We start from the raw sequence: 132468 nt of genomic DNA, 5'->3' as shown, positions 1-132468 counted from the left end.
CCTGGCACTGTGTTTGACGTCCAGTACAAACAGTATGTGAAGTTTGCTTCTTTTGGGCTGTTCTTAGGGGTCTCAGAGAGAGAAGGGCCAAGAGAGAAAAGTTGATTCTGCTGTTTCTCCTGCCTGTATTATGGCTCACATAATGGTTCATATAATCCTATGAATATTTTAAGATTATTCAAAGTGGGACATGATGCTCATTTAAGCAAGTATTTCACATCTTGGGTTGCTTTGCTCCATTACTGAGCTACTCTTGCGTTCAGCAACTTCCTTTTCTCTATTCCATTTTCCTCGAGTCCTGTCCAACCAAACATCCCCAAACCCTTGTTTTGTCCTCAGGTATGGAGAGAAATCCTGGCTCACCAAGCATGAGTGCCAGAGCATCACCCAGCTCTTCTGCAACCTCAGCAGGGAGACAGAGAACTTCACGGAGCATTTCTATGGGCGGGTGCGGGCGCGGGGCTGCTCCGGCTGGGTGCGCTCCGAGCGCTTCGAGCCCCGCAAGGAGAGTAGGTACCAGAGCAGCCCCAGAGCAGCCCTGCCCCTGCTCCTGCAGGGCAGCATTTCCCCACTGTGCAGCCTTGCAGGGCTCTGTGTTGCTGGGGGGGAGTGAAGCCTTGGAGGTTTGGTGTTTTGGGCAGGGAGGTGAATGAGAAATGGGCAGGGTCTCAGCTGAGAGCTGAGCTGAAGTGGGCTCGGAGAAAGGAAAAGCCTGGTGTGATGGGAGGGAGAGCTGCTGGTGGGAGCAATAGAGACATGAGTAAGGGACATGATGGGCAAGCTGAGGACAGGGAGTTCCAGCAGCTGGGAAATGGGAACGTTGGGACAAGCATCCATTCCAGTGGATAGCTGGTGTCCCAGCCCCAAAGCCCTACTGCAGACACAACGCACAGCCTCCCCTTTGGGGGCCTTACTGGCTCTGTGGATAAAACTTCCCACTGAAAAATCACCAAGAATAATTCAAGGTGGCATCAGCAGCCAATGGCTGTGAAGAGCCTCCAGACCCTGGCACCAAAAAAGCTGTGAGAACTTGGATTAAAGCCCTTTGCAGTGCTGGCTGTAGTGCCTGCCTGTCACAGAGATCAGTGCAGGCACAAAAGCTCTGTAAATCTGGTGTAGGATGGGAATTGGGATTTAGGCAGCTGTTACCTGTGGTGGGATTTCAGCCCTCACACACACATGAAGGAGGACATCCTGCACAGGGACAGGGAACATGGAGCTGGAAAAGCCTGGGATGAGAATTCCTGGGGACAAGCACTGTGAAGGCGCAGAACCCCAAACCACCTCTGTCTGCAGTGGCCTGACTCCTGCCATGCTCATACAGCTCAGACACCTTTTTGTACAAACAGAAGTGACATTTCAGCGAGTCTGGGGTGTGTTTAACGCCAGATGATGCTAACACAGCTGACAGTGCCTGTTGTGCCTTTCCCAGCCATCATAGGGGCCCCCCAGGTGGAGCACATTCCCCACGTCCGCTCCATCAAGTTCCTGATCCGGCCCCCCCTGACCCCCCTGCGGGGGGAGGACGAGCAGCAGCTCACCGTGGAGGACATTTACAGCAAATTTGGGGCTGTGGATTATCACCTGACAATATTCAACCAGAGGACACAGCAGCAGGTAAACCACAACCTGGGGCACTGGGATGCTGTAAATCCCATTTCAGATGAGCTGGAGAAGGATCTCAGTTTACACAGGATGGGGCAGATTTCTGATGTACAAGGGAAAGTCTTGGAGTCTTTGACTCTCAGGACAACAGGAACTTTAAGCTTTCTTCTTAAATTCTGGGAAAAAAGGACTTTCTAGGAGTACTGTATAAGTAGCAAAAAGTAAAACCGTTGGTGACTAAAAATTACTTAAGTAGTTCAAGTCTTAAGAAACTGAAATGCAGAATTAAATACAGAAAGAATGGAAAACAAAATCATATAAATATGATTCAGAAAAAATCAGAGCTCCATACATACGGAATAATATGAACCCTCTAAGACCTCATTAGTAAATATTTTATGCTGAATTTTGCAATCTGAATCTGAAGAAAATTTCATCTTGCCCAAATACAGATTTTGCCTTTCTCTTCAACAGTGGACAAAGAATGAGCACAACAAAGAATTTGAAGTTTCCAACCTGGACCCAGACACTGAATACAACGGGACAGTTTATATCTGTCTGCTCCAGAGAAGGAGCAGACCTCAGGTGTTTTGGGTCAAAACACTGGCAGGTGAGGCTGAAAAGTCCAGCTGGGATATTGGACACACAACATGTATTGATTTTCCGCACAGAACATTTTAATAATTTAAAAATTCATTCCTATGAGACTAAACCTGTGACATCCCCTAGCTAATTGTGACATTTTTCTAATCCAGCTCTTTTTCCACTTGTTCTTTCCCCAGACAAGACATGGATTCTCTACTGCCTGGTGGCCCTGGCCTTCTGTGCTGGGCTGGTTTTTGCTGCCACTGCTTATGTGACCTACAAATACATCAAACAGCGCAGTGCCCAGCCCAGGGCCCTGGTGAGTGCCCTCAGCCACTGCAGCTCAGCTTGCACATCACAGAATGCCCCTGCCTGGGGCTGGAGGGGACCTGAAAGGTCATTTAGTGCATGCCCTGTCTGGGGTTCACACCTGCCACTGTCCCAGGTGGATCCCAGCCCCAGTGTCCAGCCTGGCTGGGGATGCCAGAGCTGCTCTGTGCCAGGGCCTCAGCACTCTGAGTAAAGCATTTCTCCCCAGTATCCAACCCAAACCCATTCTCCTTCATTTAAAGGGTTAAGGAGCTTGGTCTAAGCAAGCTTTGATATTTTAAAGTGCTCAGAACCTGCCCCAAACTGAGCCCCTTGAGTTAGGCAGCTAAACCTGAGGCATCCTAAATCAGTTCCCCTGGAAACCCTGGGATCCTCACCTATCCCTCATCTCCCACAGCAAGAATTGGGCTTCATGCTAATGAGCTGAAGGATTTTCATGCTATTTCCATGCTGCAGGGCTTAGGCCAAATCTTGCAAAAGTGAAAGCAGGAGATTTTCTTCCTCATATTTCAAGACTGCTCAGTTAATACACAATGAGAAATGTTGGTATTCCCGTGAATGTTCATTCTCCAGGAGGAAAAAAAAAAAGCAGAGTTCTTCTGTCAGCAGAGCAGGTCCTTTGTGGTTGTTACTGGCTTTTACTGACACTTCTCCAAAGCAAATGCTAGAGTAACTAAAGCAAACCTTCAAGGTCACAGCTTCCTGGTAATAACTTGTGCTCTTTTATCTTCTCCACCAGGACTTCAGAGGGATTCCATCGTTCCAGCCTCTCACACTGACAGTGGAACACATCATCAAGCCCCTCAGCTTTTCCAAACCTTCCCCTTTCATCCCTGAAGTGCAGCTGGCCCAGATGAGCCAACATTTGGACTGGTCCCTGGAGCCACCCCGGCCTTCCTGTCCCTACCAGCAGCAGGGGGATGTTCCAGCACTGCAGCTGCCCCCTCAGCCCTGCCAGGTGGAAATGCCAGCTCCCATCACTGCTTACACTCCTCAGGCAGCTGAGCAGAGCGGTGCTGCTGCCCCAGGCAGCTCCAGCCTGGCCCTGACCTACGGGCTGTGCGTGGAGGGCACGGACAGGAGCCCCCAGCCCGAGCAAAGGCCGAAGGAATCTTCTCCAGGTTGTTCTGAGGATGGAGAGCTCCGAACCCACGGGCTGGGAAAGAGCTGCAGCCACTGGGATTACAAAGAGCAGCAGCCAAAGGCGGCCCCGTGGAAGAGCAGGGACAGACTGGAGTCGGTTGTGATCCAGGGGAGCCCTGGGCAGACCCAGCTGCTGCTGCAGAGCGAGGGGCTGGAGGATGCAGAGTGTGTGTCCCAGCTGTCCCTGTCCCTGCTGGAACAGGGAGGATGCTACAGACAGCAGGCAGCCCTGCCCCTGCTGCTGCCTGCAGGGAAAGCTGCCCCGGACTGTGCTGCAGAGGAGGAACTGCTGGCACCTCTGCTGCTCTCGGTCCGGACTGCGAGTGACCTGCCTGGGGAGAGCCACGGGGAGCAGTGGGTGCTGCCAGAGCCGTTCCCACCCCCTGCAGGCACGGCAGGGCTCCCAGAGCCTGCAGCCATGCACATGTTCCCAGCAGCAAAGGGGCTGGGCTGCACAGAGCTCAGCCTGTCCCCAGGCAGCAGCCCAGGCCGGGACACGGGCACTCCTCTCACCATGCTCTTCAAAGATCTGGACCTGAAAGTGCAGTGGGATGAGGAGAGCACAGAATTTGATTAGGATGGCTTAATGGTATTTAAATGCAGATGATGTTTCCTTGTATGAACAGAAGCAATGCAACACCACAGCTGATCCTGGCTGTGTTAGAGCTCAGGGCTGTCACACTGTCCCACTGTGGAGTTTGGTGCCTTTACTGACAGAACTGCTCCTTGTTACACTGCCACACTGTACCTTTGCACTTCAACAACAGTCTTTATTTCTAGCACATTCTCCAATTTATTATGAATTGGATTACTTTAAAAGATCAGTGAAGGTTCAGTTTCCAATCCCAGATTCAGTTTACTGAAAATTGAGCAAAATTCACAAACTGTGTGTGCTCTTTACCAACACCTAAGATGGAGGGCTAAGATGTAACTCCCTTTGAAGAAATTCAGGTATGCAAACCTAGAAGTATTTAATGTACCATGGTACAGTAAAAGAAGTAAATAGCTACTGGTGTTCTACCCTTGGATAAATGACTTGGAAAAGAATATTCCACTTTCCTGAAATGGACTTTGCCTTCAAAGGAGTCATTGAAACTGGATAACAGCTCCTGATGCAGCAGTTCTGTGAAATGTGTCCCTGAACCTGTGGTTTTTAATACTTGTACAAAGATAAAGCCTTTTTTAATACCTATACAAAGATAAAGCCTTTTTCATCTCAGCAACAGATTAATGCAGCCTTGGCCTAGTTCTGAGCTCTCTCAGCTGCTGCTCCTTTCTCCCTCTGCAGTAGTCACACATTTTCTTCCTCCCCTGAGATCCCCAGGGATGAAGCACCTGGGATCACATTCCAGGCAGGCAGGGATGTGAGATTTGCAGCACTCCCAGTTCAACCCTCAATCTCAGTTTATCCCAATCCATGCATCAGTAATCCACAGAGGAGAGCAGGGAGGTCTGGAGCTCTCCCTGCCCATGAGGAACCTGCTCCATGTTCCTGCCACATCCTCCAGAGCTGCCATGACCATTTTTTGGGAGTCAAAATCCTTGGAGCACTTGGACCTCCACCAAAAGGAAGCTAAATTCTAATTCAGGGGCCAGAGGAGGTGATTGTTTTTCATTCAGGGGAAAGCACAGTTCAGCCTGCTCATTTCCACTGCTGTGGTGAAAAAAAGTGTCTGAGGACATTGGTTTTAGAGAAGTGAAAGCATTTACAGGAATAAGCAAGGTTTGACTGGTATGGGGAAGTATTTACTCAAAGAGACCAATCTGACCAGAGGTAAAATTCAGCTGTTCCCACTCCAAGTGCACTTGGGGCTTTTCTCAGCCCAGGAAAGCTGAAGCTAAAGGTTAAATTCCACTTTCTTTGGGGTGCTTTTGCAAATAAGCATAGGCTCATGAAGTGAAGACTTTTGATAATTCAACCCAGGATTAAAGGAACAGTCTTAGAAACTTTACAGGCCAAGGTTCGGTTCTGAGCTCCAGCCCCAATAACTGCTGAAGGACCACAGCCCTGTGAGGCCAAAAGGTCAAAATTCCAAGTGTGCTGAAGAAGTGTGAGCGTATCAAAGACAGAAATACGTGCATGGCTTGGGCAGTGACCAGCAGGACATTCCCAGGGAGCTCCCTCCATTCCATTCACCACCAAAGGGGCTGTGGAATGTGCTTTGATCTGGTTCCTGTACTCTGTGCCCCAAAAAACCAACACACACAGAAATGCTGCAGCTCCTGGAGTTGTTCCCAAAGACTGGGAGACCCCAGGGGTAACATTTTTTTCCACTAATCCCCCCTGGAGAGGCATTTAAAGCCAGTGATGCCAATTACCTTATTCAGAGTTGCCTGTGAGCTGCATATCTTGTGTCAACACTATTCCCAGTGATGCTACCCAGGGAATAATCAACATTTCGGGTTGTGTTGTGAAACACAACCCCCAGCACAGGATGGGCAGAGTCATGTGGAAGGGATGGGGGCCTTGGGAGAGCATTTGAATCTGCTGCTAAAATTATGTTATTTTCTATTTTAAAAGCCTTTCCAAATCCCTCTGCAGAAGCCCTGCCACAGGGTCTGATCATGCCCAGACTGTAAGAAATGTCTCATCCTGCTGGAGGACAGGTGGGAACTGAGGAGAGCCTGGGAATGGATTTTTAGAATGCACATAGGTGCCTAAAAATGCAAATTGTCCCCAAGCTGGGACATCCACCCCTCCTTCAGGCCCTTAAATACTTTCAGGGCTGCATTACTCCTGCCTGAACAAAAGGCAGGAATGATTCCAGCCCCTGCCCATCCTCTCTGTTCCACCCTCCCAGCAGCTCCAGTGCCCAGAGATCACAGGCAGGAGAGCCCTGTCCTACTGCAATATCCTCAACTTCCTGCTTTCGTCATGGCTTAGTCAATATTGATTTTTGAGGCCTGGATCTTCTGAGCAGAGGGAAATTGATTCTTGTCTCATGAGTCACCTCCTAAATTTAACACACAGATCATCCCTTCTCAAGCTGTTTCTTTTTGGAAAAGCTTGGAAAGAAATGTTGATGCTGTTGAATTTTATTGGAGCAAGGACCACGTCATCCCTGCTGACCTCACTGCCCTCCTCTGCTCAGAACAAACAGATCCATTTGTGTCAAACAGCTGCTCCAGGACCTCCTTTTCTCCATCTCCTCCTGTACAGGAACATTTCCAGATAAACAGCAGGATTTCAACATTGCTCCAAAGGTCTCACCATGCAAGCCATGTGTGCCAGCACTGCTCTCCTCAGCCATGCTCTGATAGCAGCTCTGGCAATAAAAGCTCCCCTTGCCTCGGGGAGTGTGTGTCCCCAGCAGATGTCACACCGGTGACAGGTGAGTACTGCAGCTCACTTGTCACCAGGACAGCAGAGCAGCAGGTGGCAGCTGTAACCCTAGAGCAAAGCATTGCTCTTTGTCTTCCCAGCTAAATCTGGGAGCTGGCACTGCTCACTCCCCTCCCCGAGCAGCAGCCCCAAGGGAAGCTCGGCAGGGATCCCTGCCCAGGGATGAGCACTCTGCAAGCCAAGGATTCTATTCCCCCTCCCTGTCTGTTCCTTTCTTTTGGCACTGGAGGGTGTTTGAACACCATGAAAACTCACTGGTGAGTTTTTAACGAGTTCTGGGAGGAAAATCTTACACGAGGGACAAAAGGAAAGCTCCAGATTCTGGAGACAGAATGAAGGAGAGCTCCCAGAATCTCAGAATATCCTGAGCTGGAAGGGACCCCAGGGATCATTAAATTCAATCCCTGGCCCTGCACAGACACCCCAACAACCCCACCTTGTCCAAACACTCCTGGAGCTCTGGCAGCCTCTGGCTGTGCCCATTCCCTGGGGAGCCTGGGCAGTGCCCAGTACCCTCTGGGGTAGAACCTTTCCTAAATCCAACCTAAACCCTCTGAGCCAGCTCCAGGCATTCCCTCAGTCCTGTCCCTGCTCACAGTGACCAAAGATCAGTGCCTGGCCCTCTAAATAAAATCAATTTTGTAACAGAGGGTTGATGTGACAAAATGAATGAAATTATTAATTTTAAGCAGAATAGATGATAATTACACATTACTTCTCATAATGCAAATGCAGAAAAGCACTTGAGTGGCCATGGATTCAAAACCTATGAAATGGGAGTGCTCCTTCCCTTTGACAGCTCAGCTCACCCCAAGTGCTTCAGACATGCCAGCCCCGTCCCTCCTGTTTAATGCTCTCCTAGGAATGTCACAAACACAGCCACCACATGAACTTCACACCTGAAGTCTGGTGCTGATCCTGCTGGGTTTCATCTTTGGATGGTGAAGCAAACAAGGTTCCTAGAAATGGCTCCTAGGTGCTGTGCCAGATTTGATGGTGAATTCATTCCCACAGGACGCCACAAGAAATATCACCTGCTCCTCACATTGCTGGGAGGGGTTTTCCCTGAATGCTGGAACTGCAGGACCACCTCAAAGGAATGGAAAATCAGCAATCTCTGTTCTCTGCCCCAAACTCTCAGACACCACCATGGGCTGCTGGGTACACAAAGCTCCCCTGCTCTGAGGCACCAAGCCTTTGCTGGAAAAAGGAAATAAAACAGTCACAGCCCACGAAAACCTGAGAGCTGCTGGAGCTCCTGGTGCAATCACACAGTGCCAGGATTTGCCTGGAGCTGGCATTCACTAAAGAGATGTCAGGCAGCAAGGTTACCCCAAGGGCCATTCCTGGCCAGGGTTAAAATATTCAGAATTCAGTTCAGATGCTTTGTGAGCTGCTATGCTAAAAGAGCAGAGCATGCTGCAGTGCTCTGGATTCTGGAGGCACCTGTCCCTCCTCAGATCATCTGGCCAAGGCACTGATTTGGCAGAGTGGGGGGTGCTGGGTGGGCACTGCAGGGAGCAGTGAGTGTCCCCAGCTGGGCCATCCCCATTGTCCAGGGAGGGCTGGCAGAGCTATATTTGACTGCAGGATGGGCACTCCAACATGGGGAACATTCTTCTGGGGAGAGTCATCCTCCTGTCACCACCAGGAGAAGGAAACCTCCTTTGTCCCTTGCCTTGCCTGGGGACAGGGGCTCTCCCTGCAGCCTTCACCGGGTGAGTTTGGTTTATTTACAAATAAACTGCTCTTTGTGCTGGATTTTGTAGGATCTTCAGAGCAGCATCAGCTGTTTTGTGTGACAGCTTTGTTTGACTTGCACTGCAGAAGTAGATTATGCTTTGTGATTGTATCTGCTTTAATGATTGTTTTTCCAGTGTTGTTAAGATGAAAATCCTGGTTTGCTTCATGTTTTCTCACCAGAATCTGTTTTACTGGCATGTTTAGAAAATAATCTGCATTTGAATTGAAAAGTGTAGGTTTTAGTAAACCCATTATTTAGTAAAAATGAGTCTGTATCAGTAATTATTCAAGAGCATGGAAACAAGACTCTGATGCCCAGGATGACAGGACTCATTCTGCAGCTGAACCACTTCTGAAGACAGCAGAAACTATGAAATTACAATGATTTTTTTTCTCAGAAAAGCCTGCTTCATTTTCTTCTTCTTCTTTTACTTGTCAGCATTTGTTGTTTCTTCCAAAGTTAGTGCCCACAAAGCAAACATTATCAAGATAATTCTGTATTTTCATTTGCATGTTGGGATATTTTGCATTTACCACAACTACCCTGCTTTTCCGTGGACTGTTTATAAGAAATTTATTTACATCAACAGAAAACTGTACAAGTAAAAAAACTGCATGAGAAAATTATACTGGGAAAAGCTGAGGGTCTGTATTTTTATCAGGTTCAGATTCGAAAGCAGCAAAGCTCAAATCCAGGTGGAAGATTTGCCAAGGGAAAATTTCAGTCATGGAACACGAGCTAGGGAAAGATTTACAACTATGCTTGAACAAATTCTGTTCAGCAACAATTACATTTGCAAAGCTGCTTTTCCAAAGTAACCCGAGCTTTTAGACCCTGTGAACGTGCCAGGGCCAGGATCCTGCTGGGTGGTTGGGATTTAACTGCAGGGACAGGGACATGAGGAGGGATCCACGTTCAAAATTGCCTTTAATGCTCACCCATTAATGAGAGGCTAAAAGCAGCGAGCTGTGGGTTCCCAGAGCAGAGGCTGAGAGCAGCCAGCAGTGCCAGTGTTTGCTCCTGTGCTCCACCTGTGCACTGGGATTTCTCTGGGAAGCTTTCTGGTCACTCCCTGGGAAGATCCTGCTGTTCCTGAGGCACTCCTTGTAGGCTGACATTTGTTTTCTCCATGATTTTTCAACCTTCCCCTAAGAGCTCAGGAGAAACACGTGATCCCTCAGGATGCAAAGGACTGGAGCAAGCATTCTTCTCTTGGAGTTCTGAGCTGGGACCATTCTGTGTGCAGCCTGGGCATGGGGAATTACACATTTGTACATGGGGACACAAGGGAGAGCTCTGCTTCAGCAGCTGGAACTGCAGGAGCACCCTGGTTTGGTGGGAGCTGTCCCTGCCCATCAGATGGGCTTTAACTTCCAACCCAAAACCATTGCAGGATTCCTGATGAGATCCTGGAGAAACAAATCTACCCACAAGGGGCTGCCTGTTCCCTGTTCTGGGACTCCATTCCTCCTCCTGATCCCACTTTCCACAGAAGCATCATGAAGCAAACACCTCTCACAGTGTGGATGTCAGAAAATATTTTTATATGAACCTTCACTCACAGCCCCTGAACCCCAAAGCAGAACAAGGGCTTTAAAAGATTCTGTTAAAGTCTCTGATTTGAATGTTTTAATCTATTCCAGCAAGAAAGCTTGGCTTTGACATCTCACCATGGGAACCAGAGCCTTTTTCCACCACAGAGAGGAGGAGCAGAAGGAGGAGAGGAAACAGAGCTTGGAAATGACCTCCACAACCAGGAAAAAAAGGTTTAAAACCAGGTAAGTCCCAGAGTCAGGGACAGGTTGAGTCCATCAGGTGCAGACAGGGCTTTCTACACATTCGTGGATTTGTAGAATGCTGAGTTTGTGAAATGATGGAACATTATCTGGATTCTTTTCCATGAACCTGCCCCTGGAAGTGAGGAAGAGGAGACCTTCAGCCTTTCAGACCTATCGATAGCAGCTGCCCTTGCCTTGACCTCTGAAACAGCAAAGTAAGTCAGGAATTATTGTAACTCCAATAGAACCATTGTGGGCAACACCACAGCTCTCTAGCAGGGTCACAGCTCCCAGTTTAATTCTGTTGGAAGGAGAAAGAGCAGGATCAAACCAGAGGTTCCTCCTTTAAAAACACCAGGCCTCAACTAAAATGCAGGAAATTAAATGATGCTGCCATGTGCTAATGAGGAACATTGCCCTGCTTACATGTAGGGGTGTGAGAGACGCCAGATTTCAAAGGAATAAATGGAAAATATCAACAGATTAATTAATGAATAGTAACAGATGGGACTCTCCCTCTTTCCCAGAAAATCTCAGCCACATCTCTCCTCCCTTTGATCCTTTTCCCAGCTTCCTCCCCAGGATGAGAAGTGGCCAAACAGTGGATCCACATGGAAGTCTGATCTCTTCTGGGAGTGCAGGTTCCTGTGGGGGATAATTCCCTGACATTCCTCCCCACACTCCATCAGCTGGTGTTTCTGTCCTTACCCATCCTGATTTAACCAAAAAGTGTGCTGTCAACAAAAAACATCCCTAAAAAAGAGGAAAAAAGTTTTATCTTGACTTCTGTCATCTTTTATCATCATGCAGTTCCAGGGAGTACAATCTGAGAAGGGAAGCTGAGCTCCTGGAGCTGGAACAGAGGGGGCAGAAGAGGACTCGTTTTGGGAATGACATGGAGAAGATGGAAGAGGAGCTCATCAGGATCTGCAGGCAGCTCCGAGTGAGGGCTGACAGGAAGGGGCTGCGCAGGAAGGTCAGAGCAGAGCCCTCTGCTGGCACCAGATGCCAACAGGGCTAAAGTGTGATCCTACACCGGAACAGGTGTTAGGACAACCCCAAAGTCCCTCCAGCTACAGGCCTTGCACCCCTCCCACTGAGACACTACCAGATGTCCCCGTGTCAGAGGAACTGTGCAGGAGCTCCCCCCGTGCCCTGCCTCACCGGTGTCTCCCCGCACAGGCTCTGCACAAGGCCTGCCTGCAGAAGGAGCTGCTGGAGCTGCGCGCCGCGCGGGCGCCCCTGCTCTGGATCCCGCTGCGGGCACACGCCGTCTGGGAGAGCATGGATGTCACCCTGGCATGCACCACCCTGGGCACCCCCGTGCCACAGGCCACCTGGTACGGCACTGCCAGCACGGCCACGGGCACGGGCACACGGCAGGGACAGCTGCAGAGGTCACAGAATCACCTCAGGGTCCAGAGGTGTGGGACCAGCAGGGACATGGGGGCCTGGAGGCAGTGACAGAGCCGTGGGATCCTTCTGGGACTGGGCTGGTGTTCATGGAGGATTCCCCAGAGACTCCTGTGGGATCCTTCTGGGACAAGGCTGGTGCTCATGGAGGATTCCCCAGAGACTCCTGTGGGATCCTTCTGGGACTGGGCTGGTGTTCATGGAGGATTCCCCAGAGATTCCTGTGGGATCCTTCTGGGACTGGGCTGGTGTTCATGGAGGATTCCCTGGAGACTCCTGTGGGATCCTTCTGGGACAGGGCTGGTGTTCATGGAGGATTCCCTGGAGACTCCTGTGGGATCCTTCTGGGACAGGGCTGATGCTCATGGAGGTTTCCCTTTCTCCTTTGCTTTCCCCACAGGCAGACTTGGGATTTAAGTCTCAAAAAGCAGAATCTCCTTTCAGCACTAAATCACCACAAACACACCCCAACAAGGCCTGGCTGCCTTGGACACCATGAGAGTTCCAGCATTAATGTGCTGCTGCTTCTACAGTTTGTAAAATACAATACAGCTGTCACTTACTCCCTTTGTGTATTAACCAACCTCAGGGGGAGAGTGTTATGGACTGGGCCTGAGTGCAGCGCACTCCATAAATACCAGAAATAAATGAAAGACCACCTCAAAAGCCCAATTTGCAAAGTGTATTTTGATCAGTTTGAAGTGATTGGCCATTCCTCCTCTGGAAGGTTTAAGTGTGCAAACATTTGCATTACTAATGACTCGTAGGCAGCAGCTCTGCCACTGTGGGAGCTCTGCATGTCCTGTGTCCTTCCAGAACGACCTCTCTGAATTATTCAGAGGGCAAAGAGAATCTGAACCTCCCACACATCCCTGGGAGCACAAGGAAGAGACATCTGTGAGCTCGCTCACAGGGGCTGCAGGGCAGGGATGTAAAGCCAAGGCTGAGCAGCCACACAGGACCATGGAGGGCTCTGGGTTTCACTGCCAGACTGGTTTGGATTGAAGAGGGAGATCTGTAAAGGAGGGAACTGTGTCTGCTCCTCTTTCCTCTGGTGGTTGATGTGGGTCCTTCCCTAACAGCACATTTCCTTCTTCTCTACCAGGTATAAAAATGGAATCCCCATCGATCTCCGCCGAGCCCCAGCAGGAAAATACAAGATCAGTAACAAATTTGGGATGCTGACCCTGCACATCAGCAGGTAATGGCTGTGCCCTTGGGATGCTGACCCTGCACATCAGCAGGTAATGGCTGTGCCCTTGGCTGAGATGCTTTTTCAGCTGAGTGAGACCTGCTCACCCTAAATTCCCACTCTGTGTGTGATAAACAAACCAAGTAATTCTTCTGGAATCTGACCTTGCCTGCCTTTAGGCTGTTGTGTTTGAGCTAAACCTTTGCCAATCTCCACAGCAGTTCACAAGGTTTAAAAAAATCTACACAAAATCAAACAAAATTAAATTGTTTCATTTACTTCTGCTCTTCTTTTTATGTATCAGCAACATTTTTTTCTTCAGGGTAAGGAATGCACATTAAGCACTTCATGAGGACACCAAGAAATGTGATTTGGGATGGATCAGTGTAATCAGAACAACATTAGTTCTGATCTCTGAATTATCAGTGATAGACAAATGCAAATCTTCACTGGAATCAAATGCTCCACAGGCTTTTGTTTCTTCAGTACTTAAAATGTTTTCCTTCTGGGTCTCATGAGAAAAAATTGACTACAAAGTACCAGAAATCCTCGTAATTGAAAGGAAAAGCAGCTCCTGGATGAAAAGCAAACACCCCTGGGATTAAAGGGGAACCCCTTTGAATTTGAATCCTGTGAAATATGAAGGAGGATTTTTTTTTTTTTCAGATGCTCCATGGAAGATTCTGCTGAGTACAGTGTGGAGGTGAAGAATCAGTATGGTGAAGCTTACTCCTTTGCTACAGTGCTTGTCAGGAGTAAGTACAAATATTCCTTTGGGTTTCAACTTTCCAATACTGCAGGGTCTTCCAAACATTTCCATTATTTGATAGGCACACACAGGCACTCTGGAAAAGGACAGAACAGCTTCTCTTCCTCAGTCATTCTGGGCCCAGCCAAAGGTTTTCCTTTCAGATTCCATATGGACACAGCTGTCCTTTCACTGGGATAAAATTGTACTAAATTTAGGTGCTTATTTCTTCTGGACTGCTATGACACAGCCCCACAGTGGAACTCAACAGGCTCACAGAGAGTCTGCTAAAGATAAGCAAGAAATGGTTCCCCAAGAACTGTGGCTCTCAGGGAGACCTCTCAGGGCATTATTGCAGAGAATGCCACCTTCTGTCCCTGAAATCAGTAACTACCCAGGGCAAATGCAGGATTTTCCTCTTGGCTTTGTGCTGTTCTTAAAATAACTGGCACACACTCCACAGATACAAACTGTGCACAGCCAAGGCCAGACGTGGGGAAGGAAGTAAATAAACCACCAGCACTTAAAAAGGGAAATAATCTCAAGCTTTAGGAAATAGGCAAAGCAGTCTCACAGGATCACAGTTTAGCTCTTCATATTTCATCTATTTATATCTAAATTACAATTTTGTAATAAAAAGCATGGACAGAACAGACTTACAGGGCTGAAGACAATGACACCCTTTAGTGGGACTGACAGAGCCCTCTGCCATGGCTTGTGTTGTTATCACACTTATCCTCACACTCCATATTTTGATCTGAGTTCTGTCTGGGATGCAGATCCCTGAAGGAGACTGTGACTCCAGGATTGTAAAAGCAATGTATTATCACACCTTTCAGCTCCTTTAATTAAACAGTGCCAAAATTCAGCAAAACTGGAAATATGCAGCAGGCATTTACCAGTTCTAAAGGTATGCCAGCCCAGAAAATCTTCATCTGCATCCTTCCCTGAGTCCTAAATTCCCCCTACCCTACTGCAGGAAAAGTTACCAGGAGGTTCTCACAGTGTGGCCCCAACAAGAGCTGCCCTTTCCCACAAAGCAGCCTGAAGGAAAAATTCCATGCCAATAATAACCTGCCCCTCTCATTCCATGTGGGATCTTTAGGATCAGAGCAGGATAAGGATGGAACAGGGGCTATGCTCTGGCACAGAAAGGCCTGGCTGGGACAGCTCTCCTCACCTCTGAGTGCCTGGTTAACCTGTCCCTCACCAGGGACAAAGCCCTGCAGACACTGCTCCTCCCCCAGAGCCATCCCAGTAACCCGAGTCTTCCTTCTGCTGTCTGCATTTACTGCTCTGAAAATAGAGATTACAGCCAGGCCTTAATCCTGCTCCACTGGAAACATTCCTGGTGCCCAGGGAGGCCATGGCATCTCCTCCTCTGGGCCCTGGCTGCCTGCAAAGGCCTCGATGCCAGGGGAGGCTCCCTGGGATCCACTTTCCCTGAGACATCACTGAGGCTCTCACAGGGCTGTTTAACCTCCAAGGCTTTGTATTTCCCTCCTCTCTCCAGTGGTCACACTCACTCCTCAATTTTTGATCTGCTATTGCCAAACTTCAACCACGGAAAGCACAGGCTTGATTTTATGGGCATTGGTTGCAACTTGAGAGAAAAGTACCTCAGTTTCATCCTGAGCACATCAGTTCTTGGGTTTCAGCTCCAAATGATTTCATGTTGTGCTGTGATGCCAAGAGACCAGAGCAGGAGGACCTGTGACACCTCCAGAGAACCCAGGAGCAGCTGATCTGGGGACATCCTTCCCTGAGCTCCAGGAACTGCCTCTGCCTCAGCACAAACATCCTTTCCTTTGGTTAAATCCTGAAGTCCCAGTCACTGGTAGTTTCCCAGAATCCCACATCATCCTCTGAGAATGCTGTTAGAACCCAGGGGGTTGCTTTTATTCAAATCTTTATTTCATTTGGCTTTAACTGGCCTGCTTGAAAAGGCAGAAGGCAAAGTGACAAAGCCCTCCTTAGCTCTGAAAAACGGAGTGCACGTGAGCATTTGGAGCAGGATTGCTTCCCCTGGACAATTTCCTCTGCACACACATCCCCAGAGACTTGTGAAGGGCATCAGCTGTCAAATGAATTGAACTTTTAACCCATGGTGACACTTTAAAGGTTCAAATCAAGGGCTGGCTTGAGGGAAAAACAGTTTGCTGAGCATCACTGGGTGTTATTAGGAAGATAAACACTCCATGAGATTTGCTCAATGTGTTTTCCTCTTCTCTTATAGAATATTATGGAAAGGAGTCAGGATTTGATTCAGAAATATACAAAAGTGAGTAAATCATTGATGTTAATATTAATTATTTTTATAGCCTGATGCAATTTGATTATTTTTTCCCTGAGAGCTTTTCCTGTCAGCCTGACTGCACAAGTGCAAGGCTCACTCTAAATATATGACAATAAAAATGCTAGAGGAGGAAGGCTCTGGAAGTCCCTTTATCATGCTGACTTTCATCCCACAGGATCCCTCCTGGCCAGAGAGGCAGATTTTGCTTTTCCACTGAAACCCTTATTTGCAAGAGAAAAGGAGCCTTTCACCCTCTCCTGTTACTTCTCCTCTGATTTACTGGACCACCAAGGAGGCATCACCTGGTTCAGAGATGGTTTGTAGGCAAAAGCTGAGTTTATGTGCATTTACCTCTGGGCATGTCCCACTGGAATTCACAGCTGTGACTGAATGTTCATAGAAAAAAAAAAAAAGGAAAATCATGAAAATCCAGGATGCCTGAGCTGCTCTCAGCTCTGCTCCAGCTACAGCTGTTACTATTTAATGTTTGTCTTCTCCCTGCTTGTAAAAGATGATAACATTGAAATGTTTTGGGGTAATGACATTCCTGTTCATAAGAATATTTGAAGAGCCTTAGTTTGAAAAGCCTGTGGTTCTCCAGTGAGAAAACCTTCTGGATACTCTGTGTTGTTCTGCTTGGGTGTTTCTGTGGATCACAGTCCGCAGCTGAAATTTGGAGGCACAAAAATAATCCAGGAATGTCTTAGAGATCCCTCATCTCATTCTGTGCTTTTTGAGGCATTTGGGAATAAATATTGCCCCTCCTAACCAGGCAAATCCAGGTGCATTTCCTCTCCCTTTCTCCTGCTCCACAGGGGAGCTGCTGCAGGACTCAGAAGGTCGGGAGCTGAGGTGCCAGGAGCGTGAGGCCTCTCTGACAGTGCCGTGTGCTCACAAGGAGGATGAGGGCTTCTACACCATCCGTGTCCCCTCGCTGCACGGCTACAAGGAGCAGACCACTTATGTGTTTGTCAGAGGTACCTGCAGATCTCCTTTCCCAAGACCTCAGCATAAAGGAATTCCCCCTTCACACACAAGGAAACAGCTCCTAATTTTGTGTGTGGATAGGATTATCACAATGACCAACTCTTATTTTCGCTGGTGATTTCAGGGTTAGAAAATAGTATTTGTGTTATTGGAATAGGCCCTTAGACACTTAAAATTAAAAAATTCTGGAAGAGAAAAGAAGAAAACCTACCCACCCTCACCTGGTGTTTTGCAGATGCTGCAGCACTAACAGCTGGTGCCCCAGGATCCCCCCTCAACGTGAGATGCCACGATGTGAACAAAGACTGCCTGGTCCTTTCCTGGGTAGCACCCAGTGATGATGGAGGAAGCCCCATCCTGGGGTACCTCATTGAAAGGTCTGTAAGGCATCATCTTGGAGCTAAGAAACCCCATTTGCTGGTGGGAATAGAACAAAGGAAGCCTGTGGGCTGTGTGTCCTTGCAGGTGTGTGGCTGGCTCAGAGGAGTGGGTGCAGTGCAGTGCCCAGCCCGTGAAGGGCTGCAGGTGCCCAGTGCTGGGCCTGGCTGAGGGACAGACGTACCAGTTCCGGGTCAAGGCTGTCAACAAGGCTGGCACCAGCCACCCTTCGAGGGCCAGTGACCCTGTCACCACCCACGACTCCAGCAGGGACAAGAGAGTGACAGGTTGGTACCAAACCCAGGACACTCTGCTCCCTCAGGACCACGGGAGGCTGCAGGAATAACTGAGTGCAGATTGTCCAGATCCTCCCCGTTCCCACAAATGTCTTTGCTGAGCCCATCTCGGGAGCATTCTGAACAGAAAAAGCCCAAAGTGCCATCGTTTGTGACACAAAATGTCTATAATTGTGCAGAGAACCAACGAGCCAGTCCTGAGTTCTGTCTTTCTCCCCAAGCACCTCCTGTGGGTGGGTAACTCTGCCCTGTTTGTCATTGCAGTGATTCCATACGACCAGGGCAGGACCATAGAAATATCCAAGGATGACCTGGAGGGTGAGTTCAAATTTCCCCAAAGTGTTTGTCTCCTTCTTCATATTTAAAAATCTTAATTTATAGTAGGAGAACAGAATCCATTGTAAAAGAACTTTAATTTTCCTGCCACATTATCACTAAAGCCTTTTCTGCCTTCCCATAGGACACATTAAAATTCCCTTGCCACCCACCAATGTTCATGCAAGTGAGGTCAGAGAAGATTATGTGGCTTTGGCGTGGGATGAACCAGATCCAAGAGGCAGAGAGCCACTGAATTACTATGTGGAAAAGGTAAGAAAATAATATCACAGGGCAGAAGGAGAGCTGCAGAGCAGAATAATTTCTTTCTTAGGTGGGCCATGGCACAGGTGAGGCCATTCCCAGTTAGGAACTGGGGTGATCCAGCCTCAAACCCAGCTGGTTCAGACTCCAGCCCCACAAGTGCCCTGAGCCATGGCCCTGACTCTGACACAGCTCAAGGACTAATGATTAACAAGGAATGGGCAAGGAATTTTAACACCACAGAACAGCAGCAGAATTCTAACCGGAAGAACTGCTTTGGCCCTGAAAGGTGGAAAAACTGTGAAGAACTGAGAATACCTCACTGTCCTGTTCCCCACTAATCACTCTGTTGCTTAATTAGCATCTTCTGCCAATCTCCCTTCATGCATCCTTACTTCTATGCGCCTGCAGCAAAGGGGCCCTCTGCTGCCAAGGGTGAAAAGTGGGGGTACATCAACATGAAATACATATTTTATGGCTTTGGTTTGTGTTTTGTTTGGAGCTTTTTAAAATTCCTTTCCTACAAAGCCCAGCTTTGTTATTGGTCAGGAGGGGTTTGTGCTAACTTTAGGAGTTGTAAATCATCTCCTTTTCCGTTGCAGTCGCTCGTAGGCAGCAGCTCCTGGCAGATGGTGAACCTGGAGACGCCAGCGAATTCCCCAAGATTTGCACTCTTCGGTCTGGAGAAGGGAAAATCCTTCCGGTTCCGCGTGCGCTCCGTCAACAAGTTCGGCATCAGCGAGCCCTCGGAGCCCAGCGCGGCCGTCCGCGCCGGGACCCCGCCCGGTAACGCTGCTCCGCCGCGCCCGGCACCGCCCCGGAGAGGGGCCGGGAGCCAGCAGCGAGGGGCATCCCCTCTAAACCTCACGGCTTTAACTCCTGCACTAACCCTGCAGAGCAACGAGGGGCATCCCCTCTAAACCTCACGGCTTTAACTCCTGCAGTAACCCTGTGCAGAGGGGATGGGCTGCCAGCAATGAGGGGGATCCCCTGCCCACGCTCCCCTCTAAACTTCGTGGTCTATGGTTACACAGCAGTTCTTTGATATAAGGAAATCTCTTGAAGCTCTAAATCCTCCTTTAATTGGTTTGCAGTTGGTCAGGGCAGTGTTAATCTGAGCAAGCAGTGAGCAGGGAATTACATTTAATAAAATAGGAACAGTTGAAGCCTGTGTTTAATCCAAGGATGCTTCCAGCATGGTGTGAGGGAGGTGACAGTGAGGAAGGAATGACAGGAGGCTGCAGCAGCCTGGGCTGGGGGGGAGCTCAGCCAGGACAGCAGCCTCTGCAGGGCTGCTTTGAGTTGTTTTCTCCCTGGACTGAGATTACAGAAAGAGGGCCACAGGCTCATGTTGGTGTTTCTCTTCTGCAGACAGATGAGCACTGAGTCTTTATTTGTGTACTGTCCCACACTGAAGCTGCTCCAGTGTTCACTCACAGATGGAAATGCAGAGGGGAGCAGGTCCCATTCAGGGTGGAGCCAAGGACAATCAAGATGAGCTTTGTTCCTCCTCTACTTCAGAGGAGTTTGTGTGGGGAGAGGAAGAAGTCATCTGGCAAACCCAGGCACAGATCCTGTAGAGTAGAGACCCCTGTCCATGGCATTTTGTTCTAATTCCACTGAATCCCAGAACGGTTTGGGTTGGAAGGGAGCTCAAAGTTCATCCACAGGCAGGGACCTTCCACTATCCCAGGTTGCTCCATCCCCATCCAACCTGGCCTTGGGCACTTCCAGGGATGGGGCAGCCACAGCTTCCCTGGGCAACAATTTGAAAGTGGTGCTGTGGAAAAGGTGAATAAATCAAACAGACCAACTCATTTATAATAGTTTGGGCTTTTTTAAATTATAGATTTTAACCCTCACTACTTTTGTCTGTGTTTTTGGTTTGTTTCTTCCCTCTTTTAGCTCCTCCACTTCCACCATCTCAGGTTTTGGCCTTCAGAGACACCAAGACATCTGTTGTTGTGCAGTGGGACAAGCCCAGGGATGGCCCGGAGCCCCTTGGCTATTACATCTACTGCCGTGAGACGGGCACGGAGCAATGGCAAACAGTCAACAACAAACCAGTGACAGGCAACCAGTGAGTGCAGCTCTCTGCCCTGCTGAGGGGGGACAGGGGCCCAACCTGCATTCCTGTTTCTGCTGGAGTCGTGTTTCAGATAAAAAAAGAACTTCCTTCAGTCCCCACGCACAGGCTGGCAGGCACACCAACACCAGGGCCTCTGGGAGGGCTCAGGATTGCTCCAGGCCTAAGCCAAGGCTGTGTGCTCTCCCCAGGCTGGGCTGTACAGCCCCACTGAGCCTGGGGCACCAGCAGAACCACATTCCATGGGTTTGCCTGTTTTGCACTAGAGTAAGTTGGTGTCAGTCACATGCAGAATTTACAGTCACTCTCCAGCTGTGGCGGTCACATGTCAAGCAGAAAAAGTCCATTAAAATGTCCTGTTTATCTCTCTGCCCATGGTGATTCCTCTCCATTGATCCAAACCCACTGGGAGTTATCTGGAGCCATTTCATGTGACACATTCATTTGTAATGACAAGTAATGATTTTGCAGGAACAAGGCCTTATTAAGGTGTGTTGCTGTCTGTTTCAGCAGTGTTTACCTGTGTACAGGCAAACACAAACATATTCATTTGCCCTCCCAGATTTACTGTTCCTGGGCTGCAGCCTGGAAAGGAATATGTGTTTTGTGTGAAATCTGTCAGTGATGCAGGACTGAGTAAGAGCTCACCAGAAACAGATCCCATCGTTGTCAGGCCAGCAATTGGTGAGTAGTGACCAGAATGAAACCCCTCTAACCCCATCTGTCAGGCACAGCCCACTGCCTGCTATGGTGACAGTGTCTGAGAAACAAAACAAAAGGGAACTCGTTTTCTTGTACCCTGCAGCTTCTGCCATCAATTACACTTGCCAAGCGTGGACAGAGTTAATTAATTAGCATTTTGACCTAGCAGTGTTACATCTGTGGTGTTAATTTGGCTCTGGGTACAAGTGACCATTTTAAGTGCTCGGTTATGTGATGTCTGGAAATCAACATTGGGAATTTCTCAGGGAAATTAGGAAATCCTACAACCACACCATCCAGGACCTAACCCTCCATGTCCCCCCTTTTATCAACCCACTGCTCCCATCTTTTCTGCCACACAAACCGTAAAGCACCAGGCAAGGCACCTCCTGAGACACATCCAAGGCTTTTGCTGTGACTCCCACATGAGAACGTGGACGTTGTGCTGACACCGCTGCTCTGTCTGTCCCTCTGTGCCCAGCCTGTCCCTCGGCCCCCCGTGACTTTGTGCTGCTGCACTGTGGCAAGGCTGAGATGACCATTGGCTGGAAAGCCCCGAAGCACAAAGGAGGAACAAAGATCCTGGGATATTTCCTGGACCAGCACGACCACTCTGAGCCCGACTGGCACGAAGTCAACACTCAGCCAATTCCACGGCGCGTTTGCACGGTATCCATTTGGGGCACAGCTGGGAACAGCTGCACCAAGGGTGAGCTGGGCTTTTTCTGCTTCTTCAGTGTCCTGCTGAACTGACCAGGTCTGCCCTTCTGCACCCCAAGGTCAGCAGCCTGCAGGAGGGGCACCTGTACGAGTTCCGTGCCCGTGCCATGAACAGGGCTGGAGTTGGGGAAGTGTCCGAGCCCAGCGACTTGTTCAGATGTGAGGAATGGACAATGCCAGAGCCAGGTATCCCTCATGGAAAACCATCCAGGAAATGGCACCAGCTGAGTTTGGTATCTCCCCACTCTTCCAAGGGGTTTCTACCACAGAAACGGTTGCTCCCAGGACAGAAAAGCACAAAACACTTCCAAGGGTTTTCTGATGCAGGGTGTTGTTCCTGCATTACACAGATAGAGCACCCAGGTATTTTTAATAATATTGTTTCCAGAGAATGAAGAATCAGGATCTAAACTCTAAATCTCCTTTTCTTTACACCACAGCAAATACCATTAAAGCAGCTGGTTATGCTATTTCATAAACCTACCCCTAATTACCATAGAAACCATCCCCTACAGACCCACTACTCAACTGCCACCCTAAACTCTGCTCTCTGACCCCAGCCCAACTGCAGTTTCCCTGTTCCCTCTGTGCCAGGCCCTCCTTACGATGTCAGGTGCACTGAGGTGAGGGACTCCTCCCTGCAGCTGCACTGGGAAGCTCCTCTGTACCTGGGGGCAGGGCCAGTCACAGGCTATTTCATAGAGCTGTGTGAAGAAGGCTCAGAAGAGTGGAAACAGATAAACAAGCAGCCCACAGCCACCACCCACATGAAGGTCTGTACCTGCTCTTAGTGTCCAAGTGCTGCTTGTCCTAGTCTGCCATTAATTCCTGGCTGTGTTCCCTGCAGGTCTCAGACCTGGACACAGGGAAGTGCTACATTTTCCGAGTACGAGCACTGAACAAGGCTGGAGTTGGACCCCCCTCACTCCCCTCGGACCCTGTGGTGGCTAAAACCAAACCTGGTATGAAGCTAGGAGCCATGAGACTGGGCCAGTCTGTAAATAAATGTATGATCTGGGTGAAAATCTGCTTTGTGATGCATCAGCTACTTGTTTCACAGCAAGAAACTCTCAGTAAAACAAAGATGAACAAATCAAGCTGCCCAAATTAATTTGCTCTAACTGTGCTCTGTGTGGTTTGGTTTTGGGGGCTGTTTTTGAGTTAGATGTGCAGAAGCTCAGCCCTGATCTGCTATGGTAAGGAATGTTTTGTGGGTTTTTCACACATCCAGGCACAAATGAAATTGAAGTTGGGGTGGATGAAGAGGGTTTCATTTACATGGCTTTTGAAGCTCCTGAAAAGAATGACTCCTCTGAATTTATCTGGTCAAAGGACTATGAGGGACCTCCAGACCCTGACCGAGTCCAGATTGAAGAGAAAGGCAATAGGTGAGGATCTAATGCACACTGAGAAAATGAACTGGTGAGTAAAGAACACATTAAACACCAAGAAAAACCTGAAGCCAAATGCTTCCCCATCCTTTTCCTGATTCCCAGCCCTGGAGTCCATGAAATGAGCTGGTCAGTGCAATCTGGGGAGCAGCTGCCATCCTGTTCCCAATTTCTTTACATATTGGCTCCTCAGAGTCATTTCTAAATTCCAATGAGTTCTACATTTCCTGTTCTGGGTGTATCAAATTCTGGACCAGGAGACATAATTTCTGAGGAAAATATATAATTTTTGCTATTATTCTTTTTACTTCTAGATCAAAGCTGATACTGAAAGAGCCCTCAGAAAAGGACCTGGGTGTGTATTCAGTGGAGGTCACAGATGTAGATGATGATATTTCTGCCAGCTGCATTTTAACAAAAGAAGGTAAAAACTGATAATTGCCAACAACAAAAAACTAATGTGCCCTCATTTTCTAATCTTAGATGTTTAGAGGAAAGTTTCCTGCAGAAGAATAGTGAGTGACTAATGTCACTTAATAGCATCACTAAAAAGATGTTTCCCATTCCTTGAAGGCTCAAGGGCAGTTTCTTTTACAGTCCCCTAAGGAACGATTCCATGCTCCTGCAAAGTCATTTTTCCACTGCAGTTCAGATTTCACATTTGGCTACACTGTCACAATGATTTACAACTTTGGCACGCTCCTGAATTGATCCAACCAACGCTTTATTCAGATATAACCAACAATTCCCTTTATCACCTTTTCTAGTCCTCCCCATTACTGAATGTTTTATCTTCTCTTTGACACAGAGTTCATCAACAAATTAAATTAAATTGATACAATTAATTTGTATTGGCCTAGTGTTGACTTTTAATTCTCTGCATTTCAGATCTGGACAAGTTATTGAAACGTAGCCACGAAATCAGGAACCCACGTAAGTTGAAGCAGCAAAAAGCCACGAGCAGGGGCCAGCCTGGGAAAAGGGAAGCCAGCAGAGCCCTGGCTGGGCCAAATCCTGTGGTGTGCCTGGGATTCCCCTGGTGCTTCTCTCTGCTTGCCAGTGATCAAGCTGATATCTGGCTGGAACATCGATGTTCTGGAGAAAGGGGAAGTGAGGCTGTGGCTGGAGGTGGAGAAGCTGTCCCCGAACGCTGAGCTGCACCTGATTTTCAATGACAAGGAGCTCACCAGTACCCCAGTAGGTTTTATTCTGCATTTCATCTTGACTTACTTCCCCACTGCTGAACATGGAACGTTCCCAGTTTTCTGAATTCCCATCAGATATTTTGATGGGGATTTTGAACTGAATACAGGCAAACCTCATGAATTCTAAAGGCAGATGGAAGTGATGTATTTCTCAGTCCAAAGCACTGGAAATAACCCCGTGTATTACAGCACCCTCCAGCCTCTTCAAACATCCACAAAAATGCTCAGGCCTCCTCCTTGTCCTCCCATATCAAATTAATATTAGAACATTTAAAAAATACTTGGAATGAGAGGACCAGAGGGGAGACAGTTGAGAATGAAGCACAAATATAAATCATGGGCTGTCAGCTCAGTGCAGAGCAGCAATGCCCAGATAACAACCAGGACCCCCAGAACAAAGGACAGGTCTAGGCCAGAGCAGTTCAGAGCTGTCAGTGCCCTGTTGGGGGGGTTAAATCAACATGTAACAAGTTTATCCAAGGCTTTATCTCTTCTAAAATCTGTCTCCTCTCCACTGGAGAGCTGACAGGGATCTGCCCAATTTATCAGGCTGGTTGCAAGGACAATATTTGCTCAGAGCAAACAGGGCAGTGAGGCAGAACGATGATGTTTGTGTTCAGGCACCTGGCACTCTCGGGTGCAGGAGCTCAGTGGTACCTGCACCTCAGCAAGAGGGGGAAATATTCCTCATCCTGGCCAAGTATGGAACTACACATCACAGATTATAACCAAGTGCAACACTTCCATGCCACTGAAAATCACAGATACTCTGGTTTCAGCTCTGTAATACCCATGAAGGAAGGATGTTTGGGGTTAGGTGGTTTTACAGAACTTTCTCTCTGCTGGAAGCAATTCTACCATTCCTACACAAATAAATAACAGATGAATCCCAAACCTGGCATATAGCACAGTGCTCTGCCTTCCTCACCCTGTAAAATGAGGGGAGTTTATAAGGATACAGGTACAAAATAACTGCAATATCTCCTGTGCCAGGAGCAGTTCTGCTGTGGAAATCTCTTCAGTTTATCGTATTTCCTCTGTTTTACACAGACACACAAAATCAACTTTGTCAGAGAAAAAGGCCTCGTGGAACTGATAATCCAGGATTTCAGTGCTGATGACAAAGGGGTGTACACAGCCCAGCTCAAAGATGGGAAAGCCAAAAATCAATTCACCCTTGCTCTCATAGATGAATGTAAGTGAAATTCAGGATCAAATATAGACTGCCATGCTCAGTGGAAACTTTGTGAGGCACTTAAGGCCCCAAAGTATTTCCAACAGTTCTAATGGCACACTGGGAATGGGGAGAGCAAATTTTAGCCCAGATTTAAAGTCCAGGAATCATTTAAGAAATGATCTGAATCTCTCTTTACCATAAATTAAAGCTTTTATTCTTATAAATAGGTGCTTGATGATAAAAGCAGTCTGCTGAAGAGGAATGCTTAGTTCTTCCTTCCAAATGTTTTACATATTAGCTTGCAGTGGTGAACTGTGCCTTGGCAGCAGAGTGGAGAGTGTGTAGTGATTTATCTCAGGGCAGGATCAGGCTGGAAATTCAGTGTATTTAGCAGCAGGTTCACTGCACTAAATGTAATAAAGACAAGGAGGAAATATCTCTTTTGTAGAGGAAATATCCAGTAATGGGGGGTTGTTGACTTTGTCCTTTGCTGTTCCATAGCTTTTGCTAAAGTGGCAGAAGAAGCTGAAGCAAAACGGAGACAATGGAAGAAAAAGCAGGGTAAGGTCAGCCAAAGGTTAAGGACTTGTCAGAATGAGGCCAGGATGGCAAAACCCAAAGGAATTTATTTCACTTCATCATCTTTTTAAACACAGTATTCAAGCTGATTAAGACACTAGGATAAGACTCCTTGTTTTCAGATACTTTGCCCTGCCCTCAAAAATCAAATAATGAACTAGTTTTAGCCAAGTTAGGCACATTTATCAGTGGAGATCCTCTGCATCAGTGCTGTTGCACTGAACACTTTCTAACCCTGAAAACTGTCCAACCTGAATATACATTCTGGAATTCAGCTCCACTTGTAAAAAACAAGATTTCTAGCCAAGTTTGTAAATATCCACGCATTCCACTTTCACCTCCCACCTTATGCTGATGAATAAAGAAGTTTGTAAAACAAGTTCATTGGAAAAATGAACAGCTGGAAAGGCGATTCCCTGCTAGTGAGGATCAAAATATTCACTTGTTAGTGACTGTGACAGCACGTTATAAATCCAGGCTCTTCTCGGCTTCAGAGCTGCCCAGTATGGGATGAAAGGATCTAAAGTAATTTATTTCAGTTTCCCCTCCCTGCTCCCTAGAACCTCGGGAATTCCCAGGTGCACTGCGGGAATCCAGCACTAGATGGAAGCATTCCCGCAGGAAACACGGCAAAGGCACCACGAGAGAGATTTCATTTCCTTTCCAGGTCCACATTTCATAGAGAACCCGACATGGAAAGTTTTGGAGAGCTGTGAAGTGCTCCTCACCTGCAAGGTAACAGAATTCCTTCAGCATTCAATTTTAGGTGCAATTTTCAGAGGATATGAGCAGTGCTCATCTAAGTGCTTTGCTGCATTTGTAAGGAGATGGTTTCTTTTGGGCAGAAATTTTAACAAAGAAGGGAAATTCTCAGATTCTGGAGTAATGTAAGTGATGATTCATATTAGGACATCCAAGAATTAAGAAATCAAATGGATTTTGACTTCTAAATGTTGACTTCTACCAGGCAACAAACCTGAGGAAGGACACCAACTTCCAGTGGTTCTTCAATCACAAGGCACGAGCTGGTGGAGCGTTTGATCCACAGACTGGGATGGGAACACTGCAGATCCCAAAGGTGAAACATCAAACAGCTCAGAGGTCTACAGGAAAGTGGCAAAAAAAAATGGGCTGATCTTATTCATATTCCATGTGGGTTCTGGGTAGTGCCCACTGAGTGAAAGAAACACTGAGAAAAGCCAAAGAAGAAATTTTCATGTAACAGTCAGGCTCTGAATCTGAGTTCTAGTGAAGTTCATGGCAGGGGATCGGAACCAAACAATCTTTAAGGTCCCTTCCAACCCAACCAGGCTGTGATTTGAAGATCCTGATAAGAAATAAGATTTTTCCCTTTTCCAAATCCTGCCCTGTTTCAGTATTATGGGAAATTTCTCTGGGAGGGCTGCTGTTTGTTTTGGGGCTTGTTTGGGTTATTTTAGTCAATATTCCACATGCACACATGTATTTGGTAGGTAACCAAGGCAGATGAGGGCCTGTACAAAGCAGTGGTTTCAGATAACCGAGGAGAGGACTCCACCCAGCTGGACCTCACAAAAGGAGGTAAGAGCACCTTGGATCACTCAGTAAGACACATTCACACCCCTGCCCTGAGCTCATTTTGGATTTAAACCCAAATACCCTCACTTTCTATGAAACCTACATGTCCTGTGTGCTTTTATGGGAGTTAAAACCCACACTAAAAAGTTACTGGTCAAATTTAAAGAGTTTCCTGCTCTACATGCTGATGTCATTCCCACCTGCAGTCATTTCTCAAGCCAGGACTGCATTATAAATTCTGCCAAGCCCCACAGATAAAAGCTCAGGGATATTTCAGTCACTTCAACCCAGAATCAATCAGAAGGTTCTGCTGCCCAAGATTAAATGCTGCCCCGACATCTGGAATCCATCATGTGAACATAAATCTCCTGTCTGGGAGGCACATGGTGAGTGTGAAGGAAGATAGGAGCATCTAAATTTAGTAAGAAATGCCCAGCATCTGAAAACAAATGAATCAGAGGCAAAAACTCCATTCCCAGTGAGGTCTGCCACAGAAAAAGACAGCAAATAACCCGTGGATATGAAACATCCTAACCACAGTGAAATTAATTGGCAGATTGGATGTGGTTTGCTGTGATTTGTATTTATAGACACTTAAATCTTTGTCTTTCAGCCTTTGAGGAGCTTCTGAAGGAGCTGTGCAGGATCAGTGGTATGTCAGCTCTCAGCACTACAGCAGAGGGGAGAGGTGGGATGGCACAGCTGTCCCTGGGTGTGGAACAAGCACAGCAGCACCCCCTCCCTGCTCCTTTGGCTGGGATTTTGTTCTGGAACAGGTAAATCTGGGCATTCCTCCTCAATTTCAGTCTTTCCTTCACACCACCAGCTCTTTCTGCCACACCTCTGAAAATCCAGCCTACTGATGAAGGCATCAAAATCTACACAAATGTCAAGTACTACACAGACTACATGAAAACCACCTGGTACCACAAGTAAGTCCCCACAAAATATTTGCAAAGCTTCTGGAGCCCTGTTCCTTCTAACTGTTTATCCAAAATTAAACATTTGGGCCTGAGCCCATACATTTTTTCAGGCAACTGTGGATTTGTCTGAGTACGGGCTGAAATCCACAATTCACTCCCATCCTGGAACAAGTCTGGGAATTCCAGAATGGAAAGTCATGTTATTTTTATAGCAGCATTGCAGAAATATTTATAAGTGATCATCTTTCCTAGAATAATAATGATGCTGCACTTATGATACTGCTCAGTTACAGCCTCCTTGGTTACAGACGGAATTTTTTCAAACACTTTATTTTTACTACTTCATGTTTTCCTAAACTCCTCTCTTCCCCCACTCTGAATAAAAAATATTCCCAAAATTACAAAATTCTTCCCAAACACTGACTAATTTAGCCTCATAAAGTCTCCCTAAATAGATAGCTGGTGTTTCATTAGATACCACCTACACATGCAGATAAGGAGGTGAATTTTTAGTAACATTCAAGGGCTAAATACTTACAAATATTCAACATCTAAATGGGATTTAATCCCTTAAATAGGAACTAGGAGGTTTTTTGTAGAGTTTATGAAGCTTTGGCAAACTGCCTCTAAGTACAGCCCCATGGGATTTCCTCTCTCCATGAAATGAATCCTGATTCCCACACTTCCAACCACGACAGGTCTAGGAAAAAGTGCTAAAGTGATTTCTCAGCTCTGCTAAATATGACTGAAATGACATCACTTGCTTACCCAGGGAGAAACAACTGGAAAGCCGTGACAGGATGAGAGCTGGGAGCACCATGAACCAGATCTGGCTGCACATCCTGGAGCCCACGGAGGCTGATAAGGGCAAATACACCCTGGAGATATTCGATGGCAACAGCTCCCACAAACTGTCAACAGACCTGTCTGGGCAAGGTGAGCTGAGTCACTCCTGAGCTGCTTTCCAGGAGCCCTTCAAAGCTGGGCAGGGATTCCTCTCTCCCTTCTGGAGCTGGAGCTGATTTCCACGTGGAATTGGGCTAAGGAGGACAGGGAAGAGCTCACAGAAGCACGAGAAGAGGGGAAGTGGGCAGCAGAAAGGTCTGAAGCCTTTAGGGAGCCTTGGCACTGCTGGGGAAAGGATGAGAAGGGGGCAGCTGCTCCTGGGATGTGTCCAATTCCTCCCCTGGACAACAGAGCTCACAGGTGGCCTCCTGGCAAAGAAAACTTCCAGGTTTGCAAAGGCTTTTCCAAACTGCTGGAGGTTTTTTTCTCCTCTGAACTTCTCTTTGGAAAGAGAGAACTCAGTCCCACTTATTTCAACAGTACACAAACAGAGCTGTGTTTCCTTAAGGCAGGGACAGATACCATCTAGAGGATAATTACATTTATCCAAATAATCCCAGCACTGGTAACAACACCATAATGCTAAAGCTACTGGGTTTAACAAAACTAAAGGCAACCTTCCCTAAAACCTTTCATTCTTGCAGTTTTTGAAGATGCCCTGGCTGAGCACAAGAGGCTAAAGTAAGTTTCTCCTAAATATTTTCACAGCTAAATCTATTTTAAGTCTCACACTCTAAATTGTTACTATAATGGCTAATAAATAAAACCACAATAATTTTCTCTCCCTTTCAGGGAAGCAGCGATAGCAGAGAAGCGTAAGTAAACGAATCTCTTCCCTTCAGTGAAACAAAGCCAAGTTTGCTGATAAGATGAACTAAAAGGTTCTATTTGTTCATTCCCAGGTCGTGCCAGAGTTGTTCAAGGTCTGCCAGATGTTGCCACCATCATGGAGGACAAGGTAATATTGAGTAACTCCATTAATTGGTCCTGCACAGACACAGAAGGATTGCTGATGGGGAGGAAAGACCCCTGTTTTGCCCTCCTGTGCACTGCAGCTTTTCTGAGCTGCTGCACTGCCAGAGGTGGGAAGTGGTGCCCTCCTGGGTCACCTTCACTGCCAGACCCTTTCTGTTGTCCTCTCATTTCACAGGACTGGACTTTCAAGGCCTTTAGGTGCTGGGCCTGATTTTCCCATCAGCCCACCTCCCTGCTTTCATTTCTGAGTCACATTCCCCTTTACTCAGGCAGCACAGAACCCCTGCAAAGTAACTGCAAACTCACCCCGTGTGTGTTTCAGTGCCACCTTACAGCACAGGAAGCTATAAAAAACAGTGAGACAAATATGAGTCAGGCCCAGTGAATTCAGGCAGGTTAATCCTGATTGTACTGGAGGAAATCAGGAAGAGGAGTATCAGATATCAGTGCTGGAATGTCACCCAATGAAAATGTGGGAACTGATTTTTATTGCTCTTCATTTAAAAGATGTGTGGATGTGGCACTTGGGGACGAGGTTCAGCGGTGGCCTTGGCAGGGCTGGGTTAAGAGCTGGCCTCAATTTTAAAGTTTTTTTCCCAACCTAAATGATGCTGTGACTCTATGAACTGAATTTCCCAACGTTTACAGCTCCATAATCCATTTCTGTTCTCTGTTTCACCACAGACCCTGTGCTTAACTTGCTGTGTGTCTGGAGACCCCTACCCAGAGATCACCTGGTTCAAAAATGAGAAAGTCATCGTGTTTAAGGACAGATACAAGATGGATGTGAAGGGCTCACTGGTCACAATCACCATAGAGAGAGTCTGCAATGAAGACACAGGAAAATACAGCATCTATGTCAAGAATAAATATGGGTCTGAAATAGGGCAGGTCACTATCAGTGTCTATAAACATGGGGAGATCCCAGTAGGAACAGAGCAGGAAGTCCCAGCTGGGATTACCACAAAAAAGCCTAAATGAATTGTTTCCTTGAATCTGAAAGGAATTTAACTCCTTCAGATGCCTTTTGGTGTCTCTGTGTTTATTTTAGCAATGTTTCAGTGGTTTGGCAGTTGTTACAGAACAATTCTGGGGTGGGGGGGGTGTGCTCACACGTGTGTACACTGCATGTTCACCTTCCAGAGAGACTCTGCCCTGGGAAATCTGTGTGGGAAATACCAGAGGATCCACACGTGGGCCTTTCAGTGGAGGGTTTTGTATTAAATCACAACATGTAACAGATTTTCTTGTAGCATCTGTGTGTGTGTGTGTGTCATTAAACTCAAACCCTTGGTGACATCTCAGCACTGTTTTGAGTACATCCCTGATGCAATCACTCCACCTGGGGGTGCATGGGAAGTCAGGACACGCTCCACACATAAAAATGACCCTGCAAATCAGGAATTCTCACAGGTAAATGTAATTACAAATCTGGCTCTTTCTGTGCGAACCTTCTTTAAAATTACCTACTAAAAAGGGTGGTGAATTGATAAGAAAAAGCTGAGCATTGGGTGTCTATTTAACTAGAATGAAAAGTTAACTTAGAGAGGTCACCCACCCCTGGGATACAGGCTCTGTTTGAATTAAGCAATCTAATTGCAAGACACATTTAATGAAAGTCTTCCAAAATCAACAGTCAGGCCTGCACAGACAGCAAGGAACATCACTCAAGGGCTGGAGTGAGTGAAGAAATCCTTGTGCAGTTGGTGAGAAGAAAAAATAACCCATCCTATTTGCTTCCTGCATTCACTCTCCAAGCAATGTTCCATGTTTTATCTTTTATCTTCTATTAAAATAAAAATTAAAAAGAAACTGAGTTTAATTCAGTTCAGTTAGATGCACATCACTGACATCTGCTGGATAAAATCATCACTCATCTCCCACTCCAACATGATTTTGCCTGTCCTCAAGTAATGGGAGGCCCACAATTTTGAAAGAAATAGAATAATTTTATGCATTCTTTATCCACCATTTAAGGTTCAAGTGCCCACAGCAGAGAACATTGTTATCATTAGGAAGTTCCTGCCGTACAATACCAATCACCTTGATCTACTGTAACTTTATCTGAAGAATTCTACTCAAGACACAGAAAATGTGTTAAACACAGGAGTTGTGGACAAAGAGCAAACAAATGAAGCTGCACTGCAACACTTTCCAACAAGGCTGGACAATCCCCCGAGGTCAGTAACCCACAACAAACACAGCATCCCAACCCTCAAGGTAAGAGCAGCATGAACGAGAGGTTATGATCATTAAGAACAAATAATTGATTAATGATTGCTGTTTGACAGTTAATAATTAGCCCTGTGCCAAGTTGGGCTGGCCTCTGTGTTTCCATAAATAGCATCCCCGTGGGCAGGGGGAGCCCTCGCCGTGTCCCACGATGGCGTTCGCTGGCACCTGGCAGATCTACGCTCAGGAGAACCTCGAGCCCTTCCTCAAGGCTCTGGGTAAGTGCCTGCTCCCCCTCAAATCCCTGCCACCACAGCTCTTACTGCTGCATTTCCATGGATTCTGTCCTTTTCTTTCTGTGACAAACTGCCCTGCTTGGTTCAATCTGTTTGATCTCATTTGGATGTGAAAAGAAGCTGAAAGTTGTATAAATTGATGGAGAAAGGTTGCAGGTAACCCCCAAAGAAGAGTTGTTGTGTTGATTACTTGTAATTTTATGAACACATATAACTAGAAAGAAGCCATCAATGACTTGTTCAGCCTCCCAATTATTGGCACAGAAGCCCTTTCTGCAGCACAAATGCTGTCAGTAATCTGTGAATAATTAACACCTCTGAAAAGTGGTCAGTAACCTGTCAGTGCTTATCAAGTGTGATAAGTGTCAGTAATCTCTGAGTGATTATCAAATCTAATCTGAGGATTAGGAGGTGCTACAGCAATAAATATGCACTTACCTTTGCCAACAAAACGTTCCTGTTGGGGTTTTTAAGAGTAAATATGAGATCTTCAGGAGAGTGAGATCCAGTTCCAGCTGAAAAGCCTGGTCTGACAGCGTGACAGAACCAAACCCGCTCCTGGTGACAATGACACCTTCAAATCATGCCAGGGACACCCCAAAAAGGGAGTTTGAGGTACTCCCACTGTTCCAGCTCTGACTGGACAAATAATCCCCCAACTCCCTGGGAAAATAAAGTAATGCACATGTGGTTCTTTTCATGGACCATCATCACCCCAGGGGCAGCCCTTAGGAAAAGAATCTGTGCATAGTCTGACAGATCACCAAATATCATACCAAAACCTAACCAGACTAGAAGAAACGAAGAAAAAAAACCATAGAGAAGAGAGGAATCTAAACCAGGATTTGTCTTTTAACTGGGACATCACCTTCCAGTACTGGTTTTAGATCTTTTGTGCCTTTGTTGGAAGGCACAATTTGCTATTTTGCTATTTCCATAACAAACAGCCCTGGTTTGCCTATTTTTGCAGGGTTGCCAGATGACACCATCAAAATGGCCAAAGATATTAAGCCTGTTGTTGAAATACAACAAAAAGGCAACGACTTTGTAGTGACATCCAAAACACCCAACAAATCTGTAACCAACTCGTTTACACTCGGCAAAGAGGCTGACATCACCACCATGGACGGCAGGAAGCTGAAGGTAAAGCATTCCAAGAACAGGACATCTTTATTTATCCCTAAACCTCAGTTTGTGTGTGAGTGGAATTTGTTTGTACCATTTCCATTTGCAAATATTTCTGTCACTTTAACAAACAGAAATGTTCCTAAAACTCCTATTCAAATGCTGTGTTCTCCACTTTAAATCAGCAGCTGTCATTATGAAACATCAGTGTAATTTATTTCCTATTTATTAGTCCTCTACTTACTCAAATTGAATTCCAAAATATAATTTCTTAAAAATATTTTTAAATGTTCCAACAGTGCACTGTGAACTTGGTCAACGGGAAGCTGGTGTGCAAATCAGATAAATTCTCTCACGAGCAGGAAGTTAAAGGAAATGAAATGGTGGAGGTAAGTGCAAATAAGTGAAAATAAAGGCACTTGAAGAAAAATGCTGAAGGAAAAAATGTTGATTAGCTCAGTGTCTAGAGAGTGTCTCTGTGGATAAAGACTGCTCCAAGGAGCACAATCAACTCCAACTTTTCCTTCATGCAAATGTTGTACATATATTTGAAGGAAGGTGCTGTGATTGCATTTTCTTGGGGACCAGGATGGATTTGTGCATGAAATTACTGACACTTCTGCCACTTAGCCATAAAAATGTGTATTTGTCTCCCACAGACTATAACGTACGGTGGAGTGACACTTGTCAGAAGAGGCAAGAAAGCCTAAGGACAGATCCTCCTCTGTGACACCTTTACATACCTGAAATAAAGTGCACTTTCCACAAGGTGTGATCTCTGTTTTATCTGAACAACAGCACAGGAAATCATGATGATTTCTGCTCTCCTTTCTCACAGCACTTCCCCTTGCTACAGGACTGTGTTTCCCCCTCTGTCCTCAGAGTGACAGAAATCTGCCTCTCAGACAACCCAACCTGGACATAAATCACACTGTTCCAGTTCACCACAATAATCCTTGGGAGCAGCCAAAAGCTACAGAAATGCTCCTTGATTTCTTACACACAGACTGAAAACACTCAGCTTTAGTTCCTGCTTCTGCTGAAGGTTAGTCTTTAACCAAAGCCCGTTCTCTATGACCTGGCCAACAGAGAACAATCGGGCAGCTGTTGGGCTGATCTGCACCACATGGCCCAGCAATGGAAACAGCAATATTTGAAAAGCTGTGAAGCACTCACCAGTCATTAACAGTAGGGATGGCTGTTCTTAAATTCAATTACACAGAAATACAATTAAGAGGCACGACAAGAGCAAAGAGAATGAAACATTCTTCCAATTTGCAATGAACTCCCAGTGTCTTGTCATGGCCCAAGTCTGTGAAGCTGAAGTAAACCAGACTTTGTTCAGACCCTGTGTCTCTATTAAGTATAAAACACACAGGAGCTGTGCCTAGAACCATTTCTCTGCTGATCAGATCCTATTATTGTATCAGCAGCCCCATTTCGTAATTGAAGTCACTGCAGATTTGTTAGAATTGGTTTTAGGTGCAAGACCTCCATGAACAAAGCTGCTGCACTGATAATGCCATTTCAAATCCTCGCGGGGAGGTTTTACCCCAGTGAAGAGCGCTGAGTTTCCATCTCCCCATGCTAGAAGAGCAGGCTGTGAGGGGAGAGGTTGTGTTGTATTAACAACACAATATGATACAAGCAATTTGGGAAGTGTATTCTTATTCTGGGATAAGGCTGTTCTGAGAGGGAGTTTCACTGGCATAAAGGATCATTGTGCTCATTCTGCTTCCCAGGCAGGTCCAATGCCAAGCACAGTCCTGCAGCCAGAATTAAATTCCATGTGAGTTACACAGAAATAAGATCAGCAGCACAGAAATGGGGGCTGGTAAAACTCAGGGAGGAGGAGGAGGAGGCTGTTTTAAAGCACTGGTGCTGCAGAAAGCCACCCAAGAACTCAGCACCCTTCTCTCTGGGAGTTGCTGGGTAACTGCTGCAAACACACCCTGAAACCAAACACACGCTGTGGTTTTCCAGCAGGAAATTCACAGACTGCTAGAGGTCTGCAAGGATCAAAGGCTGTGCCTGCAAACTGGAGGATGGAACACGCAAGACACTTCAGGTTTGTTTCTAAACTAAGGCAGAGATCCTTCATTACTCATCTCAAATCGTTACAGAATGATTCTTGGAGATACCACACACTAAAAGGACACAAACCTTAAATAGAACTTCAACTCATGCCAAGTCATTCTAAGGGCTAAAATTCTAAAAAATTAAAGAACACTTCACCTGGCTTTCTTCGCGACTGCGATGATTTCAGTTTTCCAGCAATGGTGCCAATCTTTCCCATCCTTCTGGCAATGTCCTTCTGCCACAGGGCACCCCAGATTTGGGGGGAATCTTCAGTGCAGGTCCTTATGTGAAGCAGTGAAAACCTGAAGGATTTTTATCTGAGATCTGTGTCCCATGGCCCAAAGGAATTAGCATTCCTAGATGGCATAACAGGCTGGGATGGCAGCTCTGGATTCACTATTCCACAAAAATAATTTTTCTGTGAAGGACTCCACTGGAGTATTTATAATCAAACTTGGATCTGGTTCAAAGTTTTGATTCCCAATCTGACAAGCTCTGACAAGTTAATCCTGGCAGCATGGTTTTCTATCCATCAAAGTCCACTCTTTGGTTAATTCATTGCTTTCAGAATGTCTGTAAAATATTTGTTTTTCTTTTTTGCTTTGTGCCAAGCACTCCCACCACAACTCCAGCCTCTGATGTGCGTTCTTGGCTTGATTTTTAGGTTCTTTTAATGGTTTGTGTGAGCAGATCTGTGTTTATATTGCACAAGGTAACAACTCGACCTGCTGCTTGCATGCTAACTGTAAATATTAAATGCAAAAAACATGGTCAGAGATCCTCTTCCCTTCTCTGCTGAGTCCTGCACACAGACCCTGAACATACAACCACATAAATTCCTTTTTTTTGGAAGTGTACATGTCTGCACATCTCCTGTGTTAGTGACTGAACTTCATCTGCCATTCAAAGTTGAATCATCTGTCATTCAAAACCTGTAAAAATCAGGCACTTCTTAATGTGAGATTGCCAAGATATGAACAGCAATGTCCTCCCACCAGTTTCCTTTCATGAATATTAAAAATAAAGATGAAAATACACTGGTGGCAGACACCAGGGCTTTATCAGCTCCAAGTCCCTGCAGGAGTTTGCTGAAAATCCCTCACATGAAAATGCAGACACTTCTCATGGAACTCTTCACCAAACCCTGTGACTGTGGGGCCAGATGAGCCTTTTACCCACCTTTATGTGAGTCACACATGAGCATGGTAAGAAATAATCTCTCCACCCACCAACTGTATTGTTTTCATCACACAAACAGCTTTAATGGAAAGGGCTGGTCCTGTGCAAACAGCCTGGTGAAAACTCCTGGGGCTCAGCAGGGCTCTGGGTAACGGTGCTCTCCACAAAAATTGCATTAATTACTCCATGTGCAACAATGGTTACACATCCAGAGAGACACTGGTCATTTATTTTGTTGTTGCACAGTTGGGGCCCTGTGGGATTCCATAAATCGAGCACACCAACGATCAAAATTTATTACTATCTACACATTTTAAGAAACAAAGGAATTAGTGCGCCTTGGCTACAGGTCACATAGTTCTGAATTAGTATTCTGTCTTCTGTTGGTTAATTATTCTGCTGTTTCTCATGCTAATTAGTCCCGTTCTCTCCTTTTGGGCCCATGGCCTGTGGGTTGGTGGCCATGACCTGCCCCTGCAGATGCAAAATTACGTTTTACCCAGTTGGAGATCATTTCAGCACAGTTGTTGAGTTGGGTTTATTAGTTTCTTCCTTATCTTGGGAGTTCTTGCCAGATGGGCCATAAATTCTGCATTCTTTGTGTCCTCTATCAGCAGGCATCCTTTTTTCTCGAGTTTTGTTAACCTCCCCCTGGGTCTGAGATCATCGAAGCCTGTCCAGTCCTAAACCTCAACAAGGCAGCCCTACCAATTTGTTATTCTAACACAGGGACATCACTTAGAGCTCATTGCCTGCCGTTTCACGGGTTACATCTCCCTTCTTGTTGATTAGGCTAGAAAGCATAAAAACCTCAAACATCAAAGAATGTCTTTTCTCAACAGAACTTATACATACTCCACATTATTCAACAGCAAGGCCACAGGACAGCGATCCCTTGAGCCTCAGGAAGGGCGTTACAGCCCGAGGCGGTGTCAGCTGGGTGCACAGGAGGGAGCCGCGGCGCTGTGAGGCGGCCGCACAAGGCCGGGCCGCGCTCTCCCCTCACGGCGGGGGCGCGGCCGCCATCTTGCCCCGCGCGCGCTCGCCCTTCCCGCTCTTTCGGCGGGAAAAGCCAGCGGGGACGGGGGAGAGCAGCGCGCATGCGCGGCGGGCCCGCGAGCTCCCGCGCGGCGCAGGGGCGCATGCGCGCTGCCGGAGCGGGGCAGGATTTTGGCGCCGCGTTTCGCTCTCGCCGGAAGCCCCCCCCCGGGAAGTCTCGCGAGAGGCGGCGCGCGGGCGGGCGGTGCAGCTCCCCCAGGGTCGCCTCAGCCGCTCCCGCCGCGCCCGGGCCGCGCTCGCTCCTTCCCTCCCTCCTTCCTTCCTTCCCTCCTCTCCTTCCTGCCGTCTGCCCCAGCGCCGCCGACATGTCCCGCTACCTGCGGCCCCCCAACACCTCGCTCTTCGTGCGAAACGTGGCCGACGACACCCGGTGAGTGGGGGCGGAGCGGGGGCTCGCGCAGGCTTTGGCGGGCTCGCTAGGCCGCGGGCGCGGGGGTCCCCCCGCAGCCGGGGGAGGGAAGGGGGCGAGCCCGGCCCGCTCCTTTCCGCCGCTTTGCCTTCTCCCTGCCCTGCCTTCCATTTTCCTCGCGATGCTGCTCGTTCCCCGCCTCTCCACGCGGGTTCGTTTCCAAACAGCGTCCAGACAGAACAAAGCTGGGCCGCAACAAAGTGAAACTCCCCGCGGCCGCCTTGGAGCGTGTCCAGCGGGATGTGCCCCCGGGGCCGTGCCGGACAGCCGCTGCACTTTGGGATGCTCCTCTGGAAGTGCAGTATTGCTGATAGATGGGAGGAAATAGAGCGTTTGTGCCCAAAATTCCAGGCGTGGCCGGTCCCGTTAGTGTGGGAGCTGCTGCCGGTGCAGGTGGAATGTTCTGCCGTGGTTGTTGTGTACCGGGGCCTCTCGGGACGCTCGGTCCGGAGTCGAGGGAAGCAATGATTGGTCTCCGTTATAATCGTGTGGTTCCGAGAGCCCGTAAGGACTAAACGTGTGCGGTGAGAGAACTTCTCGTAGGGAATTGAAACAACAAAAACAGAGCATTGCACAGGTTCTTATTTATTCCTTATATACTTGTAGTGAGCTGCTGATTTTCCTCATTTCACTTGGGCAGTTTAGTGACCAAAAGCACCTTTGGTGTTTGTTATTGTTTGTGCGACATTTACACGTCGTCCTGTGGGCACGATGGAATGGAGTGAAATTAAAATTTTAACTTTTTTTCCCCATGAATTTTTTCATTTTTCCAGTACTTTATTTTACTTTAAGAACAGCTGAGGATGATCGCTTGCAAATTCTTTACAGCAATGTGGATCCTGTTGAGGGTTCACCTTAAGCACTGAGTTCTTGGAGGTGGTTTCATTGTGAGATCTCCGTGCTGGTGGTACTTCCCTTCTGCCAGCACTGACTGTGGAGATTTGTTTCCCAACTGGTGCAAGAGAAAGGAAAGAATACTAAAAACCAGTAGTAACTCTCCCATACCACCTAAATATGGTATTGCACCAATCTTCTCGTGCAGGTTTTTGTCCTCAGATGTTACAAAATTAAATGTGAGGAGCTGATGTGAATAAGAAGCCTCTGTTGAGGAGTGGCTGTTGTTCCAGGGGTGGCTGCAGCTGAGCAGTTTTGTCTCAGCTCTCTAAAGCCAAGTCATTGGAAAAACTATCCCGAGGGCATGAGTGGCTGCTCACTGAGATCTGTTCTGTTTGATGTGGTTGTAAGTATTGATTGTTCTATGGAAATGAGTTTGGGTGACTGGTTTGGTCTCACAATGTTTATTTGGATCTCATAATTGATGTTTGTGTGTTGCAAAATCACTGTCGAGGTACCTGAATAATAATAACAACGATAATTTAACAGTCCTTCGTTTCACTCTCTGCCAACCTTGGCTGCGATGAATGAACTGGTGTGCATCACTTCTCAGTTTACATTTTTATTTTAGGTTGTGCTGAAGGCTGGTTTCAAACTGCCAGCTTTTACTTGAGCATCCTGAGACCTGAGTGTTTCAGAAAAGCTCCATGTGCTGCCAGCAGGGAACTGCCCAAACACTTCTTCCCCCAAAAAACGCCCCTTTCATCCTCCACCAAATGCTTCCAAAAACCAGGGGTGCTCCTATTAACTGTAGATTTAATTTTTTGCCCGTTAGGTTCGTTCTGGTGGGTGTTTTGTGGCGCTCAGGCAGTGCCAAAGCCATATCAGGTGTTTGTGGTGTTGCAGGTCCGAAGACTTGCGCCGGGAGTTTGGTCGTTATGGGCCTATAGTTGATGTTTACGTTCCCCTTGACTTCTACACTCGTCGTCCCAGAGGATTTGCCTATGTTCAATATCCTTTCTTCAGATGGCTCATTAGTGAGGGGTGTTGAAGTTTGAAATTCAAGTTTGTGTAAGAGGTAACCAATCTAAATGAAAAAGCAGTTTACTTTTGTGTTGTATCTAATAAGTGTCTTACTTATGTCGTGGTGTTTCGTTATTTTTGAAGATTTAACTTCTCTCAATTGTTCTTTGCCTTTTTTGCAAAACTTAAGTCCAGTAATATAAAAGCTTGCTTATGCCACTGAAATTAATACTATATGATTTAAATGAAAATTTATCACTGACTCAAAATTGTCTAGCACGTTTTTATTATCACTGGTGTGTAAGTAAAGTTGTGCTTAGCAAAATGTGGCTGCTATTCATTGTTAATTTAACAAATGGAAACTGGAATCACTTGATCAAAATCAGATTGTGTAAAAAATGAGGTGAACTTCTTTCTCTAATATTGTCCCCTAATTTGCTGTCCTCTGTTGTTGCCTCAGAATGTAAAGCTGTACAGTAATGGCGACCCCAAAGAGAAAGCATGAAAGAACCTTTAGAGTAGAGTTCAACAATTAAGGCAAGTAGACAAGCCAAAGACCTCTTAAGGATCAGGCTTGAAGAGAAGGGAGAGTTTGGGAAAAGAAAAAATAAAGAAAAGCTGGAAGAAGGACAAGCCATAATGGGAGACAAAGCTTCGCTTTATCTACAAAAGGGGGAAAAGGTTGTTTTTCAAAGTTAAAGATAAAGCCATCTGTCATTTTTGGCCAAGCATCTCATGACAAGTCCTTCTGACAAGCACTTAAAGAGTTAAAGGTCAAGATGAAGTTGAATGGTGGCCAAGATTAAAGGAGTCATACCTGATGTATCCTACAGAATAACAGTTTTTCTTCTGTCTGTCATGTAAGCAGTAATTTGATGAATTTTTCTGGTTTAGTCCATTGACGAAACCTGTAATATTTCTCTTGTGAGTGCTACTGTAACTGTGGTCTGAATGAAATGGAAGTTTCTCTCCTGCAGAGATGATGCTGCTGAGAAATGAGTGGCCTGGAGGGGAAAGGCAGCTCATTGTTTTGGGTCCCACGAGCTGGAATTAGGGGTGTAAATTCCAGCATTAAAACAAATGTCTGTCACTGTACCTTGGCCCTGAATGGCAGTGCAGGGCTCCCAGTGTCTGCTCTTCTCTCACACTGGGGAGGCTCTCTCTGCACACAGGGCTGTGACATGACATCAGTTAAACATAAAATCAGTTATTTAAAACAAAAAGGAAAGCATTATTCCAATTCCTAAGTTAATAATTAATACTTACTGTTGCTATGTCCAACATAATTTAAGAACCAGGGCTTAGTTTTAATAAACTCGACATAGTGGAGAGAATAAAATGACCATTAACAAGTGTGTTTTGAAAGGATACCTTTGTTTTCTTTGCATAAGTACAAGTGGGAGAAGAAAAAAAATTAGAGTATCACATAGCAAGTGCTTGCTGATGGATAAATTCATGGTCATATTACAAGATTTTAATTTTATAACAGGAGTTCTCAGCTGGTGGTTAATTAAAGAATGCACTAGTGTGTAGAGTAGCATGACTAAAAAACTTAAAACATGGCTGTAAAATGAGAAAATAACTTGAAAATTTTCATTTTAAATACCAAATCTGTTAAACTGCTCCAATTCCCAAGTACCTTAACACTGGCACATTTGAAGATGTCCGTGATGCAGAAGATGCTCTCCATAACTTGGATCGGAAGTGGATTTGTGGCCGGCAAATAGAAATCCAGTTTGCACAGGGGGACCGCAAGAGTAAGTGCCTGGATTTTATCTGCTGGACTTCAGCACCAGCCCTGCACGTGCTGCTGATTGCTGTGATGTGTTCTTATTGTATATAAATAGCACGTGGATGTGCTGCCTTTCATCCAGTGACTGCTAATGACTTGTTTAATTATAAATGGATAACTAAGTACAGCAGTCACCACAGGCATTCTTGGGAGCTTTCTGTGCAGCTCTGTGTGACTTCCAGGATTGAGGTAATGTCTTCATTTTCATTTGGCTTCAGGATAAAAGTCATTTTTCAAGTTATCTCAATTCAAGGTGGAGCAGAACTTTTATTTTCTGAACAGATAACTGTAAAGAGAATTTAGGTCTTTAGTAAAACCTGGCTCAGCCCTTTTGGTCTAAACCAGGACTGTAATACTCATGTGATGCCCCGGAATAAAGAGATCTTAAAGGTCTTCAGTTACAGCTCTCAGAGAAACAACCTGACTGTCCAGTTCTCCCTCAAGTCTTCACAATTAACTTTAATGGAGTCAGTGGAAATTCTACACTCCAAAGGACAACTTTCTGCCCTGTGTATAAACATGGGGCTTTCTAACAAGTTTCTGAGCAAAATTAACTAAATCCACCTTAGTCTGTTGCAAGCAGCACTAACAACTTAAAATTTGAAGCCATTTAGTACAGAGGATGTTTGTTCCAGCGTGTTTAAAACACTTAGAGCATGGTCTTTGGGTTTGAATTTGATGCAAAGGAAGGATAGCTGTGCTGCTTAGAGGAAATACAGTGGAAGACTAATAGGTTCATTCATTCTTAATTACTTTAATAACTAAGCTGCAGAGCGAAAGTGAATTGTTTTATTGGGGGGTTCCTTTTGGAATCAGACTTCCTTTTGTGTGGCATCCACCAAAGCTTTTGTATAAGCTGGGCCTTTAATCATTAAAGACAGCTGTGGCTCAGGTGTGATGATGGTGCTGTGCAGCCAGGAGAAAGTGTTTAATTAGCTTTCACTCATTGGGTAAATTCAGCAATGCCAGAATGTGTCAGTCATGGGTCTGACCTGCTGTGCCAGTTTCCAGCTGGCCTGAAATCACCTTGGCCAGCTCTGTGTTCTGGTTTTATGGAGCATTAGTCCTTTCTAACTGGTTTTGAGGGTTTTTTTTTGTTTGTTTTGCTTTCTAGATTCACAGTGCCCCCAAGGCTGCATTAAATTGTGTCCAGTGGCCCAAGCAGCACAAAACAAGTGGCACAGAGCAGCCTCTCACCTGTCCCTTCATAAACATCAAATCACGAATGAACCTTTTTGCTCAACACCAAATACAAGACCTAAACCTTGAAGGGAAAAAGTAGGGCATCATCTTCACCTGCAAATCTTGCTATTTTTACAGCACCAAACCAAATGAAAGCCAAGGAAGGGAGAAACCTGTACAGCTCTTCTCGTTACGATGACTATGACAGATACCGGCGGTCTCGGAGTCGCAGCTACGAGCGCAGACGGTCGAGGAGTCGCTCCTTTGATTACAGCTATAGAAGATCCTATAGTCCCAGAAAGTAAGTGTAGTGTGTGGGGCTGGCCTCAGCTGCACAGCACAGACACACCACGCTGACTATCTCATTGGTACAGTTTGGAGTAATCTTTTGTTTCTGTCGTGGGAGTAACTGCTGGGAGTTGCGTACCTTGCATGCTGCATCTGATCAGGGATAGTGAATGAAACGGTTCTGTGCTGCATTGGAGAATAGCTAAAAGCAAATGCACAGCTTGAAAATAGAATGTGTTAAGTATTTGTACGTTTACGTAGGTATTTGTCACCGTTTACTTTTTCTGATGTACCTTTTTAGCAGTAGACCTACTGGAAGACCTCGTCGTAGCAGAAGCCATTCGGACAATGATAGGTAAAAAACCGCTTTTTACACCCTTTAAATTGCAAGCTAGATCACTGTATTCCTTTAACTATAGGTTAAAAAAAAAAGTTTCTCCTGCAAAAACGGTAAACAATTTTTAATGTACTAGATGTCTAAGAATAGTGTTTTTACATTCAAATCTCCTCTCTCCCCTTTATTCTGCTAGGTTCAAACACCGCAATCGATCTTTTTCAAGATCTAAGTCCAATTCAAGATCACGATCCAAGTCACAGCCCAAGAAAGAAATGAAGGCTAAATCACGGTCTAGGTCTGCATCTCACACCAAATCTAGAGGCACCTCTAAAACAGATTCTAAAACACACTATAAGTCCAGCTCAAGATATGAGAAGGAGTCGAGAAAAAAAGAACCAGCTAGATCCAAATCACAGTCAAGATCACATTCTAGATCTAGGTCAAAATCCAGATCGAGGTCTTGGACTAGTCCCAAGTCCAGTGGCCACTAACAGTGTATCCATGTTGGTTTAGGCATGTAAGATTCATTTACACACAGTTCAGTTTACTTAAATTATCAGGAATATGATGTTGCAACAGTGCTAAAAAATATTTTCTTTGTCAGTTTTCCCTGTAGCCGACAATGGTTGAAATTAAAACAGTGTTGAGAAGCCACAGAGAGAGAGAGGGAGAGAGATTGTCCACTTGGTTAAATGTCATGGGCAGCTACTGATTTGGTTGTGGTGTCTCTATGTATATTTTTGTAAAGATTTGCATTTTTAATGCTTAGATATTTGGTGATGACTTGATTGATCGTAACTTGCAACATTGTCCTTTTACAAATGTCACACCCATAGAGAAATTGGTACCAGTTTGTGCTGGGCAGTTAAACCAGCTGTTTAACTGGTTCTTCAACTCTATAAACTTTGTGAGGAAAAGGAAAACTGGACAGCTGTAGTGCAACACTGGCTGCTGGGAAATCAGACTGGCAGTTTGTTTCCATGGCTCCAGGGCAGGTTTCAGTGTTCTCCATGCCCACCAGCAGCAGCAGGTTGGCACATGGAGCTCTGTGGAGGGAGATTTGGGAGATTTCTCTTTAGCCTGCTGTCTGGAGAGATGGTACTAACCTTGCATGTACGACATGGGCAGAGAGCTGCTCTTGGAGCTCGCTCGGAGCCTGTGCAGTGTTGTGACCCCTCGGGGTAGAGGCTTCACTGCCTCTGCCCTGGCTGCTGGTGCTGAAAGTGAGGGGAAACCCACCTTGAAATGGAAAATCTAAATTCAGATTTCAGCAAACAGCAGAGCAACTAAATATTAGGTTGTGTGTACATTTTATGCAGTTTTTTGTATCTATTCTCAATTTTAGTGAGCAGTTAACCATAAAGTTGCTTAGTTTTCCTGCTGTTAGATACAAGTAGATCGTTTCGAGTTGTGTGTGTACAGTATATAAGAACTAAACTTTTATGCCAATGACTCCTGTGGTTAGTTGGTGTATTCATAGGTATCAAACTGTAGTCATCTCCCTGGGTTACCGGGCTTGCTTGCTTTTTGCACAGCAAAAAAGCAGTTGGTCAAGCAAGTCTGAATCACTCCTTCCTCAGAATGGATAGTGGTTTGGTTAAAAGATTTCATTTTCCTTCAGAACAAATGTTTGAAGTTGGATATGAACAAGAGCTGCATCTCTAGTTATGTAGTTTATCACTAATACAGTATATTTAGAAAATTGAACATGAAAAATAACAAACCCAGTGTGTAATCTTCCAGTATTTCTCTAGAAGGCAAGATTATGGAAATGGCTTTTGGCATGTTTTTTTTTTTTTTCCCTTTAACTTCAAAAGCCACCATCAGACACTTAAGTGTTCCTCGCTGTCTGATGTCTGTAGCATATAAAGACATTGATTTCCAAAAGTTCCTTTTTAGAGAAATGTTTTAGGCTTTGGGTTTAGTGTTTCAGCAGGGCCTTTACTGAAGCGCAGATGGCTTTGGGATCTCGTCAGCGGAACGTGCTTAGGGGTTGATCCTAGAACCTTTGTACATTTAATAGTATTTCTAACTTTTTCTTTACTGTTTGCAGTTAATGTTCATGTTCTGCTATGCAATCATTTATATGCACGTTCCTTTAATTTTGTAGACTTTCCTGGATGTATAGTTTAAAAACAGCAAAAAGTCTATTTAAAACTGTAGCAGTAGCGTGCAGCTCTAGCAGAGGAAAGTTGTGGGATTAAACTTTGTATTTCCTTTCTTATAGAGGCTTCTAAAAAGGTATTTTTATATGTTCTTTTTAACAAATATTGTGTACTACCTTTAAAACATCGATGTTTTGATCAAAATAACTAAAGACCCAGCTTATTTTCTGCTTGCTGTAAATTTAGCAAACATGCTGTAATAAAAAAATGAAGGAAATACTGATCCACTGGAATTATTGTAGCATTAGAATTTGACTCCAGAGCATGGTTAGGAGTAGAGCTATGCATCCCTTATGGAGTAAAATCTTTACTATGGTATTTCAGTAAGGGCAGGAATTTTTCATTTAGTGTCTGAATAAATGTCACTTCACATTTTGAAGGGGTACAAGACAAACTGAGAACACTAAGCATAAGTTGTACTCTAATATATTGCATTTTCTTGCCATTAGCTTTCATTATTGCTGGATGGACTTGCCCCGTAGGTTATAATTCAGATATTGTTAGCCAGATTATGAAACTACTTAAAAGCAATGACTGAAAGTTCATACAGAATCAAAATTATAGTATCACCATAACAATTTATAATTGCCATATCAAAACCGGTGCCAGCAGTGGTTCTGTGGGAGGAGGCAACAGGGCTGGAGCTGCCTCCTGGCACTGGTGTGTGCCCAGCTGAAGGTTCTGCCCTGAAGGACAAAAATCCTCTGTAAATCACTGAATTGCTTTCATAAACCCACTGTCACCCTTTCTAAGTTGAGCTGTGATTATTTCTGCTTCTAGCAGCAGAAACCCCCACTCTTTTCACCTTTATAGATTTTTATATATAAATTTAGTCTTCATGACTAGCTGCTGCTTGAGAGGGGTCCTGGTGACTGAGTGGTGGGGAGAGCGTGGCTGTGTCTGCCAGGGGCCTGCAGGGATTGCTGTGCTTGGTGGTGGTCCTGGTCCAGCCGGAATTGGAGCTGGAAGGGTGGGAGGAGGGAGGAGAATCTCCATGTCCAGGCAGAGTAACAGTAACTATTCCTTAACTGTTGTGTCAGCATGTCCTTATATTGTGTGCCTCAGCATTTATGTATAGCACAGTTTAATTTTTGTTTTGAAAAGCCAGATCATTGCAAGTATAATGTAGTGTCTGCCAGTTCTGATGGTTCTTTCTTTCTCTCCCAGAGGTAGGACTAAACTTTGACTTGACTTGTGTATATGAACAAGCCAGAAAAGCCGAACACAAACCCACGATGTTTCAAGAGTGCATGAATAAAGATGTTGTCCTAGTTCTTGCTCCCATGGAAAAATTGTGAAGAAGCTGTTCTGTGGGCCTTTCAGTTGGGGACGAGTTAGCAGGATGTGGCCAAAAGGGCAGGGAATGTTTATGCATTCATGCAAATCAAGCCACAGCCCATCTAGATAACATCTCCCTTCCTTGATGCAGGTATCCCAGTCCTGCCCTAAAAAAAGCAGGAGCCTGTCTTGTGCAAGCTTCCTGCAGGTTATGCACAGCTGGAATGCAAGAACTTTGCAGGCTACAAAAGATCATGTCTAGATATCTTTCTTTTGGAGTCTCAAGAACGGTGGGAATTGCGTTTTTCTGTGGTAAATCTAGATTTTGTCATTCCTGCAAAATTTGTAGAATTGAAGTAGCGTGTAAAAAAAAAATCTCTGCTGAAATTAATGGCTGTGCTCCAAAATATCTGCAGCGAATCGATTGGTGTCAGCAGTCATAGAAGGCTCTATTGGAACTTCTTTTTCACCTAAAGTCCATGCACCCAACTGGTAATTCAAAATCTTCAATTTAGTGGTTAAGTAGCTGGGTGTTTAATTAGGGACTCTGATAGACTGGTCTCTGAAAGCTCAATGTTATCCTTTCTATGTCTTATCAAGATGTTTAATGTACAGTATCATGGTTTTACTCAAAGTGGAATCTTTTGGTTTCAATGTTGTTTGGAGCTCTCTGCTTGGACAGAGCTTTTTTTCCTGCCTGTTGAGTCTGGTGCCAGCTGGGGTGTGCTCAGAGCAGGGCAGTGCAGCCATGCACAGCCCAGCACTGCTGCTCAGGCCTTGCCAGGGACGGGGCAGATGAACATTCTGAAGTACAGAAGGATAAAATTGACACATTTTTAGGACATAATCACCCATTAAGAACTGCTGGTTTTCTCCATTTATCTTGTAACTTGCTTAAAAAAGTCTGTAGTCCATTGCTATAATATTTGTCTAAAGATGCTCTTGCTGCTGAGACTATTGTAGGAAGGGAAGACTCTGTACCCTGTAGTGTGTTTGATTGGAGATGCTGATGTTTTATTCACCCACATCCTTTCTTCTTGAGTTTTGTGTTCCATCTGTGCAAATAACCCTGTGAATTGGGAATAAAATGTACAAGTTTTGACTATAACTTGAGAGCACCTTCTGACTTAATTAATCCAGCTGTAGTGTGTGGAAGACGGAGCCCCAAGCTTTTGGTTTTGTCAGGAATGTTAATTAGTGTTAATTCTCCAGCCCTGTGTTCCCCAACATGAAGGAGAAGGCTGCAGTTAAAGAAATCTCCCTTGAGAAGGGAACTGCCAAAATGAGGTCATCCCACTTTTCCATTTCCATCTGAAAACAAAGAGATGCTTTTAGGGGGGAAAAAAAAAAGTTTATTTATGTTTTGTTTCCAATTTGTACAAACATTATCAGTAATTGACAATTTGAAGTGGAGAATAGATAATTAACTGGGATACAGCTCAGACTCTGGTGAAGGTCCAGGTCACAACTCAAGTTTAGAGACTGCCAATTCCATGAGATTTGGAGCAATAATTTTGTAAACATTCACTTCAGCTGCCACTGCATTTGGAATGTACAGAAAGACACCTCCAAACATTTCGCAATCTGCAAAAGGCCTGTTCAAATTAAATCACTTTTTTTTTTTTAGTAATCCTTGTCTTTTGAAAGAACCCTGGCTGCTCCTGTTGTCACCCTCCAGCAGGATCAGCTGGAGGGTGACAGCTCAGGAGCCACCTGCCCTGAGCCTCTGCTGAGGGATTTTAGCAAAGACTGGGACAAAATGTTGTTTTACAGAGCACTGATGCATTTCAGAAACACAGAATGATTCCAATCCTTTAGTTTCATCAAGCACCTGAACCCAGGCATTTGCACTTCTTGTGAAACTCTTGATTTGGAACATTTCAGTGTTTTTTCATCACTGAACACACTCCTCTCCTACACATTCACAACAGGAGGATCTGGGATCTGAAACTCCAGCAGCTTTTTTTTTTTTTTTTTTTAAGTTTCTTTAATTAAAAAAAAAAATCTAAATAAGCATTTTTGCACTGATTTTACTTAAAAAAATGAGATTAGAACCAAATACAATGTGCATATTCATTGCATGTGAAGTGCAAGGGCACAGCCACAAATGTCTTTTTTTTTTTTTGTTAATTTTTTTTTTAAACAAAATATCATTTTTTTAAACCAGGCCACGTACTCAACATGGTCATCTTACATTCAGCAGTTTTGTACTAAAAATACTTCTGTGCAGGAAAGCCCAGCAGAAATTTACATATGCTACAATGTTTTACATGTATTTACATGGCTCTGTCTTCCCTGTGAGAACATCTAACACCTGCCCCAAACTATTAATTGTTACAGGGGAACCAATTTAAGACCAAACTAAGGAACTACTCCACCTTTTTTTATAAAAACTGATACAAAAATGTGGTTTTGAACTCCTCAGTGCAGTGGGCACACAAAGGATTTGGGGGAGCTTTTTTGGCAGTCACCTGGCAATGCAAGGTCTTTAGTTGGCACTCATGGAGATTCCTGGGAAGCACAGCTGGGTCTGCCCGAGGAGTTCTTCTACACCCTTCCAGAACGTTCCAGATGGGAGTCATGGGTTTGAAAGCTCACCCACCACTGCAGGAGTGCCACTAAACCTCACAGGGCAGGGAAGAGAATCAGCTGTGCCTCCCCGTGTGCCCAGGTGGAGGTTTCTGCTCTGCAGAGTGTTCAGCAAATCTCACACCAGCCTGAAAAGCAGCAAATAACCTGACTAAAGTTTTCAGTGCGTTTTTTTTCAGTTCATGCTGCATTAAGTTAGGTAAAAGGTGGTTTTCTAACAATTCAAAGCCACAATTCCAATTTTGGCACACAGTCCCATTTATTCTTAAATACAGTAAATGGTGACTGCTCAGGATTTGATTCATTTACAAGAAAATATCTATTTCACAGTGAGGTGAACACAGCACTGAACTTTTGAGGTAAAAGATGAGGGGAATGTAAACTTTCACCCCTCTCCAAGTGACTAACTACATGCAGCAAGAACACCTGGTCCTGGCACACCCGGAGTTTGGAATAGCAATGCTCAAATCTGAAACCCTGACAGTCGAAATCACTTCTGAAAATCACACAAGCTACCCCTCAGGCCTGGACTTTCAGTAAGGTTTTGAGCTGAAATGTCATTATTTCCTTATCAGAAGGTTTAAAAGGAACAGGTACCCAGTGGCTTGGTGGCTTAGGCAGAACACTTGGGGAGGGTGGCTCGCTGAACTTGGCTCCAGCATAGTTCTGGTTGCTCTGAGGGGTGAACAACAGGTTGTGATTGGACAGAGCAGGATTCCAGTTGGGATTCTTGGGGAAGTGAGCGTTGTTCTTCCCCCCTTTCTGCATGGCCTGCCATGCACCAGGAGAGGAGCTGCAGCCGTGGCCTCTTTCCTTCTTCACGTAGGTTTTCATCTGAGAATTGGGGTCTTTGCTCTTCTGCCTGTTTTTAAGTTGCTGATGGTTCTTGGTGGTATTTCTAGACTGGGGAACGGGAATGTTGTATCTTTCTCCACCACCCATCTTCAACTTAAATGTCACCTGGAAAGACAAGAGAAGTCAGGATAAGTCTTTATTTCTCTTTTTTTTTTTTTTTTTTCCAAACAAAGTATTTCAGAAAATGTTTCTATTTCAAGCAAAGGGACAAAAAACAACCTAACCAAAACTCGCTCTAAACACACCATTTCTTTCCTCAGAAACGGTCTTAACTGGAGGAATGGGACTGACAAAACCTTGCTGAGAAAATGCAGAGCCAGATTTTATCAGTCACTATTGAGTGCTGAGACATTTAAATTCAGCCTGTTAGCACCTTAAGATTGGGCAAAGTTTACACTGATAAAGCCACTGCCCAAACTTCCCCTGAGTGTAATAATTACTCTGATAAACTGAAAATTAACTGAAAAGCACCTCAAGTGGAGCAGATTTATGCAATTCCCAAAGCCCATGCCCAGACTCCAGCACAGCATACTCAGCACTTCCCTGCTGGCTCTCCTGCAACATTCATTACCCCTCTCCCACCTCCATTTACCTCTCAGTGGTCTTCTCCGATTCCACACTCTCCAACTCTTGCCCCCTTTCTTGCTTCCAAGCCTGAAAGAAGAGGTGCTGCCTTGTGCTGGACTCCTTCCTTTGGCTGGGAATAGAAGTTTTCATGGGCTGATCTGCTGTCTTCAGCCAAGGAGCCGAGCCCAACATCGGATTCTCGGCACAGAAGCTCCAAGGGAGAAGTCCTGCTGCAGAAACGAGAAAGAAATTTCGATTCAGATTATGGAAACAATTTGTTTCACTTTGGGGTGGAAAGAAGGGGAAGCGGAAATAATTCAGAGACTGCTGTGTCTGTTTATATGTTAAAGATGACAACATGCTACAAACAAAACCCCAAAACCCCACCCAAAAAGACACAGCTTTGTCTTTCTCTACTTACATAAAGTTCACCACCATACTTAGCATACCCAAAGTAACATTTTGCTCATGCTCTGTCTTACACAGCATTTTAACAGACAATCAGGAACTTTATCCCTTTTGTTTTAGTAAGGAAAAAGCAAAGTACAATAGAAAATACTTTGGGGACTGGGACCAATACAGGAACTGCCTACAGTGCCCAAACCCTTCTCCAGCCATCACAGAGCTCCATTTGTCATCTGCTTCTTTAACCTTCGTTAGCCAAGTAATTCCTTAATAACTCTTACACTAATTTCCTGTTTTGCTCATGGCTTGTATTTCCTGGGATCTCTGAGATTTTAATCCTGACGCCCTCGAGTCTGTTCTGCTCCTGTCACTCTCCAAACTCAGCGGCCCCCTGCCCATCCCTCCCAGAGCTCCAGAGGAGCCGCCCATCTCCATTTCCAGCTTCCGCCTTGTTTGGACTGAAACCAAGAGCCGAGATAACGTCACCGGCCCCGGCCAAGCTGCCCTCTGCTCCCGCTGACCGGAGCTTCTTTGCCTCCGAACTTTCTCCCTTCTCGCACCGACACCTGTGGGGAGCTGGGACCCCCCGGCCCCCCTTCCCCAACAACGGAGCACAACATGGCGGCGGCCGCGCCCGGCCCTTTCCGCACCGCTCCGCCCTTACCGACTTCTGTCCGCTCCGCTCTCCCACAAGCACGGACACACGCACGGCCCTCCGGGAACCGACTCCGCGCTGCTCCGCCGTCACCGTCCGACCCCCGCCCCCAGAGCTCGCTCCGCTCCGCTCCGCACCGCCCCTCACTCTCCCTCACAAAATGGCGGCCGCCTCCTGCGCCGTTTAACACCTTCTCCCGCCTCCCCCCGCCGCGGGGCCGCGCGGCCGCAGCCAATGGGAGCGCGCCACTCGCGCGCTCCGCCAATGGGAGCCAAGCCCCGCCTGTTGCCGGGCGGGCCCGGGGCAGAGCGGCCGCGGCGCGCGGGCGGGCGGGGCCGCCATTTGAATCCCCTCACGAAGGGCAGCGCGGGAGCGGCCGCCGCTCTTTGTCCCGCCCGGGCCGGCCCCGCCGCCGGGCACCGCCCGCGGGCCCCCGGCCCCTCGCCACAGCCCCCCGGCCACGCTGCCAGCCCCGCCCCGCCCGCGAATTAGCACAACAAACATCGGGGGGAACGCCCGCGCCAGCTGCCGCTGGGCGCTTCAAAGAGGCGAAATAATTAACAAAAAAAAAACCAAGGAAAAATGCACAAAACACCCGGCTGTGCGAGCGAGGGGCGTCGAGAGAAGGGAATCCGCGAACAAAGAGTAAAATCCAGCCCCCCGGAGATGGCCGCAGCAGAGATGTCAAATGGACGCTCTCGGGTTTGTTGTCACCATTCCCCAGCCTGTATTTGGTTAAACTATTTAATGTTTAAATTTAAAGTATTGAAGGCGACGTAGAGGGATGTTTCAGGTCAAAAGACAGGGAAAATATTCCCTAGGTTTAAAACAGCGCTGTGGGTATGCAGAGCCTCTGGCAGTGGCTGCACTTTGTGTTTATATTCACATTTTGCCTCAAATGATCGTTTCAAAGAAAAAGCCCACAACATTCGGCCTTTACCATGTGTAGGATGATTAAAAAGTAGTATACATAAGAAATTCACACATGTGAGACTGTTCAGTGCCCACCACTGAGAGGCCAGTGTAGCACTGTACACCACATTAAAGGCTGAAAAAAGGAAGTTTCAAAGAAAATAGAGAAGAACGAATTCAGTTCCAACTCCACCAAGTCACGGCAGTACTTAAAAACAACAGATGAACATTCAGAGTTTTTATTTCGAAGGAAAGACCCTGGTTTCATTGAGTAACCCTGTATTTTTAGCTACAGAAGGGAAAAATTCCTGCTTTATTCCTAAAACAAAACTGTTTCCTTACAGACCTGGTGTACCCAGGACAAGGTAAAGACTCTAAATAGAAGTTTGTATTCATCCTGAAGTTATTTGAAAAGCCAGCCTATATTTTAATACACGAGATGTGTTGACATACCTAAGCCCCGACCTTTGTTTCTGTTCTTTATTGTATGTTAGTACAAAGCCAGCTGAAATTAATTTGTTTTCCTCCCTTTGCTTTGGATTTCTTGGCACAATGTAATGGCTGAGGTCCTTATAGCAGCCTTTTTTGTCTTTACATGGAAGACAACAGTATTTGCTGTAAGCCTGGAAATTCCACTCATTAATTAACAACTCTCCTACAATGCACATCAGCAGATTTTTGCTTTGTTTCTGTCTCTAGTGGGTTTATTACTGCTAAAACACAATCTCACCCCAGCGTGTGGATGTTGTCAAGCCAGGACGTGTCAGTGGGATTAAGAAACAGCATTTTGCAGGCTGCAAATGTTCTGCTCTTGTCTGGGCAGCACAACAGTGTGTACTTTTCAGTTCAGAACAAGGGTGACACAAGGTCTTGCTGTTTGTCCTCGCTATCTTTGAGATAATTAAAGAAACATCTTGTCTTTCAGAGCTGGCTTTGGGGTCAGGCTGACACATTCAGCCTGGGGGAAGCAGGAAACGTCAGTGATAAGCCATTCCTGTATTTGTGCAGGAACTGTTCCGCTGAAACAAATGGAGTAATTTGGAGGCCAAGCAGGAGCATGAGGGTATTTTGTAAATCAAAGGGACAAATACCCCAAACACCACAAAGTCCAGCTTGCAAAATGCTGTGTTTCACCCTTCAGCTGTTGGAGCCCTGGGCTGGTTTCCTCCCCTGCAGTGGAAGGAAAGGAGATGCTCCTGGAGCTGTGGAAACCACAACACAGACAGAAGCACTCAGTTCCTGCTGCATCCTGAAGACACAGACTAAATCCTGAGGTTCTATCTCAATCCTTTATCATCACCACCCGAGATTCCTTCAACAGGAGCTACTTCACTCCTTCAAATGCTGATTTTTGAACCCTCTTCCCTTTCGAAGCTCTGGATGTAACATCTGTGGCTCTAAGCATGTGACACTACATTGACCTCAGTTACTCATGGGCAGACTGGGATATTGTAGCTGTGTCCAGGATCATGCTGTGCTCACCCTGATGTCCTGCAGCCCTGCAGGTGCTACAGACTCAGTTCCAGAGGCAGAGCCCTCAAACACAGAGCTTCCAAACCCACCCTGCTGTGCACAGACTCAGTGACCTCCACTGCACCCTCTCATAACCTGTACACAGCAGGGACAGGAGTTTCCTATTGTGCAAGCATCTGCTCTGTCTGGATTATTCCACTTCCTCCAGGTAGTCCAAAGATGACTGCAATAAATCCCAACTTCCCTCATCTTCCCAGGGAGCTGTGTTACCCAAATCCTCCTCAGCTCCCCACTACGCTTCTGCTGCCACGGTGACAGCACCTCAAGGATTTCCCCAGCCACCTTTATTTTTCACTCAGCGCCTCCACTCCCTCTCACAGCAAACATTAATCCAGCCCAGGGAAGCAGCTCCATCTGTGCTAGCACTGCCCCAACCAGCGAGTCCCAGTGAAGACAAAGCCTCCAGAGCTTCATTAGCCCCAAATTAAGATGCTCCCAGCTGTGGCTGAGCTGGATCTCAGCACACACGTGCTGCTGGCCGAGGGTTTCAGTGGAGCTGCTGAGCATGGATGCTGCAGGAAGTCTGCAGCAGGGATGACTCATTTGTTAAATCAATAGTGAACCATTGCCCCAGTTTTATTTCACAGTGACGAGTTTCCGGCAGTGGGTGACTTTCAGTAAACCCAAGATGTTTATTTTTTGTGGCTCCAAGAGCCCCGTGACACACTTGAAACTGGTTAGACGTTTCTACCTGAGTCAAACATTAACCAGATTGTTAATCTAAGTTTCCTTATGAGGGAAACATGGGAGCTTGTGGTTTTTTTTAAATCTTCATGAAAGCACTGGGTATACAGTAATGTTGAGAATATCCTTTATTCTGCCTGGCAGAGGACCCGTGTTCATTGAATAACATTCACAGCAGTGAGCTACGGGAACTGAGCAGACATTTGAACCTCTGCAGGGTAAATAGAGAAGAGGATCAAGAACCCAAACAATGTGATAAAACTACACACTTTAATTGCTTAAATCTCATTATAAATATATTGATATATGCTTTAGACATGAATTAAGTTGGTATCCACCAGCACCTGAGTTAGATCAGCTCCAGAACACGAGTTCCCTCCTCTGCACTGCTGGAGCTCGTGAGTGTGAGATCACATCCAGCCCTGCATCGTGCATTGGTGTGTGGGGCGTGCACAGCACCCAGCACTAGGAGTAAAACCCCCTGGACACCAACAGAGCCAAACCCCGAGCCTGGGGGGTTTAAAGGGCTTGTGCTGAAGCAGCTTTGTCACAGCTGACAGCTTTTCCCACTCTGGAAAACAAACACATCCAGGCACGACTGCCGAGTCACGCCCTGTTTTCTGCCTCAGCAGCTCCCCGTTGGAACCCACACCGGCTGTGAGTCACAGAGCCCTGCAGGAACCTTCAGCCCATGTAAATCAATATGCCTGGTTCACGTCCTGTCAGCAGAGAAAACAGTTTTACCTGAACCCTCCTCCCTCCAGAAGAGCAGCAGAGGTGTTTGTGCACAGGAGAATCCCTCGGCCAAGCCCTGTTTGCTCTCAGGAGCTGTGCTAGACACAGCAGTAAAGCTGGGGTTTTTTTCTGAGCATTTTCTCTATGAGTGCAGTAGAGAGTCACTCACCATGGCTCTCTGAGTCACACCTTATCAAGGTGAGCAGTACCTGACCCTCAGCCCCATCTGCACCACCCAGCTTTTCAATTCAGCCCAGCACACGCAACAGTCAGAGGAAGAGAAGCAAGTCCCAGAGAGCACAGACACCCTTCCAGCAGGGCTGGTGTCTGAGTGTCCCATCACATGCTCTGTGTCCCAGCACAGCCCCAGGGCTCTTCACTCTACTGTGAAGACAGAAACACCACTCCTGAACAATACCAGGCTCACAGTCCCTTTCCCCAGTGCCTGCACAGCATTGCATCGACCCTGGCTTATGGGGGTGTTCCCAAAGCAAGGTTATTCCAGCAAAAACCCTTTCCATTACAAGAATCAGCTCTGATGGTTTTCCTTTAGTCTGACAGGGCAATTTTTGCTATAAATCAGAGTCAATTTAAAAGCTTCTACCTATGCTGCCATAATAATGTCTCTTCCCTGTAACAACACATTCCTGTGACACAACAGTTCTCCCTGCAGACAGAGGAAACTTGGGTCCATGTTTCACAGGATGCTGCTGGATGTGGAGCTGTGTCAGAGCAGGGAATAATTTAGGGCTGGGTGCTGCTGTTAGAACGCAGGACCAGCATAAAGAATCATTCTGTTTCTCACCTGCTCTTTACAATTTCGTACCTGCTCCTGCAAAATTTCTCAGTTCCTGGAAACAAGACTTATTTTTTGGGACAGAGCTGACAACCCATCATCTCCTGTGCTTACACCACAGCCCGTGATGCCTCTCATCGTTATTATGGTTTCCAGACCCCCTCCCAGCCCCGGAAGGGTCGGGCAGTTCCCTGCAGAGCCAGGGAACCCCCTTTTCCCGGCCGGGGGCCCGGAGGAAGCGCTGAGTTCCCAGTTCTGCCTTCTCAAGCTTTCCCTGGGCGCTGTCCGGGTTTCCCTGGAGAGGGCAGCCGAGCACCGCTGAGCTCCGGCGGCTGCTGCCGAACCCCTGAGCCGCACACGCTGCCCCAGGGGAAGGAGGCAAAGCGGGGTTTGGAGAGGACGGGGTGTAACCGCTCGTGATGCCACCGAATGAGGGCACTGGGATCCCAGCAGGAGGGAAAGTTGAGTTCCCAGCTGGAGAACCGAGTTGCTGGTGCTGGGATGGGCCTGTGGGGTGGCTCTGTGTGTGGCAGAGCCAGGTAAGGAGCATCCAAGGGCTAAGGATCACGGCTTTGCTTCGCCTCCAAGGCTCCCCACTACAGCCTGCATGGTTACATCCAACCACAATGTGGCCAACTCCTGTGGGATTTGGGGCCAGCTTGCCTGTCCCCCCCGACGGGTGATGCTGTCCCTGGTGTCACCCGGCAGGGAAAGCTGTCCCTGCTTTCCAGGGGCACCAGCACAGCCCAGCCCCAGGCAGCTGCTGCCCAGCCAAGGGGGAAGTGGTCACTGGAGGGAGGATGGATGAGGGCAGGTACGGCAGTGACCACAGCCCCGGCTCCTTCCTGACCACACGGGTTGTGTAGCTGAAGACCTTAATTTTCCTTCCACTTGAAGAGAGAAAATCACCTCGTTCCTCTGGCGTGAGTGGACTGTGCACAGAGAAATTCAGGGGCACAGGTGAGGTTTGGGCTGCTTTTGGAGATGCAGGCACAGACAGCAGATTTCTGAGCTTGCCCTTAGACCTGCACACAGCCAGGTACATCCAGATTTTTCCACATCTGCCTCCTTGCTTTTTCCCCCCCCATACTTTTCCATGTTCCTAGAGAAATCAGGAGGAGAAGCTGAATGTCTCTTGCCTCAAACTCTGCAGTTACAAGGAGAAATGAGAGGGACTGGGAGGACAATTTCAGCGAGCCAGAGGGTTTGGGTGGTTGTAGATGTGGCACGAGCAGGCAGCAGAACACAACACCCAGAGGAGAAGGGAGGAAGGAGAGAAAACCCGACACACATTCTCCGAAAGAATGTGACAGAGAGCAAGGAAGCAGAGGAAGGATTCACACTGATGGATTTCCAACCCAGGGGAATAAACCAGAATGGTTCAACAAACGCAGATGAAACCAGAAGTGCCGTGAGAGGAGAGGGAAGCAGGCGCTGTCCGCAGCTGCAGCGGCTGCCCTGAGAGCCGGAGCCATGGGAAGCCCCAGAGCATCCGTGGGGAGGTGAGTGGTTTGTGTTTGCTGACCCACAGCATCCTGCAGCCCTGGGCCCTTTTTTCATATCACCCCTGGGAGCCCTTGGTGCTGCCATGCACAGGGCAGGCTGGGGAGACTCTGCTGCACAGGAGATTGCTGGGATTCACTATCAGCTGTTTGGGATAAACTGCAAGGCAATGTGTAACAGAGGCTGGGAAACTGGTTTTTAGGATGGATCTTTTCTTAAGGAGAAGATGAAAGGTAAGTGCTTCACAGCAGGCTGTGGGTTAGCTCTTTACAGCTGATTTTGGGAACTGTTAATGTTGGAACTGGAGTGACAGGACAAGGGGGAATGGGTTCCAAGAAATTCTTCCCTGTGAGGGTGGGGAGGCCCTGGCACAGGGTGCCCAGAGCAGCTGTGGCTGCCCCTGGATCCCTGCAAGTGTCCAAGGCCAGGTTGGATGGGGTTTGAAGCAACATGGGATAGTAGAAGGACGGCACTGGATGGGCTTTATGGTCCCTTCCAACCCAAAGCATTGCCTGATTCTCTCTCAGAGGTATTTCCAAGTGTCTCACAGGGATGTGAGTTCAGTGTTTATGATGGTTTTGATGCACTGAGAGCAGCTCTGGTTTGCCCTGCTTTGTACCCAAAATAGCACTTGCAGCTGCTCTGCACCCACCCCATCCCAGGTTTCACTGTCCCCTCAGGCAGTCACACATGGGCAGAGCTGATAAATAATCAAATAATGTTCAGTGTGACATTTGAGGCAGACAGGTCTTACATCAGGGAGGGAATTCCACTCAGTGTCCTTTAATGTGATCAGGAAAAATCAGGGTGAACAGCTAATTCCAAAATAAAGGAAAAACTTCTGCAACTAAACCAGGAAATCACATATAAACTGGTGGTAAAGCAAAAGATACTTTGCTTCTTCAGCAAGTGAAATTTGCAAACATTAGTGACAATTTTTTGCATAAATCACTGCACATGTTCATAGTAGATGATCGTTTAAGACATTTTATTTTATGTTAAAGCTCAAAACTCTCAGATATTCTGAACATGAAATATTCAAGAGCAGTGCTTTCAGAGTGCTGCAGGCACAATGCACTGGCTGATTGCAGCAGGAAAATTTAATTTTACATTACCTAAGCAAGTGGTATGTAACTTTTTAATCAGGAGGATGCTGTGGTGGCTCTGTGAGGGCAGAGCCATCCCAAGTGGAGCAGGATTGGTGCTGCTGCGTGCAGGGCACTGCCAGCCTGACAGCTGGAATCAATCACAGTGAGGCACTGAGAGGGAAAAGGACTCCTTCATTTGTAAATTGAATTTCCCCCAAAGCCAGTTGGAGCTATTAGGCTGGAGTGAGTGGGCTTGCAGCAGATCTGATGGGAGGGGAGGTTTCACTTGCAGTTCACTGGGGCTGTATCAGGAATATTTTGCATTCCCAAATATCTTATCTGGGTTCTGTTCCTAATAACTCGCTCCTTGTTCATTCAATGTTGTTTGCTGGGGCTCTGCTTTTGTTGCTGGGGGGTTCCCTATTGCAAGGACACATTATTTTGGCAAAATATTCCCTACCCTGAGCCTTCCTGCTGGCAGGAGATGCTGTGCTGAGAGCAGAGAGTTCATCCTGTGCGGAAGCCCAGGGCATCTCTGCTCAGCTGCTGCACTTCCAGGGAACCAGCCCCTCTGTGCCACAGCCCCTGGAGCTAAAGGAGGGCCAGAAGGCACTTGGCTCTTTCTTGTTGAGCTGAGCTGTCAGCCCATGGGGCTGGGACTCCCTGGGCTCGCCAGGCTGGATGCACAGCTCTGCCTGGAGCTGGAATTCCTGAGGAGGTGGAGATGCTGCTCTTGGAAAGGGGTTTCCACCCTGGAAGTGGGACTTGCCCCATGGAGGATGCTGCAGGTCAGACCTCCCCCAGAACCAGATATGAGCTGGTACTTTTCCCAGGAGCTAAGCCAGGAAGGGGGCAGAGGCCATGGTCAAATAAATCCAGGGGCCCATCTGACACGAGGAAAATGTCCCCTGGGCAGGAAAAAGCAGCTTTGTGGCCAAAGAAGCAAAAAAACGAGGGACAGGCAGGGCAAGGAGAGGAGCTCCTGGCACTGCCTGTGTTTTCATGCTCGTGCAAAGCTCTGTCCTTCCCTCATGGACACAGGAGCTGCAAGGAGGGTCTGGGGAACGGAGATTTGTCCTTGTCATTCAGCCTGAGACAGAACAGATGTGGGAAAGGAAGATCAGGGCTGGCTGATTGCTGTGAGCCCAGCACACGACTTTGAACTGAGGCTTATCTGAGTTTTTTCAGCCTAGTGGAGAGAGCTGGGCCAGGACAGGCAGCACAGGAGTTATTTTAACATTATAAGCAGATTCTCTCCCCAAGCAGCATAACATCAGGGATGGCATTTTGCTGCCTTCACTCCCTTGCCTGGTGTTCAGTGGTTTCCAGGCTCCTAAGGATGTTAGTTGGATATTGCACAACTGCAGGCTTGAGGATTTATGGTGGTCCTGGGAATGCTGGCTGCAGGTAATGGATGCCAAGGTGATGCTGGAGGCTGCTTAATGAGGAAATGTCTTGGTTTGGATGCTGGGGTTTGGCTGGGGAGGTTTGGAAACTCGAGGCAGTTGGTCCCTGGTGAGCCCTGCTAGATGAGAAGTCCATCTGTCTGCTAAATCCATCTCTCTCCAGAGGAAGGGATGTTGTCAGGTTTAATAACAGCAGTTGGTAATTCCTGCTGCCTCTGAGGTGTTCCGGGGAAGGGCTGCAGGAAGCGAGAGCGCCGAGATCCGAGGGCAACGTCCTGCTCCTGTGTTGTTACCCCATGCAAGGGCCTGATGTAAGAGGAGTGCAGCTTGCTGCAACACTCAGCCACATGTCAGCCCAAAGTCCAGGACTCCTCCAGCCTGGAACACCAAGAAATCCCAACGGGGATTGCCCTGCTCTGCCTGAAACCTGCACTGAACTCCCACAGCCACCACTGCCCCAGCCCTGACAGGCAGCAGGAGTCAAATGTGGGGCTGGGGCTCTTCTCTGTCACCTCCTGGGCAGCCTCTCGAGTCATTGGGGTATTTTGCAACTCCTGAAACACGGGAAGAGAGATGAGTGTCGGGGCAATCAGTGGGGAAGGAAGAGATGTCATGGACTGAGGTTTGCTGGGCAGTGCTGGCTGCTCTCACCTCCAGCAGCAGCTGAATTTCACACAGCAGGCAGGGGAGCCACAGGAGGCTGGAACGAACAGCCCTGCCCCTGCCCTGTGGCTGTCACACATCCTGGCCGTGCCTCTGTGTTTGGGACATTTCCTCTTTCACAAGAGAGCCCGGGGCAGAGAGGGACAGTGACTTGTTTGTTCTGGGGGAAAGGGAACGCTGTCAGCTCAGTGCTCTCCTCCAGCAGAGGGAACTCACGATCCCATTGCCTGCATGAGGGATCAATCACTCTGACAGTGGAACATGGAAGATGGAGGGGGAAACACAAATGCAGTGAGCTTTGTAAAGCTGCAACGGGCCAGATTAAATATAAACCCAGTCTTGTTGTTTTATATGTTCAAACAGCTTTGGTTAGGAATAAATCCTTCAGACTGCACTTCTATTCCCAGATGAGCTGCACCCAGTCTCTGTCACGGCAATATCTCCCATCTTGCTCCATCCAGCCATCTCACAGGGCAGCTGAAATGGGACAGGCAGTTCTGCAGGGTTGTTCTGCCGATGCTTGTGGATGCTCTGGAGCTCTGGGATCAGTGGTTTCCGAGACACTGACCCTAGGCATCACCCTAACCCTAACCCTAGGTAGCCAAATCAGCCTTGGGCCAGGCCTGGTTCCGAGGAAAGAGACGTGGAGGCAGCCATGTTGTGGCAGTTTTTCACTCCCCTTGGGACACCTTGGCAGCTGAGGTGTCCCCCTGAGCAGTCCCTTCTAGTGCTGCTGGCCCTGTGCAGTGAATCCTGGAGGAGTGCTGAGAGCTGGCTCAGGATTTGTACAATTCTCAGCGTTGCTGCTTCCCTCTTGTGGTGTACCACCGAGGTGGTACAGCCAGGTTGCCCCTGGGCTGTGGGAAATGGGTCTCAGCCAAACAACCAGTGGGACAAAGCCTGGGAAAAGCATGGACGTTGGCTCCAGTGTTTAGGCAGCGTACCTGAAAACGCCTCTCTGTGGACTCATTTCATTTTCTTTGCTTCCCTCTAAAGGGAATGAAGTGTCTGGGGTAAATTTATTGCTTGTTAAGTCCTCTTCACCTCCACCTTTTTCAGAGCACCTGAAGAAATGCAGAAGGAAGCAGCAGGCTCTCTGTGAGCTCCCAGCTCCAGGCAACCACCATGGATTCTTGCAGGATACCTGCAAACGCCTCCAAGTGCAGCGGGAACACCATGGAGTGCTTCATGGTGCTCAGCACGCAGGCACAGAAGATAAGCATTGGCATCCTGTGTGGCCTCTTTGGGACAATGTGTGTTTTTGAGAACTCTCTGGTGCTCTACCTGATTTTCTCATCCCCTGGGATCAGGAAGAAGCCTTCCTACCTCTTCATCGGCAGCCTGGCCCTGGCTGACATCCTGGCCAGCATCATCTTTGTCTGCAGCTTCGTGAACTTCCACGTGTTCAACGAGGCTGGTTTCTCCAAGGAGGTGTACCTGCTGCAGCTGGGAGGGGTGAACACGTCCTTCTCTGCCTCCCTCAGCAGCCTGCTGCTCACGGCCCTGGACCGCTACATCTCCATCAGCCGACCCTCGGAGTACAAGCTCCTGATGACCAGGAAAAGAGCCTGGACAGCCCTGGCAGTGCTCTGGGTGACCTGTGCCACCATTGCTGGCCTGCCCCTGCTGGGCTGGAACTGCTGCGTGCTGGATTCCGCCTGCTCCGAGCTGTTCCCCTTTGTGGATGACAATTATCTGTCGGGCTGGATCTGCTTCGTCCTGGTCCTGCTGGGCTGCATCGTCTACGCCTACGCCCACGTGCTCTGGAGGGCTCGCCAGCACGTGGCCTACATGGAGAAGCACCAGGCACAGGCAGGGAAGCAAAACAGCCGGATGAGGATGGACGTGATGCTGGCCAAGACCCTGGCCATGGTGCTGGCTGTCCTCATGCTCTGCTGGTCCCCCGTGCTCGTGCTGATGATCTACAGCATCTTCGGCAGGCTGAGCGACCGCCTGCGCAAGGTGTTCGCCTTCTGCAGCACCCTCTGCCTGCTCAACTCCATGGTCAACCCCATCATTTATGCCCTGCGGAGCAAGGAGCTCTTCTCCTCCCTGAGGAGGGTGTTGTCCCACTTCAGGAGGCAGCTGAAGGCCCCTGAGGAGAGCCCAGAAGCAGAGAGCACCCACAAGTCCTCCGTGATAGAGACCGTCTGCGAGGACACGCACGCCATGTAGGGAGGCACCGGTGCAAGATCCACCCACTCAGCCTGGAAGGAACAGTCTGGATCACTTTTCCTTCTATTTTCTCTTCTGATGGGAGTTGAGGGATCCGCTGTGATGTGGAGATAGCTCCTGCTGATGTCACCCTTCGACGCTGGGACATGAAGTGCACAGACTTTGTTCTCAGGCACAGGTTGGGATTGTTGGGGTGTGGTGTCCTGTGCAGGACCAGGACTGGATGATCCTTGGGGTGTCCCTTCCAGCTCAGGATATTCCATGATTCTGTGATAATCTCCTACCAGGGGAGGTTCAGGTTGAGCATCAGCAGGAATTTCTTCATGGAAAAACTTGGAGTCCACATCCCTGCAGATGTCACCTGGACATGGCCCTCAGTTTTCTGGGCTGGTGACAAAGTGGGGACTGGGCACAGCTTGGACTCGGTGGTCTGGAGGGCTTTTCCAACCTCTCCCTGTGGCTTAAGGACTTGGCCAGAGCTGGGGCAGACAGGACCTTGCAGGCAGCACATTTCTTCCAGCAAATTTCATGAGAACTGATGGAACCACATGGGTGTTTGTTGGATGTTATGTGATTAAACATACAAGCCATTTTCCAGGGTTTTCTTCCTTTTCTTTCCTGGTGTACAAAGTTCTCCAGGTGACAAGTTTAAGCCCAAACCGGCGTAGATACTTTGAGCATGAGGAACTTGATTGGAGTTGCTTTTCTGCAGATTACACAAAAGCAGCACTTTTAGCTGAATGGACAATGAAGTGGGACAGTGCCCTTCACCAGTGACCTGGAGCAGCTGGGCTCCTGCCAGCTCCCAAAATGCCTCCAACAGGGATGAGCCCGGCTGGGGCATGGCCACGAGGCCCTTGCACTCTGCCCTGTGTCCCAGAGGATGCACTGCCCAGGCTCCCCAGGAAATGGGCACAGCCCCGAGGCTGCCAGAGCCCCAGGATCCTTTGGACACCGCTCCAGGGGTGCACAGGGTGGATTGTTGGGGTTATCCCTGATGTCACTCCATCCTTCCCCGGGATATTCTCCGATGCCTGGGGCTATCCCCGATGTCCCTCCATCCCTCCCCGGGACATTCCCCGATCGTTGGGGTTATCCCTCCATCCCTCACCGGGATATTCCCCGATCGTTGGGGTTATCCCTCCATCCCTCTCCGGGATATTCCCCGATCGTTGGGGTTATCCCTCCATCCCTCCCCGGGACATTCCCCGCCGTGCCCGCGGGCAGCGGTCGGGCCCCAGCCTCGAACCCGCGGCCCCAGGAGCCGCGGCGTTGGTGACGTCACGGCGCCATGGCGGCGCTGGCGCTGCTCGCTGTGGCGGCCGCGCTGGGCCCGGGCCTGGCCGCGCCCCGCTACCGCCCGGACTGGGCCAGCCTGGACGCGCGGCCGCTGCCGGCCTGGTTCGACCGGGCCAAGGTGGGGGTGTTCGTGCACTGGGGGGTGTTCTCCGTGCCGGCCTGGGGCTCCGAGTGGTTCTGGTGGCACTGGCAGGGCCAGCACGATGCCGCCTACGAGCGCTTCGTGCGCCGCCGTTTCCCGCCCGGCACCACCTACGCGGAGTTCGCGCCCCAATTCACCGCCCACGACTTCCAGCCCCGACAGTGGGCACAGCTCTTCCAGCGGGCCGGGGCCAGGTCAGCGCCGGGATGGCCGGGCTTGGGGTCCCTGAGGGGATGAGGGGGTCCCTGAGGGGATGGGTGCCATGGCCGGGGGTCCCTGAGGGGATGAGGGGGTCCCTGAGGGGATGGGTGCCATGGCCGGGGGTCCCTGAGGGGATAAGGGGGTCCCTGAGGGGATGGGTGCCATGGCCAGGGGTCACTGAGGGGATGAGGGGGTCCCTGAGGGGATAAGGGGGTCCCTCAGGGGATGGGTGCCATGGCCGGGGGTCCCTGAGGGGATGGAAAAGCTTGGGAAGCATATGGGGCTGTTCCCAGGACGATGCAGGGGTCTTTGAGGGGATGGAAGGGGCAAATCCGGGGATCCCTGAGGGATTGGGGGTCCCTGAACAGTGCTGGGCATCCCTGAGGGGTGCTGAGGAGATGACAGGTCTTGCTCCTTCTTAAGTACTTACTGTTCATTCTTTCCCAGCATTAAAATCCACTAAAAGCCTCTCTTATTCTTGTATTTGCTTCTAAATCCAAGGGATAGTGACAGGGTTGCTCACAGCATGGTTATCCAGTGCCTTGCTGTTTTAGTGACTGGCTTTGCAGTGGGGCTGGGAATATCTCATTTGTTCCTTCACCATCCCAACCAAGTCCTTTTCTCCTCTCAGATACGTGGTCCTGACCACCAAGCACCACGAGGGCTTCACCAACTGGGGGTCACCGGTGTCCTGGAACTGGAATTCTGTGGATACAGGGCCCCACCGAGACCTGGTGGGAGAGCTGGGAGAAGCCCTCAGGGAGAGGTACGGCCCTGCCAGGAGCTCTGCTCAGAGCAGTGAATCCTCCTGGCTCTGCTTGACAAACAGCAGAAAACCCCGAGGCCAGTGTGAAAAATGGAGTGCTTGCAAATGATGAAAAATAATCAAGCCAGTAATTTAATTTCCACTGCTTCTTGATCCCCACTGAAGCCTAACTCTTCCCTCTGTGTTTTATCCTTCAGCAACCTCCGTTATGGGCTGTATCACTCCCTGATGGAGTGGTTTAACCCTCTCTACCTCGCTGACAAACAAAGAGACTTCAAGACCCAGAGCTTTGTTTTAAAGAAGACAATGCCAGAACTTTATGACCTTGTCTTAAAGTAAGAACCACAACCAGTTCAGAATCACCAACATTTCCTGGTTTCAGTTCTGTAGAGAAAGGGGCAAAGTGGGTGCAAAGAATAGAAACTATTTTTGCCAAGGCAAATTCTCTTTACTAAGCAGTAATGATTTGTGGTAATTAGAAAAGGAGTTCACTTTTAACCTGTAGAAGGTCTAATCTGTAGAATAAGGCAGGGACAAATTTATTCTGCAAAAGCAGTTCCCTTCAATCCTGCCTTTGTGGAACAAACTGTTCAGTATTTACTAGAATAGAAAAGTGAATCTGCATCCTTGCCTTGCTTCCCCTTGCTGACAAAAATAAAAGGCTTGGGTTTGTGGGTCATTGTCCCAGCTCAAGAATGTGCACTTTGAGGTGCCAGATTCTGGGTTTTTTGGAAGAACTGCACCCTCTCTTGAGCTGTGGATCAACACCTTGTTCTTTGCTGCTGCAAGAACCTCCCTTAGAGCTTTGTGTGGAGCAGAAAACAAAGCAAAAACCTCCTGGGGATGCCAGGCAGTGGGAAGGGGAAGAAATATAGTGTGGCAGGAGCAGATGAGCCTTTTTGAAACAGCATCTGTCTCTCTTAGATACAAACCAGACCTGATCTGGTCGGATGGGGACTGGGAAGCTCCAGATTCCTACTGGAATTCCACCTCCTTCCTTGCCTGGCTCTATAACGACAGCCCCGTCAAGGTACCAGTGCCTGCTGCCCCTCCTGGCATTGGGGGGGTGGGGAAGGGCAGGAAGCTGTGGGATGTGTGATCAAACCAGAAACCTCCTTGGCATTTGCCAGATGTGTTTTATCCTCTGACAAAGAGAGAACCTGATTGTGCTGCTGGGACGGCTCCACTGACCTTTGATGGATACTCAGCTTTGTTGCCTCAGCTCTTACCTGAGCAGAGGGAGGGATTCAGCCTTCTCAGGAGGGTTTCCTTACGCTGGGAATTTTTAGGTGCTTCCTCAGGGGGTGGCTGCCAGCTGGACAGCCCAAGAACACAAGGATCTGTGCCCTGAGCTGTTTTTCTTCTCTCAGGACACCGTGGTTGTCAACGACCGCTGGGGTCGGGGCTGCTCCTGCCGCCACGGGGGTTTCTACAACTGTGCTGACAAGTACAGGCCAGGCACCCTGCCAGATCACAAGTGGGAGATGTGCTCCTCCCTGGACAGGCTCTCCTGGGGCTACCGCAGCAACATGAGCCTGCCTGAGGTGATGGATGAAATGAGTATGATTGAGGTGAGAAACCTGACATGGAAACAGCCTGGGGGAGGATTGCCGGGAGTGGGAGGCTTCTGGAGCAGCTGGTGAGGATAAAACTCCTCAGTTTCTGTGTTGTCTGAGGTGAAGATAATGTTATCTTGCTTATCTGCCACAGGAGCTGGTGCAGACTGTGAGTTTGGGTGGCAACTACCTCCTCAATGTGGGACCTACAAAAGAAGGGGTGATTGTCCCCATCTTCCAAGAAAGACTCCTGGCGCTTGGGAGGTGGCTGGACACCAATGGGGAGGCGATTTATGAATCCCAGCCCTGGAGGGTGCAGATGGAGAACACCACAGACACAGTCTGGTAAGGGCTCTGCTGCTCAGAGCAGCTGAGCTGATGTTTCTTTCTTACCTTTTCCTGGAGTTGGGGGAAGTAGGTGACCCCTGTGTGGTGACAGGGCAAGGCAGTGTTCTCGTGCTGTCTGGAAAGGTGAGGTTTGTGTCTGGTGCCCTTCACCTGCTGAACTCCTGCTCTCCCAGGTACACCTCCAAGGGACCAGTGGTCTTTGCCATCTTCCTGCTCTGGCCTCGGGACAGTGTCCTGCACCTGTCCTCACCCATTCCATGCCCAAGCACACGGGTAAGGGACTTTACACACCCTGAGAGCCCATCTGGGGGCATCTGTGGGCTGGAAGGGCCAGCCTGGATTTGTTGAGGAGCCGGGGGAGTGGGGAGGTTGTGTGCTGTGAGCTCCTTGCAGCACCCCAGGCTTTGGCTCCCGTGGAACGTGGCACAGGAGCTGCCAGGGAAGATTCCAGTGTTTTGATGCTGTTGTGGCAGGGGAGGGAAGCAGATCCCCCCAGAGCAGGAGTGGCTGTCCTGCAGCCCAGGCCAGGGCAGTGCCCTGCTGGTGGCAGATGTCACCGTGACGCAAATGTTGCAGTGGCCTTTGCTCTGAACAAACAGGGGCAAAGCATCAGCAACAAACAAACCCCAAACAACAAACTGTGGGCTCCAAACACCCCTGTGTCACCCCCTGTGCCACGTGAGCCACGGCTGGGGGCTGCAGGGCCTGGGGGCTGTGCAGAGGGGGCCTGCTGAGCTCCAGCTGAGTGTCCCCTTCCTTCCTCTGCAGGTGACATTGCTGGGGTTTGGTGGCACTCTGGAGTGGCAGATCCAGCCAGGGACAGGGATGCTCATAACCCTGCCCTACATGCTCCCATCTCCTCTCCCTCCTCAGTCTGGCTGGGTGGTGAAGCTGGAGGGTGTGAAGTGATGCCTGTGGGGGGATCACAGCATCTCCCACTGCCTTTCTTTTTGATTGAACCCAAGAGGATTTTTATGTTTCACATTGAATACATTATTTTTCACTTGAGAGAATCTCTCCTCCAGTCTCTGTTGCTCTGTTACTTCAGAGTTGGTTGGAAGAGCTGTGATCAGCTGCTTCCATGATGAATAAATCTAATGGAAGCTTGCTGGAAGAGACCTGGAAGAAATCATCTGTAAAAAATACACAAATCCATCAACAAACTTTTATTGATATTTGCTGGAGACAGCTCCAAGAGAAGGTTTTGTTCCTAGAGAATTGAAGAGACTCCACCGTTGTGAACTGCACTTGTGACTTCTGCTTGCACTCCTGAACTTGTGGACTTTGAGTTCCAGTGAGAGCAGGGCTCCTGCGTGGATGCTGAGCGTCTCAAAAAGGGGTGAACGCTGTGTGTGAGTGATGAGACCGTTCCCCAGGGCACAGCTTGTTGTGAAGGCACCACAGCATTGCAGGCAGGCTGTGTTTTGTCCTGTCCCAGCTAAACCTGCCGGGACACTCGGAGCTGAGCTCGGGCAGAGCCCCGGGGCAAGGCCACGTGCGGAGCCGGTGCCGTGGGCGCCGTTACTCGGGGGACAACCACGCACCAGCCCCGGCTCCGGAGAGCCGCCGCGAGTGCCAGGACCCGCTCACCGGAGCGCTGCTGGTGACGCCGTTACAAACAAAAAAATGGGACAAACAGGGACAACAGAGCGATGGCCTCTTTGCCTCACAGCCCCATCACCGGTGCCCGTGACCCCTGGCGCGCAGCGGGGCCCGCCCCAAACAAACAGCTCCGTGTTTACTCGGCGCACCGGGCACCGGCAAAGCCGCCGCTATAAGGGCGCGGCGGGCGCGCCGCCGGGCAGAGCAGGAGAGGAAGATGCCGCGCTGCGACACGGGCTGCGCGCCGCGGGACGGCGCCTGGGGCCAGGTACGGGACGGCTGCGGGCGGCGACAAGGGACGGAGCGGCCGCGGGGACGGCGCCGGTGCCGGTGCAGCGCGGGGAGCGCTCACGTGACCGCCGGAGCCGCGCCCCCATAGTCACGTGTCGGGGGTGTGTGCGGTCACGTGAGCGCGGCGGACATGGCGGCGGCGCGGCGGCTGCTGCCGCGCTGGGCGGGATCGCTGCGGCCCGTGAGGGACCGGGGCAGAGGGACCGGGGCAGAATGAGCGGAGGGATCGGAACCGGCGGCAGAGGGACCGGGGGGATCGGAAGCGGGGGCACCGAGATCGGAACCGGGGGCAGAAGATGGACCGGGGGCACCGGGACAGAGCCAAACGGGGCGAGGGTGGGGGTGTCGGTACCGGGACAGGGCCAAGCGGGGCCGGGGCTCGGCTGACTCTGCCCTCCGTGCCAGGTGAGCTCCGGTGCCGCGGCGAGCGGGGCGTACCCGAAGCGAGTGAAGGTGGTGGAGGTGGGACCCCGCGACGGGCTCCAGAACGAGAAGGTAGCGGCGGCTCCGGGCTCCCTGCACCTCCCGGGCCGTTCTCCAGCCCAGTCCCCCAAACGCCCCCCTGTGCCCCCCAGTGTGGGGGGGTTTCTTTAAAAGCTGCTTTTTTCATGTTGAAAATTCGCTTTTTTTTTCAGTGGTGGAGGAGTTTATTGTGTGAATAATAATAACTTTATTTCATTTTTCTTTTCTTCTTCTTAGAATCTTGTGCCCACCCCAGTGAAGATCAGCTTAATCGACATGCTGTCAGAGACAGGGCTGCAGGTCATAGAGGCCACCAGCTTCGTGTCCCCCAAGTGGGTTCCTCAGGTCAGTGTTCAGACAGGATTTGCAGTGCTGTGCTCTAAAAGTACAGCATTCCAGTGGTTCTGCTGGCTCCCAAGTCCCTGTGACTGGGCAGGAGCCAGCAGAGGAGTTAAAACATCCCAGAGCTTCCCTTTGGACCCTGGAAAGAGCAGAGGGACAGACAGGTCACACACAAAGCTGTTTGTGCACATTGGCCTGGCTGGGTGACCCCTGATCCCTCACAGGCTGCAGCTCTGTTTGCTTTGAGAGGCTCTGATCCCTACACATCTCTGTTCCCTTTACAAAAAGGAGCTTTAGTGACGATTTTCTGGCAGGCAGAAGTGGCAGAACCCTCACAGATGTTTCTGGCTTGCTTTGCAGATGGCTGATCACACCGAGGTGCTGCAGGGCATCAAGAAATCCCCTGGGATCAGTTACCCCGTGCTCACCCCAAACCTCAAGGGCTTCCAGGCAGCGGTAAGGGCTGGGGACACCCCAGGATCCACCCTGGGGCTTTGCAGTCCCACCTGCTCCTTTGCTCCTCTGGCTGCACCCTTCCCAAGGCAAGCTCAGATGTGTCCTGGTGGTTTTGCTGCAGTGAGCTGAGGGAAGGATTGGCTTGTTTGGGGGAAAATGCTTTTGTAAGATGAGAGAGCTGTAGTCAGAGATTGTAGAGCACAGAGACATTGAGGAGGAGAAGAGCTCCAAGATCTTCAAGTCTAAATAAGCAAGGCAGATTTATTTGGGAACAGGAGAGCCTCTGTAAAGGGAGATGTTTATGGGGCTGGTTTGAGACATGCCTACCAAGAAATGCCTCAGAAACCCTTGAATTAACTCTTGGCCATGAAATCCTGAAGTTGTGGCTCTGTTTGTCATTTCCCTCACAAGAAAAAGCCCCTGACTTTGTAGGGTAAGGCTTGGACCTGCTGATCTCAGGGCTCTTTTCCAGCCTCATTGGTGCTCTGGTTCCAGTTTAGGATTTTTTATTTGCAGGTGGCAGCAGGGGCCAAAGAGGTGTCGATCTTTGGGGCAGCATCTGAGCTCTTCACCCAGAAGAACATCAACTGCTCCATCGAGGAGAGCCTGGAGAGGTTTGAAGAGGTGATGAAGGCAGCAAAGGAAGCCAGCATTCCTGTCAGGGGGTAAGGGCTTCCTGCTGCAATTCACCCACATTCCTTCTGGAATCATCCAGAAGCAGTTGGGATCCGATTTTCTTGGCAAACATCCCACATGGAAGTGCACAGAGCACACCCCCAGCAGCCCTCTGGGCTCATCTTGGCAAACTTTACACCCATGGAAGAAGAAATTGGTGAAATCCTGTAACCTTTGGCCCCTGGAATATAAAGTTAATACTCCCTTCTTGCAGACATGGAAGATGCTCAAGTCCTGACTGATTTGTCCAGTAGAATCCCCCTGCCCTTTTCCAGCTAAAAGTTTGGGTTTTTTTAACCACAGATACGTTTCCTGTGTCCTTGGATGTCCCTATGAAGGGAAGATTTCTGCAGCTAAAGTTGCAGAGGTGAGTCAGTCATAAATACAGCCACAACTCCTGAGAGGGTTCTGATTTATTTTGAGGGATGTGAAGTGGGAACTGGGGGATATCCAGGATACAAGGGGGATATATAAGGGAATATCCAGGTTCTCAGAGGCTGAATCCAGCTGAAATGGGGAGCTGAGGGAGGTTTGGGCACCTGGAGGTTTTTAATCCCAGAGAGGAGTGTCCAGGGCAGGTGATGGTGCAGCAGGAAAGAGCTCTGGGAGGGGAGGAGGAGTGGCCAGGGAATTATTGCACAGCAGGAATCAGCTCTGGGAGGGAGGATGCCCTCTCAGTGCCCTGCTGGCTGTGCCCAGGTCTCCAAGAAGATGTACTCCATGGGGTGCTACGAGATCTCCCTGGGGGACACCATCGGCGTGGGCACCCCGGGCAGCATGCGGGAGATGCTGGCAGCCGTCACGAAGGAGGTGCCTGTGGGGGCCCTGGCTGTTCACTGCCACGACACCTACGGCCAGGCCCTGGCCAACATCCTGGTGGCCCTGCAGGTAGGATCAGGATCCCTGCTCTCAGCACACATCCTGCCAGGGCTGGGCTGGAAGGACCTTAAAGCCCAACTTGGCCCCCCCAGCCCATCTCCCACTGTCCCAGGCTGCTCCAAGCCCCATCCAGGCTGGCCTGGGGCACTTCCGGGGCTGGGGCGGCCACACAAACGGAGCAGCTTCCCTTGGGGATTTTGGGCTGGCTGGGAATTGCAGTTTGTGCTCCCAGAGCAGCCCCTGACTCGGGCTCTGTTTGCAGATGGGGGTGAGCGTGGTGGACGCCTCCGTGGCCGGCCTTGGGGGGTGTCCCTATGCCCAGGGAGCCTCTGGGAACGTGGCCACAGAGGACTTGGTGTACATGCTCAACGGGCTGGGCATCCACACGGTGAGTGGCACCTCAGGCTCTGCTGGGCCAGGAGCCTGAGCTGGGCTGACAGGACAGGGGGAATGGCTTCCCCTTGACAGAGGGCAGAGTGAGATGGGATATCAGGGAAAAATATCCCTGTGAGGGTGAGCAGGCCCTGGCACAGGGTGCCCAGAGGAGCTGTGGCTCTCCCTGGAGTGCCCAAAGCTGGACTGGATGGTGTGTGGGGCACCCTGGGACGGTGGGAGATGTCCCTCAAGGCATGTCCTGGGCCTTTGCCATGCAGGGGGTGGATCTCCAGAAGCTGATGGACACAGGCACCTTCATCTGCAATGCCCTGAACAGAAAAACCAATTCCAAGGTGTCTCAGGCCTCCTGCAGACTGTGACACTGCGTGGGATTTCTCCTTGGATCAAGAAATCAAGGATCCAGCTCTGGCTGGAATTCCTCTCTGGCCTCCTGAGCTCCTTCCTGGCTCAGCATTTGAGAGGAAGCTCAAAATCCACCAGAATTAGGAATATCCTGTTATATTGTGTTCTGTTGGACCTTGAGGCTGTCCCATGTGCCTTAGAGAGGGGAGGACGTGGAGGGGCAGAGGAGAGCACTGAGCAGAGCAGCAGCTCCTGCCTGCAGAGCCAAGGACAGGCTCAGGTTTTGCAGTTGGAGCACAGCCCCAGCTCAGTCCCTTCCTCCCCTCTCCCCTCCACAAACAGCCAAAGGCTGAGCCCAAACCTCCCCTGGGGCTCCCCTGGGGCCACCTCAGCCTTCAGGGCTGTGCTGCTGCACTGTGTATCTGTTGTAAGATACCCTGGCACACCAGGAGTAATAAACACATTATTTAATAGTCTAAACTGTGACATATTTGATTCAGCTGAACCAACAAAGGAGCTTTGGCTGCTGGTTTGGTTCCAGGCGCTTCTTCTACGTGGAAACTGCATCATCATGGGCTGGGGGGTGAGGAATTCCTTCCACTCTGAGAGCAGAGTGTGAAACAGGCGATCAGGTTCTAGGGCACCGCCCCATCTTCTTTTAAAAGTAATTTATTGAACAGTTTATTTGTGAGACTGGAGAGGAGCACAGGAGCTTTGTCCTTTCAGGGGCCAGGGCAGGCGTGAGGCTGCGTGTGCCTCCTCTCAACCAGACAGCAGTAAACTGTAACAGTTACCAAACCTTCGGCAATGATCGCTGCGGAAATGAGGCGGAATGGGGCAATGATTCGGGGTTTTGGGGCAATAATTCGAGGTTTTGGGGCAATAATTCAGGGCTTGGGGCAAGAATTCGGGGTTTTGGAGCAACGGCCTCCTCCCGCCGCCAGGGGGCGCTGCGGCCCCGGGCTCCCCGCGGTGGCCCCGCCCCTTCCCGCGCGCACCAATGGCCGCATTTCCCCCGCGGTATTTTGTCCCCGCCGCCGCTCCGTACTCCTGACACGTTTCCATGGAGGAGCCGCGCGCGTGGCGCCGGGGGCGGGGCCAAGGCCCGGCCTTAAAGGGGCCGCGCCCCTCCCGGGGCTGAGCGGGAGCGGCGGCAGCAGCGGGTAAGAGACCGGGGGAACCGGGGGGGGAACGGGAAGGAACGGGCAGGGAGACGGGTGTGCTGCCCTGCCCTGCTTCCTTTGGTAGGGACAGCCCAAACCCCCGCGGCTTGGGGCGCCCCTGGGCTCTGGAGTCAAATCCGGTCCCCGGGTGCGTTCGGCCCCGGGACCCTCCGCTCCGCCCGGGCCCGTCCCCGCTCCCGGCTGAAATCCGCGATGGATTTGCCTTTCACCGGGCCCGGGTGCTGTTTCCCCAGCACTGGGAGTTTGGGAGGCTCCGGTTGAGGCCGCAGCTCCGGAGGGAAATGTCCCGGTCCCGGCTCGGATCCTCCCGGGGCTCCCGCCGCTCCCCGGGCCGGGGGTCCCGCGGGTACCGCCGGCCGGCCCCGAGTCCTTCCTGCGGAGGGGCCAGCCCGGGGAGGGAGCGGGGGGAAACGGGGAGCGGCTGAAGGGCAGAGCTGGTACCCCTGCGGAGACCACCCCAGTTAATTAATTCATTAGTTAATTAACAGCGAGAACTGCTGCCCTGAGGGGTACGGCTGAACCCGGGGCTGGGTTTAACAGGAAGAACCGAGGCTCAGCTCCGGGATGTGCCGCCTCCGTGTCCGGGAGGTGTGACCGGCCCTGCCCCGCCCGTCCCTCGGGCAGGACCCACCTGGCCGTGCCGTACCTGCCCGGGCCGTGCCGTGCCGTACCTGGCCAGGCCGTGCCGTGCCCACCCCGCGGCTCTGGGTTTCCCCGCAGGAGCCATGGCCGAGACCATCCTGGTGACGGGCGGCGCCGGCTACATCGGCAGCCACTGCGTGCTGGAGCTGCTGCAGGCGGGCTACGTCCCGGTGGTCATCGACAACTTCCACAACGCCATCCGAGGTACGGGAGCCCCGGCCCGGCCCCAGCCCCGGGCTGGGCCCGGCTCCAGCGCCCCCTCACTCCCCTCCGTCCCCAGGCTCCGAGGAGCTCCCCGAGAGCCTCCGGCGGGTGCAGGAGATCGCGCACCGGCCCGTGCTCTTCCAGGAGCTCGACATCACGGACCAGGCGGCGCTCCAGGAGCTCTTCAGGAAGGTGAGAGCAGGAGCTGCAGTGCCCGGGATGGCTCCCGGGGTCCCTGGCAGGGGTGGGAGCCACAGGAGCGGGGAGCAAACGCGGTGCCCGCTCCTGTGGGAGCCCCCCGGGCTGGCCGGACGGAGCTCCCGGGGGGATCCCGGCTGGTTCCTGCTGCCGCGGCTCTGATGCCCAGCCCGTTCCCCCTGCAGCACCGTTTCTCGGCCGTGATGCACTTTGCGGGGCTCAAGGCCGTGGGGGAGTCGGTGCAGAAGCCTCTGGAATATTACAGAGTGAACCTCACCGGGACCATCGGGCTGCTGGAGGTGAGAAGGGCCGGCAGTGATCCCCGTGCCCTGCCTTGGAGGGCTGGCACAGGGCACAGAGCTGCATCAGTGCTGCCCATTGCCCCTCGCAGACCATGAAGGCCCACGGCGTGAGGAACATCGTGTTCAGCAGCTCCGCCACCGTCTACGGCGACCCCCAGTACCTCCCCCTGGACGAGAAGCACCCGGTGGGGGGCTGCACCAACCCCTACGGCAAATCCAAGTTCTTCATCGAGGAGATGATCCGGGATCTCTGCAGAGCAGAGAGGGTGAGGAGCTGCCCCGTGGGGCTGCAGCCTGGCCGTGTCCCCCACGCCGGGGGTGTCCCCACACTGGCCGTGTCCCCACGGGGGTGAGCGGGCAGCCCTGTCCGTGTGTCCCCAGGACTGGAACGCCGTCCTCCTGCGCTACTTCAACCCCATCGGCGCCCACGAGTCGGGGATGATCGGGGAGGACCCTCAGGGCATCCCCAACAACCTCATGCCCTACGTGGCTCAGGTACGGCCCCCACAGCCCTGGGGGTCACAGGGAGGGGACACAGGGTGCTGGGGCTCCATGGGGCTGTCCCTCTGTGCAGGTGGCAGTGGGACGCCGGGAATTCCTGAGCGTCTTTGGGAACGACTACAAGACGGACGATGGAACGGGTGCGTCACGGCACGGGGGGAATTTGGGACGGGGGAATTTGGGATTCCCAGACCCCTGGCCCTGCCCTCACCCTCTGCATCCCCACAGGAGTCAGGGATTACATCCACGTTGTGGATCTGGCCAAGGGCCACATCGCTGCTCTGAAGAAGCTCAAGGAGAACTGTGGCTGCAAGGTACCAACCTCAGGGTGCTGCCAGACCTGAGGGGGTCTGGGGGTGCCAGTGGGGGCTGAAGGGGCACCTGGCCCTTCTGCCTTTGATCCCTGTCCTTTATCCTCCTCCCAGATCTACAACCTGGGCACAGGCACCGGCTACTCCGTGCTGCAGATGGTCCGGGCCATGGAGAAAGCCTCGGGGAGGGAGGTAAGGGCAGAACTGCAGGCTCACAGGCACAGGGGCAGCAGCTGCTCCCACGGGGCCCTGCTCCCCCCCAGCAGCCCTGGCACTGTTCCCTCAGCCCCCCTGGGAGCCCCCCGAGCCCTCAGTGCTGCTCTCCCTGCAGATCAAGTACCGGATCACGGCCCGGCGGGAGGGGGACGTGGCCTCCTGCTACGCTGACCCCGCGCTGGCCGAGCGGGAGCTGGGCTGGAAAGCCGCCTTTGGCCTGGACAAGATGTGTAAGGGCATCCCCTCCCTGGCACAGCGGGCACTGCCAGCCCCCTGCGCTCCCTCACCTCCCTTCTCCTGTTCCAGGTGAGGACCTGTGGCGGTGGCAGCTGCAGAACCCCACAGGCTTCAGCAAGAACTGAGCTGTGGCCGAGGGCAGGCTGAGCCCAGGGCTGCTCTGAGCCAGCCCTGCCTCCTTCCCTGAGGACTGTCACCATCCTGGGAGGGCACTTCCAGCTCCCCCTCCTGCCTGTGGCACAGGGCAGGAAGGCTGGAGCATCCTCAGCCTCCCTCCTCCTCATCCTCATCCCCCAGGTCTTCACATCTCACAGAGCAGAACCACAATGAACAGAGAACAGAGCCAGGGCCTGGCTTGGCCCCACGGGCATGGAACCCCCACGGGAATGCCCAGGGGCTGCAGCCAGCCAGGGCTGGGAGCTCCTGGGCCCTCCCTGTGCCCTGGGCATCCAGCACTGGGACAGCTGAGTCCTGCTGAGCCCAAACTGCAGCAGAGCCCCTGCTCCCTCCTGCCCCACCTGGCTCAGGGGGAGCCCAAGGCACCTCTGCCCCTGCCCTGGCACAGAGAAAGAACCAGGAATCTCCACAGGGACCAGTCACATTCCAAGGCTTCCTCCAACCCCCCTCTTCCCTACCCCCAGCATGGTTTTGGGGACCAAATCTCATCTCCCCTCTCTCCTGCAGAGCTGGAGAAGCCCCTGCCCAGGGCTGTGCCAGCCTGGCCTGGCTGCCCACAGCCCCCTGGGTGCCTGCTCTGGCCTCCTGTGGCAGCCACTCCCCACAGCCCAAGGCTGCCAGAGGCTGCCAGGAGCCAGCTCTGCCCCCCTGTCCCACACTGCTCCTGTTTATTCCTGGCAGCTCCCAGGGCAGGGATGACGCAGCCGGCCCCGTGTGCTGTCGGCTGGATGAATAACTTATGAATTGAGCTTTTGATTTGTTTTTAAAATAAACTTTCCTACTTTCTAAGTGGCAGCTTTGTTCTGCTTCCCCTCAGCCAGAGCTGCTGCCCCTAAAAATGGCACCCTGGGGCCTCATGGAGCCCCATTCCCCCCCAGATCTCTTGTCCTGCCTGGGATGACGCCAGCTCAGCTCCAGGATAAGTTGAGGATTTATTTCATCTTAATTCTCTGTGGAACGCACACACACACACAAAAAAAAAACCCCCAAACATGTACAAGGAAGACAAGAGAGAGAAGAAAAACAACAAAATAAAAAATCCAAAAGAAAAAAAATCCAGAAGAAAAAACCCAAGCTGTATTGAGGAATGGAGAGAAGCCATTCTCCCTCCCGGGTTCCCGGCACTGCTCGGGCAGGGAGTGAGCAGGAATGCTCTGCACAGGGATGGTCCCGGGCCCCTGTCACACACGGTTCCAGTTCACAGTCACACAGGTCAGTCTGTCCATCTCCAGCCCCTGGTGACCCAGGGAGCTGCCATCCCACCCACCCTGCCACCCTCTCATGCCCCCCAGCCAGGCCTGGGGGGCAGGGGCACAGCAGCACTAAAACACGGCATCGAAGAGCCAGCAGGGCAGAGCCCAGGGCAGGGGCAGAGCCCAGGGCAGGGGCAGAGCTGGCCTGCCCCCGGTGCCAGCAGCAGCTCTGCTGCTTTCAGACTTCCTAAAAAGAGCAAAAATGAAAACCCCAAGCCCAGAGGGCAGCCAGGGTGGGCCCCACGATGCACTCTCCAGAGGGCAGTTATTGCTTTGCACAGCCCAGGCAGGAAGGGCAGGGCTGGAGCAGAACTGCTGGGGCTGAGCCCCCCCAGAGCAGCCCTCACCTCGCTGGGCCCGGGGGCACCGGGCAGAGGCTCCCTGGGGCAGGGCAGGGGGAGCAGGGCCAGCCTGGGGAATGTGGGGGTGTTTTAAAAGCCATGATCAGCCCCAAGTGGGGGCTCAGCCCAGGGGAAGAGGGGGTGAGGGCAGAGCTGCTCCACAGCCACTGCCCTGGGCCCTGTGGGAGGGGAGGGTCAGCCAGGAGCCCCCCCAGCGGAGACATTCGGGGCCCCAGCACGATGCCAGCAGTTGGGAGGGGACAAGCCACAGGTGATTGTACATGTGGGGGGCAGGAGCCCCCAGTCCCGGGAGCAGGGAGAGCCCCGGGGCACAGAGGGTGGGGCAGAGCAGCACCCGGGCTCAGATGCTGGTTAGATGATGGCTGGGAGCAAAGCTGCTCCTTCCAGCTGCACCAGAATCCAAACCCGGGGTCGGTCCAGGGACCCCCCTCCCTCCCCGAGCCAGCCCAAGTCCAAAGGGAAGGACAAGTAGCAGCAAGAGAAGACATTGAAGACGGGGCCGGTGGCTCCGCGAGTGTAAACGAAGCTTTGGGGCTCCGAGGGTGCAGAGCTGGGCTGGGAGTGGGGGGGGGGGGGAGATGCCTCTGGGGCGGAGATTGTAAAAGCAACAAGAGGAGGAGGAGCAGGAGGAAGGAGGTGATTATCTCAGGAGGGCAGAGCTGCCCCAGGCCGATGGCTGAAGGGAGTGTGCGTGTGTGACAGGCGGGGCCGTGCGGGAGGTGCGGGAGCTGCACTGACCCTCCCTGCCGGCCCCGGGCAGCCTTTGGCGGTGCCAGCCCAGGGCAGAGCCCGCAGGGGAGTCCCGGGTTCCTGAGCTCTGACTGAAAACCCGTGAGTCGCCTGAGCGGAGGCCGGGAGCAGCCACCGAGGGCACAGCCCCGAGCCCCAGGTGTGCCCCAGCTCCGCCCCGCTCCTCCCACCGCAGCCGGGCACGTCCCGCCCCTAACACTGGTACAAAAACCCCCAAACCCAACAGTAAAACCTCACCCGCGCCGTGCCAGCCCCGCGGGGCGCCCAGGGGACGGTGACCTTCCCCCGGGAAGCGCTCGGAGCCAGAGCAGGAGAGAAAAGGCCACTCCCAGGCTCGCCTTAGCCAGCTCCGGTGTGGGCTCCGGGGGCAGCGGGAGAGCCGGGCACCCCCGGCCGGAGGGGACGCGGTGCGAGGGCGCGGGCACGGGGGGGTGTGGCGGGAGGTGCGTTGGGGGGGCCATGGCTTCCGTTCGCAGCGGGCGGGTCACAGGGACACACGGGCGGCGGTGACCTCGGCACCCTCCCCTGCGACAGTCCCGAGGGGCTCGGCTCAGATCCGGGGCAGCAGCTTCTCGATGAACTCCTTCACCGCCATCATCTCCTGCGGGCGGCGCACGGCCCGTCACACCGGGGCTGCCCGGGGCCGGGCTGTGCCCCGGGAACGGGGCAGGAGCCTCTGCACCTCCCCAAGGGCCGGGCTGTGCCCTGGGAATGGGACTCGGGGCTCTGCAGCCTCCCCCAAGGGCCAGGATGGGGCACAAGGGCTCTGCAGCCTCCCAGAGCAAGTCGGGAACAAATATGTCTTGTGTGCTCCCCACCCTGCCTGGCCTGCAGTGCTGGGGTTGGTCCCAAAGGGAAGTGACCCACAAGGATCCACAGCCCAGCCCTGCACAGACCCCCCAACAATCCCCCCTGGGCATCCCTGGAGTGCTCTCCAAAGGCTCCTGGAGCTCTGGCAGCCTTGGGGCTGTGCCCATTCCCTGGGGAGCCTGGGCAATGCCCAGCACCCTCTGGGGGAAGAACCTTTCCCCAAAATCCAGCCCAACCCTCCCCTGACACAGCTCCAGGCCACTCCTACAGGCCCACCACTGATCACCACCCAGGGGGAGCCACCCCCTCCCTCCACGGCCAGCACTGACCTGAGGACAGGAACTGTGCATCACTCCAGGGAAGGTTTTGAACTGCACCTTGGTGGGGGTGACGACAGACTTGAGCTTCTCGGCAGTGAGGGCGCCGAAGCGCACGGGGATCATGGGGTCCAGCTCCCCGTGGCACTGCAGGATGGCAATGTCCTTGTTCACGCCGTTGTTCGCCGCCTGCCACCGGGAGGGGACACTCAGGTGCGCCCAGGGGAGGGGACACCAATGGGGCAGGTGCTTTGTGTCCCCAACACGAGCCAGCAGACCCCCTCCTGCTGAGGGAGAGCTGCGGTGGGAGCATGCCCAGGGCAGGGGTACCTGTGGGAAGGCCTTGTGCAGCGGGAGCCAGCAGCTGAGCGCCACGATCCCGGCCAGCTGGTGCTGGCAGGTGAGAGCCGTGTACAGCGACAAGGCACCGCCCTGCAGGGGGGAACATGCACTCACTGGGGATCCACGGGGGATGCAGGGACACCCCCAGGCCCAGCTCACACTCACCCAGCTCCCTGGGACAGGTGGAGCAGGAATTGGGGACCCTCACCTGTGAGAAGCCCCCCAGGATGATGCGGTTGGGGGGGATCCCGTTCTTCATCTCGTGCTCAATGATTGCTTTAACTGGAAGGAGAAGGGAGAAATGGGTCAGTGGAAGGGGAAAAGGGCTGAAAGCTTTATCCCATGCTTCTGGGTGCACATCAGGGACAGGGAGGTGCCAGAGATGCCAGGGGAAAGGTTTTCTGGGACCACAGGACAGCAGAAACAAAGGAGAGGTGGAAGGAAGACACCTGCTCTAGTCACAGCAAGGGAGAGACACACAGCAGCTCACCACCTCCCCTCACAGAGCTCCTTACTGTTTTCTGCAGCTTTCTTGATCCCAGCTTCATCCTCAGGTGCATCTGGAGTCAATCCCATCAGGTCAAACCTGGGGGAAGCAGCAGGGTCAGCCAAAACCTCTCCCAGCACCCCAAGTGCAGGGAGGCAGGAACTGGGGGGGCTCTGCCCTTCCCTGGCCCCCATAGGGCAGTGGATTTTGTCCCCCCCACCTTCATTCCCCAGAAGGGTCCCATCCAGCCCTGCCCCCCAAAGCACTGACCAGGAGGGCATGACCATCTTCATGTTGAGGGTCACCGGGATCCGGGGCCTGTGGAGGAACGTTTTGGGTGGTTGAGCTCAAGTCTGAGGGGAGCAGGAAGACTGACACCTCTCCCCTTCCTGCTGAGCCCCCTCCTGCCTGAGCAGGGATGCACAGGGAGCTCCAGAGCCTTTGTCTTTCTCTCCCTGCAGCCACCAGGGATAAACAAGACAGGAAGGGAAAGAAAAGAGCCTCTGGTGCTGCTCACTCTGTGTGAACAGCTCTGCCTGCAGCAGGAGCTGACCATGGCAGCAGAGCCAGCCTGGCTGGGCAGCCCTGCTGGGCTCAGGCCTCCCCCAGCCCCGTGGCAGCCTCAGGCCCCCCCAAGAAGCCCCCCAAGAAGCTCCCCAGGGCAGCACTTACGCATGAGGGCAGATGTACTTCACATAGGGAAGGCGGATGGAGGAGAGAGCATCGGCCCAGCTGTGCCTGGGGAGGGACACAAGGAGATGAGTCCAAGGCTTGTCCAAGCCATTTTCCCAAACCCTGCTCCCCCCAGCCCCTCCCCTGAGCTTATTTACCCACCCTATCAGCCTGAACCCCCTGTGAAACCCCCCCAGCACCGATCCCATCTGAGGGGAGACCACAAAGCCCCAGAGCTGCAGGCAGGGAGGACAGGGAGGAGGGAATGTCCAGACAGGGAGGAGGGAATGTCCAGACAGGGAGGAGGGAATCTCCTGGACAGGGAGGAGGGAATCTCCTGGACAGGGAGGAGCCCTTTGTCACCACCACAGGACCCCCGAGGTGCCCGGTGCAGGCCCAGCCCAGCTGCCCTGCCGAGGCCTGGAAAAGCCGCAGTGCTTATCAGCAGCGCTTATCAGCAATCCCCGAAGGCAACACAAAATCCACCCGGGGGTGAGGGGCTGCCAGGCTGCCAGGATCATAAATATTCAAGAGCAGACAGCTGCCAGCAGCAATTCCCTGACATTCCCTGCCAGGCTGGTGCAGGAATGGCTGCAGACCCCAGCCCAAAGCCCCACACAGATCCTGGAGATGCCCTGAGGGAAAGCAGCAGCACTAGGCTGGGATCTGCATCTGACAAACCACACATCCCAGTCAGAGCCAGCTCCAGGGACACTCACCCCGTGTCTCCAAGGCCGTGTAGGAAAATGACCTGTTAAACACAGAAGGCAGGGAATTAGCTGGTGTGAGAGTCAGAGGGGGCTGGGCTGGGCTGGCAGGGAGGTGGCAAATGGACACTTAGTCACCGACCCGAAGAGGCTGAAATTAGCGTGGAGCACGGCGGATGGGTGGGTCAGGGATGTGGTGTCATCCTGCCACAGAGCTGCCACGGGCAGGTCCCAACTCCTCTGCACAGCAGAGGGACAAAGAGTGACAGATCATCCCATCAGGAGTGGCACCAGAGCAGAGGCCCAGCCTGAATAGCAGAATGGGCTGGAAGGGATCTTAAAGCCCCTCCAGTGCCACCCCTGCCATGGTCAGGGACACCTTCCACTGTCTCAGGGTGCTCCAAGCCCCATCCAACCTGGCCTGGGACACTCCCAGGGGCAGCCACAGCTTCTCTGGGTACCCTGTGCCAGGGCCTGCCCACCCTCCCAGGGAGGAATTCCTTCTCTGTATCACCAAGGTCTCACAAATCCACCTCCACAGGCTTTTCATCTCCAGCAGCCCCTAAGCCTTGGGGAGCAAAGGGCAGGCAGCCTGCAGACCCCAGGGAAGGACAGGGAGGGGTTCCTTAGGGAAGATCTGCTTTTAAAATCTTAAACATCCCCATCAGCCCTAAGCCCCAGTGCCTTGACAAGCTGAGCTCTCACCCTGGAGCAGAGAGCCCAGAGCCCTTGCTGGTCCTGCCATGCTGGAGCTCATGGAGGCAGCTCTGTTTTCCACGGGGAGCAGCAGGGGAGGGAAGGAAGGAGGGAGGGAAGGAAGGAGGGAGGGAAGGAAGGAGGGAGGGAGGGGCAGCCCTTACCGCGGCGGTCTCCCGCTCTGCCCCTGACACGGTGACAGCGTCGGCGAGGAGGGGGACAGACATGTTGTTACCACACATACACCGAGAGGGGTCGACACTGGCACCTGCGGGACACAGCCGTGAGGCGAGGCAGGAAAACAAACCTCCCACCCCCCTTCGGCAGCTGCTTCACCCACAGCAGCAGCTGGCTGGGGGGAAATTAAAGAGCAGCTGAAGGCTTCGATGGTGGAACACCCCACGGTGTGGCCTGGCAGCGCTGGAGAGCCCGGAGCAGCCAATGCTCCACACGTGGGGTGCTGGAAGTGTTAAAATTAGCCTGGAAATTACACCTCAGAGCCAAAGTTATTCCTGTGGCTGCACCAGCGTGGGCAGAGGGTGGCCAGGCAGCATGGCCTCAGCATCCCTTCATCCCTGCAGCCCCTCCCTGAGCTGTGCAGGAGCCTGACCCACATCGGCTCCGACCGGGAAGCAGGAAACCCTCGGCACGCAGCAGCACAGGCTCTGTGGCACCCATAAAGCTCCAGCCCTGCTTTATGGGGCTGTTTAAGATGAACCAGAGCACTGGGAGCAGGTCTGAGCCCCCCCTGTGATGGAAGACAGCCTTGTGGCTCTGCAGGACAGCAGGCAGGGTCACCAGCACTGTCCTGTCACTGCCAGAGCCCACAGAGCTGCCAGCACCCAGCCTGCAGCCACCACAGCCCACGGTGTTTGCTCCCACCACATCACAAATCACAGCTCCCCACAAGGCTGCCCTGACCCCGCTGACCACCAGCACTAATCAGATCAGAGCTTGTTTAGGGCACTGCCATTATCCCCCAGGAACAGGATCAGCCTCTGGAACACGATCACAGAATACCCCGAGCTGGAAGGGATGAAGGATCATCCATCCAACCCCAAACCCTGCACAGACCCCCAGCAACCCACCCTGAGCATCCCTGGAGTGGTGTCCAAAGGCTTCTACAGCTCTGGCATTCCCTGGGGAGCCTGGGCAGTGCCCAGCACCCTCTGGAGAAAAACCTTTTCCTGATATCCAACCTAAACCTCCCCTGGCACAGCTCCAGCCTCTCCCAAGGTCCTGTCCCCATCCCTTCCTCATCCCACTCTGCCCCAGCTTCACCTCCCACAGCAGCACCATCCCCAGTGGGTCGGGGTGACAGAGATCACCTCAAACCTTCCCAAAAGTGGCAGCAGCCAGCCTTACCCAGAGAAACAGCCTGCTCTGTCTGCCAGCCCGGCCAGGACCTGCCCGACTCGTTCCACTGACTGCTCGTCAGCAGCTTCCCCACTCAAATAAAAACACCGGGAACAGAGCAGCTCCCGGATCTGACACAGCCACACGGCCCACGTGCTCGTGTGTACTCCAGGGGCAAAACAACCGGCCAGGGGAGAAACCACACCTGCCAAAAACCCTGGCAGGGAGACGGAGGGACAGCCAGAAATAACAGCACCTTCCCCTGGCAGGGATGGGACGCACTCCTCTGCTGGGGAGGCTCCAGGGAAACTTGGGATGCTCAGAGCTGCCTGAAACATTCCTGCTGGGAACCCCAAAATTCCTCCCGGGAGCCTCAAAATTCCTCCTGGGAGCCCCAAAATTCCTGCTGGGAATCCCCAAAATTGCTCCTGGGAAGTCCTGCCTGGGATGCTCCTGCCCCGCTCCTGGAGGGAGGACAATGGGATGCCCAGGATTAAACGCCTCAGATGTGCCCGTGTGGGTGTAAAGGCACAAAGAGAACCAGGAGGTGAATCTGGGTCCGATGCCCGCCGCGTCGCACCCACCAGTGACACCGGACGCGTTCACCAGGCGCTAATTAGCATTAATTACCGTGCCTCAGCTTCTCCCCCGGGCCCGCAGCCCCGCAGGGAGCGGAATCCGGCGGGGGGATGGAGAGATCCCGCCTGGCAGCGGATGGAGGCGGGATCCCCGCGGCCGGGAGCGCCCGTTTTCTGCCAGAACCGGGGCTCTGGGGGGTCCCCGCAGGCTGCGAGACTCGGGGGGCCGAAAGACGCAGCCCCATTATCGCACCGGGGCCCGCCGAGCCAGAACCGCGGTGCCTCCACCGCTCCTCTCCGTTAATCCCCGTTAAAGGCCCCGCCGCCCCCCCCCGCTGCCCGCGGCCCTCACGGAATTCTCCCCCCTCCTCCCGCAGCAGTGGTACGTCCCCCCCCGCCGCGCCGCTGCCCGGTTGCGGCCCCCTCCCCCCCCGCAGTGCCCCGGTGGTACGTGCCGCCCCCCCCTCCCCGCACCTCTCCCGCGGCCCGGCGCGCGCGCTCCTCGCGGCTCCCCCCGACGCGCTCCCACAGGAACTTCCGGCAGCGCGGCGGAAGTGACGCAGAGCAGCGCCGGGCGCGACCGGGCGGCCATGGTGGAAACGGGCACCGGATCGCGCTCGGAGCGCCCACCGGGCTCTCGGGGACTGTCGGCGACACGCCCCGGCCCCGCCCTTCCCGCAGCGCCCTGCCCCCTGGCGGCTGACGGGGTTACGGGGACAGGCCCCCGCCGCTCTGCCCGCCGGTGCCACCCGCGCACACGGGAGGGCCGCGACTCAGGGACAGCGCACAGCTCTGCACCGCAGCGTGTTTATTGTCAGTCACGGCCGGTACCGGCCCCGCACGCGGCTCGGTGAAGCCTCCAGAGCGGCCCCGCCGCCCCCGGGCCGCCTCGCACCGCGCCGCCGTGTCTGTCCCACAGCCGTGGAGCCGCTCCGGTGCTCCGGGAAGCCGTTCCTGCCCCGGGCAGGCTCCCGTTAGGAGATGAAGTGAGTCTGGGGGGTGATCTGTTCCAGCTTGTGGTCGGCCGGGTTCGCCGAGGCTTCGTAGTTGCAGATGGTGACTTCGTGGCGATGAGCCTGGGTGGAGAGGGGACGTGTTAATCCGGGAAGAGCAGCATCCCGCGGGGAAGAGCAGCATCCCGCGGGGAAGAGCAGCATCCCGCGGGGAAGAGCAGCATCCCGCGGGGAAGAGCAGCATCCCGCGGGGAAGAGCAGCATCCCGCGGGGAAGAGCAGCATCCCAGCCCCTCTCTCTGCTCTCACTCACCTCCGTCCACTCCCCCTTCAGGCCTATGTAAAAAATCTTTGTTGTCTCAGCTCCGAAGTTCTTTGGGAAGTGCATGGAGAGGTGGTAAACGTTGGAGAAACGGGCAATTCTGGAGGAAAACACACCCTGAGACCAGAGCTGCTGCTGCTGCTGCAGCTCCCCAGGCTCCCACAGCACGAGCAGCACCCCTCTGATCCCAGCAAGGAGGGTTTCCCTCCCACCATGAGGAGGGACAGGACACCTGGATGGTTCTGCACCCCAGGAATTCCTGCCCCAGGCTCTGGGCAGGAGGTTTCAGAGGGCAGGAGAGAGCTGGGGAGGATAAACCCTCCTGAGGGCAGCTGTGAGGCACTGCCCTGTGCTGCCCCTGCCCTGAAGGTGTCAGAGTTCCTGTGGCAGGCAGGAGCAGCCCCCAGCCCCCAGGGAATGGCTCGTACTTGGTGGGATATTCCAGCTCTCCCAGGGGATCCCGGCTCAGGCTGAACGTCTGCTCCGGCTCCTTGGCTGTGTCATCAAAGGACATGTGAGGAATGTTCCGGAACCTGGCAGGACAGGGAGACACAGGGAGTTATTAACAGCAGCTCAGCTGATTGGATTGCATCCATTAATGCTCCTTCTCCACAAAGAAATGGATTTACTTTGTGTGCAGAGCCCCCAGCCCCCGTGAGGAGGGAGAGCTGGTGTTACTCACAGCCTCATCTCAGCCGGGTGTGTCCCATCATCCTCGCCCATCACAATGACTCCTTTCAACTTCACGCTGCCTGTGAACCTGCCCAGACACACGGAGCAGGGTGCTCACCCCTGTGCTCTCCAGGGGAGGGGAAGGAGCCCTGGCAGCAGCCAGGATGGTGCCAGGGGACGGAACTCACGGGATGTTGAAGAGCAGCTCCTCGTCATCATCGCTTTCCACGAACTGGGGACAGAGAAGAGCAGGTCAGGGCTGGCCCAGGGTCTGCAGGGGATGGTGGGGACAGCTGGAGGGATCACCCCAGCGGGGTTCAGGGAGCCCTGATTCTCTTGCTCAGAGAATCCCAGGATGTTTAGGATTGGAAGGGACCTCTGGAGATGTCCCAGGCCAAGCCCTGCCCAGGCAGGGGCACCAGGTGGCACAGGGACATGTCCAGGTGGGTTGGGGATGTCCCCACAGAGCGAGACTCCAGCCTTCCCTGGGCAGCTGTTCCAGGGCTCTGCCACCCTCGTGGAAAGAAGTTCTTCCTCACGTTGAGGTGGAGCTCGTTGTGTTTTATTTTATGGCCATTGCTCCTCGTTCTGTCCCTGAACAGAGCCTGGCACTGTCCTCTGACACTCTTGGGGATATTTTATGGTTTTTGGGGTCCCCCCTGACACTCTTGGGGATATTTTATGGTTTTTGGGGTCCCCCCTGACACCCTTGGGGATATTTTATGGGTTTATGGGATCCCCTCCCCTCCTCCAGAATGATCAGGCCCAGCTCCCGCAGCCTCCCCTCATCAGGGAGATGCTCCAGACCCCAAATCATCTTTGTGGCCCCCGCTGGACCCCCTCCAGCAGCTCCTCCCGTCCTGAGAGGCCGAGGCCCGGGCACTCAGCTGTGCCTCCCTGGGGCCGAGCCGAGGGCAGGATCCCCTCCGTGTCCTGCTGCCCACCCCGGTCCCGGCGCCGCTCCCGGCCCCACCTGCGAGCGGTCCCCGCGCTCCTCCCAGGGGCGGAACACGGTGGCTCCGGAGCCCTCGCGGCGCTCGTTAAGGCACTGCAGGCGCTGCCGGTCGATGCGCAGGTACAGCCCCCAGGCCGCGCCGCGCTCCGCCGCCTCCTCCCCGCAGCAGCGGCACCGGCCGGGCCCGTGCCCGTGCGCCATGGCCGCGCCGGTACCGCCCAGCGCGCATGCGCGGCGGAGAGACACGCCCCTATGTCACATAAACCACGCCCATAGGGCTCATATGGCACGCCCATCTCCCTGACGTCACATCAGATATTAATTGGATACGCCCTTGTGTCCACGACTGCGTCCATGTACACCGCTGATTGGTCCGTTTTGTTGTAACCACGCCCATACGGGGCGTGGTCTGGCTCTGCACGTGCTGAGCCCGTGTACCGCCCGGTGGTCCCGGGGAGGGGTCCCGGTGGTCCCGCCCCGACCCACCCGGGGAATGGCGAAGCTGCTGCTGTCCCGCAAAGGCTCCGCGGGGATCGTTCCAAACAGCGCAGGAACGGGAGCAGCACCCCCGCCGGGATACCGGGCGGCAGACCGGAGCATCACCCTCCGGGAGCTACGGAATTTCCCCATGGCGTGTTTAACATTCACTGTCAGGAAAGAACGAGCAGCCACAGTCCAGTGTTCGGCTTTTATTGAGACATGATTCTCCTCTTTTTTCATATAACTTATCTAATTAAAATATTCATCTTAGTTACCACAAAAAAAGGAACATAGAAAATTGTATATATACACAGTTTGGGACCAAAATACAAATACGAGTCCGAGTCACTCCCCCTCCTCCTCCTCCTGCCGTTACTCATCCTGCAGGGATGGGGTGGGAAGGGGAAGAGGCAGCTCTGCTCCACCTTCAGCGTGTGGTGGAGCACAGAACAACCGCACAGTGTCACAGCCCAAGCCCGAGAAGGAGCACTTTGATCCCAGACTTTGCCTAGTGTGTCCCCCAGGGAAATATCCCTGCTCTGCTCCCAGCTGAGGGCCGGTGCCCGCCTCTCCCCAGGCTGGATTTAGTGCCCGAGCAAAAGGAAGGGAAGGGCGAGGGGCTGGCATCGCCCCCTGAGAGCAGAGTGACAGCAGCGTCACCTCCCTGCAATGCCACAGACAGAACACGGACACAGCTGGCAAAGCCTGGAGCAAAGGGGGAGCTCTGAGAGGGAAAGAGCATCTCCCCAGAACAGCAATGCTTGGGCCAGACCCACAGCTGAGTGTGGAGCCGGCAGATCAATGAATTGGCAGTTTAGCAGTGCCCAGAATCGCCCTTGGGCATCGCCCAGATCCTTTGCTCAAAGCTCCATCGTGTCTGAACAAGGCCAGGCTCTGCTTCCCTCCCCTCTGCCCCTACCCCGAGTACAGAGGAGAAATAAACAGTAGCACAACGGTCAGCAGAAGAGAATATATTGTTATCTAATTAAAAATACAGCAAAATTAAATACAGCAAAAACACAGGAGAGTAAGGAGCCATTATTTTACAGCACAACACACACTGAAATGCTGCACGGGAACATTAAAGCATCTGGGACTGTAACAAACTTACAGCACATGAGAGTCTGAGAACATTTTCCCAAGAATTCCAAACTAAACAAAGAACAGACCAAATAAACAGGAGACAGGTGTTCAGAATGGTTTCAAAGAAAGACATGCCTTTTAAAGGAGGTGGAAAAAAAAAGGAAAGAAACAAACAACCCAACAGAAACCAGAGGCAAGACAGGGATTTTTCTAGAGCCCTCCAGGGAGGACCCTTCACAGCAAGGTTTCCCCCGGTCAGTGCACACAGACAACTCCACCGGTTTGGGATTTGGCAGCCACGGAAAGCCAGCAGCAGAGCTTCTCAGGAGCTGCCAACAACAACAGCATCCACTACCAGCATCTTTTCCACCCAGACAGCAAAGTCCTAGGGCAGCAAATATGGCTTGGAACAGGAGAATCCCTCCCTGACCCAGTCAGGCCCCAGAGCCCTCCCAGAGAGGCCTGGGGTCTCCCCAGCCCCATCCTGTGCTTGCAGCACCCCTGGGGTTCCCTTTGGGGCAGACAAAGGCAGAAACCTTCCCCAGATACACCCCACAAGCAGAAACCTTCCCAGCAGCACAGCACAGCTCCTGGCTGTGCCATCCCCACATCCTCAGCAGGGCTCTGACCTCTCCAGAGCTCCAGGGCACTCCCTGACACCCCAGCAGCCCCATCCAGCCCCCTCTCCTTCCTGAGCTCCAGCTCCTCACACAGCAGGTACAAGGGAGCCTTTGGAGCTCCTGCTCTGAAGGACACACACGTGTTACAACAGCCACAGCCCATTGCTCACTTCCTTCCAACCTCACTCAAGTGGTTTCAGGTTCAAAGACCAAAATCCTTGGATTTTTTCAAAGAAGGGACAGAGCAAAACGTACAGGGAAAAGACAGGATTTAGGCACCAGCTTCCCAACTGGAAATAAATCCTTTGCAATTCCACACAGAAAACAAGACAGAAGAATTCCTTCCTGCTTCCCACTAAAAGAGGCAAACGATGCCTTCACTGGTATTTAAAAACTTTTCCATCGCAAAGTCCCCAGTCTCTCTCCAGATAAAAAGTTAAAATCTGACTTGATGCACAGTAAAAGTTCTCCCAAATCCCTGGCAGTTTCATTCCCAGTAGCCAGCAGAGGACAACAGCAGCAGAGGAAACGTCCCCAAAGGCTCTTGGCATCCCTGCAGGACCACAAAAGCACCTGTACAGGATCTACAGCAACAGCACAGAGAGGGTGAAGAGCTCAGATTTTATTGACACACACGAGCAGGGAGCAAAGCCTCAGGGCTGGATGCACTTGCCAAAGGACTGGCAAGTGGCTGGGCCACTGGTCCTACCTGTCCCAGAGTCTCCAGGTGAGACTTTGGGCCCAGCAGGTACCAGATGACAGGAAAGGCTCCTGTGGCACCCAGTGTCCACTCAGATGGATTCCAGCTCGAATCACCAAGGCTGACCCCCAGGACTGGGTTGGGAGAGGAGGGACTACTGGGAGCAACATAAATAATACAACAGGGTAGAGGGGCAAAATATTAATTAAAACCATTTTATAATTTATTAAGAGGTTAAATAGTAAATAAGTCTCTGGATCTTCCATTCTCAGCAGGTGCCAAGATTTCACATTTTCCTGTGTCAGGAGATTCTGTACACCCTTCTTTCAAGGGATGACAAAGCCAGAAACAGAATGTTGGGGACAGGGGGTAAAAGAGGGGGGCTTGACACTGAGAAAGGGACCAGAAATAAAAGATAAAATACTGTGCCGTCATCTTGTGCAGATCAAAGCTTCTCCCAGCAGCTGCAGCCTCCAAAGAGTTCAAAGATAAGGAAGGGCTGTTTGGGTGCCTTCTCCCCCTCCCGTGCCACTCCGCCCCAAGAGAGAAAGGCCCAGCTCAGCACTGCAAACTTATCTCCGAGAGAACCTGTTTTTGAAAGCTTTGATAGTCTTTGCCATCATTGGTGCAATTTCTGCAAAAGAGAAAGAAAAACAAACCACCACTGAATCAAACAAAAAAGCCCCCACATAAAAGGAAATGTGACAGAAGAAGAGCTGAGAGCAATTGAAAGCTGCAGCCCTGGCAGACAGGAGTGTTTGAGCAGGGCCCATCAGAGTTTTCAGGTCACAGACTGAGGAGAAGGCACTGCTTCCTGCACTGCACCAACACATATCCCTGCTTAAACCCTCCTGAGAGAGCTGCACTCCAATTCCAAACAGCTGACAGACACAGGGCAGCAGGAGGGCTAAGGCAGAGCTTCTGCCTCACTGGTACCATCAGGACAGGCTGATCCAGTCAGCTCTGAGTGGGTGAATCACATATTTCCCTTTGCTGTTCCTCATGCAACAAGTTTGAACAGAGATAGAGAGACACCAACATCAACCCTCCTGCACAGCCTGGCATTCTCCCCCAGCAGAAGCAGCTGTTTGTGCAGGAGAAGCTCGAAGAGGCCAGAGGGATGTGCTGAAGGCTGTACTTACTCTTCACAGGGGGTTTCCTGGGGTCGTAGGAGGAGAAGGTGCTACCTGAAGACGGGACCGAGTGGGCACTGCTGGTGCTGGGCCCATCGTAGGACTGCTCGTCACTGGCCCGAGCGTGGCTTTTGCTGGATGTGTACAGGACTGGTTTTATTCTGGAACAGACACAGGACAGGCATGGCCATAAAGGATACACCCTGTTTGGAGGCAATTCTACAGACACAAAGCATGTTTGTAACAGCAGCAGGGCAGATACAAGGTAGTGACCCGGATCTCTGCACTTCCCAGGCCATTACAGTTACAAGTTTCCCTGCAAAAGGAGCTCCCAGACACAGAGTATCCTTTCCTGAGCTTCAGGAGGCCCCGAGCAGCAAGGGCTGCAGAGAAACACTCACTTGGTCTTCTCAGGCAGAAGAGGGCCTCCAGTTCCAAACTTCTCCTGTCTCCTCCGAACGTCCCGAGGGGGTTTTGCTGCAGAGTTCACAAACGCCATCTTGGCCACTCTTCCTGCAAGAGGCCAGAGGGAAACATCACTTACATCCAGCTGGCTATAAAGGAGGCTCCTCACTGCTTTTCTTACTACTGACACTTCATCCACCTCTCCCCAGTCCATCCATTCCAAAGAAATAGTGACAGTGTCCTTCCTAAGGTCTGACAGTGTCCTTCCCTCTTGCAGTGAGAAATCAGACTGATCAGCTCAGCATTTCTCATTATGTTCACCCAAAACCCAGAAATGTTTCCCCCCACCCTCGTTCTCTTCCATGCCAGCATGGAGAAGCCACATGGAACAGGAACCTGCTCATCATTACTGTAAAATATTGAGCTGCATCAACACCATCAGGGATGAAATCAAGACACCGCTAAACCACGAAGCAAGGGAGCACACAGAGCTAAGCAGCTCCTAAAATGGACTGGTGCTAACCCAGAAGGGCTCCCCCAGCCCCACCTTTGGGTTTGTTGGCGTGGGCAGAGCCAATGTTGCGTGCCAGCATCAGCAGGCGCTGCTCGCGCGCGTCGTGCAGCCGCAGGTACATCTCCCGCCACGACTCGAACTCCTCGGGCTTCTCGTTCTTGAAGTCTCGCAGGCAGTGGTTGTGCCACAGCTGATCCGTGTCCTCCACCAGCACCTGGAGCAAACCCACACAGAGCTGGGATCCCTCCCGACTCCTCCTTTCCCTCAGCACCAGCTCAGTGCTGGTGGAATTCCAGCAGGGCGCCTGCGCTGCAATGCAGGAATGTGCTCTCTGACAAAACTCTCTTTTGTCTCCTTAAAAAGGAAAAAAGCCCAGAATTTTCTCTCCTTGATTAGGTAAAAAGACACCTCATAGGACCTGAGGGACTTCACCTCAAACTTAAGGATGGCCAATTGGACAGGAGCCAGAAAATCCTGTCTGAGCAATTTACTAGAAAAAGAAAAGAACAAAGAAACGAATGGCTTTTGTGAGGTGAGAACCTCTTGCACCTGGCTCAGTTTTTCTCTGTAAAGAGTTTTGTTATTTTGCCTTTTATTAAAACTTTTCTGTTTCCAACACTACCACAGAAGCCATCCTGCTGATTTTATGCCTTCTAAGGTAGCTGAGCTATCTTGGGTGCAATACATAAACATAAATCTCCCAGAGGTTATGAGACCTAGCTCAAGGAAACCCATATATCACTGCAATGCCAGGAACTCAGGACTAGCAAAAGCCGCCTCTTGCAATGAAAAGGCTTTGTTTGCTATTCTGCTCTCAGAGGTGAGCACAGCCCTGCACATCACATCCCTTGTCCCAGGCCAAGGCACTCACATGGTTACATTCCTCGATGCGATACAGCTGCTCCGGGGTGCACCTCTCCAACACGGGCTCCAGCACGGAGAAAGGGACACCACCCACTTCATAGATTGCTAGAGAGAAGCCAGAAGCACAGGGTATTAATTATCCTGCTCCTTCCTTGCCAAGGAAAGGGCTTGACACCTTGAAACACAGTGAAAAAACTGCAATGTTGCACAATACCATTCAGGACGAGGGGAGGAGAATGGAACCTCAGGCACTAATATCTCCACGTTGAGAAATATCTGTGCAAGCTCCATTTGCCATAATTTCCAGTGCTTTAGCACTGCTTAAAAGCTTTCTAGGAGCTGATCCCTGCAGCACCTGGGCTTCCAGTGGGATTAACCCCATATTTGTAACAAGGGGGAACTGCTGGGGTCTGTACCAAGTTGCCAAAATTTCAATGCACAGTGACTCTGAGACAAGGACAGGTACTTACAGTCGATGTTGTTACTGAGGACCCTGATACACTGCTGGTACAGGGACATCATCTTTGGGAGGTAGGCAGTTTTGGAGCCAGAGTACACCTGCATCTTGGAATTTAACCGGCGGCCTGTGAAACCAGCTTCGCTCTCCTCCACTGGCGAGGACACTGCTGTGGATGGAAACCATTGCAGTGAGGAGGGGACAGAGAAAAGAAAGAGCCTGTCCTGAGAAATGGCACAGGAGGCACAAATTGGAGTCACCCAGAAGTGACCTAAAGGGCAAAGTCTTCTCCAAGAGACCTGCAGAGCAAGTTCAGGAAGGGCAAGCCCAAAGTCTGAGCCCCAAAGAAGCATCAGTGAAGGATTCTTCTCATTTCTGATGGAGCACGTGGGAAGCAGCTGCTTTTTTATCTGAAACCTCTGCCCTTGGCATATCCCACCAGAAAGAATTGAAACCACTCTCTCCCACAATGTGGCTCATTCCAAACCCAATTTTCTGCCCAACATACCTTTCCTTTTTGTCTGGGAGCAGGTGATGGACTCGATGGAGGGAAGAGGACGATAATTGGCCTGGATGGGGGGCAGGGGGATGTCTGGTAACGTCGGGACCACGTCTAAAATTATCTGGAAGGAGAGGATGGACATGGAATAAGACAGGAATACAGCAGAATGTGCCATTCCACCAGTGTACAAACAGCACCAAAATGTGGGGGTTTTTGCATCTTTTGAATAAATCACTCAATGCTGCTCAGTTTGCACCAGGGAACAACCTCAAGGGGTGGCTGCCAATAGGAAGAAATCAAAATTTGGGATCTGAATCATTCAGCACCTTCCAGAAAGAGCCATCCATGTTTTTAGCCTATTCAGGACAAGCAGAAGCATTTCCTTGATCTCAAACACTCATTTACCAGTTCTGCCTCTTCTCCTCTTCCAGCAAAAAAACTTTGCAGTGGCGGAGGAGAAGGGAACCTCAGAAACTGAGGGAAACTGAAAACTTTGATATGGAGTTTTAGGAAGTACTTTTATAATGAATGGCAAAGCAGGATTTGTAAGTTAAACCTTATAAAAACCACTTTGTGAAGAGCTAAGTGTTTCAAAGTTGAGTAAAAAGATGAAACAGTAAAGATTTTACATATTAGTCCCTATTTATACACCAAACCCTGGCACCCATGTGACAAAGGATCTGCACAGAAATATTGCTCATTTTCCAGGCTTTCACAAAAGAAGGTTTGTCTTCTGGAATGAGCAGCCTTGTACCACCAGTTCTCCCATTTCTGGCCACTAAAAAAGGTCCATTTTAGAGAAGCATAAATACTTGAGAGGGGAGACATGGGAACCTCTTTAGCAGGAGATGCACTGCAAACTGGGCTGGATTCTAAGCTCCCATCCACAGGTATTCCTTCTTACCAAACCTTACCCTCTTTGGTTTAGGAGGCTCTGGAGTTTTCTTCTCTGCCTTTTTCTCACTTGTTCTCTTGTGGCTTGGACTTTTCTGACTGGAGCTCGAGCTGTTGGTACTGGCTTTGGATCCGTTCTGTTTGCTGTGCCCTCGGTCTTTGTCCCCAGCTGACCCAGCTGAAGGTTTGACCACTTTCTTTTTCTTTTTCTGGGGCTGGTCATAGCTGAGATACGACTCAAACGACATTGTAGGTTGTTCAAACTCATCCTCTGCTTCCCCCTCCCCAGAATTTGAGGAAAAACCCACTGATTTTTTGTCCACGTCGGAGATTTTGCGCTTCCCCTCCGCAGACTTTAGGCTCCCAGAACCCCCCTTTTCCTTGATCCTATTGCCTGAGTCACTCTCAGCTTTCCGTTTCTCTGAGTTCGAGCTCTCCAGGCTCTGCTTGGACTTTTCCAATTTGCTCTTCTCAGAGTCCCGATGCTTTTGCTTCTTGACATGGTTCTCCAAAGATTCCCCCGAGTGCGGCAACGAGTGCGACTTCTCCTTCCTGGAGGCGCCGCTTTCCCGATTCTTCTCCTTTTTGCTGCCCTCTGACGTCCTCTGCTTCTCCTTGCCGGCCGCTGCCACGGGGGATTCTCGGAGCTGCTCTTTAAAGGAAGCCTTGTGCAACCTCTCAGGGCTGAAGGCAGAGGTCCTGTCATCCCCTCTGCCATCGAGTCGCTGCTTCTTGTGCAAGGACTTGTGCTCTTTGCTCCGACTCGCGTTCCCTTTGTCGCAGAAATCGCCGGAGCCGCGCTCCCGGCCTGCCCCGAGCTTCTCCTGGAAGCTGTGCCCTTTACTGGATTTCCTAGGGAATAGTGCTGGTTCTTCCTGCTCCTCAGAGGCATAATGGTCTGTGTCCACATCCTGAGGGCTCTCACTGGGCTCAGGTGACACAGCTTGCCCACAGTCTGAGTACTCCTGGTCTGAAGAGAGCACCGGGGAGGATCTGCCCCAACCCTTCCCCTGGTGGCTGCTATAGCTGTAAGTCTCATAGGCTCTCTCAGGCCTAGGATACCTTTTGGACTTCTTTTCCCTATGATCTGGGCTATAGGACTGGCTGCAAGAAGGCTGGAAGGGTTCTGAGTATTCCTGATCAGCCTCCTCATCCTCTCTGAGGGAGGATTCCTGATGCCTTTTGCTCGAGCTGCTCCTCTCGTAGTCACGGTCTTCAGAGTCCAGGTTATTTCTGAAGGGAGAAGAAACCAAAAAGAGTTACATTAATATTGCCCAACATGAATGAAAAGAGCCATTCCCTGGACTGGAACACCTCTCTTGGAAGACCAAGGTTGTATTTGGTAGCTTTGTGCCAAAAATCCCACTAAATCTCTAAAGAACAGCAACAATCAGGGATTTAAAAATCGCATTTCTAGTGCAAGAATTGCATTTTTAATAGAACTAGAGACAGAACTTTGTGCCTACACACTCTTGGCTGTGTGATGCTGTGGGAAATGTCCCCCAGTTCCCCAATTCAACACATAAGAATTCTCCTTTAAATTCCCATTAATAACTGGCCTTTATTACTCAAATCTCTTTGATCTCTGCTGGGTTCAACACAGCTTTGTTACTGCCACACGCCTGCTAGCAATAACTTCCAGTTTCCATAGGATTCTGGCTCATGAAAGCATTCTTTCAATTTACTTGGGCCTAGAACTTCCTGCCTTCAGAATCATAAAATGGGAAGCAAGCAGATTGCATCTTTTGCTTTATTAAGGGCACTTTTTTGGCAACTCCTGTTAATCTCTTCATCAAACTGCAGATTCTTCAAAGTTGGCCCCAACTTCCACATGAAACTGCAGCTATCATCATCCCAACACTCCAGAGCCAGCAGAGGCAGGAAGTTTCTGCCAAAACAAGACAAAACCCTCAGGCAGAGCTCACATATTGGTTGTACAAGTTTTTCCAGAGCCTTGGCCAGAGAGGTTTGAACTATCCACTGAGAAAACATTCCCAAAGCTCATCCATGGGGCTCACTCACCGCTCTGCCTCCTGCGCCACTGGCACCAGCTTCTTCCACCTGGCCACCAGGTCCTTGGCAAAGTCTCCCACCAGTTCATGTTTCCTCAGGCTGTTCACAGTCTTCCCAACTCCTGTCTCCTTCAGGAGAGAGCCATGAATCCATCTTAGCAAAACAGGAATTCTCACCCCTGCTAAACTCCCTAAAGAGTCAATGAAATCAACACACTCCCTACTGCTGCGAGGGAGAAAGTTACTTGATCTAACAGCAAAGATAGCACTTTTATTATCTCTCCAGCTGCTTTATATCACTCACTACATGTAAATCAAAGGTTAATTCTACCTTAGACAAACACTAATTATTTGTATTAATAACCCAAGTCAGTATTTACCATGAGAGCTGGCAAGTTTGAAGACAGAAGCTATTAAAAACTGTAAGGATTAGCACTTCCTCATTTCCTGCTGACTTGTTATTGCTGGGATCTGCTCCAGCTCTCTTATCCCAGTCAGGTGTTAAGCTTGTGGGAGAACTGAGCGTGACAAACCGTCCTCCATGGCTTCCCACCTGCCCTGGCATGCTCCTTCCCCGTGCCTGGCACTTGCAGAACCTTATCACAATCATGCCTGTGTCACTGGGCTGGAGCAGGTGGCCCAGGCAACACACCCTGTTCTGGGGAAAACAGCATTTCATGGAAAACTGCAACCACCTCCCTGACTCCACAGACACCAGGAAGAGCCCCAGAGATTTCCCAGCTCTTACCACGAGAATGTCAACTGTGATGGGTAACTCTGACAGCCTCTTCAGACTCTTCAGCAGCTGTGGAGACAAGAGGAGAAGGGTTCAGAGTTGTCTCACAGAACCACAGACGGGGATTGGGGAGGAAGGAAATGCTGCCCTGCCTGAGAGCTTGATAGGAAGATCCAAGTGGCTGACAGCTGCTGTCTCACTCCAAAAAACCTCCTGAGAAGCTGAACACGAGGGCCAACTGCAAAAAACTCTCATCTCTGCCCACAAGAACCTACCAGAAAGTCTTGTAACACACCCAAATATTAACGTTTGCTTCACACGGGGCTGCAGCTTCAATCTGGCTTAAAGCACTGGGAACAGAAACACACAGCAAGAGAAAGAAAGGACTTGGAAGCCTCTCAGAAGGTGGTGGTGGAATCACACCCCTTGGCAATAAAAAGGGGAAGGAAGATTTCTAGATGCTCTCAAAGACCTAAGAGAGGAACCTGTGTCTCCACTGCCTACAGGCTCTCTTCAATCAGCTACTAAAACAACACCTGATCCTTCCAAATTCCCTCCCTCTTGCTCCACTCTTTTCTCTTCCCTTCACCAAACACCAGAGAAGTGCTTTTTCCTCCACACACTCCAAGCAAGGTTCTGCCAGCATCTTCAGCTGCTCCATGGGACAGGGTGGGACAAGGAGGAGCTGGAGGAGTTTGGCAAGAAGAAACAGCCTCAAGCTGCACCAGGGGAGTTTCAGGGTGGACACCAGGAGAAACTTCTTCAGGAAAGGGTGGCCAGGCATGGGAATGGACTGCCCAGGGAGGTGGTGGAGTCACCATGCCTGGAGGTGTTGAAGGATTGAGCAGACACGGGGCTCTGGGCTGGCTGGCAAGGTGGGGATCAGTCACAGGTTGGACACGATGATATCCTGGAGGTATTTTCCAACCCTAATGATTGTGGGATTCTAAGTGAAGGGGATGTTCCTGTACCTCTGCCAGCCAGGTGGTTTGGGACATGGCCTCACCACGATGTCTGTTGGCTCTGTAGCTACAGTACATGGTAGAACACATCTGACAGCACTGTTGCCCCTCACATCATTTCCCACAGCTCAGCTATAGCCACAGTCCAGCCTCATCAGCATTCCCATTATTATAGCCCCTATACAGCCCAGGCTGTGCTCAGCACTCCTATGCTATATGCCATACAAAGGGCTGCCCCTGATCCAGAAGATCTTCTCTTTAAAGCACTGTGCTCGTGCTCAAATCAGCACTGTCAGCCTGAGCTGACACCCAGTCACCCCCACGGCCACCGTGCAAGGACCAGACAGGTTTGCAGGGCTCCTTCCTCTGGAGGGAAAGCAGTTCCTTGAACCTGTTTGAGAAGCCCCCTTGCTTTCAGAGAGGAAACACTCCTCGACACCAGAGAAGGCTTCCTCTGACATAAGCAAAACCACAACTTCTGCTCACTAGAAACCACTCCTTTATATTTAGGACCTGATAACTGTGACAGAAGGTTTCGGTTTTCTTGGTTTAGAAGAGTGGAACACTGATACCAAGAGTGGCTGCAGTTGCCTAGCCAGCACAGCTGCTCAACAAGTGCACTGGCAACTGAAGCCACCAAACCAAAGGCAGCAGAGCCAGAGCCCAACTCTGCTGCCTCTCCTCGGACTGCCTGCCACAGTGCAGGGGTCAGGATCCCTCTGGGAAGGCCAAAATCCTTCTGGGATTTGTAATAAAGGAGTTTGGACTTGTGTGTGCAAAGGGGACAGGAAGGAAAAGAAGGATGGATTTTTGTACTAGATAGAAAAAGACTAAACCATGACAATATTAAAGCAACAGCATCTCTGTGAGCTAATTAAATTCATAGAAAGGTTTCTTCAGAGCTTACAAAACCCCACTGTGAGAGTAAGAACCAAAGGAGAACTCGTTCTGGTGTCCCTAAATATTTTCTAGCTACATCCCATCGTAGCATTTCCCACAGTTCTGTTTGCTCTTCAGTTATTTGCTGCCTTCAGGGCTGAATTCCAGGAAGAGAAGTGCTGCTCTCAATGGGAATGCTGTTCTCAGTGTGGTTGGAGACCAGGGCAGACACACACTTGATCCAGAACACGTCTCACGAGGAGCTGAGTTATTCCACAGCCACTGCAGTCAGTTCCTCCATGGAACACAGATCCTTGTGCCTGAGACAACTTTGATGCAGTGAGGCTTAAAAACTCGTACTAAACTTTATTTCCTTTGGAAACAAGCTGATGGAGTTCATCCCACTGAGGCTTACAGGGACATCAGGAGGAATTTCTTCACAGAAAGGTGGTCAGGCACTGGAAGGAGTCCCCATCCCTGGACGTGGTCAAGAAACAGCTCAATGTGGAACTCAGTTGATATGAAGGGTTCAATCAAAGGTTGGACTTGATCCTGGAGGTCTTTTCCAACCTGTAACAATCCTGGGATTCTAAATCTGGCAGGTCATCTTGGAAATAACCAAGATCATACAAATCCTGCGAGGAAAAGGCAACCAGGTGGGAGACAGAAAACACCAGGCTTGTGTCTTGTGAGACACACACACAACAAAGTTCTTCTAAAACACTCCAGAACAGGGCAGGGCTTCAGTCAATTAAGACACAACCCATAAAACTGAGTTCCAGCTCCAATCAAGTCCTGTTGAACATGGGTGGATCGTTTTCTTTCCCTGAAAGAAGGCAGCCAGACTGTTACAACACTAAAAACACACACTAATATCAAATGGCTCCAGCACAGCCAGGCCTCCGTGAAGATGCTGCTCTTGCTCATGTTTTCCTTCTCCTCTTTCTTCCCATAGCCCTGGAGCAGAACTTGTACCTCCTCTGCTGGAAAAAAAGAACATTTTCCAAACCATGACAGCACTGTCCAAGATTTCACTTGCACTGTTCCGTGCCAGCAGCCCAATTTTTACCTAATACCAGGAATAACAACACTTTACACCTTTCACCAAGGCAGTGAGTTGTGCACAATACTGGGCAAATATTATTCTTTCACATTCCTGCTAAAATATTTTGAAAGGATCAGGCAAGAAAAGTGAGGACTGGAAACAGTGTAAGATGCTGTGGATTTGTCCTGCTGATGGGGTAAAATTTCTTCAACAGAAAGGTCCTCACAAGATCCATCAAGACAATGCAATGGCAACTAAATTCAGGCTTTAAACCACTAATGCTTCCGAGGATATGGTTGGAAAAGGATCAGAAATAAAGAATATAGGTCACAGGGCCTTTCTGCTGGGGAAGAAAAGAGCTTTTCAAGTCATTACCCTGCTTTACCTCCTCTGCCTGCCCTTGCAAAACCGCCCAGGATCAACAGAGCAAGAAACAACTTCACACCACGAGGTCACTGGAGAAAGAATCGGGCTGTGCAAACACTGCCCGGGGCTTGCAGCGCTCCAGAAACACACCAGCAGTTCTTGCCCTGAGCTCACACAAGGGGCAGGCACAGCAGCTCTGTGCACAGAGTGCTGAAACAATATTACAAGTCTTGCCCATGATCTCAGCAGCAGGAAGCTCAGACCCCCTGGATGGGACTCCCTGGCAGTCCCCCGGCTCCATTTGGGACTCCACCAGTTAAACCCTGCTCTGGTTCTGGCTGAGAGGGTGAGAAGAGTAACCAGATGCCATTGCATCACCCCCCGCCAGGCTGGAGCTCCTGCAGGGGCTCCCATTTCAAAGGGTCAGCACTCCAGCATCCTCTCCTCCTCCTCCTCCTCCTGGGTGGTGGGAGATCTTGGGAAGTGAGTTCTGCAGGTGTTTGTTTCGGTGAAACAGAGTCAGCCCAGCACGGAGCAGCTGCACAGCCCTGCCTGCCTCCTCTTTCACCTGAATTACACAAAACGTGAACCGAACACGTGTGAATACTCCCAACAGATGCTCCCCCTTTCAAACAGGAGAACGGAGTAACAGCATGCCCGAGTTCAACCAGAATTCCAAATCTCACTAGAAAAACCAGCTCCGGTGCCCAGCAGGACAGTCACTGTCACCAACCGAATGTCACCGAACACAGCGAGCCCGAGGCAGGTCGGGGCAGCCCCGCAGCTGCTGCGGGCACAACATTTTGGCAGCGGGCACCATCCCTCGCGGAGAGGGGCGAGAAGAGCCCAGCGAGTCCCCCCAAGGCCAGAGGGAACGGAGGCGACAGGAGGAGGAGCCGTGTGCCCCCAGCCCCGCGGCGGTGCCTCCTGCGTGGGCTCACACGGCGCCGCCGCTCCGCCACCCAACACGTCACCGGGCCAAGGCTCTTCCGGAGAGTTCTCCGCTGCCCGTCTGCCCAGCCGGGCCCCAACCCGGCCACGGGGCACCCCAAAAGGGACCCCTGCCCGCCACTGCCGGGGGGGAACCTCACACGGGACCCCTGCCCGTCACCGTCAAGGGACACCCCAAAAGGGACCCGTGCCGGTCACCGCCAAGGGACACCCCAAAAGGGACCCCTGCCTGCCACTGTCGCGGAGGGACCTGCCACGGGACCCCTGCCACCACCCCAAGGCTGCCACGGGGGGACCCTAAAAAGGGACGCCCGCCCACCACTGCCACGGGGGCACCCCACAAAGGACACCCGGCCGCCGCAACGGGACCCCCAGGGCCTGCGAGCCGGGAACGAGCCCCGGGCAGCCCGCACGTCTCAGCCCACGCAGCGCGGCCCCGGCCGGGCACGGAGCTGCCCGCAGGGGAAGCCCCGGCGGAGGGAGGCCCTGCCCCGCGCACTCCCGACCCCCGTCCCCACCGCTGGGACCCCGGCGGGCTGAGGCAGCCCCCATCACCTTCTTGGGCTCGGCGCTGCCCGCCAGCCGCGCCTGGAGCCGGCCCACAACTTCCAGCACCGACTCCGCCATTTTTACTGCTGGAGAGCCGGCGGCGGCGGAAGCGGCTTCAGCGGCCGCCGGGCCCACGGCGCTGCCCCTCCGCCGCCGCCATCTTGGCTGCGGGCAGGAAGCGGAAGCGGCGCAGCGCGGCCTCGGCCATGGCGGGTGAGGGCAGAGGGCGGCGGGCGCCATGTTGGGGGCTGGCAGCGGCGCCATCTTGAGTGCTGGCAGCGCGGCGCTGAGGGGAGCGCGGCCCCGCGGCTCGGGCAGCTCCGCCCTCAGGAGGGGCTGTCACAGCGCCCCGGAGGAGCCGCGCTTGGAAGGGGCTCCGGAGAGCGTCCAGTTCGACCCCCTGCCCAGGGAGGGGCACCCGGTTGCACAGGGACACGTCCAGGTGGGTGTGGGATGTCCCCACAGAGGGAGACTCCAGCCCTCCCTGGGCAGCTGTTCCAGGGCTCTGCCACCCTCATGGAAAGTTCTTCCTCACGTTGAGGTGGAACTCGTTGTTTCATTTTATGGCCATTGCTCCTCGTCCTGTCCCTGAACAGAGCCTGGTACCATCCTCTGACAGCCCTTGGGGATATTTTATGGGTTTATGGGATCCCCTCTCAGCCTTCCTTCCTCCACCCTGACCAGGCCCAGCTCCCACAGTCTCTGCTCATCAGAGACACTCCAGTCCCTCAATCATCTTTGTTCCCTCTTTTAGACCCACTCCAGCAGCTCCTCATCTTTCTTGACCTGAGGAGCCCAGAACTGGACACATTTTTTCCCTGACACAATGTCACTTCACACCTATTCCAGTTGCCTCCCAAAGGCTGCTTTTCTTTGGGATGGCTGGCAGGTGTCTCAGCTGAGCCTGGACCCGGGTCCAGCCCATTTCAGGTGTCAATCTGGACCTGAGCCCAGCCCTTTCTGTCCCCTGGGACTCAGTGAGAGTGGCTGACCTCACAGCACCCCAAAAGGCTGCTGGAAGTGTAGAATTGATAAGAGCAGTCAGCTGGCTGGGAGGAGGCAGGAGGATGTTGTCAGGGGAAAGTTGAGGGTGTCTGTGCCTCAACCTGCAAATCCTGGCACTGGAGAGAGCTTCCCCCTGGACAAACCCATCTGAGAGCAAGGTAAGAGCAGCCCCAGCCTGTGGGTGAGTCACAGAGAGCCAGGACACACCTGGCAGGACCAGCAGAGACCTCGTGTGGGGCTGGGAGCTGCTGAATAATGGAAAATGGGGAAAAAGCCTTTCTAAAACGAGGCTGGAGGAATTATTAGCAGCAGTGGAGTGCCTGCAGCAGCAGTGCCCAGGTAGTTTTGCAGGCTGGCTGTGACTCAGGCTCTGACTGAACCCACCTGCAGGAAGGACACTGAGCTCAGGGGCGTGGGACAGCTGGCTAAGGAGGCACGCTGATGTTTGGGGTCACTGCAGACTTTGGGAGCTAGGAAATTGTCCCCTGAGCTGCCTCCATCTGGAACCCTAATCAGGGAGTGCCGACACTGAAGAAATACAGAAGAGCTTTTTTCCCCACTGCAGCACTGGATTGCAGCATGGATTGGAAAATACAAAAAGGGAAAAAAAGAATAAAGCCAAACCATAATAGTGAAGGAGAAGGACCCTCGCTCCCATCAGCTTCCCCACAAAATTCACAACACAAGTTAGGTTAGAAAAATTTATTTATTTCTCTGGCAACAGGAACTGCTCATTTACCAGGAAGGATGATGCCATCATACTGTGAGGGGAAAAGAAAAAAACAAAGAACCAAGTGAGAAATCACCATCAGGTAAAAGTACAGTGCTGCTGTGCAGAAAACTTGAGCCACCAGAGTCATTCCAAGCCAACAGAGACGTGGAAGAGCAGTTTTCCTGCAGCCAACTCCCTCTGTGCTGTGCTGGAATGTCCAAGGGGCTGTGCTCAGATAAAATCCCTGGAACAAGCAGCCACACCCTCCTCCTGCTGGTCTGAGCAGCCCAAAATCTGGGCCCTGAGGGCAACTGTGCCACATTAAGCACAACCAGGCAGGATTGGGGAAACAGGAATTCAGCAAGATCAGGCAGGAGGCCTCCCTGCATAGGGTGTGACTTGGGTAGGTCCAGGCAGACTCAATACTTTTTAATCAAAAAAAAAAAAGAAAATAAACCAAACCCCAAGAAACTATCAGCAGTCCCCACCTCGGAGATCTCCAACCCAGCTTTCAGCAGCTCCCATTCATTATATGGACAGGTAAGCCCAAAATTTTGTTTTATTTGTGGATCTCTTCATCCTCCAAGTGTGGCCAGCTGAGCCTGGAGCTGTGTCACACCAACAAATCCTAACCCTGCCTCCTCACTCACGATCCACAAACTCCAAAAACTGTGGGAGCCACGCTGCTCATTCCTCCCAGCTCTCCTGCCAAGAGTGGCTCTTTCAGTTCAGCACACCCAAAAAAGCACAATCGTTTCTATTCAGTAGCGGCAGTTTCTACTGCTCTGGGACAGCAAAAATCCACATTTCAGCACTCCTCAAGATCTGCCCAGTGATTCGCTCCAGCTTTCCAGGAGGCATTCTGCTGCTCCTTGGGATGCTCTTGGGAAACTCCTGGGATACAAACTGGGGATGGACTGTACCTTCTGCTGGAACCAGCGCATGGCTTCCTCCTTCCCAATCCTGTGCTTGGCCCCGATGTTGCCAGTCCTGCGTTTCTTGTCAGCAATGCTGAAACCCGGCCTGCCCAGCACCTGCAGGACAAAGCCAACAGCACTGCTTCATCCTGGCACTTCCTGTTTTCCTAAACGAAGCAGTTTTCCAGGAGGGAAGCCTGGAGTTTCCTCATCAGTGATGCCTTGCTGCTCTCTCTTTCCCCAAAACCAGCCCTGCTGTTTCTGTGTTATCCCACGAGTTGCTGTCAGAGCAACAAGATTTGCTTCTGAAGAGGCTTTGTGGGATTTGTCATAAATCAGGGATTTTATGGCAGCTCTGGGAATCTCAGATTAGAAAAATGTCAACAAAACCCAAGTTTATTTTCCAGCAAGTCCATGGGAGCCAGTGCTCGTTCCAGGCTCCTTCTGGAGCTTTCCCACAAGCCCAGCCAAGAGGGAATACTCACCACATAGAAATCCAGGCCGTAGATCCCGATACTGGGATCATATTTAATGCCCAGATCGATGTGTTCCTGGATTCCAAAGCCAAAGTTCCCCGTGTCTGAGAAGTTGTTTTTCCTCAGCTCGTATTCTCGCACCTGAAACGTTGGTTCTTGGTCGTTATTTTGTTCCTGACTGGAAGCAGAATTAAAACTCCTGCCCACAGCTACCAGACCCCCAGCTCATTCACAAGGCACTGAGTCTTTATCCCAAAAATTTTACTTCCAAATCCCAGCAGCGAAGACAAAACCCCAAAAAGAAATCAGCTGCTGTTAGTTCTTAAATAAGACTCAAACAGCACCCAGGTAAACAGTGTGACCACTTCATCCCGTGTATCTGACCAGGTACCACATTTCAGAGCACACGCCCCTTCAGTCAGAAAGGAAAAGTTCTGTTCTTTCACAAACCAAAGATCCAGCCCAAAATCCTCACCTTCAACCCCTTCTCCAGAATCTCCTCTGCTTTGGCCCCACGAACCGTGCAGTGAACAGCGATTTTCTCGTTTCTCCTGATCCCGAAGGACCTCACCGTGTATCGGGCTGTGGGCAGCAACAGCTACACTTAGAGCACAGCCAGAGAATTCCCACCCGGGGGATTCGGAGCTCCTCAACACCCAATAAATTCAAGGGAATTACAAAGAAGCGAAGCAGCCTCACATTCCATCTTTAGGGATGCTGGCAAAGCAGCAGCCTGAGTTTGGAGACAGAACTAAACCGACACAAACGCGCACGAGTCCCTGAATATTGAAGCCTCCCAAGGAGCCCTTTCCTGGGAACCGCGCTGCCACCGCACCCAGGGGAAAGGACGGAAAACACCCGAGGGAACAGCCAGGGCTCCTCCGCAGCCGCTCACCTTTGGAGAACACGGGGGTCTGCCCCGTGAGCTGCTCCAGCACTTTGGCGGCGCGGGTGAGCCGATCCCCGCTCTCCCCGACGCAGATGTTGAGGCAGAGTTTGCGGATCCGCAGCTCCCGCATCGGGTTCTCCTTCTCACCTTGGTCTTGCTGCGGAGAGAGCACACCGGGGTAACCGGGGCTGCCCGGGGCACGGCCCGCCGCTCGCCCCGGCAGCCCCAGGACGCTTCGCCGGGGGTCCGGAGAAAGGCTTCAGCAGGCGGACAGCGCGCCCCGCTCCCCGCCGGGCCCGAACCCCAGCGCCGCCGCCACCGGGCGGGCCGCGGCCTGTCACGGCAGCCGCTCCCCTGGAGCGCCCCACCGGCTCCTCCGCGCCCATCCCGCCCCCGCGCCTCTCCCGCCGGCCTTCCCCGCTCCCGCCCGCACGGGCCGCGCCCGGGCGAGCCCCGCCGAGCGCGGATGTCGGCGGATGGAGACGGCCCGGCCCGGTCCCGGCCCGCGAATCCGGCACTCACCGCCATGATGGAGGCGGGGAAGAGGCGGGCGGGGCGCGGCCGCGGGGAATTGTGGGAGCGCGCGGAACGGCGGCGCCCCCTGGCGGACGGAGGGCCGGGTTGCCATGGCACCCTCTGTTAATTAATGCTCATTATTGAAAGCAAAGCCAAACACAGTAATTATGGTAAATATTAACAGTAATTACAATTAACCGAGAGAGGAAAAAGCAACCCGAACATGCGATGCGCAATGCAGTTGATCACATGCTCTAGCTGATGCCAGAACCCTTCCTGAACCCCAATTTCTGTACTGGGAATGACTTTCCCTCTGTGGGATATCCCTTTGGGATCAGCTACAATCCCGGCTACACTCCCTCACGGCTTCTTTTGGGAACCCCCTCACTGGCAGAGCGTGAAACCAAAAAAATATAAAAACAGGATAGACATAATTTAGCGAAAATCCCATACAAAGTTCATTCTTCCTTGGGGCAAGGATCAGGGGAAGGCAGGCTCAGATCCCCAGGGCAGTTATAGTTTAATACCATTTAATTCATTGGCTGTTCTCACCCAAAATAAAATCCCCAGCAGCAGCTTTGGTGGGAGGTGTTGCACCCGATATTGGAGCAGCTCTCAGCGAGTGTGGTTATCAGAGCCTCTCACACCCTCACAGCCCCAAATTCCTTGAACCAGACCTGGGAACGCAGTCTAGTTTCACTTCACTCTTTCAGGAAAGTGTTGGTGGGTTTCAAGAGCTCTGTCTGGGATCTGGATCCTCTTTTTGTACCACTTGGGAGCATGGCAGCCCATTCCCTGCTGCACTCAGCTTCTCTGGGATGTAGGCAGCCCAAACTCACGCCACTTTGAAGTCCAAGCTTCTCTTCAGTGGCCACATCCTGAGCAGAAAATGCCTTCAATGAGGCTCACACTCAGTGAGGATGGCACCAGCTCAAGGTTTTCCCTGTTTATCCCCTTTCCCTGCCTCCCCAAGGCCGGGTTCAGGGCTGCCAGCCCAAGCTCTGTAATGCCATCAATTATTTTTTGCCCCAGTTGCTTCTAAGCGGGGATGAAGGATAAATGAATAATCAGCTTGTCTCATTAAGGAGAGAAAAAAAGTGTCAGGAGCCTCCGTGTGGAGGGTGTGAAAAGCCTCTGGTTAAAAAGTAACATTGCTGCTTCATTATGGATTTCCTTCATCCCAGAACAGCTTTGCTGGAAATAGCTGCAGGCTGGGCTGGCTTCCAGCTCCCAACAACCCGTGGATCCCCTGTGGGATCTGGCTGCGCTGCAGGGCTGCTCCCCACGGGCACGGGGGGCTGGGGGTGCTGTGCCCCCTCCCCTCTCCACAGCAGGGCCCTCCCTTGCCCACCCTGCACCATCTGCCTGTGGCCAGGATCAGGCCCAGAGGCTGAGGGCTGCAGAGAGGGAGGAGGAATTGTTCCAGCCCCTCTGGGGATGCAGAGCTCAGGGGTGTCACCCTTCCCTTTGTGTGACCACCCCACTGTGGCACTCGATGGTGGGAGCTCATCCCATCCTGACTCCTGACTCCTGCCAGCAGCAAGGAGCTTTGCTCGACTCCAGACATGGAGAATCAGAGAATCAGGGGGTGCTTTGGGTTGGGAGGGACCTTAAAGCCCCTCCAGTGCCAGCCCTGCCATGGCAGGGACACCTCCACTGTGCCAGGCTGCTCCAGCCCCAGTGTCCAGCCTGGCCTTGGGCACTGCCAGGGATCCAGGGCTGCTCTGGGCACCCTGTGCCAGGGCTTTACACCCTCACAGGGAAGGATTGCCAGACCCCATCTTGTTGCAGAGACATTTCCTCCCTTGGCATTTCTCTGCTGAATTCAGGAAGCTTTCCCTGCCTGGCACAGAGCTTCCCACTCACCCACTCCCTCGGCCCTCTCCCCATCTCCACATTCATCCAGATGGGGTCCCACATGGAGTTCTTCCTGCTCTGAGTCATCCCTGTCCCCAGAATATTCCCAAGCTCTGTTTTGCCAGGTGCCACAACACATTTTCTCTGGGAGAGGGGGTGGGCTCGGTGTCATTTTTGATTCAGTGCAAAGAAAGAAATCCATTGCTGAGAGCAGGTTTGGGTTTTTCCAGGGATGTGCTCTTGGTTTCTGGCCCCAGGTTTTCACCTGGCTGACGAGAAGTCCTTGGCACTGATCCTGCCACTGTGCCAAGGGTGTTTGTGGTTCCCAGCAGGAGAGGGAGAGCAAAGATGAGCGAGCGAGGCAGGGAGGGAACTGTCACAGAGAGGAGTGGAGTGGGTGCTTCCTGTCCCTTCCCTCAGGCAGGAACGCTGCCTGGGGTGCTGAGCAACGTCCCTGCAAGAATAGGGGAGATTTTAAGCCTTTATTTCACATCCCTGCAAGAATGGAGAGGGTTTTAAGCCTTTATTTCACCCTTAGCTTTCAATGCCAGCAGCTACAGAAGAAAGGGGAGAACAGGAATTGCAGAAGCCTCCTGGGACAGGGAAAGGGAAGGACACAGAGCCAGGGAGGGCAGAGATGGGCGATATCCACGTGTTTGGTGTTGATGCCAGGCAGATTATTGCTAAGGCCACCGTGAAATGGACCAAAACAACCGCGGGACTGCAGCCAAGCCACGGGAGGGGCCGGGAGCAGCATCCCCTGGGAGGAAACGGGAAGTGCTTTACAGCAGGCCACGCAGTGTGCTGGAAAGGCTGGGTGGCCGATGAAGGCTTCTCCTCCCTCGGTGCTGAGAAAAACTTCCTGGCGGCTGCTGCGCCAAGCGCCCGCCGCTGCGGGAGGAAACCAGCCAGGGTGTGCCCCAGCCCATTCCCAACGCACGGCAGGGCAGAGAGGATGCAGTGCCACGTGGACAGCACGCAGGCAGCGGCCTCGTGGGTTTCCCGGCTGCGTGTCCCGGGGGGAGCGGAATGCGGCCGCAAATTTGGGTAAATTTGGGATTTCTGGGCGCGACCGGAACCGGCGGGACTCGAACCCGCGACCCAAGGAGCCGCGAGGCCACGCCCTCACATTAGACCACGCCCCACTTGCGACCCACGCCCCTGATTGGTCTCGCCCCGCCCTTTGCCGCCGGCGGGTCATGTGACTGGCCAAGATGGCGGCGCTCAAGGCGGCGGTGCCGGTGCTGGCGCTGCTGGCGCTGTGCCTGGGCCCCGCGGCCGCCGCCACGCCGCTGGTGGTCTGGCACGGCATGGGTGAGCCGGGACCCTCCGCCAGGGCAGCGGGAGCGGCGGGGCTGGGCTGGGAGCCGGGCAGGACCGAGGGGCGCTCGCTCCGGTGTCCCCCTCCTCCCGACCGCCGGTCTCGGCGGGGGCCGGGAGGTGCTGCCGCTCCCGGTCCAGTGGCAGCGGGGCTCGCGGTGTGTCCGTGGAGGTGAGGTGAGGCCCGCGGCCGTGGCGTGGTGGCGCATCCCGGTGTTCTCTCTGGCAGGAGACAGCTGCTGCAATCCGGTGAGCATGGGCTACATCAAAAAACTGGTGGAGAAAAAAATCCCGGGGATTTACGTCCTGTCGCTCAAGATCGGGAGCAGCCTGATCCAGGTGAGCCGCGTGTCACCCGCGTGTCTGCGGGCGGGGTGGGGCTGAGCCTCTGCAGCCCGCGGTTCTAACAGGATTCCACCGGGATTCCTGCTCTGCTTCCCTGCCAATTTTCTGTTCTCGCTGAGGTAAACAGCTTTGACAGGTAGAACCCGATAAAGTCCAGCTAATACCTGCAGAAAAGCACTGGGGGAAAGCAAATCCCTGACCTAAATTGGATTAATATGCAAATCCAGTGATTAGCACACTCAGCCAGGGCAGGTGCGTGGGGGGGAGGCTGTGCTGGGGCAGAGCTTTATCCCTGGCTATGCTTCTCCATTTGCAAACAATTATTTACTTCAGGGTAAGAAATTGCACACTGCTGCAATGGGTTTTGACAGGTTTTTGTAGTGCTGTGGAATTTCTTTCAATAATGATGTGCAGAGTTTTCTGGCTTCTGGAGAAGTCTGATTTTTAATTTTTATGTATATATATATATGAACAAAATCTGCAGAGATTCAAGTTGTGAAGAATTTTGGGGAAATGTCAGTGTCCCATGTGAGGCAGTTCTGCCAACCAGAGCAGGAAGGGAAAGGGAAGTGAAGGTAAAGGGAAGTCTCAGAATTGGAATTTCACTTCTGTGCCTGTCAAAGCTCAGGTCCCCTTTCTGAACCACAAATGTCAGTGCTGTGTTTGCAGAGCTTAGAGCAGCACCAGCCACAGCAAAGGTACAAATGCTGCCCCTGCTCTGATCCCCCAGGACATGGAGAACAGCTTCTTCATGAATGTCAACGAGCAGGTGAGCGAGGTGTGCAGGCAGCTGGCCCAGGACCCCCAGCTCCAGCGGGGCTACAACGCCATGGGCTTCTCCCAGGGAGGCCAGTTCCTGTAAGTCTGCACTCTGCTCCAGCTCCAGGGGCTCTGGGGGGTTCAGATCCTCATTTGTGACCCTTCAGAAGTGCTCAGCAGACACAAAATGTTAAATTCCTAAAGGCAGGAGTGCTCCAAGGGGGCAGGCTGTGTTTTCCTGCTCTTCCAGGCAGGGTTCAATCCCACACAGAACAACTGTCAGAATGAGAGGACACAGCCTCAAGCTCCACCAGGGGAAATATAGGCTGGATATCAGGGAAAAGATTTTTACAGAAAGGGTGATAAAGTTCTGGAATGTTCTGCCTGGGGAGGTGGTGCAGTCACCATCCCTAGGTGTGTTTAACAAAGCCTGGGTGTGGCACTGGGTGCCAGGGTTCAGTTGAGGGGTTGGGGCTGGGGTGGACTCAATGATCTTGGAGGTCTCTTCAACCTGGTCATTCTGGGAATTCTGTGAATTCTCTGGATTTGTGTTCCCTGGCCATTCCTGGGGTGTTTGCTCTGCCCAGGGGGGTGGTGCAGTCACCATCCCTGGGGGTGTTTAACAAAGCCTGGGTGTGGCACTGGGTGCCAGGGTTCAATTGAGGGGTTGGGGCTGGACTCAAAGATCCTGAAGGTCTTTTCCAAGCCTGTGCTGCTGTGATTGTGCTGCTGTGCTCAGCTCCTTGCTCTTCCCCCACAGGAGGGCTGTGGCCCAGAGGTGCCCTGCTCCTCCCATGTTCAGCCTCATCTCCGTCGGGGGACAGCACCAAGGTAGTGCCCCCTGGCACAGCTCCTGGGCACCTTTTAGGGCACTTCCCTAAACTCTGATCACTCACCAGTTAAATTGGCCCTTTGTTCCTGGCTGGATCTGGTGATGTGTTTGGCCCAATTAGTGTTTGCTGATTTCATTATCTTGATCTTGCTTAATTGGCAGTGGAAAGGGAGCTCTGTCAGCAGCTGGCTTCTCTGCCTGGGTAGGATTCTTACACACCTTGGGAGCTCTTGGCATGAGTTATTTTGTGGGAAATTGCTACAGAAATTTTGAAAATTCTACAGTTGTGAAACTGAACCTTCTGGGCCACGAGGGTATTTTACAGTCAGCATCCTGAAGGCCAAAGCCCCAAGGAAAGGGAGTTGTGAAAAGGAATTAAGGAGTGTGGAGTTAAGAGTGGCTGGCAGAGAATTCCAGATACTCTGCCCTGAGAATCCCACAGCTCCTGGAGTTGTTTGTTTGGAGAGGGAGGATTTGTGGGGAGCACCAGCACCCCCATCCCTGATCTGTGCCGCAGCTCCTGGGGCAGGAGGGCTGTCTAAGAGCTTGCAGGGCTGAAAGCTGCCTGGTTACCTGGGTGACTCTCGCTCCTGCTGTGCAAGAGGTGGTTCTTGTGCAGCAGGAGGGATCCAGGGCCCCGGTTTGGTGACTGAGCCGTGTCCTGCCCAGGGGTGTACGGCTTCCCACGCTGCCCTGGGGAGAGCTCCCACCTCTGCGACTGGATCCGCAAAACCCTGGACCTGGGAGCCTACAGCAAGGCTGTGCAGGAGCAGTGAGTACATCCCCAGACCAGGCCAGGCTCAGGAGCAGCTCTGCCTTTCCAGGCTGAGCTTTGCTTTGTCCCCTCTGCAGCCTGGTGCAAGCAGAGTACTGGCACGACCCGCTGAAGGAGGAGGAGTACAGGAAGAACAGCATTTTCCTGGCTGACATCAACCAGGAGAGGGTGAGGACACTCTGCCCTGTCAGCAGCGCAGCAGGGGCCTGGGAGGGTTCAAGCTGAAGAGTTTCCCTCTCTCTGGGCTCTCCAGTGGCTTGGATGTGTTCTCCTGCTTCCATCCAGGGCATCAACGAGACCTACAAGAAAAACCTGATGGCTCTGAAGAAGTTTGTGATGGTGAAATTCCTCAACGACACCATGGTGGACCCTCCAATCTCTGAGGTGAGGAAGGCAGGGCAGCTCTTGGGCTGTCCTTTGGTGGCAGAAGGGCAGGCTGGGCACAAGCACAGCCTGACACCGCCCTGGAAGCCTGCTTGGCTCCTGGGATTCCTTCAGCAGCTGCTCTTTCATTTTTTATCCATTTTTATGCAGTGGTTTGGGTTCTACAAAAGTGGCCAAGCCAAGGAGACCATCCCATTGCAGGAGACCTCGCTGTACAAAGAGGTGAGTTCTGGGGGCTGGGGGCTTCTGCTGTGTCCCCTCTTTCCTGTCCCTGGGGCCCCACAGCCCTGCTCTTGTCACTCCTGGGGCATTGCCTCCCCCTGCCAGGAGCTGTTTGCTTGGGGGGGACATTTCCCTCCAGCCATTCCTGGCACTGGTGGAACCCAGGGAATGACACTGGAGGTTCCTGCCTGGCTCAGGGTCCCTCTCAGTGCCTCATGAGCTCTGCTCCTGTTCCAAGCTTTGCTCCAGGAGTCCCCTGGAATCCCTTTCTCCCTCCACGAGGAGGAGAGCGGAGGTGGAATCTCCCCCTTCTCCCCACAGGATCGCCTGGGGCTGCAGGAGATGGACAAAGCAGGGAAGTTGGTGTTCCTGGGGGTGCAGGGGGATCACCTGCACTTCTCAGAAGAGTGGTTTGACAGCACCATCCTCCCCTTCCTGCAGTGAAGCTCCCTGGGCAGCGTTTTTCACTGCAACTAACACCAGCCACTGTGCACAGCAGGTGCATCCCGGCCTGCAGGGACTTGGGGAGGGGAACAGGAGGGGGTTTAGCCCAGGGGGGTTTGCCAGGGTGGAATTGCACTCCCAGCTGGGCTGAGCCTTGCCCTGACTCTGCCACGGGGCCTGGTGAATCCACCCCAGTGCTCAGAGCTGCTCTCCACCCCCTGTTCCTGCAGGGCACCCTGGCAGTATTAACCCAGCTCACTAGGGCAGGGATCAGCAAGGCTCTCATGGCTGTATGCAGGGCAATCATGTCACAGCCCGTGCTTCAGCATGGGGGGAAAGGCCAAATTTAGGGGTTTCTGGGGAAAAGAAAATAAAGAGGGTTTGGAATTCAGCAGTATTAGCAGCTTGAACAGTTTTCAACTAATGGCTTATGTTCTTTTGTACAACCGAAATCAATAAAGAATTTACCATCTAACCAATTAAATAAAAGCTTGGACAGCTGCTGACTGTGTTTGGAGGGGAGCTGAGGAAATTCTGAGAAAGTATTCCAAGGAATCAAGGCAGGGTCGGGCAGAGAGGGGGAATTTGTTCTGCCTGAGCTCCTCTGTGCCCCAAAAATGAGACAAGAGCCACAGTAATGAGCAAGTTGGCATTAACTTTATTCTATCTTCTGTATAATCTTAAGTACATAAGAAAGGTTTTTTTCACAAGCCTCAGGAGAAGACAAGTACAAGTCACAGGACAGTTTCAAAATAAAAAAAAAATTTGCATAATTTTTCCTTTTTTTTTTTTTTTTTTGTAAGTTTTGTACTAGAGAAAAAGAACATTGACACTTTACAGAAGAAATGCATTTCAGATATGCTTATGCCACCCGAGGCGTTGGAAAAATGAAGGTCAAAGCACGTGCAGCTCCCTTTATGGGTCAGTACAGTACTGTGTGATCCATCACTCTGCTCCAGGGCCCTGGAACAGAGGCTACAAGCTTCCACCAAAATAAAGAGCCAAGCAACAGGAGGGGAAAAAGGGGCAGGATTCAGAGGGGGCTGATTGCAGATGAGGAAGAGAGTGATGAACCGACTTGATCCAACTCGGGTATTTACAGCTCTGCACTACTGACCTGGAATGGAGGAGCTCCTTCCTCTGGGGAAGGGCACAGCTTCAGAAAACCATCCTGGCAGACTGAACCTGAGCTCAGCTGCTCCAGGAAGGAAGCCCTGGGGCAAAGGTTGCCTTGTGAAGGTGGAGGGCTCGTGGAATGAGAGGTGCTCAGCTCCAAGCTGCCAGCCAGGCTGCCGGGTGGCCGTGGTGGCACCGCCGCAGCCTTCCTGTGGCACTGGGGCACGAAAGCCTCCTGTCATGGCACAATCAGGAATGCACTGAGCTAGTGGGAATGATGGAAGAGAAATCAGGGTGGAATTGGCCCAGGTCCTCAGCCTTTGGTCCGACAAAACCGTTCCCATGTCCTGTGGTGGCAGCAGCTGCTCCAGAGAGCTGGAGTGAGCAGCCTGCAGGAGCCTCCCAGGACAGCTGGCTACCGCGGCCTCCGACAGACACTCACTCGTTAAAAAAGGGGACAACATTCCTCTCACATCAACAGTTTTGCTTAAAGGCAATACAAAAACAACACTCTGAAAGCCAACTGCCAGGACTGGCTGTGAAGTTCACTGAGACTCTGATCGATTGGTGCAGTTAGATGGGACAAGGGGAGAGAAAAAGAACCTTCCTGCTGAGAGAGGTGACAACCACTGACCCGCCACCTACCCCAAGCCCCAGGCAGAGGAACCTCAGTGATGGCAGGCAGCTGTGTCTCTCGGGTAGAAGAGAAGCAGTTTGAGAGCAGAAAGGTACAAGAAATCTAAGAGAATCATCTGAAAGCAGATTTGTCCCACAGCAGGGCCAGGGGAGGGAGGAGCCTTGGAGCTTTTCGGCTTAGCCAGCGATTTCTGTCACAGTGGTAACCAACTTCTGACCGTTCCACACTGTCTTGAACTGTTCTGGGACAGGGAATTCAGTCTGGAGGGTAAAAACAGAAAACTGTTGTCAAAAATCAATTTATGACTGAGATTAGTAACCACTCCCACTGCTTCAGGCATTTCTTTTCTCAGCTTTGTGCTGTACCATCCTGTACCATCACTGGTGCCTGTTCTGCCCCCAAGAGATCCTGAGGAAGCAGCAGCTCTCACAAACCAGCAATAATCTTACTTACAGATGTTTTTTGCTATTTTTATAAATCAGATCATCATTCACAACCTCCAAACTCCACAAACTTCCCCCCACTGTAACCAACACTCCCTGCAGGGCTCTATCAAGACACAACTCCTGCAACCCCCAGCCTCAGCAGGGCTGCAGAATGATTCCAAAGCAGCACTTACAAAGATTTCCACTTCCCAAAGGATTCCACTTACAAAGTCGCCCCCCTCGGTGGGGATGAGCACGTTCATCTCCGAGGACTTGGCACTGACGATCTCGCAGTCGAGGGAGCTCTTGCTCAGGTACACGTGGCACCCATCTGTCTTGTTGATGGAAATCGTTGGCACTTTACCCATGACCTGGCAGGGCCAGAGCAGAATTAGCTGAAACTGGACAGCCACAGCATTTTTTGGTGTGTTTTCTTTCAAGGCAAGAGGTTGGACTCCAAGCCCTCCCCGTGACGATCGCACAGGATTCAAATATTCCCACCTTTAGCAGAAATCCAAAGTTTTTGTTTGCAATTTTCCCCAGATTCACGTTCTGACCTCTTTAGAACAAAACTTGAGCCAGAATTGGCAAACTGACCATCCCAAATCAGATGCCCAAACTGAACAGTACTAAAACCTGCTGCTGGCCTCCTGCTTTGGCAGCCAAATGTGCTTTCCACCTCCCAGAGCCTCAGCTCTTGCCCAAACCCTGAAACAGCTCAAAGACACAAATTTCAGCCCTTTCCCAAGGGACAGATGCTGTTTCATGGGTATTCTCCACAGCTGCACGCTCCTGGTGTGAGAACAGGCCACTCACCTGAACTTTAACATCCCTGCTGTTGATGATCTCTACAATGCCCACCACGTCATCAAACACCAGACCCAGCTTCTTGCAGTTGTCTGCAAAGAAAAGCAGATCAGGGCACAGAGGTTTTGGAGGCTCCAGCTCCTGCACACACCAGCAGGCAGGAGCAGCTTTCAGGGCTCTCCTCACTCACCAAGGGTGATGGAGTTGATCTTGCCTTTGATTTGGAGTGTACTGTTTGTGCACTTGAAAACATATGCTACCTGCTTCAGTTCTGTGTCACTGATGACCAGGTTAGTGGCATTCTCCTGGTTTTCCTGAAAAGGCAGGGGAAACACACGTTATTGTCTGAATGCAGAGCAATTAATCCATTAAAATCCCTTTAAAAACAAACAGGTGCCTTCAGGCTGGTGTCTCTTAGGAGAAAGTTCTCCAGAAGAGCCCCCTTTGCTTCTCCAAAGCTCCCATCCCTCCAACCCACTCCTGGCAGCACCAGGCACTCACCACTCTCCACTTTTTGCCTTCTAATTCTAGCAATGGAGGTGCCTTTGGGGAGGGGTTAGCATTACAGGCAGGTTTGGGAGCAGTGAAAGGTTTGGGGCCGCTTCTCACGGGGCCCCCCTGGTTCTTCAGGGCTGGATTCTTGTGGGTTTTCATGTCATCTGAGACGTGCCTTAAACCTGCAAGAGAAGGCAAAGCTGAGAGGCAGCTCCCCTCCAGGAATGCAGCTCCCCAAACACCAGGCACCAGTGGTTACAGCACTTGTCAGAACACAAATAAACTCCTGAGGCTGGGGCTAAGTTGAGCCCAAGTGTGAGTGACAGGAAGGGAAGGAGGAAGCAGGAAATGCTGCTGCAATATTGACAAGAACACAAGGTGAACCACAGAACCAGAGTGTGCCAGCTCTTCCACTCTGCAGCTGGAAAAAGCCTCCAGCCCAGCACCCCATGTCCTGATGTGCTCACCAGGGAACACAAAAAAGGGAAAAATTTGTGCAAACAACAGCTGCCAAATTGCACTTTTGGCACCAGAAAGATGCAGGCAACCACAGGGCTCAGCCTCAGGTATTTACAGCTGGAAGTTCATGCCTCGCTCCACCTGCCAGAGGAGGGTGACAATTCTCCCTCAGGAGCGCTCCCTTTGTCCCTGGGAAAGCGCCAGACTGTGACCAGGTGGGGTTTTATGTCCTTTTTAAGCAGGTGCATTGAGAGGCAGGAGGAAAACAAGGAGCAGCAGGAGCAGCAGCAGAGCAGTCCCTCCCTCCCTGAGCCCCGACATACCCGAGGTGATCCCTTCTCCCCGGTTGATCTGGGCGAAGAGCGCCGAGCGCGAGGCCGAGTCGTCCGTGCTGGAGCTCGCGGGGGCAGGAGGAGGGGGAGGCCCTGGAGGTGGGGGTGCAAGCCCAGCCGGGGGGGCAGGTGGTGCCTGGGCCCCTGCTGTGGCTACAGGACCCTGGAAGAGCAGGGGAGAGGAGAAGAGGGGAGCTCGCACCGGCTCCGCTCCTGCCGCGCTGAGCCCGCGCTCGCCCGGGCCCTGCTGCAGGCTGCACTCACTGTTTTGCTCCAGGTCAGCCCTGTGGTGTGGTACTCTTTGATGTAGGCCTGCAGCTCTGTCCAGATGCTCAGGTAAGCTTTCACCCAGTCCACTTGTTTTTTATCTCTGAGAACACAAGGAGATCAGAGAAGGAGGAATTAAAGGCTGAGGAAAGCAGCTGTGGTCAGATGCTGGAGCAGCCCCAGCTGGCCAAGCCCAGCACCAGCCCTGGGAGAAAAGGTGAACTTACACATCCTTGTACTCCTTGAGGATCCTGTTGGTGTAAAACATGGCGGCATCAGTCATCTCCTTCACGTAAGGACCAGGCTTTGGAGCCTAGAGCAGAGAGGACACGTTGGCACTGAGCATCCCCCAAGCTCTCCCCAGCAGCCCAAGGAAAAGCCCTTCCCATGGAATCCTCACCATGGCCACCCAGCCCAGGGCTGGGATGCTCTCACTGACTGCTGACAGGTGGTTGAAGAGTTTGCTGCCACGGTTCTTCTCCCTGAAGTTCTGCACAGCCTGGATCTGCTCCGAGATGGGCTTGAGGAGCTCTGAGAACGCGTTCTGCACAAAGACACAGCAACAATTAAGGAGATTAATTAGCAGGGCTCTGGAATGGCTGCACAGCTGAGCTGATGGGGACTCAGAACAAGATTCCAACTGGCAGCAGTGACTGCTGCAGCTCCTGTCCAGGCCTGGCCCTGTCCAAGCCGGGCTTGGTCCCACAGCCCAGCCCCTGCGGGCTGAAGTCACTGCTCCCATCGGATCGGCGCCGTGGGAGAACGCCAAGAACTGTGACTCATGTTCAATCCAGGAGACACTGACAAAGCTTGTTAGTAACCAGGACAGAAATAGCATTTGCCTTTCCTGGGTTCTTTTGTTCCAACAGTTTGTTAGATTTTCCCTCTCCTCCCTGAACCCTCAGAGAAAGGGGTGCTGGGCAGGTTTGGCACCTACAGCCTGCCCCACAGCCAGAGTCCCAGCAAGTTCAAAGGTCACCCCCACCAAGCCAGATTTGAGGATTCCAGTTATTTCTCGAGTCAATCCTTTAGTATTTGGATGGTAAAAATTTGTTCCTGTGTGCTGTTCCCTTGGAATGCTGACTGGAAGTGCCAGAAGTGCTCTGGGGTCAGAGCACAGCAAAGAGCCAATTCCATGTTTCCAGAGATGCCTCTGAGGCAACTTTTCCTCCCTTTAGCATCGGAGAGTCTCCTGCTGGTGGCAGCAGAGAGAGACAAATTTGGGCAAAACTTGCCTTCCAAAGCCTCAGCTTCTGCTTTTGCTGCTTTTTCATCTCTGTTTAGATGAAAACTGAGAGGTCCCAAGCACTGCTGGCCAGGCCACACTTTCGGAAGCTCCAGCCCAGCAGCACATTCCAGTCCCAGGATGGGGAAATTCTTCAGCACAAGCACTGAGAGTTCACACATTTTGCATTTTAAACTGGCTGCTCCAGAATTAGACTCCTGCCAGACAACCTGCACAAAGAGCTACCCTAGATTAAGGCTGTTCTTTGTTCATAATCCTTTATTTAAATAACGTGACCGTGGGATTTGTAAGCAGGTTCTCAGGCTAGAGGCTGCACAGAGCTGCATCCCAGCAAGCCTGGTGGAACATAACAACCCTCCAACGCTGATTTTGGGGAAAAAAGATGCAGATCTATTTTGCAGGGAACAGGAAAGGAGCACAGAGTTCCATCTCCCACAATGTAACAGTAGAAGCCACGACTGAGTGAGATAATAACTGCAAAGAAAAGCAAGGTGGGATCCTGTTGCTCAGGAAAAAGCAGTTCTCAGCAGGGAAAAGCCAAAGCATTCAGGATCAGATTCTCAGCCACACATCCTGCTGAGAAGCAGCAGCCCAGGGTAAAGTGTTAAATTACCTGCTAAGGACAAATCAATCCTAAAAGCCCAGCCATTATCCAGAGGCCATTCAGCAGAGACAAGTGTCTGCTCTGCTCCTGGAGGAGTTGGATGCCTGAACGTCTCTGAGCATCACATAATGAAAAGCAGGAGCTACACAAATCCCAGGGTGGCTCCTGGCTCAGACAAACTCCTGTCTGCAGGTTCTCAGGGAGCACTGATTGAGCAGAGCTGGTGCCCGGTGAAACTGGAGACAGAGGCTGTGAGCTGACAGCCCCAGGCTGCTGTAACAACTGGGAAATGCCACTTCTGCAGCTCCCAGAACCAGCATCCAGGGTTCTGCCCAATCCTGGGGAGCACCCAGAGCAGTTCCTGCCCTCAGAGTGTGGGAAATCCCTGATCAGAAACCTCTGCCCTCGGGGTCAGGGCTGGCCGTGAGTGTTGGGGGAACCTGGGCTGTCACAGCTGGGCCAAAAGAGGAACTGGAGGAGGACTGGGGACACTCACCTCTGCTGGCTGCTGATGCTGAGATGCCACCACCAGAAGAGCCCTCTCGCTCATCAAGCCTGCATGGACCATCTCAGCCTGAGGACAGACACAAAAGTGAGGGAGACTCCCTGGTGGCACAAGAACAAATCCCCAGCTGGGAGGATCCAGCCACACGAGCCCAAAGCACATCCCTGGAGGAACCCATGCCCAGGGGAACCTCAGCAGGGCACAGCTCAGGGCTGGGGGGCCTCCAGGCCTCCTAAAGGCCTGCACACAGCCAGGCACTTCAGGATTTCCAGGAGAATGTTTGATTCCCCCTGAGTGTGCAGGTGGCAACCTGGAGTTATCTGGGCATCTGCTTTGAATCCTCAGGGATTCTAAAGATCCTGGGCTACAGTGCCAGAGGAATGCAGACTCTGACAGCAGATTTGGCCCTTGCAGCCCTAAGGAGAGGCAGCACCTCTGGAGCAGGGGGGGAACAGGAGTCCTTACGTGCTTCTGCACCTCCCCACCAACTTCTCTGCTGATCTTGGTGTACTCAGCCACTGGCCCAGCCAGAAGGGCATCGAAAGCCTGCACGTACTGAGCCACTCCTGTGGAAAAAACCAGAGCACAGGGATCACCAGGAGCACCCCACAGGCTGCCCCAGCCCCGGGCTGCACCTCCCACCTGCAGGAGGTGGGGCCCAGAGCTGAGGAAGCGCTGCAGGCAAGGAGTTTTTATCCCCACAGGGCAGCCCCCTCCAGCCCGGCTCCCCTGCCCTCCCCACCCCCCCAGGGTGAGCCCTGTGCCAGCTCTGCACTGCCCTGGGAGGTGCTCTGGGCCTCACCTTTGCCAGAGGCATCTCCACACATGCCAGGGCCTTGGCACACGTTCTCCAGGCGCTCCACAGCCTTCTCCAGCCGCTCCACCAGCCTCTCCATGTCTGCTGCTGTCCACAACCTGCACGGGCACACACCATTACCTCCAGCCCCAGGTGCCACAGAGGGTTTATGGCTGTCTGCTACAAGCTCTACCAGTTCCAGGGAATCATTCCTGCCCAGCAGAGCACCCTGCCATTAGCTAAGACAGCTGGGTTACACAACAGCCTCTTGCTGTTGCCTCACTCGCTCCTTAATAGTTTCTATTCCATTTTACAGACTCCTTACATGTGTAAGGACATGAAACTTCCACCTTCTAACCTCGGAGTGACACAAAGGTCTGGCCAGGCTCTCACTGCAGGCAGCTCCTGGCCAAAGTCCCAGCTGTGACCACACAGCTCAACTGCTCTGCTGGGAGCTCGCACACTCCAGGTGAAAACTACCAGGACTGAATCTCCAAATGCATCTGCAAGGACCTCCTGGAGTCCTGAATTGCTCCCAGGAGCATCTGGAAGCTCAGGATCACCCCAGCACGGAGCCTGAGCCACCCTGGCACACAGCAAGGGGAGCAGCTGCACGAGCTGAGGCGGCAGAGCTGCTTCTGCAACAACAGCCCCTGTTCTTCCTCTGCAGCTCTGCAGAGCCTCCTCTGCAGCCACCACACAGGAAAGAGGCCCAGGCACGCAAGCCATTTGCTGCATGTCATCTGGAAAAAGTCTTAAAAGTCACATAAACTTTCCATTAATTACTGCTTTGCACCGAGCAACAAGACAGGTCACGCTCCCAGCACAGTAATGCCCAGGGAACGCAGGGAGGGAGCAGCAAAGTCACTGGGGCATTTTTATCTTATCACCGCTCATCAAAAGATTTTACAGCATGAATCACCACGGTGGCCTGGACACAGCTTCCTTCTGAAGGGGTGGCTGCAGCCTGCAGAAGCTCAAAGCCCAGTCTGGAGGGGAGGGTCCTTCCCAAAACATCCCTGGAGTGCTCCAGGAGGAAGGCAGGGTTTACTCAGCTGAGCTGACACTGGATCCCCTCTGAGAGGAAACCTCAAGTTCTCACTCTGAGTTTTGCTTTTGTTCACAAGCCCTCTCAGTCCTGCTGCTTCAAAGTGCACATTTTCACCTCATTTTCAGAGGATGTGGGGCAGATCCAGCATTAGTCACGAGCCCAGCAGTGATGTCACAAGACAAACAAGGCCTTTTTCCACCCCTCTGCTGCAGGGGGCAGGGGAGAGGAGGAAGAGAAGCAGCTTCCTCCTCTCTCCACGCTGAACCAGGGGACACACTCTGCACAAAACCCCACTGGATGGCTTCCAGATACACACCAAAAAAAGAGTCCAGAGAGGCTGAAACTCTGTGGCAGTCCCCCTGGCATCAGAGCAACGATCAGCCCTGCATCTTTAACTGTGAGCCCTGCAAAAACCTGAGCTCCCCTGGGAGCACAGCCAGGACAGGCTGGCTCTGCCTCCCCCACTCACCAAATGTGGCCTTTTCCCCCCAAAAGAGCCACTGCCAGGGTGGCTGTGCCGTGCTGGGACAAGGCTGTGCCACAGGGAAGGGCAGCAGGCACACAAAGCAGTGTTTTCCCCAGCCATTAGAAAAGTAACACTGGAAATGTCATTACAGTGATCTCTCCAAACTGATTTGCTCATGGATCCTGCAAGCACAACCAGAATCTGTTCTCTGGGCTCCAGTTCCATCTGCTGCAACACTTAAATCACATCTTGGCCTTTCACATGGCCTGGTCATCCAGAGAGCTGCTCTGGAGGAGAAATCTGCTCAAGCTCTGCCCCGTGGTCAGTGCTCCTGGTGTTGTTTGAGATCCCACTGTCACCTCTGCTTGGCACTATCAGGAGGGTCTTCAGGAGTTCCTCTTGGCTTTGCCTTTGTGACAGCAAATCTGGGTAAACTGTCAGCACTTAAAGCACCTGACTTCACTGGCAACCAAATTATTATTATATTATTTCTTACAGGTTTTTGGGGGCTGCACGTAGCTGTGGTCTCCTGAGCAAAACAACCTGAAAATGCTGTAAAGACCAGTCCTCATCACACAGCAGTGCAGTCTGTGCTTGAAATCAGCTCTTAAAAACCAGCCTGACTCAAACTCAAATCAAACTGACTCAAACAAAGCTCTGCAGCGCTGATCCCCGGCCAGGCTCTAATCTGATCAGCCCCACTGCCTGAACTGCAGCTCGGGTCAGGATTACCGGGCAGAAATCCAGATGGAAAACTGGAAAACTGCTTCCTACCCCCAGCAGCAAAGGAAGCTGCTGGAGGAGCACATCCCCCAGCTCTGGCTGGGATTAACGTCCCAAAATCACCAAAATCAGCGTTCCTTGGGACTGCCATGCTCCCTCTCCTTCCCATTAACATCCCAAAAATCACAGAGTTCCTTGGGACTGCCATGCTCCCTCTCCTTTCCATTAACATCCCAAAAATCACAGAGTTCCTTGGGATTGCCATCCCCCCTCTCCCTGCATTTGACAAGTCCTGCCTTGTTTTTCCTGAGCCATGGACTCCCAGTGCCCCACAGCAGCTCTGCAAACCTGCTGCTGTCAGGCAGATGGTGAACTCATTTTAATTTCATTTTAATGGGTGGCATTAGGGCAACTTAAAAGATAAGTCAGTTGGTAAATTGGCAGTAAAATGAGAGCTAAGTGCAGGCAACCCAAAGTCCTGGATCTCAGTCCCTCCTCTTGACTCACCCTCCCTGTGCTCTTTGCCCTGTGGATGAAGCTATTTCTGCTGCCTGGATACCCACACAGAGGGAAATAAAAAGATTGGGCTGTAAGTAAATCAGAGATTGCCAGCCTGAGATTAACACTCAGCAAGGAAAATAAAAACAAGCACACAGTGGACCTGCCCCGACTGCACCTAGACAGTGTTTTGTCTGCTGGCCTGTAAATATAAAATAATTTGACAAAAAAGTGACAAATTGACTTCACAGGTTTCAGTGCAAATTATCAGATCTCCTTTCCCTTCTCTGAAAAGGAAGATGAGACACACAAACCATCCAGGAGGGTTTTTTTTGTTCTACAGATCATCCAGGAGTCATTTTCGCTCTGCACATCACCCAGTGCTCCAGAGGGATGTGGGAGACTTTCCCAGCTCCCTGTGCAGGGCTGGAGCTGCAGCTCTCCCTTCCAGGACCCACAACCCAGGATTTCAATCTGGTTCCAATTCAATTGAACTTTGATTAGCAGTGGAGCAGAAGCAGCAAACACAGTTTCACAGGGCCAGAGGGGCCATTCCTTTTCACAGCACATTTGTTCATCTATCAACTGCCCTTTATTCCATCGCAGCCTGGGACACACTGTGCCACAAACAGAGCAATAAAAGGAAGGGATTTCATTGCTAAAAGCATCAGTTACCCCAAACCCTGCACATCCCAGCAAGAGGAGCTTCCTGCCTGGGGAACATCAAGGAGCTGGCCTGTCCCAGCCTCAGAACGAGAAAATTCTCAGAAAACCACCAAAAATGAAATTGTTTGCTTGCCTGAGACAGCACATGAACCTGAGCCCTTCCTTAGACATTCTGGAAGACACAAATGTTGGTTTTATAGCCAAAGCAAGTCAAACCTACGCTTCTGCTCACACCGAGCCCGACACACTGCTGTCAGCAGCACCACATTTGCATCAGCTACTTCCTGTTTCTACAGGCAAAAGAAATAAAGATGGGACAACTAAATTAGGAACATACCACAGTTTATTTCTGAGCTGACACTGGAATATCTCAGGGGATCAGCTACCAGATGATTTCCAACGTTTATATCTGCCAGAAGCCTGAAGAACTTTTAAAATTTTTTTCTTTTTTAAACAGTTCAGCTCCTCCTCAAGGCAGGAATGATTAGAAGCAAGGCAGGAGTCAAAAGCCTGAATTTAGCCAGTGGTCAGGAGCAGCCATGAACACAAGACAGCTATTGCTGGTCCCAGCAGCTGCCAGGACAGAGATCTCAGCTGTTTATAGTCCAACAATACTTGCTGACATTGCGCCAGAACCCGTGCTGGCTGCTCCTGCTATTTCAGATCCACTTTATTTAGAAAACCAAGAGTGCTTTAAAAAAAAAAAATCCAGCTGGCCCCCGTTCCAGCTTTCCCATACAACAAATCCCCCTGAAGCCATTAAAAACGTTATTTGGTGTTTTACTCACAGGTTAAGAGGGGGTTAAAGCTCAGCTCTGGAGCAAAGGCTCCTTTTTCAGCACAACCATCTGAATTAGGAGGTTTGTGCCTGCCAGCCTCAGCTGCCACACTCCTCTCACTTCCTCTCCCTGCCAGGGTGATGAATCCACCAGGGAGGTAACCAAGGATGCGGGCTCTGAGCTGGGCTGGATGCAGCAGCCAGCTCCAGATCGGGAATTCCGAGCATGGGAGCTGCTCAGCATCCCTCCCGTGCCTGCTCCAGCACGGCCCGCTCGGCTGAACTTTCTGCACCAATAACTGGGGGTATTTTGGGCGTTCAGAGAGCTCAGCAATATCCTGGAACAGAACGGGCACACACAGCAGTGTCCTGCTGCCACGGATCCCTGCTTTCTCAGGGCACCTGGGGGCATTCCAGAGCCCCAGCATGTGCAGAACAACCCTGTAACTATTATTATTATTATTATTATTATTATTATTATTATTATTATTATTATTATTATTATTATATTTTCCCACTTGGCCAGCACGGAACGCTTTGGAATCACACATTGCTCCCATCCCGGGCAGGACGCAGAGGAGGAACCAGCAACAGGCGGAGGACGGGAACCGGCCCGGGGATGGAGAGGGAGCCCGGGCTGCGGAGCGCCGAGATCCCGCCGGGGGCTGCGGGAGGAGCCGCATCAGCCGCCCGCCCGTGCCGGTGCGCCGGTGCAGCCCCGGTAACCGAGCCCCCGCTCCGCTGAGCGCCCCGCGGGGGTGTCCGCTCCGTTCCGTGCCCAATTAACCCCAAAGCGCCGCCTTTAGGGGATCCACCCTCACCAACCGGGCCGGGCCTCTCCCGCCCCCGGCCCGGGATCCCCCACCGGCCCGGGATCCGCCACCGGCCCCGGGGAGCGGCCGCGGTCCTTCGGCCCCCGGTCCCGGCTCGCCGGTACTGCCCCCGGGGCTGGGCCGGGTTCCGATCCCGGTGCCCGGTCCCGATGCCGATGCCCGCTCACTCTCGCCGGTACCGGCCCCAGATCTGGCCGTGTCCCGGTGCCGATCCGCGCTCAGCCCCGGCCATGACCGGTGCCGTTCACTCCCGCCCTCGGATCCGGCCCGTGCCCGGTGCCCGGTGCCGGTGCCAGTACCTCTCACTCCCACCCTCAGATCCTCAGCCCCGGCCGTGCCCGGTGCCCGGTGCCGTTCACTCCCACCCTCGGATCCCCAGCTCCGGCCGGTGCCGGTGCCCGGTGCCGCTCGCTCGCTCGCTCCCACGCTCGAACCCGGGCCGTGCCCGGTGCCCGGTGCTCACCCCCGGCCGCTCCCGCTCCGCCGCTCCCGGCGCCGCCCAGCCCCGCCGCGCCCGCCGCTTCCGGCCCCGCCCCGCGCGCCGGATGTGCGCACGGCGCGGCGCGGCGGGGGGCGGGGCCTCGGGACAGCGGCCGCGCGATTGGCGGGAGGGGCCGGAGGCGTGACCAGAATCGTTAAGGGGTGTGGCGAAGGGGGTGGAGCTTCGAGGCGGATGAACCCCTGGGATTGGTGGATTGCATGAAAGGCGTGGTCTGTGTGTGCGATGGGCGTGGCTATGGGCGGGGCCAATAGGTCGGATGGGGTCCGGGACCCCCGGGGGGATTCGGGACCCCCGGAGGGGCTGGGGGGGCTCCGGGAGCCGCGCGGGGTCACACGGAGGGGCTGGGGAGGTTTGGGAGCCCCAGCTGGGCCAGCTGGGACCCCCCGGGATGGGCTGTGCACCCCTAGGAGGGGCTGCTGGGGTCCTCAGGAGGTTTGGGACCCCCGAAAGGGGCTGGGGTGCTTTGGGAGCCTCTGGGAGAGGGGCAAGGCTGAAAGTTGGGAGAGGAACGGGACTATGTCCCGGTGAGGATTGGGACACGGTCCGGTAACGGCTGGGACACTGTCCCGGGAAGGGCTGGGACACGTTGTCAGGCTGGCGAGGAGGAGGAGGAGGAGGAGGAGAAGCCGCGGCCGCCGCTTCCTGCCCGGCTGCGCTACCAAAGATGGTCACGGCTCGGGGATGGGGCTGGGAGCCGGCGGCGGGGCTCTGCTGACACCTACTGAAGCTGAGAGCGAAGCTCTGCTCGCAGCCGCTGGGGCTCTGCAGCTCCCGGCTCCGGGACACGGAACCCTCCGGGGCTCGATGTCCCCGCGCTGCCGGCGGTGCGAGCTGCGGGTGCGGGATGGGGACACCCAGCCCAGGGTCACCCCCTTGCCGTGGGGTCCCCTCCCCTCGGAGCCCGGCAGATCCACCCTGCCCGCATCTCCCCAGCTCACCGAGGCTTTTTGCCCTTTCCCTGCAGGTGAGGAGGGGTTTATTCCTCACCTCCTGCACGGAGAGACTCCTCACACTTGCCCTTTTCCCCTGCAGGGTAAATAGGCTCGGCTGTCACCGAAAATCGATTTATGGATAGTTTTTTTTTCCAGCAGGAAACCACATCAGTGCCCCATCGTTTCTGCCCCTGTGCAGCAGCCCTGGGGCTGCTAACTAACTCGGGAACAGAGGTTTTGCAAAATATTAACCAAAGCCCACCAAAACCACGTCAGCCTGTGTTTGCAGATGACAAGAGTGACCTCAGGCAGGTGGCACAGACAGGGTGACCCCTGGGGACAGCTGTGACACCTGCCCAGCCAGGCTGGGCTACCTCTGTGTCCCCAGGTGGTGACAGAGCCCAGCACGTGTCCCTGCTCCAGCATTCCTGCCGCTCCTTCCCAGGCTGAGCTGACTTCCAGCTGGCTCTGTCCCCCGATCCAGCCTCCCTGGGGACTCTGGGGTGACACCCCTGCCTGTGGGAACCTGTGCTTGGCTCAGCTTGAGGTGTTTGGAGCCAGCCCTGGGTGATTCGTGCTGCTCCCGGATCCTTCCAGCCCAGGGAAATCCATCCTCACCCCTGGGATGTTTCACAAACGCTGCTGCCAGATAAACCCCAGGCTTTTTGCCCTTTCCCTGCAGATAAGGAGGGGGTTTATTCCTCACCTCCTGCGAGGAGAGACTCTTCACACTTCCACTTTTTCCCTGCAGGGCAAATAGGCTCAGCTGTCACCTCTGGAATTGTCCCTGCAGTCTCTCCTCCTGCCTGAGCCACTGAGGTCCTGCCCCTTGGTGCCAGAGGACAGAGTTCTGCAGGTTCATGTGCTGCTCTTTTGTTTGATTTTGTCCCCTTTGCAGTCACCTGGTCCCCAGAGCAGACCAGAAACCCTCTGCTCTCCTCCTGCACAGCCCCCCCACATTCAGGGCTGGCTGTGGGACCCCCTGAGCTGGGATTCAGGGCTGATTTCCAGCCCTGGCAGGCACAGCCCAGCCCTGAGAGGCAGCAGCCTGGCATGTATGAGCACACAGCTGGAAATGCACCCCGCCTTTTCCACCTCCTGCCTCTGATTCCCTGCCCCTCAGCCCAGCTCTGCAGGGACGTGCTTCCCAGCACCTGGATGCATTTTCTCCATGCCCAAGGTGTGCGTGGGTTAAGCCAGAGCACAGCTGTAGGTACAGCAACACCTCCCTGTGTGTTTTTTGCACCCCTTTCTCCTCCATGCTTGGAGTGAAGCCTTCTGTAACCAAACTGGAGCACAGTCCCTGCTCCCAGGCTGGAGCTCTGCCCAGGGCTCGAGTGTTATCAGCTCTCATGGTCACTTTCCCCCCACACATCTCATTTTCTTCAAAGCCTCAAGCAGAGGAGGCATGCTCAGTGAGGAATATCCCACAGTTCAAGCTCCTCTGGCTGGTTTTCATCTCTTGGGCTGGCTGCAAAAACCCAGAGAATCCTCCTCGTGAACTCCACAGAGCCAGAAAAACAAGGAGGCAAAGAATAAAGTGTCCCTTATTTCTGTTGAAGCTTTTTGAGGAAAAAAACAAAGGCTCTCAGCAATCTTTGAAAGCCTTGGAGCAGCAGCACTGCCCACACCCCTCAGAGGCAGCCAGGTCATGGCCATGGCTGGGATAACTCCTGGCCAGGAGCAGTGCAGGGTCAGAACATTCCCAACAGCCCTGAGCTTTCTGGGCTGGAGCCTTCCTCCTCCTCCTCCTCCTCTTGCAGAGGATGCTCCTGCCACCCACCTGCCCCAACCCAGGGGCTGCAGAGAGAGCTGGCTGGCACATTCCCAGCTCCCACCCCTCATCCCCATCCCTCTGCCTTCCTTCCCTGCCATGGGGGCTGCAGCATTCCCAGCTGATCCCTCTGGCTATTTTTAAACCCCATCCTCATTCCTGTCCTTTGTACCCAAATGTGGAACAGAGGATGAGCCACATCCTTCCCCCCAGACCCCCTACTCTCAGCTCAGCCCCCACCAACTTTCTCAGCGTGAGCAATGCGCTCAGGAAAAGGCAGCAGCCCTGTCCCCTGTCCCCTTGGGGACAGACAGAGCTGGGAATTCACCCCATCCACAGAGGTGGCTGCTTCCATCCCCTTTCCTGCTGCTCCACTGGGGAGGGCAGGGCTCTCCCCCTTTCTGCTGTGGGAGCAGGGAATGTGAGAGGGGTATAAATATCCCGGGAGATTAGTGCTCCCCAGCACTCTGCCCCGGCAGCCAGTGTTGAGTGTCACCCACAGCCCACATTCCCTTTCTCTCCGCTCCCCAGCTGCCTCTCCTGTTTCCAGCCTGGAGTTCACCATCCCTGCTGGCAGCACTTTGATTTCATTCCTCCCTCCACCCCCCTCTTGAAAAGGAGGAAATAAT

The 132468-nt window shown here is 51.9% G+C and overlaps 15 protein-coding genes across 37 annotated transcripts in view; 9 read left to right on the top strand and 6 right to left on the bottom strand.

Annotated features, from left to right (window-relative positions):
- Positions 1–4240, top strand: part of IL22RA1 (interleukin 22 receptor subunit alpha 1) — a gene marked incomplete at both ends in the record, with an annotated part of 6562 nt that extends 2322 nt beyond the window's left edge. Inside the window, 8 exons of the mRNA XM_084222483.1 lie at positions 1–32; positions 340–509; positions 1433–1617; positions 2080–2215; positions 2388–2509; positions 3260–3419; positions 3549–4052; positions 4140–4240. The exon at positions 1–32 is cut by the window's left edge and continues 101 nt beyond it. Of these exons, the coding sequence (XP_084078609.1) occupies positions 1–32; positions 340–509; positions 1433–1617; positions 2080–2215; positions 2388–2509; positions 3260–3419; positions 3549–4052; positions 4140–4240 (1410 nt within the window). The remainder of the gene's footprint in view (positions 33–339; positions 510–1432; positions 1618–2079; positions 2216–2387; positions 2510–3259; positions 3420–3548; positions 4053–4139) is intronic.
- A 6181-nt stretch (positions 4241–10421) lies between these two features.
- MYOM3 (myomesin 3) lies at positions 10422–31831 on the top strand (the record flags this gene model as incomplete). Its single annotated transcript, XM_084222752.1, has 36 exons — positions 10422–10528; positions 10669–10743; positions 11339–11504; positions 11711–11868; positions 13047–13142; positions 13800–13888; positions 16118–16162; positions 16353–16493; positions 16993–17154; positions 17400–17541; positions 17630–17829; positions 18103–18156; positions 18299–18426; positions 19020–19203; positions 20323–20497; positions 21066–21187; positions 21687–21874; positions 21985–22111; positions 22520–22698; positions 22773–22887; positions 23157–23313; positions 23631–23740; positions 24205–24249; positions 24377–24513; positions 25572–25716; positions 26200–26259; positions 26945–27012; positions 27245–27355; positions 27750–27837; positions 28448–28486; positions 28661–28766; positions 29530–29693; positions 30248–30284; positions 30396–30418; positions 30506–30561; positions 31263–31831. 36 exons carry the CDS (start codon positions 10422–10424, stop codon positions 31557–31559), a joined length of 4296 nt encoding a protein of 1431 aa, XP_084078878.1. The 3' UTR covers positions 31560–31831.
- A 1098-nt stretch (positions 31832–32929) lies between these two features.
- On the top strand, positions 32930–34938 carry LOC311163733 (fatty acid-binding protein, liver). The gene is made up of 4 exons (XM_084222808.1): positions 32930–33028; positions 34017–34189; positions 34471–34560; positions 34831–34938. The coding sequence occupies exons 1-4, from the start codon at positions 32962–32964 to the stop codon at positions 34879–34881; spliced, it is 381 nt and encodes a 126-aa protein (XP_084078934.1). The 5' UTR covers positions 32930–32961; the 3' UTR covers positions 34882–34938.
- A 3721-nt stretch (positions 34939–38659) lies between these two features.
- Positions 38660–48819, top strand: SRSF10 (serine and arginine rich splicing factor 10). 6 transcript variants are annotated; one of them, XM_084222515.1, is made up of 7 exons: positions 38660–38858; positions 40638–40744; positions 42410–42511; positions 43867–44029; positions 44318–44371; positions 44547–44648; positions 47686–48819. In XM_084222515.1, exons 1-7 carry the CDS (start codon positions 38794–38796, stop codon positions 47702–47704), a joined length of 612 nt encoding a protein of 203 aa, XP_084078641.1. In that variant the 5' UTR covers positions 38660–38793; the 3' UTR covers positions 47705–48819. The 6 variants fall into 6 exon arrangements, with proteins under 6 accessions (XP_084078641.1, XP_084078643.1, XP_084078640.1 ...); XM_084222517.1 differs by lacking the exon at positions 44547–44648 and having other exon boundaries at positions 44321–44371; XM_084222514.1 differs by having other exon boundaries at positions 44321–44371; positions 44547–48819.
- Positions 48820–49131: 312 nt separating this feature from the next.
- PNRC2 (proline rich nuclear receptor coactivator 2) lies at positions 49132–53014 on the bottom strand. 2 transcript variants are annotated; one of them, XM_084222519.1, is made up of 3 exons: positions 52877–53014; positions 51833–52037; positions 49132–51345 (listed from the first exon to the last, which is right to left on the bottom strand). In XM_084222519.1, the coding sequence occupies exon 3, from the start codon at positions 51325–51327 to the stop codon at positions 50905–50907; it is 423 nt and encodes a 140-aa protein (XP_084078645.1). In that variant the 5' UTR covers positions 51328–51345; positions 51833–52037; positions 52877–53014; the 3' UTR covers positions 49132–50904. The 2 variants fall into 2 exon arrangements, with proteins under 2 accessions (XP_084078645.1, XP_084078646.1); XM_084222520.1 differs by having other exon boundaries at positions 51833–52034.
- Positions 53015–58901: 5887 nt separating this feature from the next.
- CNR2 (cannabinoid receptor 2) lies at positions 58902–64362 on the top strand (the record flags this gene model as incomplete). Its single annotated transcript, XM_084222615.1, has 2 exons — positions 58902–59029; positions 63247–64362. The coding sequence occupies exon 2, from the start codon at positions 63313–63315 to the stop codon at positions 64360–64362; it is 1050 nt and encodes a 349-aa protein (XP_084078741.1). The 5' UTR covers positions 58902–59029; positions 63247–63312.
- A 1288-nt stretch (positions 64363–65650) lies between these two features.
- FUCA1 (alpha-L-fucosidase 1) lies at positions 65651–69754 on the top strand. The gene is made up of 8 exons (XM_084222892.1): positions 65651–65997; positions 66636–66770; positions 66968–67105; positions 67695–67800; positions 68141–68341; positions 68481–68671; positions 68848–68947; positions 69443–69754. The coding sequence occupies exons 1-8, from the start codon at positions 65654–65656 to the stop codon at positions 69581–69583; spliced, it is 1356 nt and encodes a 451-aa protein (XP_084079018.1). The 5' UTR covers positions 65651–65653; the 3' UTR covers positions 69584–69754.
- A 602-nt stretch (positions 69755–70356) lies between these two features.
- On the top strand, positions 70357–74592 carry HMGCL (3-hydroxy-3-methylglutaryl-CoA lyase). 2 transcript variants are annotated; one of them, XM_084222894.1, is made up of 9 exons: positions 70357–70544; positions 70973–71062; positions 71267–71374; positions 71732–71827; positions 72344–72492; positions 72806–72869; positions 73202–73390; positions 73644–73769; positions 74035–74592. In XM_084222894.1, exons 1-9 carry the CDS (start codon positions 70494–70496, stop codon positions 74134–74136), a joined length of 975 nt encoding a protein of 324 aa, XP_084079020.1. In that variant the 5' UTR covers positions 70357–70493; the 3' UTR covers positions 74137–74592. The 2 variants fall into 2 exon arrangements, with proteins under 2 accessions (XP_084079020.1, XP_084079019.1); XM_084222893.1 differs by lacking the exon at positions 70357–70544 and adding an exon at positions 70640–70748.
- A 30-nt stretch (positions 74593–74622) lies between these two features.
- LYPLA2 (lysophospholipase 2) lies at positions 74623–86953 on the bottom strand. Of its 4 annotated transcripts, none has more exons than XM_084222897.1 (10): positions 86896–86953; positions 84652–84755; positions 83804–83835; positions 83085–83150; positions 82683–82730; positions 82441–82511; positions 82134–82207; positions 81914–82015; positions 81596–81772; positions 74623–74721 (listed from the first exon to the last, which is right to left on the bottom strand). In XM_084222897.1, exons 2-10 carry the CDS (start codon positions 84727–84729, stop codon positions 74689–74691), a joined length of 681 nt encoding a protein of 226 aa, XP_084079023.1. In that variant the 5' UTR covers positions 84730–84755; positions 86896–86953; the 3' UTR covers positions 74623–74688. The 4 variants fall into 4 exon arrangements, with proteins under 4 accessions (XP_084079023.1, XP_084079024.1, XP_084079021.1 ...); XM_084222898.1 differs by lacking the exon at positions 74623–74721 and adding an exon at positions 74783–74933; XM_084222895.1 differs by lacking the exon at positions 74623–74721 and adding an exon at positions 79005–81057.
- GALE (UDP-galactose-4-epimerase) lies at positions 74996–78904 on the top strand. Of its 10 annotated transcripts, XM_084222883.1 has the most exons (10): positions 75016–76149; positions 76226–76341; positions 76533–76646; positions 76739–76915; positions 77031–77144; positions 77224–77290; positions 77379–77464; positions 77576–77653; positions 77793–77907; positions 77984–78904. In XM_084222883.1, the coding sequence occupies exons 1-10, from the start codon at positions 76029–76031 to the stop codon at positions 78037–78039; spliced, it is 1044 nt and encodes a 347-aa protein (XP_084079009.1). In that variant the 5' UTR covers positions 75016–76028; the 3' UTR covers positions 78040–78904. The 10 variants fall into 10 exon arrangements, 9 of the variants coding, with proteins under 9 accessions (XP_084079012.1, XP_084079011.1, XP_084079008.1 ...); XM_084222890.1 differs by having other exon boundaries at positions 75017–76149; positions 77793–78904; XM_084222889.1 differs by having other exon boundaries at positions 75015–76646.
- Positions 86954–86999: 46 nt separating the features above from the next.
- Positions 87000–89544, bottom strand: PITHD1 (PITH domain containing 1). Its single transcript, XM_084222715.1, has 6 exons — positions 89341–89544; positions 88556–88599; positions 88378–88455; positions 88124–88228; positions 87687–87795; positions 87000–87497 (listed from the first exon to the last, which is right to left on the bottom strand). The coding sequence occupies exons 1-6, from the start codon at positions 89521–89523 to the stop codon at positions 87396–87398; spliced, it is 621 nt and encodes a 206-aa protein (XP_084078841.1). The 5' UTR covers positions 89524–89544; the 3' UTR covers positions 87000–87395.
- Positions 89545–89734: 190 nt separating this feature from the next.
- On the bottom strand, positions 89735–104625 carry ELOA (elongin A). 3 transcript variants are annotated; one of them, XM_084222595.1, is made up of 11 exons: positions 104481–104625; positions 99735–99791; positions 98997–99115; positions 96995–98207; positions 96087–96201; positions 95592–95747; positions 95129–95226; positions 94291–94471; positions 93740–93851; positions 93348–93499; positions 89735–92839 (listed from the first exon to the last, which is right to left on the bottom strand). In XM_084222595.1, exons 1-11 carry the CDS (start codon positions 104550–104552, stop codon positions 92778–92780), a joined length of 2337 nt encoding a protein of 778 aa, XP_084078721.1. In that variant the 5' UTR covers positions 104553–104625; the 3' UTR covers positions 89735–92777. The 3 variants fall into 3 exon arrangements, with proteins under 3 accessions (XP_084078721.1, XP_084078722.1, XP_084078723.1); XM_084222596.1 differs by having other exon boundaries at positions 95592–95744; XM_084222597.1 differs by having other exon boundaries at positions 98997–99112.
- A 1541-nt stretch (positions 104626–106166) lies between these two features.
- RPL11 (ribosomal protein L11) lies at positions 106167–109031 on the bottom strand. The gene is made up of 6 exons (XM_084222746.1): positions 108996–109031; positions 108480–108630; positions 108060–108166; positions 107594–107725; positions 107115–107225; positions 106167–106240 (listed from the first exon to the last, which is right to left on the bottom strand). The coding sequence occupies exons 1-6, from the start codon at positions 108999–109001 to the stop codon at positions 106211–106213; spliced, it is 537 nt and encodes a 178-aa protein (XP_084078872.1). The 5' UTR covers positions 109002–109031; the 3' UTR covers positions 106167–106210.
- A 3023-nt stretch (positions 109032–112054) lies between these two features.
- PPT1 (palmitoyl-protein thioesterase 1) lies at positions 112055–116492 on the top strand. Its single transcript, XM_084222745.1, has 9 exons — positions 112055–112160; positions 112396–112505; positions 113242–113369; positions 114031–114101; positions 114772–114874; positions 114955–115045; positions 115163–115261; positions 115412–115483; positions 115805–116492. The coding sequence occupies exons 1-9, from the start codon at positions 112061–112063 to the stop codon at positions 115925–115927; spliced, it is 897 nt and encodes a 298-aa protein (XP_084078871.1). The 5' UTR covers positions 112055–112060; the 3' UTR covers positions 115928–116492.
- A 73-nt stretch (positions 116493–116565) lies between these two features.
- CAP1 (cyclase associated actin cytoskeleton regulatory protein 1) lies at positions 116566–129152 on the bottom strand. Of its 2 annotated transcripts, none has more exons than XM_084222743.1 (13): positions 129095–129152; positions 123623–123735; positions 123286–123386; positions 122812–122889; positions 120866–121009; positions 120693–120778; positions 120463–120568; positions 120190–120361; positions 119414–119589; positions 119103–119226; positions 118922–119004; positions 118333–118476; positions 116566–117940 (listed from the first exon to the last, which is right to left on the bottom strand). In XM_084222743.1, exons 2-13 carry the CDS (start codon positions 123714–123716, stop codon positions 117857–117859), a joined length of 1392 nt encoding a protein of 463 aa, XP_084078869.1. In that variant the 5' UTR covers positions 123717–123735; positions 129095–129152; the 3' UTR covers positions 116566–117856. The 2 variants fall into 2 exon arrangements, with proteins under 2 accessions (XP_084078869.1, XP_084078870.1); XM_084222744.1 differs by lacking the exon at positions 129095–129152 and adding an exon at positions 128997–129085.
- Between the last annotated feature and the right edge of the window lie 3316 nt (positions 129153–132468).

The sequence above is a fragment of the Fringilla coelebs genome (genome assembly GCF_963513975.1).
Source record: "Fringilla coelebs genome assembly, chromosome: 28".
Classification (NCBI taxonomy): Eukaryota; Metazoa; Chordata; class Aves; order Passeriformes; family Fringillidae; genus Fringilla; species Fringilla coelebs.
The sequence above is the reverse complement of the archived record's forward strand: the minus strand, read 5'-3'. Positions and strand labels throughout refer to the sequence as shown.

Bases quoted from the DNA above. Each gene is read 5' to 3' on its own strand.
- FUCA1 (XM_084222892.1), top strand. From the start codon at position 65,654: ATGGCGGCGCTGGCGCTGCTCGCTGTGGCGGCCGCGCTGGGCCCGGGC. The intron at 66,771-66,967 runs GTACGGCCCTGC...TTTATCCTTCAG, and splicing joins GGAGAAGCCCTCAGGGAGAG to CAACCTCCGTTATGGGCTGT. The intron at 67,106-67,694 runs GTAAGAACCACA...TGTCTCTCTTAG, and splicing joins CTTTATGACCTTGTCTTAAA to ATACAAACCAGACCTGATCT.
- PPT1 (XM_084222745.1), top strand. From the start codon at position 112,061: ATGGCGGCGCTCAAGGCGGCGGTGCCGGTGCTGGCGCTGCTGGCGCTG. The intron at 114,102-114,771 runs GTAGTGCCCCCT...TGTCCTGCCCAG, and splicing joins CGTCGGGGGACAGCACCAAG to GGGTGTACGGCTTCCCACGC. The intron at 114,875-114,954 runs GTGAGTACATCC...TCCCCTCTGCAG, and splicing joins AGCAAGGCTGTGCAGGAGCA to CCTGGTGCAAGCAGAGTACT.
- LOC311163733 (XM_084222808.1), top strand. From the start codon at position 32,962: ATGGCGTTCGCTGGCACCTGGCAGATCTACGCTCAGGAGAACCTCGAG. The intron at 34,190-34,470 runs GTAAAGCATTCC...ATGTTCCAACAG, and splicing joins TGGACGGCAGGAAGCTGAAG to TGCACTGTGAACTTGGTCAA. The intron at 34,561-34,830 runs GTAAGTGCAAAT...TGTCTCCCACAG, and splicing joins AAGGAAATGAAATGGTGGAG to ACTATAACGTACGGTGGAGT.
- LYPLA2 (XM_084222895.1), bottom strand. From the start codon at position 84,729: ATGTGTGGTAACAACATGTCTGTCCCCCTCCTCGCCGACGCTGTCACC. The intron at 83,836-84,651 runs GTAAGGGCTGCC...TGTGTTTAACAG, and splicing joins CAGAGCGGGAGACCGCCGCG to GTCATTTTCCTACACGGCCT. The intron at 82,512-82,682 runs GTCAGTGCTTTG...TGCTTCCCCCAG, and splicing joins AAGATGGTCATGCCCTCCTG to GTTTGACCTGATGGGATTGA.
- HMGCL (XM_084222894.1), top strand. From the start codon at position 70,494: ATGCCGCGCTGCGACACGGGCTGCGCGCCGCGGGACGGCGCCTGGGGC. The intron at 70,545-70,972 runs GTACGGGACGGC...CCTCCGTGCCAG, and splicing joins GGGACGGCGCCTGGGGCCAG to GTGAGCTCCGGTGCCGCGGC. The intron at 72,493-72,805 runs GTAAGGGCTTCC...TTTTAACCACAG, and splicing joins GCCAGCATTCCTGTCAGGGG to ATACGTTTCCTGTGTCCTTG.
- PITHD1 (XM_084222715.1), bottom strand. From the start codon at position 89,523: ATGGCGCACGGGCACGGGCCCGGCCGGTGCCGCTGCTGCGGGGAGGAG. The intron at 87,796-88,123 runs GTACGAGCCATT...GTTTTCCTCCAG, and splicing joins GAGCTGGAATATCCCACCAA to AATTGCCCGTTTCTCCAACG. The intron at 87,498-87,686 runs GTGAGTGAGAGC...CTCTCCACCCAG, and splicing joins TGAAGGGGGAGTGGACGGAG to GCTCATCGCCACGAAGTCAC.
- PNRC2 (XM_084222519.1), bottom strand. From the start codon at position 51,327: ATGGGTGGTGGAGAAAGATACAACATTCCCGTTCCCCAGTCTAGAAAT.
- ELOA (XM_084222595.1), bottom strand. From the start codon at position 104,552: ATGGCGGAGTCGGTGCTGGAAGTTGTGGGCCGGCTCCAGGCGCGGCTG. The intron at 98,208-98,996 runs GTGAGTGAGCCC...TTCTCCCTTCAG, and splicing joins GTGGCGCAGGAGGCAGAGCG to AAATAACCTGGACTCTGAAG. The intron at 95,748-96,086 runs GTATGTTGGGCA...TTCCATCCACAG, and splicing joins CTCCCAGACAAAAAGGAAAG to CAGTGTCCTCGCCAGTGGAG.
- CAP1 (XM_084222743.1), bottom strand. From the start codon at position 123,716: ATGGAGAGGCTGGTGGAGCGGCTGGAGAAGGCTGTGGAGCGCCTGGAG. The intron at 121,010-122,811 runs GTGAGTGTCCCC...GTCTTTGTGCAG, and splicing joins AGCATCAGCAGCCAGCAGAG to AACGCGTTCTCAGAGCTCCT. The intron at 119,005-119,102 runs GTGAGTGAGGAG...TTTTCTTTGCAG, and splicing joins GATCAACTCCATCACCCTTG to ACAACTGCAAGAAGCTGGGT.
- RPL11 (XM_084222746.1), bottom strand. The intron at 108,167-108,479 runs GTGAGCGGCTGC...TGCTGCCCACAG, and splicing joins GACCCCCGTGTTCTCCAAAG to CCCGATACACGGTGAGGTCC. The intron at 106,241-107,114 runs GTACAGTCCATC...TTCCCCTCACAG, and splicing joins TGCGCTGGTTCCAGCAGAAG to TATGATGGCATCATCCTTCC.
- SRSF10 (XM_084222513.1), top strand. From the start codon at position 38,794: ATGTCCCGCTACCTGCGGCCCCCCAACACCTCGCTCTTCGTGCGAAAC. The intron at 40,745-42,409 runs ATCCTTTCTTCA...ACACTGGCACAT, and splicing joins AGGATTTGCCTATGTTCAAT to TTGAAGATGTCCGTGATGCA. The intron at 44,030-44,317 runs GTAAGTGTAGTG...GTACCTTTTTAG, and splicing joins AGATCCTATAGTCCCAGAAA to CAGTAGACCTACTGGAAGAC.
- GALE (XM_084222882.1), top strand. From the start codon at position 76,029: ATGGCCGAGACCATCCTGGTGACGGGCGGCGCCGGCTACATCGGCAGC. The intron at 76,916-77,030 runs GTGAGGAGCTGC...GTGTGTCCCCAG, and splicing joins ATCTCTGCAGAGCAGAGAGG to GACTGGAACGCCGTCCTCCT. The intron at 77,465-77,575 runs GTACCAACCTCA...TCCTCCTCCCAG, and splicing joins AGGAGAACTGTGGCTGCAAG to ATCTACAACCTGGGCACAGG.